Source organism: Microchirus variegatus, assembly GCF_963457635.1.
Source record: "Microchirus variegatus genome assembly, chromosome: 14".
NCBI classification, from domain to species: Eukaryota; Metazoa; Chordata; class Actinopteri; order Pleuronectiformes; family Soleidae; genus Microchirus; species Microchirus variegatus.
This window is the reverse complement of record NC_139815.1, coordinates 2,487,953-2,618,098: the sequence shown is the minus strand read 5'-3', so window position 1 is coordinate 2,618,098 and position 130,146 is coordinate 2,487,953. Positions and strand designations below refer to the sequence as shown.

Genomic DNA, 130,146 nt, shown 5'->3' with positions numbered 1-130,146 from the left:
ATTTTGGACCACATTTTTTTTTTTTTAAATGGTCACATTTTGGACGACATAGTATAGTATGACGTACTACATAGTATAGTATGTCGTTTTTGTCAAGATTTGGACCAAAAAAATGTTTTTCAAAAAAATTGTCAGATTTTGGACGACATAGTATAGTATGTCGTTCTTGTCAAATTTTGGACCAAATTTTTTTTTTTTAAATGGTCACATTTTGGACGACATAGTATAGTATGACGTACTACATAGTATAGTATGATGTTTTTGTCAGGTTTTGGACCAAAAAATGTTTTTCAAAAAAATTGTCAGATTTTGGACGACATAGTATAGTATGTCGTTTTTGTCAAATTTTGGACCAAATTGTTTTTTCCAAAAAATGGTCACATTTTGGACGACATAGTATAGTATGACGTACTACATCGTATAGTATGACGTTTTTGTCAAGTTTTGGACCAAAAAAATGTTTTTCAAAAAATGTTCACATTTTGGACAACATACTATGGTATGACGTACTACATCAGGGGTGTCAAACTCAAATACAGAGTGGGCCAAAATTTAAAACTGAACAAAGCCGCGGGCCAAGGTGGAACAAATTAACCTTTTAATAGGGACCCAAACAAGTTTTGCATTGAATATTGAACAAGCAAGGCTTATATAACTTTATAGTGACATGCAAAATCGAGTTTCAAATAATAATAATAATATTTAAAAAATATCAATGGCATATCAAATAAAATTTAAATAAAAACTGAATGCACCTTAAATACAGGATAAGCGGTAGATAATGATGGATAAAAATTGAATGCCTCTTTTCTATTTGCAGCCTTCTGAGGCAAATATCAAAATAAACTTTTTACACAGGCTAATAATATATTTGAAAATAAAATAACAATAATGAATGAATCAAACATTCAAGCCTTGAAGTAGCAAGAGAAAGTGCATGAATAAAATGTTAATTATTTGCTACACTGATTTGCTTTAACACTGAATATGGAACAAGCAACGCTTATATAACTTAATAGTGCAAAATCAACTTTCAAAAAACAAACGAAAAAACATCAATGGCATATTAAATAAAATTTAAATAAAAAATTGAATGCCTCTTTTCTATTTGCAGCCTTCTGGGGTAAATATCAACATTAACTTTTTCCACAAGCTAATAAATTTGAAAATAAAATAACAATGAATACAAAACAACAGCAGAGCATTATGGGATTTGTAGTATTAGCGGTGAATGCGGTGTTACAGCGGCGGTGCCGCTGTATAATACCGGCGGGCCAGCTCTAATGTTAATTTGACATTGCCTCAAGGGCCAAATGAAATTACACGGCGGGCCAAATTTGGCCCGCGGGCCAGAGTTTGACACCCATGTACTACATTGTATAGTATGACGTTTTTGTCAAGTTTTGGACCAAAAAGAATTTTTTTCAAAAAAAAATTCAGATTTTGGACCACATAGTATAGTATGTTGTTTTTGTCAAATTTTGGACCAATTTTTTTTTTTTTAAATGGTCACATTTTGGACGACATAGTATAGTATGACGTACTACATAGTATACGTTTTTGTCAAGTTTTGGACCAAAAAAATGTTTTTCAAAAAAATTGTCAGATTTTGGACGACATAGTATAGTATGTCGTTTTTTTCAAATTTTGGACCAAATTTTTTTTTCAAAAAATGGTCACATTTTGGACGACATAGTATAGTATGACGTACTACATAGTATAGTATGACGTTTTTGTCAAGTTTTGGACCAAAAAAATGTTTTTCAAAAAAATTGTCAGATTTTGGACGACATAGTATAGTATGTCGTTTTTGTCAAATTTTGGACCATTCTTTTTTTTTTTTTTAAATGGTCACATTTTGGACAACAAAGACAATGACAGCTAGTATCGTAGAACAGGAGCCTGGTTGTGGGTGACACTGCTCCTCCCAGGTTTTTATTCATTTATTTGTCAGGAAAATCCCCCGTGTCCATGTTTCTCTGTCTCTTTTCTGACTCGGAGCTGAAAGCAAAGCAACTAAAAACCTCCTCCTTTATCTTCAGCTGTGAAGGTCACAGTGAAATTACACTTCCTCGCTGTAAAGTGCTGATTGTACCGTCGTGGAGGTGAAACGCTGATGTAACTGACAGCAACATGAACGTGGTTCATCAGCTGTTTCTCTGCACCAGCAAACACAGTCCACCTGTCACAGCATCAAACACATTATTAATATATTAATGTGTTTTTATACACTCAAAACATTCAAATCATGACACAGCACAAACAGTCTTTCCGTCGGCAGATATCATGGATGACGACTTGCTGTTAGTGAAAAGGTTGAAGAAAAACACCACAGTTCTTAACTTATGTGATATTAAATGAATAAAAAGACAGTTATAAATGTTGTACTACACGTCTGTTGTTACAAATCTCCTTATTTTTTACACATTGGAGATTTAAAATTAGCTGCTGAGTCATTGGCGTGTTGGTAAACTGGTAATCCTCTGGGATTATTTAGTCACACACATGCACACACATTCTTTGTGTGAGCACTCATAGACATTATGCATTCACTAGCCCCTTACCGTAACCATCACAACTTATCTGCAGTTGCTCAACCCTCACCTAAACCTAATTCTAAACCTAAAACCAGGTCTTAATCCTAAAAAGCCAGTTAGAGTTGTGTGGACCGGCCAAAATGTCCTCACAAAGATATTTTATTTGACAATTCTGCTGAAACCTGCGTCTGCTTAAGTGTCAAAAATGTTTGATTTTGTTTGTCGCCACACCAAACTCCACTGAGAAAATCAGCAATCTTAGCGCCCCTGGAACACAGGAGCTGCTGGTCTACTGCTGCCCCGTGTGGTCACTTTGTGTCCCTGAGGTCAGCCGGAATGAAGAATTTAAAATACGGAAGTGATGAAATAACACATTTGAACTCTCTGATGGAGGCAGCAGTGGATCGACAACTCCTGTGTGCTTTGATGTAAAATCGATGATATTCTCTATGGGGTTTGGTGCAAGAGAGTTAGAAGTTAAAGGTGCCATATGTAAGAATGTGGCCAAAAACGGTTACTACATTCAAATTCAAAATACCGAGGTCTTTTAGGTTTCGTTTTCTGGCGTAACTGGCAACCCGTGGTTGCTCGGCAGCTGAGACTCTACTGACTGCAATGATTGGTAGACGGCGGTAGGTGGCGCCACATGCCAAAACATGATTTCAAAACATAAAAATGATTTGCAGTCTGCAAAATATTTAGTCTCTGTGACATATTAGGAGGATTTTATGGCCACTTGCTTTAGATTTATTACATAATGCACCTTAAACAGACTTCAGTTTCCAGCCACACATCTATGACTAAGGGCAAGAAAAAGATGTAAATATGTAATAAGGGCACGCTGCTTTAATCTGGTTCTATCAGCACAATCAGAGTGCTGACTTTCTGTCAAAAAACTTACATTTACCATCATTTATTAAGCTTACAATTGAGTGAGCACGAGGCAGCTTTACAGCAGGTGTGAACACAGTGGACCAGTTAAAGCCAGAGCTACAAGAGAGTGAATATTAGACTCATTCATCAGGTGAAGAGAAAACATGTGTTCAATACACACCACTGTTGCCAGTTTCTAAAACATCATTAAAGGTTTATAAGACGGTAACACAGAGGCAGCTGTGTGCACGTCTCTGGATTCTGAGCCAGATTTGATGACGACACATTGGAGGATATTTCTAGTCTTACTCATATGTGCGTGCGTGTGTGTGTGTGTGTGTGTAGCTGGTATTCCTCATGTTGCGGGGACCTACAGTTGTTTACACAGTCACGTTATGGGGACAAAAAATCAAGTCTCCATAACGTAAATGACTACATTTTAAGGTGTTAGGGTTAGGTTATGGTTAAGGTCATGGTCAGGATTAGGCCAGTAGCAATCATGGGTAGGTTAAACACTACTGTTAAAAGTCACACTTTTATTCATCAAAAGAGTTGCAAAATGAATAGAAAATATAGTCAAGACATTGACAAGATTTGAAATAATGATTTTTATACAAAATAATAATTTTGCCCTTTCATCAAAGAACCAGCAGTTTTCAGCTGTGCTAACATCATTGCACAAGGGTTTTCAAGGGTTTTCTAATCATCCAATAGCCTTCTAATGCAATTAGCAAACACAATGTACCATTAGAACACTGGAAATGGGCCTCTATACACCTATGTACATAATCCATTAAAAACCAGACGTTTGCAGCTAGAATAGTCGATTACCACGTTAACAATTTATAGAGTGTATTTCTGATTAATTTAATGTTATATTCATTGTAAAAAGTGCTTTTCCTTCAAAAATAAGGACCTTTCTAAGTGACCCCAAACTTTTGTAAGTGTAGTGTGTATGTCCTCTGAAGTCACGGATGGATGAAGAAACTTTGGCAAAAGTTCAGCAAAGTAGAAAAAGAGCCGTTTCCCTCTCATCACTTCCTTTCACAGTCAAATCCCTTCACTCAGTCGCGCTTGAACAGACTTCAGTGAAGAGTCATTTCTGCCTGCATTCCTTCACTCAGTCAATCTGGATCCCGTTCTTTAATTATCACTGTAAATCCTCTCATCTGTCTTGCTCGAGCGTCCTTTGTGCGTCCCACCTGCTCCCCATCACCGATTTAATCTGTGTGTGATGTGCCGAGACGCATTTCCATCACTGACCAGCTGCTGCTGCTGCTGCTGCGGCTTCTTCTTCTTCTTCTGCTGCATCTGGATCCAGACTCCAGTCTTTGTTTACTTGTTGCGACTTTGTCTTTCATCATTTCATTTCGACTCACTAAATCAATAGAGCTCCAGGAAGCTGACGTCACACAACCACAACAACCTCTGTCAGAAAACAACGCTGTTCACCTAGATGTACAGTATGTACTAGACCTGTGGTTGATGCGCCTTCAAAGTGCGTTATTTTCAATTAACTACATGCTAAAATACTGTACTTAAAGTTACCATATGTAAGAATGTGGCCAAAAACGGTTACTACATTAAAATTAATTAATTAATTAATTAATTAAAACAGGACGGACGGACACAACTAGACAAAAACAAGGGTGACACCAGATTGTAGGCGGATATTTTAGTGTTTTTTTGTCTTCTTAAGCATTTTACAACAACTAACATGAATAATGTTGCTTTACCGCCTCCTTTACCTTAACCTTTTTATGTTTTACTCGTTAAATGACACAATATAAACTACTTAAAGCTCACATAGAGTGGTCCTGTTGCACATATGTTAGTTATGGAGGTCTACTTACATACATTAACTTGTTTTTATGGTCAAAAACCTCCTAGCTGCTGTAAACGAGCCGATAGAAATCCTCTTTTTCTGAAGGTGTTTCCGAGCCGCGATATTTCAGACTCAACTCTCACACCCAGAAGACAGAGTCTTGTGATTGGCCAATACCTGGAAGTGACATATTCAGCACACCAGCTCTCAGAAGCGCAGCTCCCCCCTCTGGAACGGTGGATGCACTGCTCCTCATTATCAAAACATTGTTTTAACAATGTTTAAAAATAGCTTCTTCACGACTCCCCGCCGCAGTCCCTTTTATGACTTTGACCCAGAGTCAGAAGACACTGTCGCTCGTGAAACACCTCCACAACAGACGTTATTCTTCTTCTGCGGTACAATGTACGCAACCGGATGTGCCCGGACTAGTGCCCGGAGCAGGAGGATGTGCTGTTCAGGAGAACCGTTGTTTACGTAACCGGACCAGGTTTTTTCAGAGATCTCGCTGAGCCCGAGATTACAATAAAACACAGCGTTCTCAGCAATGGTTGAACTGTTTGTTTAGAACCTTCAGGGCTTCTTAAACAAGGTAATGACGCAGATACACACTAAAAAACAGCGTTAATTGGAACTTCCTGTCTAGGTCAGCTTTAAATCCTTATCTCTGTGTGCAAGTATGTTTTATGCACAGTATTTGTTTTGCAGTACACTGTGAAGACAGGAATTGTGGGGTTTTTTTTCTGTGTAAAATCACATTATTTATTGTTGAACAAAAGTAAAAAGTAAAATCACTTTACAGTAGACTTTAAAGTTTGATCAAATCACCCAGGTCCTCACTCTGAACGGCCTGATGAATAACTGACACGGAGAGGATGAAAGTACAAATATAGTGTGACTGCACAGAACACAAATAATGGTTAAAATCCCTGTATAAACAGATTATTTAGTCACGTTTCAAATCAGCACCATCAAATACACGTAGTGGCAGTTTATGTAACAAACACTGCAGCATTAAAAAAAAAAAAGAAAGTACAGTACAGGAATACTTACGGATATTTTCACTATATCAGCCAAAAAAAATACAATTAAAAAAAGGATCATCAATGAAAGGCAATGTTGTTAAATAAACCTACAACATATAAAACAGATTAAAACGGATTAAACAATGAAAAGAGGATCAATGACAACAAGATGAATTCCACAAAAGTGAAACAGGTCACAAGATAGCACCATTCAACGGAAAAGACTGAGGGCTTTTATTTATGATACAACACACATACACACACACACACACACGTACACACACACACACGGGTGATATGAGATATTCCACGTTTGACCACTGACGGTTAATCATCACTTCTCCTCCTGACAGTTAGTGTCAGTAGTTTGACTCGCAGAAGAAGGAAAAGTGTCTGAAAACAGCATTTTAAAGGTCCAGTGTGTAACACTCAGGAAACTCAACACACTAACCATACGTACATACGTGTCGGAGTGTAGAATCACTTTCAAACAATAATCTTTGCTTCACGGCAGCAGTCATCTTGTGTCGCTACGTATCTAGAACACCGCTAACTATGCGAATGATGCCTAAACTTGTGAAGATGAAGTAGGAAACAGTGGAGAGGTGACACTCACATGCAGCGTCTGTTGCCGCTTTTCTACGACATGGTTGACTCTGTCAAGGCCTGTGATTGGTCAGAGAGTGTCGTCACTGAGGAGTCGTGAGTGCAACATCGAACACAAGAATCAAAGTCAACAATTGAAGATCAGTTAAAAAAAGACTTAAAAATCCTGAAAACATGCGTCAATCTCCAACATTTAGCAAAGGAAATGTCTAAAATCTCCATATTTAAAGGTGCCATATGTAAGAATGTGGCCAAAAACTGTTACTACATTCAAATTCAAAATACATTTTTAGGTCTTTTAGGTTTCGTTTTCTGACGTCGGCAGCTGAGACTCTACTGACTGCAACGATTGGTAGACGGCGGTAGATGGCGCCACATGCCAAAACATGATTTCAAAACATAAACATGATTTGCAGTCTGCAAAATATTTTATTTTAATGCAAATATTTTGTCTGTACTGTTGTTGTTGGTGAGTTCAGTTTGTTATATGAACATTATTCCTGAGTCTCTGTGACATATTAGGAGGATTTTATGGCCAGTTGCTTTTAGATTTATTACATAATGCACCTTTAACAGAGGAGTCTGGTGTGTTTAGCGACAGCACTGCTATAGTAATGGAAAAATGACCCAAACCGAGTCGAGCTACAACTGTATAGCAGAAAAGCGCCATTACAAAAGAGAAGCCCTGTATCGTCTTCTTACACACTGGACCTTTAAAGTAGTGGAGAACGAAAGGCCCCCATTTCCCACCTGATATTTAACAGGTGACCTGTATGTGGATAAAATTCATCTGCACAACGACATCAGCTTCTCACGGGGCCTCTGCAATTTACACACGTGTTCTCATTATCTCTGTGAAGGAAAGGCGGAAACTTCTGGAGTGGATTTGTCTACAAACACAATGCATATATAACTCAGGGTCAAGGGAAGCTGAAGGTTAAAGCTGCAGGAGCAAGATCTGAAACTGCAAAAAAAAACGAAAAGGTAGACGTAGCAGCAGAAGGAAGCGGGATTTTAACACCGGGTTAATCTACACGGCCTCTGCTGTATCCAGAATCAGCACCACTTCTCGTCTGTGTGACGTTCAACGAACGACAAAAGCACCAGAGGTCAAGTAGACCTAATGTGATAATTCAGGTTTGTAGAAGTGTGGTTGTAAGGAGGTGCTGCTGCCTGAGCTGTGTGACCCCCCCAAAACAACCAAAAAAAAACAAAAAACAGAAAAACCAAAGGAAAAACAACAATTTAGCCTCTTAACAAAAGGCTCACCAAATAAAATCTACACCTCCTTAGGTGTGTAATATCTTAAGAATATATTTTGCTGATTTATCTCGCTGCAAGACAAGATTTTTATGACAGGAAACGAACATCTGGGAACCGCTCACGCTCCCAAACCAAACTCCATAGAGAAAATCAGCGTTTTTAGCTCACGGGGACAAAGGAGCTGCTGATCTACTGCTGCCTCGTGTGGTCAGTTTGTGTCACTTAGAATTGTTGATTTTCTAAATGGACGTTGGTGCTGGTTTCCAGTCGGGGAAAAAAGGCGAGAAAAAGCAGTAAACGCTGGTTCAACGCGGTTCAGGCAGCACCAAGCAGGGTTTTGAAAACCTGAACCATAAAGGAGAACATTATATATATATATAACTTGCACCATTTTTTGCCAAACAGCTGCGTTTAAGAAACCACAGATTTATAAATGTTGGCAAGAATCGCATTGAATTCAGCGAGCGGTCTGCGTCTAAAACAAAAGACCACCATGTAGTGTGTACCTATCGAGCTTAAGTGTAAGAATGTTGTGCTACATGGGCTATCCACGGGCGGCGGATCAGTGGGTCTCCAATCATTGGCTGGTTTCATTCACTGTAATTTAACAGTATTGTTCCATGGCTCCTGATCAATACTTACACGTCATTATTATTATCATTATTACAGTATACTTAACACTTTAGTATAACAACCTATATAAAAACCTGTTTACTAGTTATTCGAAATTGCAACAATTAGCTATAATACAGTACCGTACAGGGGGGAAAAAATGAAGTTCTGGTTAACTCCAAGTACTTATTCCCAACCATTCTGTGCAATAAAGAAGCCAGCGTTGGCTTTTTCAAAGGCTCCTCCATTTCTTTAAAAAAATGTTTTGGTGTACAGCAACAAAAAAGAAAGAAAATATGGATATTTTCAAGTCTTCATCAAAACTAGAAGCTCATGAGCCCATTTAAAATGTACACTTTTGTGCACTTTTTTCTCTCTGTTTTTCTTTTTAAATACAAAAAGCTCCATCAATAATAGACATTGTTTTTTTTTCTTATTTAACAATAATAATAATAAAAAAAAAACATTTACAAAATGGAGCGCTGTTTGTAAAGAGTGAAAGTAACAGGTGTCTTTTGGTCATTAGCTCTTGTGCAGTATTTTCTTGGCATAAAAGTCCCTACAGGTGTCACAGCAGCGCTGGTACCACCGCATGTCCTGACACAGGTTCTTCTCCCGGATCACGCGGCAGTAAACCGTCCACTGGTCCCCCAAACACTTGTAGGTCAGAGCAGCTGAGGAGGAAACAGGAAACAATGCGTTTTTAACATTTAACGCCGACATGTGCAGATCTATGAGCGCCGGGTCATACTTACCGCACGGAATCAGCATCATGAGTGCAGAGAATATGTTTATATGGCCACGGTTCTGTAATTTAATAGCTTTCCCACCAAGCAAAACACCTTCATTTGTAAATGTTTTTTTTTTATCTTTATTTTGCTTTTCTTGTCTGGAGCATGCGTATTTCATACACATTCATTTAAATGTCTTACCCATCGGGGCATGTTATGGAAGCCCATTAATCAAATGAGATAAAGTCATAATTATGGAATAAATATTTGAAATGATGAGATAAAAAGTCAAACTTCTGAGATAAATAAAAAGACAAAATTCTGAGATAAAAAGTCAAAATTATGAGAAAAAAAGGTCAAAATTATTAGATAAATAAAAAGTCAAAATTAGGAGATAGAAAGCCATAATTATGAGATAAAAAGATAGTAATTATGAGATAAAAAGTCATAATTATGGAATAAATAGTTGAAATGATGAGATAAAAAGTTGAAATTATGCCATAAAAAGTTGAAATTATGCCATAAAAAGTCGAATTTATGAGATAAAAAGATAGTAATTATGAGATAAAAAGTCATAATTATGGAATACATAGTTGAAATTATGAAATAAAAAGTTGAAATTATGAGGTAAAAAGTCATAATTATGAGATAAATGATGCTGGCCTCACTGGCCTAATCATGCTCACAATGTGCAATCTTAAATGTGGTAACTACAACTGGTGACTTTGCCGATGAATCGACGACTCACTATACCACTGAGCTACCGTCACCCACCCCTTTTATAGTCTGAGCACTGGGTTGTGCACCAGCAGACTTCCTCTTACAACCTAATAATATACAATAATACAAGTTTCTATGTTGTCTTTTTAGATTAAAACAAGAGTGCAGCAGCAAATGGAAAGTGCTGTGCTGCAGGAAAACATGTGGCGCATGCGGTCCTCGCAGAATCAGACTGAAGGATTTGTCACGCGAATCCTAACAAACGTCTGTGCAGAGACAAGTATGACTCGTCTTCAACAACAAACAAAAACAACAAAACACATTCTTTATCATCACCTCTGAAGGCAGCTGTGCCTCGTGGTTTTGCCACAGTGTGATGAAGTGGGTGGAAACACACACCATCTGTCTCCACTGACACAATTCACACCTGACCAAACTCTAACCATGTCTGTTAATTGCTTTTGACAGTTACTCCATCTGTTATTTGATTTTTTTTTTTTTTTTTACCATTGTTACTTTGCACAATGCTGCGTTTATTTTCTTCTTCCCATAAATAACTACTTGATTGATTTTATTTTGCATTTCATTAATACAAACCATGCAGGCTCTTGTGAATAATGGCTTCCTCACATTTAACAGTGACAGTGTTCGTCTATTCAATACATGTCTGATTACACAGGAGTTGGAAATCTGAGCTTGGAAATTCCAAATTGAATTTGGAACAGGGTCTTTGAGGTGAAGAAGCACTTAACGTGCAGCAGCTTTAAACACTGTCGTGATGGGTTGCTCACCTAGCCTGGGGGAGGTGATGGTGTTCACATTGATTTTCTCGTTGCAGGCGCCCTGGTGACAGGGACGGTAGGTCGGCGGTCTTAGCGTGACTGGACAGTCATTGCCGTGGCGACCGGTCACTTTGTGCATACACTGGACCACGCGTGACTGCAGACCCTTCCCGCAGGAGGACGAACACTGAAAGAGCGAAACGGAGATGTCAGTGGTGGAAGACCAACCTGCTACAAAGCTGAAACACAGGGAAAAACATTCAATATGCAACTTACAGCGCCACATACAGACCTGGCATTACATGCTACAGTGTTTATAGACGGGGTTTGTGTGTATGAAGACGTATGTTGAAGATAAACGTTATTTATACAGGTTATCCCATTGAGACACGGGGCCTCGTTTTCTGTCAAGGACAACACAACAGTACAACAATAAAGGAAATGTCCGTCCATCCATCCATTTTTCTACCTCTTCATCCTCCACATCAGGGTACACACCCTGGATAATTAGCCAGTCCATCGCAGAGACACATATAGAGACAAATATCCATTCAAATTTAGAGTGTCCAATATATCCATGCACACTCGAACGCAGCCCGTATTCTTGCTGCAAAGAGAAGAGCGCAAACCACTGCACCGTCGTGTGGCCCCTTAAGGGCAATATTGTGTGATATTAAAATAGAAGTTCTCAAAGATGCCGTCAAAAAGAATTTTACAATCTCCTGAGAGAACAGACTCTTCTGAAGGACGGTAAAAGTGATGATATGATATATGATATGATATATTATGATCTGTGATACATGGTCCACGACACCAATGATATCACGATACAACGATTCTGTGATAATCTATACATAATATATATATATCACGATATCTGTCTAACTTAAGTAAACAAAAAATGTATCGTGAAAAGTTAGAAGTGCAGGATTTCTCTATTTATTCAGAACAAAGTTCAGAAAGTCTATGTCTTGAACGTGGATGAATGCATCTTTTAGCGTAGCTTTCTCTGCCGTTATCCCGCCTATAACAGGTAGGGCCTGTTTACTTTAGAGCTCTTTCATTTGTTCATAAAAATATGGATATTTGCTCCGGTGTATCGATTATCGTATTGCACGAGGAAGGACGGCAATATATCACCCACACCTAAAAGAAATATCGTACAGGGAAATCCGATGTTTCAGAAACTTGAACTTGAGGGTCCTGCAATGCATCCACACTTCCAGCAAGAGGTTTTCCCCCTTTTGTCCTGGATGTTTACTAAGCAATATATCAAATGTAAAGTTGAACTTAGTTTGGGTAACAAGGGATTAAAATGAGATTGTGTTTGACAGATTAATCCTCTTAACATTTGCGCCCTTGAGCTTTTTCCCCCCCCGCTCTTAATTTCATCTTAATTCCATCTGGAACACATTTGCTTGAACCTGATAAAAGACTTTTTCTCTCTCTTTATTATGATAATATTCATATGTTTTTTTTTCAAACTCGTGACCATGGGGTCTAACGACGGCATGCAAACTGCCGTAATGTTCATAGATTATGTAACGGGAACCATTTGTGCCAGTATTATGACTGGCACACACACCAACTCAAACATTTAATGACATTTCCGCTATATATGCAGCGGCTGAGCAACAGGATACATTTTAACAACCACAGTCTGACTCACCCTCTGAGTGTTAATTAAAGGATTTCAGTATTAAGGTTTTAAGGTCATGGCCTACACAACCAGCAGCAGCAGCAAGGATTTAATGACACGGTTTGTGTTAAAATAAAAATCACATTTAAATGAATAATTTATAATCTGTGTATTTTTCCCACAGAGGCTGCCACAGCTAATGTAAGATTTTAAATGTTAATAACGCTGTGATTCCAGCAGTGAAACAGTGGTTAGCACAACAACACATTATTCTGAGTTTCCTCACCAACAGAATTTAAGATTTACACAAAACTATACTGTATTCTCAAGAATGTTTTAAAAATAACATCATTTTTTTTCTCAGAAAGTACGAAATTACGTCTTTATGTGACGTAATGTATAACGTAATACGTCATTTATATAACAAGGATAATGTCATTGTGTTTCATAGTACGTGATTTATGTAACATAACGTATCACAAATTTTGGCTAAAAAAGTATGTTCGTTTACGCAACATATCAAATGTAATTCTGTCTCAAAGTACGTTATTTATGGAACATAACGCATGACATCATTTTGTCTAAGAAAGTATGTTATTTATGTAACAAAGAAAACAATTGTGTCTCAAAGTACGTCAAATATAACTTACTTTTTTCTCAGAAAGTGCATAATTCATGTAACGTATCGTATAACCTAATTTAATTTCCGGATTTATAATTGTTATGAAAAATTTGTTTAGTAAAATCAGTTCCAGTTATATACAATAGATTTTTTTAAATTTGTGTTTCATAACAATTTTAGTAAACTTAACAAACATGTAAATAATGTAATTTAGATATGTAAGTATATATGGAGATTTTGTTTCAGAGAGGAAAGTTTCCATTGCTCGAGCCACTGCTTTTGAAGAGCGCTGTACCTTGGACCAGTCTCCTGTCTTCCATTCGTAACATTTGGAGTGATCCTCGCACGGCTCCTCTTTCGTCGGCTGGGACATGGGATCACAAAGACCCTGAGGGTTTGTACACGACACCGTCCGCCGGCGAACTCCCTGACCACAGTCTGCCGAACACTGGAGGAAAAGTGACGGAAGGAAGAGGAAGGTAAATATTCAAAGGAGGGTTATATAGACTATCACTGATGTGTGTGCGTGTGTGTGTGAACACACCTTGGACCACTCTGACGCCTCCCACACGGTGAGGCAGAGTCGGCCCTCGCAGCCTTGCAGCACGGGCGGTTTCCCTCCCTGACAGTACAAGTCTCTGGTGTTGATGAGCGACCCGTTCTGAAGGTGATAAACACAAACCACGCCCCTCTGCTGCAGACCTTTACCGCATGTGACCGAGCAGGAACCCCACTCTCCCGCCACCCACCTGTGAAAACACACACATTTATGTGTAAACTTTAAACTGTTTCCGAAACAGGTCACATGATATGACGATTTTATCCTGTAGACCAGGGGTTCTCAAAGTTTTGATACCTGAGGCCAATTTAGGAACCCAACATTGAACTGAGGGCCGCCAAAGGAAAAAAAACAGAAATAAATCCCATTTGTAATCATTTTAATGACCAGATTGCAGTTCTACAGTTTAGCGTTATATAATAAGCGTTAATATAATGTAATTTAAGCATTACTATAATAACGCTTTATAATTTACTGGGTAATTATCCAGTATTTTGGCCATTGTTCTTACCTTCTAATTACAGGTTAATACCAAGTAACACATTTCTGTTACCATATATTTACTGGGTAAATAGCTAGTAATTGGGGGCTGTAGCTACCTGCTTATTACCAGCTTATAACCCAATAATACACTAAAATTCACCATATAGAAACCAGGTAAATACCCAGTATTTTTGTTTACACTTATTGGTCTGTATCCAGTAATGTCCAATAAACATTTAACAAGCTTAGTAGCTCCTGGATTAAAACTATTAACTGTAATTCATTGCGGGCCGCCAGAAATGTTTCTGCGGGCCACCATTGGCATATGCATGGTGTCTTCCTGGTATTCAATAATCCACCTGTTTCCACCACATCAGTGTCTGCATTATTCATTTTCATTTTATATTTTTCTTTGGTAGCTTACAAAATAAAATGTATTTATTTAAACTTTTTATTTAAGTTTCCCAGGTATCGTCAGATCACAATACAAATGATCATTAAATCATTTTGACAAAATACTCTGGATGTAGCCTACTCTTTCAGGGGTTAGTTAGTGTGTGAGATCTAGTGACATCTAGTGGCGAGGATGAGTGTCGCGCTTCTACTGTCGATAAATGGTTTGCGATTGTGATTTTTCATTTGATTTATATGCAGTTGTGAAAATAATGCACCGTTAAAAATAACTGTAACAGTGACGACGACAGAGGTTAAGAAAATCTTATCTGAAACTTTTTCAGTATGAGAATATTAAAATAATGTTTTATGGCACCTAATACTTGGAATAATTTAGAGTCTAATCCTCATCTTTATAAACTAATAACCCCGTTCACAGCTCTGGTTTCCGTGTGTGTGTGTGTATTCATCATGTTGTGGAGACCTAGATCTGTTTACACAGTCATATTATGGGCACATGTCTTCCTTACAGGGACACAAATCAAGTCCTCATAACGAAAATGAGTACATTTTAAGACACGTTTCAAAGTTAGAGAGGTCAGGGTTAGGATTAGGATTAGTGTGTGTGTGTGTGTGTGTCTCACCTGTACTGGCAGGGGTGAGAGTTGCAGGCTCTCACTTGAGGCAGTGGTCTGTTCTCCAGGTGACAGTAGCTGTTGTTGACCACCTCCATTGTTTTATTGGCTATTCTCATGCAGGAAACCACTGTCCTCCTCTCGCCTGCGCACACACACAAACACACACACACACACAGACAGACACAGACACACACACAGTCAGAAGAATAAATGCACTCTGAAAAAGGCTGCATTTCATGCTCAAACGGGAACGTCTCCATTTCCCCCTGCAGAGTAATCTTGGAGCCAATTCTTATCGTTTGATGACAAATTATCCTCTGAGGGAAGCAGACAAATATTATTTCAGGGCCTCCGGCGTGAACGGTGAACGTCACGACTCCATCTTCCATTTGCTGTTTTATGTTTGAAGTGCTGCTGTGTGTCAGGAATCCACTGACTTTAGGGGACTGGAGATGCAAGATTCTTAATCGTCATGTCCTTGTGTAAAACCATGCAACATGACTGTATATATATAAATATATATATATATATATATATATATAATACTGTGCAGAAGTCTTAGGCCATAAGACCATTAGATTTGTGGTTTTGCAATGCTATAATGATAATAGAGGATAATTATTTCTATTTCACTTTACTGGAACACATCCAGAAAATATGTATGCAGTTTTTTGTTGTTTAAAAAAAAAAATATATATATATATATATATAATATTTAAATAAAAAAAAAATACTTGAGTGGAACCTTAATTAATGTCCTACTATTTCATTTCAATAAATATCTGCCATAAAAAAACTAATTAACAGCTCACTAATATATAAGACCAGCTTTAAATTAAATGTCCTATTTATTATAGATATTTATAAAGAGTAATATTAATAAAGTTATATAGTGAATGTGTGTCAGCCATCACCTGCCAACTCAGTAAAACATAAAACAACAACCACATGTTGTGTAAAGGAAACAGTCACACAGTCCACTGTGTTACTCCGTTGTTGTTTGAAGCAGAGCGGCTGCAGCTCCTGCTCCACCTGATGTGTGATGGATAAATGCTAATGGACCATTAAAGAGAGATAAGCCGAGCAGAAGTGAGTGGACTGACCCCCCTGCTGCTCCGCTCACTGCTCACCCACAAGCACCTGACCTTGTAAATTAAAATGTTTTGGGCACTGGAAACCAATATCACAACGCGGTAAGAGGATGAAAGAGCAGCAACAGGAGGGAGCTGGATTCAAATCTATCTCTGTGAGGACATTTTTGTCTGGCCCTCTCAAATTTAAAGGTCTTTCTGAGGGACTCAGATGTGATGGTTAGTGTCCTAAGAGTGTGTGCTCTCTGAAGGATCTTTTCTGTCATAAACACTGACCTTGTCAGGACCAGTAGTCCCAATCGAGACCAAAAACCTGGTCCTCGTGAGGCAGAATCTCATTTCTGAGGAACTGGTTAAGTTTAGGGCAAAAATCAGAATTGTGGTTATGGTTAAGGTTAGGCAATGCAGTGTCCTAGAAAGAATAGCTGCACAAATGTGTGTGTGTGTGTGTGGTCAGTGGGGTGTCCACAGAAGGAAGCCTGCTATGTCAAATATGCCACTGATCATAGGATTGGATTTAGCAGCTGAGTCTCCACTGGTCTGTCTCTTTGTCCAAATCCCCGACAATCAAACCCCCCTCGACTTTGAAAATCAGCCCTTTTTATCCGTTTGCCCTTTTCACCACCAGAAATAGCTCTGAGCTTTAAAGTGACAGTTCAGGGTTTCTGTGTGAAGTCAGCGCTGACATCATCGTGTGCACTGGAGTCTACAATAAGAACACATTCTCCATTTTTTACCCTTGCTGTTAAACAGCCTTTTTGAAAAAAAACCCTCTCCCTGCACCAAACTCCTTAGAGAAAATCAATGATTTTTTACATCCCTGCACACAGGAGTTGTTGATCCACTGCTGCCTTCATCAGTGAATTAAAACATGTTATTTTATGATTTTGGCATATGAAACATGTCCTCAGTGACATAATATTAGCAAATGTGGCAGCAGTAGAACAGCAGCTCCTGTGTCTCTGTGAGCTAAAATCGCTGATTTTCTCTGTGGACTTTGGTGCAAAACAATAAGTGATTAAACTTCATTTTTCCAACCAGAAAAGGGTTTTTAATGGTGAGGCAAACACATTCTTAAGATTAAGAAGGCTGGAGATGATGTTTTTATAAGGTGAGCTCTTTGATATTACATCACAACCTCATACAACAACACTTCAAAAACCCGAACCTCTCCCTTTGATGCTCCGCCACATTTTAAATCCAAATACACTGTGAATATTTGACTTGGATTATGACACGTTCTGACCACGTTGGCTGCTCGTTGCAACAGAAATAGAGAAAGTTCACGCAATATTTTTAGACTCTGTTAGTGTCCAGTGGACAGAAGGTAATAAAAACAAGAATAATACTGCAATAAGTCACCTTTGACTGGAGCTGGTAGAGGATACCGCTGCGTTAGCATCAGCCTCCTGTCAGCCTGAGCCACTCCGGCCACTTTCCTTTGACCTTTAATTTAATTAAGTGTGAAAATCCCTGCAGATCTGTGTTTTCGGAGTCTTACCTCACTGCCTGACATCACCAATCATCATCATTGGCTCCAGGGCGCTTGGAATCGTTTCATTTTCCGTTTTCATGGTTGGTGTGAAAAACAAAACGCAGCCTCTCGACCGAGTTAATGCGGCGTAATTTCCCGATCAGACCGCGTGTATGTAAACAATTAGCTTGTTTTCCATAATGACGACGACACGTGGATGCCAGACCCCGCCAAACAAAAATAATCACGTTAAAGCTACAGCGGGGAAAAATAATTGACCTGTCGAGTCCCACCAGCACCTTGTTAAAGGTCCATTATGTCAATTTGTTGTATTAAGTCATAAAATGACCTTGATTTGTCATCGAAGATTAAGGAAACACGATAAATTTAAAAATACTGGCTGCAGTGATGACACTGGAACACTCCAGTTTATTAAAATCTAAATCTTGCAACTCATGCTGAGGTTATATTATGGTTGGAGTTCATTCATGTCGTGTTTTAAATGGTGACAATTTACACAGTACCAAAGGGGATGTAGCTCAGTGGTAGAGCGCATGCTTCGCATGTATGAGGTCCTGGGTTCAATCCCCAGCATCTCCATTTATGATTTACAGTTCAAATCCCAAGACGGGTCAAATACGGTTACCATGAGTAAGGCAGCCAGTACATGTGTGCACAAATAACTAATTCCAGCTGTAGTGATTGCTTTTGGTTGAGTCTGTTCAACTGCAACTACTACTGCCAAAAAATGCTACCCCAGCGAACATCAATAGCATCTATCGTATTGTGCTACCCTATTAAAAAAAATATATTAAAAAAATCGAACTTATGGGTTTCCTAATTCCACTTACAGTGAGGTGGTATAATATGACTACATTTATTAGTGGGAGCATTATTTGGCGGGGTGTTATTGGTCAATCAGATTATGCCACCCCTGAAATCCTGATTATAGACGTGAGACTAGACTAATGAAAATATATACTCCCCTTAAACTTACAGTGATAATAGAGTGAGTAAAAAAACTAACCCTAACCCCAACCCAGAGTGAGTTGTGGTGTAATATACACTGTATCATATATTTAATATAACTAATACGAATTTTAGTTCATGCCGCTAAAGTGTCATTGAAGTGCTGAAAGGCTATTTTATCATGTGTATTATTGAATTAGTTCATAACCCAGTCTGTGGTCTTCTAAGAGAAAAGACTTGGGGACATGAAAGACAAGCGCACACAGCACGCACAACTTTAGACTCAATAGGCACTAAACATAGACGTTACTTAGGCTAGCACAGCACATAGGCACGTTACTTTTTAAAGGTCCCCTATTGTGCAAAATCAACTTCTTAATCTTTTAGTACTTATATTTGGGACTCAGTGGGCCATACCAGTCCCCAAAATGTGAAAAAACAAGACTCAGTCGTGTTTTAGTGGTTCCACTTTGTGTAAGTATAGGCGATAAAACACGCAATGTTTTAACCTCTCTCGCAATGACGACATAGCAACACATTTCACCGTGAATGTTGGCACACCGCCAGGCAGAATACTTCACAGCTCCACCGTAGCTCCCCACAAGCTTCACATGCCCTTTGTTGTTGATCGTGTGTGTAAATTCCTATGCTGGAGGGACACCTTGAACGCACCAGTTACGTGCCTGCGGTTAGCGAGTGGCGTGTGTGGATCGGTGATATGAGGAGCACGCGTTTGAAAGCACTGCAGAAAGGTGTAGATGTTGTCCTACATTTCTTCTCAACCAAAGGCTGCCTTTCTGTCGTGTTTCCACGTTCTCTCCTCGTGTTGTCGATCCACACACGTTAGTCGGAGCCGCAGTAACACTTCAGGGTCTTTTTCTAGCATAGGAATTTACATACATGCCACCTCAGTAACAACAGGTAAACGGACATTACTATGGGGTATATGGAGCGGGGATTGTGACGACGGTGCATGACAATAGGTGATAAGTGGCGACAGTATGGCTGTGGATAGTAAGTCAGATCGACACTCCCCTGGAAGCAGTGGATGTGTGTTTACCTGGGTCTCATTCACATGTAAATGACCAGGCACAAAACCGAGCGTTCTGAAAAAGGCTGTTTTGGCAGAGTTATTGAACTGCTATTGTGCTTCATCCTTATGATATTTTGACTAAAGCATGACACAGACATGTTCATTAGGGCACCAGGACCTAGTTTAACTTGGGTTAATAGGGTATAATATGGGACCTTGAATTAATCACCGACTACACCACAAATTTGCAGAAAATGACGTGCGGTTAAAAGAGAGATTGGACTGTGAACCGCAATGTAGCAGATTTTGATCGGTACTGTGGCACGGATCGATAGCCATTGAACGCCATCTCTCAGGTGTTGCATACTGAGCCTTTAATTGTGTTTAACGTAGACTAATTTCCCACTTTTTCTGCAGCGCTGACAGTTGTTGCTTGTGATTTATCCACTGAAGGGACCTGCTTGCATGCAGTAGTAGCAGCAGCAGAACAGCCAACAGGAGGCGCCCTCTCTCTCTCTGTGAACTGTCCAGTGATTGGCCAAAGCCTCCTGAGATGATACAGGAGGTGCAGAAGTGTCACTTGATTTACACGACACAGGTTATAATACAATCACCGATCACCTTTTAACGTCAAACTGCTGAACCTTTAACCTTCCTGCGCCGTGCAGCTGCAGATCCTGAGGACACTGCTGAACACTGATGAATCGCTGCTGCAGGCGTCAAGTGACCTGCACAAAGGGGCAGCGAACGTCTCACGGAGAAATAAATCTTAAGTCCATTCACTTCAGCGAGTAACTTGAGACTTTTTACTGACTTGTTTGTCTTCTGAGAGCGACTGCTTGTGTAACCACGCACAGTGACACTGGTGGCTGCTTCAGATGTTTCCTGGCTCTTTTGAGTTTTGTCTGTTTTATTAAAGATTAAAATGCGGGAGACGGGTTTCTGGGCAGGGACATAGTATGAACTGGTTAGACTCACACACAGCAGTGCAACAGAGCAGCAAGGTGTATTTGCACGATGGCTAGTTAGCCTTCTTACTGACGATTTATGGACATTTTTAGCACTTAAGCATGCAACAACTCACTCATAACCAAGGGTGTTAAGTCCCGAGGGGACAGGGCGGATGTATCCCCCCCTTCAGTAAATTTGTAACCAGGTAGCATAGACTAATAAGGAACATTTAATTTAAAATTACTCTCTGAAATTGTATTGTTTATTGTCGCCTCTGGTCTTAACACCTGTGTTTAACAGCTCTTTGACTTAAAGTGGACATAATTATACTCAGTCTGCTACCTAGAGGGCGCCCTAGAGACACACTTCCCACAGATAGTGGAATAATATGTCGCATAAACTCTGTTACACTCTGTCTAATTCTGTTGGAGCTGCTCAAAAAAACTCCCTGGCAAACTCCTTCACTGTCACCACTATGTAAGTTTTCACTCATGAGTGGGTTTTTGTTTTCTCTGGATCACGGACACCTGACGTTTCTCCACCTAATTACGAGCAGACATGATTTTTTATCCCGGCAGCGAGGTGAGGTGAGGTGATGTGAGGTCAGGTGCTTGTGGATTAGCAGTCAGAGAAGCAGCTGGGGGTAAAAACCACCACCACCACAGCTCAGAGCATCACTTCTTAGTGCTGGATTAGATTTTAGAGGCCGTGCGTTTGTGTGATTTGACAAGCGAAGTACACTTCGGCTGAACAGCTCAGCTACTGTAAACACGCAATTGGCACAACATGTATTACACAGGTCATGCTAGCCTGGTCACATTTTGTATTTGGATCTTTATCACATAATAACACGACGCAGACACTGCAATTGTGAGACCAAGAAAAGAGAAACCGTTGAATTCTGTTTCCTTCAACAAGAGATTCTGATTGCAGTAAAAAAAAAAAAAGGTGATTTCAAATATCAGTTTGACTTTCAGGTTTTCTTAAAAGGCTGTGAAAGTTGCACATCTGGTGTAGCCGCTGTGTGTGCAGCACCTCCTACTGTTCTGAGAGTAAATGACTGCTGCGATGTTTGCGAACAGCTGGTAGAATGCAATCTCAGGCCCAGAGGCACGTCGGTGCTGCTGCTGCTGCTTATTCAACGTCCTGTTTCTTCTCGGCGGAGACAAACTCACACGCACATCTGTCATCTGCCTGTGCACCATTTCTCACACTGCAATTAAACATGCATGCATAATCAAGTTAATCTGTGCAAAACTCCGGAACTACTGCACATCTTCAGGTGCTTTACTTCTTCTTATCTTCTAACCTATGACCTGTGAAGTATTACTATTACTATTCCCTGTTTCTGAAACCATTGGTAAAATAAAAACGAGGAAGAAGAAGAAATATAGGCCTACATTATATCATGGACTACCTGGCAGTGCGCCACGGACCATCAGGAGTCCTCGAACCCCCGTTTGAGAGCTGCTGCGTTAGATAATCAGCCTTCCAAGCTTTCCCCTTGGGGACAATAATTCTAAATCGAAGAACACGATGAGACGGATCGATTCCGAAGTTGCAAACGGCGTCTAATGGTTTCTGAATCCATCTGCTACTTCCAAGAAAACCAGGCTTAACGTCCCCGAACACATAAACACATATGGTTGGAATCTTTGCAAAGACCATTCAAAAGAAAAATAAACCAGATGACATTTATAAACACATTTTCATTGCTGCAACCTAACATGCTTTTACTGTTGATATAACAAGGTTTCCCCCACAAACACTGTACTTTACATGACATCATGTACTGTGAGTGTTTTAGTATTTTGTACCTCTTTTCTGACATAAAAACTGACCTTGCAGGAACAGCGCAGTCCTCAGAACCTGGTCATAATGAGGCAGAACCTAATTTCTGAGCAACCTTTTAAATATGGGGCTAAGATTTGAATTGTGTTTGGGTTGAGGTTAGGGATACAGCTTTATTTAGTCCGTCCAGATGAAAGGAAGTCCCTTTAAACAATAGTTGCATGAGCGTGCGTGTGTGTGTGTGTGTGTGTTTTACCTCCTCCACATTGAACAGTGCAGTCCTGCCAGCTGCTGTGTGTCCAGATGTAGAGGTACTCTTGCTCCTCATTGCCCCTGTCCTGGGACGTGTTCAGTGACACCGTGTACTCGTAGTGGATCCCGTAGCTCTGGTCGTGAAACAGCAGCACCTGGGAACAATGACAGAGAGGAGTTTTAAACAAAAGCAGAAGCCATCGTCGTATTTCTGAAATCCAGGAATCGGCCTGGCAAAGTCCTGTGCGTGGTTCCGCCTTAGGCATGTGGTTCACAGCAGGCAGAACTTGGCAGAGCACACTCATATGTGGATTCACCTGCATACACACTCATTTTCATTGAAAATGTGTATTTCTTTTAAAAGTATTGTTGTATGAGGCATTGACATATTGTCACTGAGCATTGCTGAGTCTGCCTGTCAAGAAGGAAAGAAAATTACTTAAGCCACTTAACAAAAGCCTCCTATAATAGAACCCTTGCCTGATTAAGTCTATGATATCTTAAAGTAGACATATTATACCCTATTTCTCCAAGTTAACCTAGTTCCCTGGTCTCCTAATGAACATGTCTGTGACATGCTTTGGTCAAAATACCTTAAGCATGAAGCACCACAGCAGTTCAATCACTCTGCCAAAACAGCCCTGTTCAGAACGCTCAGTTTTGAGTGTCTGTCTCTTTAAATGCAAATGAGACACAGGAAACTACGTCAGAGTCACTGAGGCTCCTGCAGCTAACAGCAGTTAGCATTTGGAAAAGCCATCATTTGCAGTCTCTCGCCGGCACATTGCCGTCATATATAATATGTATAAACTGGACATGTAAATCCTCTGAGGCTGGAAGTTTGTGTAGAACTGTGTGCTGAATAGAACATTTCGCAGACTTCCGTTGCCCTCGCCTGCACTCTCGCGTTTTTTTATGGACAAAGCGGAGCTCCACGAGACAACATTTCCAGGAATGTCTAATTGTGATGTCCCAAGGAGTGCGGGAGTCAACATAGCATGTTTTATCTTCTGCACTTAGACTGAGGTGGACCACAAAAACATGACTGAGTCATTTTTTTCACACTTTGCCGACTGATAGGGCCTCCAGCGTCCCAAAAATAAGCATTAAAATGATTAATAAGTTGATTTTGCATAATATGTCTCCTTTAAGAAAATGTTTGCTGCTTCGTTTCACTGTTGGTCAACCTTTTCTGGCTGGAAACTACAGTTTGTAAACCTCTAGCTTTCCCACACCAAAGCCCATTGAGAAAATCAGCCATTTTATTTCACTTCCACTGCTGAGTCCATCAGAAAGTTCAATTGTTCTTTTGTGACTTTGTGTTTATATTTTCACATACATACAATATGTTTTTATGTTCCAAGTTCAAAATAAAGAAATGCATTGATTCAAACTGACCACACGAGGCAGCAGAGCAGCAGCTTCTGTGTCCCTCTGAGTTAAAAACTTGATTTTCTCTATGGACTTTTGTATGGGAGAAGAAAATGCTTTCTAACAGGGAGAAACCTCTTCTTAAAAAATCTTTATCTGCATTTTTCTCTGATGCTCAGTGCTCAGCAGCAGATAATAGAAAGCAAATGAAGTCAATTACAGTGATTACTTCCATTTCAACAATAAATCAACCCTAGAAGGTTTTGTTTTCCTCCAAGGACTCCAGGTTGGTCCAGCTGCGGTGACGTGTTTGCTCCGCAGCCTCACAGCAGGGGGCGGCTGTGCCGAGCCACCCGGTTGTGGTTGTGTTTGGTGGCAGCGAAGACGAGCTGCTGAAGTCATGAGTCTGTGCTGGAGAGTGGCATCTCCCACTGTCCTATTTCACAGAATTGGCAGTAGAAGTGTTGTATTAGCTCCAGATTTGCTCTTGTCACGATGACACTGTATTGAGAATTTGGGTCAACGATGGTTCAGATCTTGTCAATCGTCAAAGTCCAGCTTCTTCCAGTTAAAACTTATTGTGGAAATTATCTGGCCTAATCTAATTTCTCTGCTGGATTATAGAATATTATCTCTCACTATGATAAAAAGCACTCACAATAAGTGAATTTCTATTATCGTGATAATCGTGAATGGAGAAAAACATATATTTTTCATGGGAGTGAGTAAAAAAAAAAGAAGATTATTAGCTCACCAGCATACAGTCCTTGTTATTTATTTTATAATGTGCCACATGGGGAGCTGCGTCTTTCCTCACAACTTATTACAATCTTATAAAATTACAGTTTTTACTAAAAAACATGTATCTGCGTAAGCGCAGACAGAGGGCTACACCGTTTAAGTCGATAATATCGTCAGGATAATTGTGACAGAAAACAATGTGCGCTTGTTCTTTGTTTGTTTTTGGCGTCTGAATGGTGACTATTACACAACAACAGCATGGTTTGCACTGCACACATTTGTGTCCTTAGAAAGTCACCTGCTAAGTTTGACAATTCACAGACAGACAGGCGTTCCTTGCATTTATAAATAGATGTGGGCTTAGACCAGTTTTCTATATGCCGCATGCAGCCAATCCAGAAAAGGTCTTTTTTCAAAGCTTTTAAAAAGGACTAGCACCATCGTACTTTACCTGTGTGATCATCTAAAGCACTGAGGGAAAATGATTGGCTGCTCTTGGATGTGCCTAAAACTCAGGGTGATCAAGAGATCAAGACTTCTCTATAGCTTTACCAAAAATTATGGAACTGTTTAAATCTGCGCCCAATTATTTGACATTCTAAATCACTTTTTGATCATGATTTACTGTGTTTTATGTTCTCGTAAAGCACTTTGGTCAACCCTGGTGGTTGTAAAACATGCTATAGAAAAGATGACCTGATTTAACCCCAGTACATCTTTGTAGTAGTGATTCACTTTCATTTAGTTTGTCGTTGAAAATCCTTTGCCTTTGACTGTCAAACGTTGTGAAGTGTCCCATTTTTTGGCAGAGAGTTCAAGACCGTTTAAGCGTCTTTTTTCTCCTACGACATCCCATTATTTACACAGTTACCACAGCTACCGCCGTCCAGTCTACACACCCATCAACGGAAATGCAAGCCAGATCAGGGTTTACCATTCCAAACTGTACCGTGCCGAGTTTAATGGCACTGTATCACTGGATGGATACACAGATGAAAGTGATTTTCCAGGAACATGGATTTAATTACACTCAAATTTAGATGCTTGTATTAGCATAAAAAGGATAAGGTCAGGTTTCTTCTTGCCTTTTTCCCCCCACTTTTTGTTTTATTTTGAAAGAAAATAAGCATTCATACTGATTGTTTTTATCTTTTGATGTGTGCGGACACCAGGAAGAGTAGCTAATGGGGGACCTGATTAATAATGAAAAACTTCAGATATGAAAATGGACAGAAATGGACATCATTTTGCATATTTTTTTTATCAATCAAATAAGGAATAAATTGGCTGGAAACTGCGGAAACAGTCTCCAGGGGACAAATGCTTTCCATCATTTGTGAATAAATCACTTACAAATTCTCATTAAGGTGAACAAATCAACTGTCCTCGTGCAGCATCCGCACGACCGTCCACAGCCCACGGCTCCACGCGACTTCCCCACCTCCCTCTTTGAGGAGGAGGCTCCATAAATCAGAGCGGAGTCTGTGGGCTCGAGCTTTCAAACATGTTAAACTGTAGGTCGTTTATACAACCTGCCTTTGCATAACTGTGAAGGTCAGCGAGAGTCTACGTTACATTTGTGCAAATGGTTGCACAGATGTGGGACAGAATTTATGAAGCACAGACACTGGAACTTTAAAAGAACCCGCCTCACACTGTTCAACACAGTGCACTGTGAGCTGCAACTGTGAACTCAAACCACTTCTAAGTTCGATTTTCTTATTCTTAGATAATAGATGCATTTTGAATAATAAACAAAACCCTCTTTTTAAATGCCATTTTCCATGTATGACCAGTTCTACCTTTGGTTCTTCCCTAAAAAAATGATGTACTGGTTAAAGCATATTTTAAAGCAATTAACCAATGCACACAGCTTTAAAAATGAAACATTATATAGTTTGTAAGTGTGTAAACGTCATATCAATCTATATTGAACCAAATCACCCTCCTGAAAAATTAAGAGAACATAAAACAAATCACACATAAAACGAGGCGAACTAAATAATTTCAGCGAAAGATGTGCCCAAGTCAACAGCAAACAAAGAATTGTATTGATTCGTAGCGACTGAAAGGGTTATTTTTGGAATAATCAAACAATAAATCCTGCGTACTGCATCTTTAAATGAGAAAAAACCCACTTGTGACTATAAGAGCTTTATTTGTAAAGCTGCACACAGCACAAATGTAAATCCCTGACATGAGATTCATTAGCTTCCATTACACTTCAGACCAGTGGTTTACAGTTATGCCCAATAATGTAATCAGCTGTTCAGTCATGTTGCTCCACACGGGACGGCCCATTAAGTGCTGCCTGCAGCCCTAGTTATGATTACTATGATAAGAATTTTCCTTAAAAACAAGATTAACTCAAAATAATTTGTTAAATTATTCAATGAAACGCCCTGCTCTACCTGTCAATGTGTGCAGATGAGTTATGATGTTGTTCTAGACCAACGCGATCAGATGACACGTATTCAGGCCGATTCTCACGCGAGTTGGTCGTACGGACGTGTAGTTTTAAGTACATCGCTGAAGTAGAGCGGTATGGTGTCTGGGACGCTACGTGACTCCCCAATGAGAAGTCTTGGATGTAAGAAAGTTTGACGTCTATGTCTATGACGTGCTCCTGGACGTTGACCAATGGGATAAAAGAGTGCGGACGCATATAGACACAAACACCGTTCTCTCTGAAGGACAGACCAGTCCATACGGGCCCAAAATCTTCTGCGCACAGAACCCCAAGCATCACCTACAACACTTTGGACTGGCACTGGAATCCGTGCCACTGTGACTGATCTGCCACGGTGAATCATAAGTCTGTTAGAAGATCCAGCGACCGACTACCACCTCATAACTCGTACTGACTGTGCCGTTCGTTGCTGGCACATGAACAAATTGATACACTGAGCATAGAAGAGTTTATAGTGATGAAACTTCAAAGAGTAAAGAGGACTGATGTGTTTACCATGAGGTGTAATGGGGTCTTAGTTGGTCCCTTGGCAGACATCTTCTCCCACAGTCCTCTTCTAACGTAGCGCACCGTGGTCCCGGCCAACTCGAACTCTCCTGGAAGCTCAATCTTCCAGTCGCTGTTGATGGATCTCTTGCTGGAGTCTTTCAGCGCTGCGAGGACGAGAAGTCACAAATAATACCAATCATTTTGAACACATTCACAGCGGTGGCTATAAATATTATCTCCACAACAATGCCATAAACTTTGGAAATGCAGTCATTCCAATCTGAAACTACTGGACCCCTTCTGATTTAAACAGATTAGTTAGTGACTGATTATAGGTAAAATTAAAAATGTGTCTGTTTAAATTGACCGTAGGTGTGAGAGAGTGAATGGTTGAATGGTTGGGTGTCTCTACCGTTCAGAAGTTTGGAGTCACTTAGAAATGTCCTTATTTTTTAAGGAAAATCACTTTTTCAATGAATATAACATTAAATGAAACAGAAATACACTCTATACATTGTTAATGACTATACTAGCTGCAAACGTCTGGTTTTTAATGGAATATGTACATAGGCGTATAAAGGCCCATTTCCAGCAACCATCTCTCCAGTGTTCTAATGGTACATTGTGCTTGCTAATTGCATTAGAAGGCTATTGGATGATTAGAAAACCCCTTGAAAACCCTTGTGCAATTGTGTTAGCACAGCTGAGGGCCTAAAACATGAAGCAGCATCAGGCAGCAATTGTAAGACAAAATGCGTGTTTATCGCCGTTTGACCAATGGTCTTGTGTTGTTAGCGCAAAGCTAACAGTCGTCTGTTTTCATGATTTGTTGTTGTGTTTAGCTGAAGATGGTTCACGCCCGACTATGGTGAGGGCATCAGCTGGACTGTGAATCAAAACACATTTTTGCAATTATACCAAAAGGTGCTAGCCAATCAAATCACATTTATGCATGCAGTTTACATACTTAAGTGCTTATTTTCTTGGCTGGACAAAAATACTCTCAACAGTGGTGGACAAAGTAGTCTCTCGCACCAAGCATTGGTCAAACACACTGTCCAGTGTTAATGCTTGAATAATGCCTAAAGGCGTGCTCTTGAGGCTGTTGTTATGGGTGTTCAGCAGTTAACGTGATTTAGGTTTTACAAATTCATAAAACTGGACTTACTGGACACGCACTCGGTTCTGATCCATCAAAACTAGAATCAGTGACCCCGGCGTATTTTACTATATGAGGTTAAAACAACGACGCAGCTTCTGAGCTAACGTTACAACAGAAAAGTGATGTCACTAAAGCTCTTCTGGGCTCAGAGTGAGTCCTGCAATAAATCCTGTCGACAGGGATTCAAGCTGATAGATTTCTGTCAATCAGAGTTTCCATTCCATTAAAAAACTTGCAATAAAATGAATGTACTTATTATTATTACTCTGGGATGCAATTTTTCCACCAACGCTAAAGAGAATACTGCAAATGTCCACATTCTCAATCTAATTTTCAAAGTTGTTATATTTTCATAAACTCTGACTGCTCTTTAAGGGTTAAATCCCACAGTAAATCTTCTTTCTGAAATAGTCGGAGTTGTTTAGTTCCTCGGCTACTCTCTCCCTCAACAATGACTGCTCTGGCAGAAGTAAAACTTGAAAGTGGATTGTAGTTTTTGTGAAGTCCAGCCAAGTGACTACCTCACCACATGTCCAGAGAATCATTCTCCTGGAGTGTGTGTGTGGAGCTGGCCTTTCCATTAAGTTGTCTCAAGGACAAATCTGATTTAAATCCAAGACAACTGTGTTTCTGTTGTCTGAACAAACCTCAGAAGGAGCAGTGCGTATGAGTATGTGAGGAAACGACGAGCAGGAACACCAAAGACATTAGCAACAGGACAATCAACCGCAATCCTGTTAAATGATAACCTGGGGTTTCAGGAAAGCACCTAAAAAGCCCTGATGGGGGCGCCAGTAACGCTGAAACAGCATCTGAGGTGACACATTCTACACTCGATACGGTGTTAATGCATATATAATCACGACACAGATGGAAATATTCAGCTGTTTTGTACATCACTGAAAACACAGTGGATGGAAAAAGGGTGGATGAATAAATTCAACCTCTCACAGTTAAGTCAAGACGTCTCTTTGATGCGCTCATGTCTGGTGGAATCCGCTGGTCTCTTGGACTCAACGGTTACCATAACGATTCTGTCACTGGCTTACTTTAAAACATTCAATTTCTCTTGTTTCACCAGAGACTGATGATTCCAGCCAGACGGTCGTGTTGAAGCTGGAGTCCAGCTTTTTTAGAAGTGTGGTTTTGATACATGTTTGACGACATGGCTGCAGCCAGGGATTTTAGATTTTAAACCTCTTTAAGTCTATGTATCTTAAGAATATGGTTGCCACTTTTTTTTTTTTTTTTTTTTTTACTGGAAACTGAAGTCTGTGTTGCTTCAACCGCTTACTCTCCCACTAGACTAGAGCTATCCCAAACAATTATTTTTCAAACGATTAATCTAGCAATTCTTTTTTAAGGATTGCTTTTTTTTAATGGGGATAAAAGGATTTTTTAACGACTAATTTTACGATTAGAGCGTGCGTGTGTGTATGTATGTGTGACTCTCTATTGATAACTATCTAACGTAGCGTTTATCTTTGGTTTACTACTGCGGCTGCTTGATAAACGAACATTTCAGGGCGGGGAAGGGGGAAAATCAACAGCGCATACGGATTTTTGCTGCCATCCTAAAACAGCGCTCCAGGGTTTTTTTTCGTTTCAAATGCTCTTGCATTGCTGTTGTACTGCTATGGTACGCCAAAGTAAATTTGCATAGTCTGCAAACAACAGCATTGCTGGAAGAGTTAAGGGTAAAAAAAATTCCCACACTTTTGAAGACCGTAGATGTGTTTTTTTTGCTGTTTGTTCCTCGGTGCTCCCACTACGAGTGTTGCTGCTGCCATTGTTATGAATTATTCTTCTTCTGTTTTAAACTCACGCGTCTCCGCGAGTGGTAACGAGCGTTCTAGTGCATATATACCGCCACCACATCTAGTAGGTTGTTTGGAACGGGGCTTCAACAGAACGCGTCGACACAAAATATTCATGTCGACGAATTTCGATCCAGTGCCGCCTCCATCAGTAAGTTCACAAGTGTCATTTTGTGATTTCTGTGTTTGAAATCCTTCATTTGAGTTGACCTCCGTGACACAAACTCGGCAAACGAGGCAGCAGTAGACCAGCAGCACCTGTGTGCTCGCGAGCTAAAAACGCAGATTTTGTCTACGGACTTTGGCGCAGAAGAGTGACCAGTTTATGCACTGGATTGTACTATTTTTTCCTTTATTTAGCCAGGAAGATCCCATTGAGAGCTCTTCTTCCATGGCTCCAATGCACAGCAGTAGGAGTAAAGCTGATGTTTCCTCTTCTTCGCTTCCTCCGACATCAGTTTTCTCTGCTTCTTTTTTTGAGAGACCGGAGACTTCGCAAGTCCTCCTGATTCCGAGGACCCAGAGGTCAGCGGCCCTGATCTTGAAAGGCTGATTTTCTGTAAACAGACAGTAGGGGGCAGTGGAGACAGCCCCTAATCTCCCCGCAACATGACATTCAACCATCGCAATGACTCTGTTAAATTAGGCTAACAAAGCCTGCATAGTTCTGCTTTGACACTGTAGGGTTGCTCAGAAACACACATGGTGTTTGTGTTTGTGAGCACATTTACCGGTACATCCTGTGAAAACATGCGTCATTACCCAGAAAGCTGTGAGAGGGTTTGTCCTCCACAACTTTGATTCTCCTGGCTCCTGCAGGAATAACCACAGCCTCGATGTAGCCTGACGGAAGAAAACAGAAACATGAGGTGAAATCATAGAAGAAACAGACACAGGTGGAAATGGAGCCGGAGATGAGCTGGTGAAGTCTGTGTTGGTATCAGAGATGATTTTGTTTGTTTTTCACACATATTTTCTGCTCTTCTCATTCAGTAGTGTTTTTTATGACTTATTACCAAAACTTCATGGCCAATGTTTTTCCTCAAAATGTTCATTAGTTCCACTAATTTCGTAATACTCTGTGGAAATTATCTCAAATAGACCAATAAAATATGGTTCAGGTGTGATTGCAATTAATTTAATTAAATCTAGTTTTCAATCTGCTAACTAATCTAATCCCGCTTACTCACATCCAACAAAATTGGAATAATGTTAATAACTTTATCCTGAAAATGAGACAAGCTGCAGAGGACAAGTAATGGAGTGAAGGTTAACTTCTGAGTGAAATACAAAGACAAATCCAACTGATGTAAAATAAGTGTTATATCTTTAAAGATACTATATGCGACTTATAAAGGAATAGTTTTAGCCTTTTTACACTGTAATACACCCTCAGGTAGGTTTTAGGTGACTGTATAATGATAAGTAACATTAAATGTAATGTTATTCTGGTGTTAAAGCAACTCTTTTGTTATTTAACACAGCAAAAATCACTGTTTATTACTTTACTATTTTATCTGCGACAGGAATAGAAACTATTGACTCTGCAGGTTCTCTTGGCTCCGCCTCAGATTTGTAAAGCATCTACTTTATTTCATCAGTTTAGTCGCAGCGTCCGCACCTTTTCCCTGTGAAAGAGTAAGCGCTCTTTTCAAGCCAAATCTAAAACGCCTCAGATGCTGTTTGAGTTTGAATGAGAGACAAAAATGTAACCTCCATGACATTGTCACCTCATTTACTGCTGCTTTTTTACAGTGCATTTGTAAGTAAGAGTAAGGGAAAACAACGTGGACCATTAGATAAGTAAAGATAAGTACATTTGCCTGATGTTAGCATGTCTACTCGTGCTTAAAGAATCCGTCATCATCAGATTTTTGGTGTAAATTAGATACAAGTTTCATGGCAGTCCACTCATCAGAGCATGTGGCTCTGGCATTTTGTCTGCAGCTTTGTGCCTCTGCTGCTTGACTGATCACTTTTTGTGCCAGGATGCTCCAGAACTCCGTCTCAGCAGGGATGAGAGAGCGAGCGAGCGAGTGAGAGAGATATAAATGGAAGGAGGGAGTCGATTTACAACATCTTATTCCCGTCCACCATCACTTTGAGTGAAAAAAGCCTTGCGACCATCGATCATGTTGAGATAAATAAAAAGTAAAAAGGAACCTGGTCCCTGGTGACTGCTGCAACATTTGAGCTTCAGGTCATCATTTGTTAACATTAGAGAGTAAAAAAGTAATAAATGTTCCGAATAGATCCAGAATTATTCATTAAAAACAAGGTACAAGTGATGCCTTTACAGTTACATTGATCATATTAGCGCTGTACCCACGTCATTACTATTAAAACTTGATTTTTTACACCTTTTTGTTAAGGATACCAATATTTGTAGCATCTCTGTCACATGACCAGCCACCAGCTCTTCTCCACACACAAACACCTGCATGTTATTTCCACACAAAGCAGCTCAATGCGACCAACGATCTGGATAGAACAGTGAGTTGTCGGAACCTGGGTTACTTTGACCATCATTTTCATCTCCATAAAAGGCCCTGGCTCATCAACGCAGATAAACGGCACCAAAACTGCAAATCATTTCAAAGATGCATCTCATTCACGCGTCATCACGCAAAGACTTCAATTTGTTGTGATTTATTGGGTTTTTGTCAAAATAAAAAGGCCTTCTTTGTAATACTTGGCCAATGACGAAGACTGGAGGTGTTCAAGAAAGAATCAACATCGATGTCAAAACTAGCTCAAATTATATTTTTTTAACCTTGTAACGCAGTTTTATTCAGTTTAATTTCAAAAGACCTGCACCATTACAGCTCAGTAGAAAACCAAGGCTGCACTTTTTTGTGAGTCAAGGTGAGGTTTTTTCATACATTTTTCACATTACTTGTTAAGGTAACACTTTAGATTAGGGAACACATATTCACCATTAACTAGGTGCTCCCTAACATGCATGTAAGTAGCATACTAGCCCTTTATTAGTAAATATTAAGCATGTTATGTAGGAAAAATCTGTCATAATAGAGGTAGAATAAGGTGTGCTTATAATTACTAATAAAGGGCTAGTATGCAACTTATATATGTTAGTAAGTACCAAGTTAATGGTGAATATGTGTTCCCTAATCTAAAGTGTTACCCTTGTTATAAGTGCCTATGACATTTTAGCCTAAATTTGATTGTGTTTATGATGCCTTTTTCCAAAAAATAGATGAAAAAAATGTATTCTGAACTCTGATTTAATTACGACAGAATTATTTTCTTACTCTCAAATTAGCAGCTCTATGTAATGAATCAATTATGAATCAAATTGTGAGATTCTGAAAGATTAACACCTCTACTGATGACTTTGATGTGCAAATATTTGCCCAACTGATTAATCAGTCTACCTCTATTCAAATATTAAATTGTTTGAAATGATGGTCAAAACTGCCAGATTTTAAAAACCTTAACATTTAGCAGTCAAGTTTTATAATATTTATAATGCCGTTTATTAATAAAATGTGTTGCTTGATTTTCTTAAATTCTTAAAATCCAATTACCATTCTGCAATGCTTGAAAAATAGATCCTAAGTGTGGTGTGAATGAGCTGCTTTGCTCTGGAACACAGTGAGTGACGCCCAACGTGGTTTGACAGCACAGTCGGTCACAACAGACACCGGTGTGACTTCATACTTACCGACAACACACACACACACACGCACACACACAGTAGTAACACAGTAGCACAGTAACAGCTACAGTGAGACGATACAGTCGACTCTGACAGTGGCTGACAGTCAGTTGTGGGCGACACCAAACACAGACGACACGGCAGCAGACATTTTGTGACATGAAAGCACACGGGTGAAATGCAAACTCGATGGTAGATGAACCACGTGCCAATCGTCGTCAGATGAGGGAGGAGCTACTGGCAGCCAGGCAGCGTCTCTGGTCTGAAAGTGGCTACATTTTAGTATTCCAGCCAGGCAAGATTTTCTTAGCCCATCAGCTCATATAGTTTAAGAATATTATTTGACTTATTGCTAGTATTGCTATGCTGTTTTTGCAGTTTGAAGAAGCTGGATATATGCCAACATGCGTGTTTTCCTTTGCTTAGAGTCAGAAAAGACTATTTACTCTATGTGTTTATTTGTAAAGCTGTAGAAGCTTGATCATATTTATTCCTAGTTTTAGTTTTCATCGAATAATAAGGAGGTCCACGCCAGCTTTTTAAATCCTTCCAACATCGAAGCATCAGCGAGTCAGGCTGCCTGTGTGTTTGATTTTTCTGATCTTTCTGCCGAGGCAGAAGAATTTTTGTCTCCGTGTGAATGAAGACGCCGCGTTTGCATTTCAGGACTTTGCGTTCATGACACAAAACGTTGTGTGTGTGAGTCCAGACTGAAACTGAATCTGTGCAGATCTCATCCGAGTGTTTGGGAAACTCGTGTCCACCATGAACAAACACCTGAAGGCCCACTGACTGCACCCGTCAACCCTCCACCACCCAACACATCCACCTACAGTTAGACACACAGACTGCCGTGGGCTCACCTGGGGCTTCAGAGGACAACATTTGAGGTTTTAAAGCAACACAATGTTCTGTTTTTGATCATACACAAACGCCTAAGTTAAGGAGTATACCGGGTTCTTTTTAAAAGTGGGTTAAGCAACTTAAAAAAAAAAAGTATGATTTTTCGGCTCTGTAACGTTTCATTTTCACCCGTGCATGAATTGTGACATAATGGACATGCCAGAAACAAACAAACCATAACACCAACACTGTAGGCGCTTGTTTCCAATCTAATTTTACTTTGGACTCTTTAAATCAGTCAGTGTTTCCCCAAATTTTTAAATGAGGACACATTTTTTTAAAATGTCAAACTAGGTCACCCAATAAAAAAAATATAAAAATAATAACAAGAGTATATCATTTATGGGTATAACTTCCTGCAATTTATGTCATACGCGAGTGCAGGTGTTACCTTAATACTGACCCAAAATATCAATCTCCTGTGACCCATATGATGGTATCTGACTGGTTTAGGTGCTTTATAAAAAGTTTGATTGGATTGGATTGGATCCACTTGATTAAATCAATTATATTATGTACCGTGCCAAGTTTTAATAAGCAACTATTATGACATTGATGCTAATGGACAAAAAGGTGTTTACTCTGGAAATGGTGCATCTTGGGTAAAAAATTGACAAATTAATAACAAATAATTAGAAATGTTTGTATTAGCCTGGGTCTGACATTCCTGGATGCCGATCGGAGTTAAAACCGAAAAAAAACCATGCATTATTAAGTAATTTGTCCGTGGAGTAAACACAGGACTGATCAGGTTTATCGACCTATGAAAATGGAGCATTAATTTAAATTCTGTTGTTTTTATATTTTCTGACTGAGACTGAGTTAAAAAAAATAATAATGAAAAAAAGGTTAATTGTACAAATTGTATGTTCCCACAATAAAAGCCTGCACTTTGAGATTATCGTGTAGTTTTTGACACCATTCATCACGCAGATTTGAGGTGTTTTTGTTTTCTTTTACGGAGAGGATGTCGATGGAAACAGGAAAAAAAGATGACATTTTACACCACTGTCTTCTTTCTGTGAAAGAAACTAATTATCCAAATTACAAAGGAACTAAAGTGAATTGAATGTCGACAGATTCACCTGCTGTGACATTCGTGTGCCTCATCAGTCGACATTGTTCTTTGGCTTCTGAGGTCACGATTTCATTCTCTGTCCATTGTCCACACACAACAAATCCACGGAGAGGCTCAAACCTCAGGGTGTACTGAACAACATTGTGTTGCTTTAAGAAGCAAATGTCAAATGTGAAAAAGTACGTTTTATTCAGCAACGCCGTGTGTCAGACTCAAAAGTCGGAGCAGAACCAGATGTGTGTCGGGAGTGTGAAGGTGGGCATTTTACTGCAGACGGCCGTTTCCTTCCCGCTCCACCACCGCAGCCGGAGAAGGAAACAGCCTGGATGAGAGGTATGCGTGAGAGGAATTCCTCACGGCTGGGTTATGGGGTAACGGGGTCAAACAACTGGTTATGCAACAATCACCAACGCTTTGAGATTGAGACTATACCTCTCAGGGGAGCCCACGGCTAACTGTTTCACTCATCATCTAACTACAGTAAAAAAAAACAAAAAAAAAAACACTCCAGGCAGTGCAGGAAACACATACACGCACACACACACACACATACACACAGTGCATGCATCTTACATGAGAAACACTTGGGGACAGCTCTGGGTTTAGTCATCACACAGGTAGAAACCCTCTTACACTGCCTAGTGGTGACTGGAGGACAAGACAAGGAAGTTGAGGGGGAGGTCACATGTTCTGTGGACCACACCAGCCTGTGCACACACACACACACACATGTGCGCACACACACACACACACACACACACACACAAACACTATATATATACACTTGACAGGCTGTCATTCCAGTAATTATTATCCTCTGGCTCAGCAGACAATGGCTGATAATTAATTCTGCAGATTCTGTCATTGGCTGCTGCTTCAATATGACCATAATATCCATGACCACAGCTGGTCGCACAAAACATGACTCGGGATTAATGGGAGCAAAGAGGGTGATAATGAGGGGATGTGTTTCCTTTGTTTCGGGGTGATATTCTGCCAAACCAGGAGCCGTAGATCCTGTGTCAGGTTACAATTTATTCAAATGAAGCTGAAATAAAACATCATGAATATTTGTATTGCTTTTATTTCTATAAATTTGGTTTTGAAGTAATAGTTTGAGGTTTTTTTGAGTACACTACTGTTCAAATGTTTGGGGTCACCCAAGTTTTCCATTAAAAGTCACACCTGTATTCATCAAAAGAGTCTCAGGCTCACTCTCAGTAAAAACTTGTCTTTTTAGCCACTAAATAAAAGGCTCACCTGATATTATCTATTCCTGCTTAAGGCTACACTATCTTAATTATGGTAGTAGACACTTTATTCCTTCAACTTTACAGCCTTTTTTCAACAAAACAAATTACAAGGTATTTGTTGGTTTGAAAACTGCTGACTCGTCCACACCAAAGTCCATCGAGAAAACCTTGGATTTTACATCACGGCCCACATTTGAGTTGATCCACTTTCTCAATGGACTTTGGTGCAGGAGAATGAGTGCTCAATAGATGTCAGTTTACAGGCTGTCTAACAGTGACATAAACTCAGAAATCTACTATTATAAGGTTTTTTAAATGATGTGTCAGTTATTCGTACAATCACCACTTTAAAAAAAAACAACCTGAACTACCCTCTAAATACGATAATTTTTTCTTGTAGAATCAGATTCTTCTGGATCTGGATCATGAAATCCATGTTTCAGTTGGTCAGAACGGCTTTTTCCTGGTGAAGCAGTATATCATGGTGCATACAGTAGATATTGTGTTCTTTGTGTACAACCAACAGTCCTTTGTCCAATGGTGATGGAGATAATAATGAGTCAAATGCCCCATTACTTCATAACTCATTAAAAAACAAGTATATTAATCCTTAAATCCCAACAATTTTGTTTCCACACAGCTAAACTGCATTCTCTGGAACATATTTTCTCCCTGAGTATGTTTGCATTTGACATAATCATCATTTACAAAAAAAAAATCAAAACATTAGATGTGAAAAATGGTGAAATGACCACATTCACTCAGACTGTCATCACTGCCAGTGGGAGCTGAAGCCAATAAAAATGTGTCTTTTGACTGAGGAGTGAATGCAGATTGTATGTATTTCAGCTGTAGATACAACACAGGTTTTTTAGACAATTGTAAAAGGTGCTAAAATGAGCAAACACACAATTTGAGGCTAAATGTTGCACCTGTTACTTTGTGTTTTAATGTCTGTTACAGTCGGATATTGGTTTAAAAAAAAAAAAAAGTTACGTAAATGATTCAGCACAGACTGTAAAGAGACATGCATTCTGTGGCCAGAATGTAAGTGAGGTAATACAGTGATCATGTGAGCTACGAGGACTATTAAAATAAAATAGGGGAGAAAAAAAGCGCAAAACAGATGGTTGTAATTTTGTAAAAATACAGTGTTGGTGGATGCTCATTGTTATAATAACGGTGTCAGACCGAGAACATGGTATCTGGTAGAGGTCATCTAGTAGATGGCATGCTGATGCTGAAAGTTAATAAATGATGCCAATGTTTTCAATTTCAGTAAGCCGTTATTAAACTACAACAGTAATGGTCTTACATTTAAAAAAAAAACAAAAAAACTTTTAGTGACTTAAATAATTTGTCAACTAATAAATAATTTTAAACAACGGCAAATATTGGCCCAAATACTCAGCCCAAATGATTAATCGGTCTATCTCTAGCACTGAACTAGAGAATGTTGATGCTATGAGGAGAAACTTTGTCCTAACCAACTGCCTTTTATGCCTAAAACTAAACACATCCATGACCAGGAAGTTATGATGACATAATTGCTTTTCTGAAAATATGTTTCTAAGAAGACCTTATTGAGAGAATGCAGTTCAGTTGTAGGAGACAGTGTTGGCTGTAGGCGCCCACAAGCCAATTTACTAAAAGACAGCTGAACTATATACACAAAACTGCCTGCAGTAGACTCCAATCAATACCAAACACCAAGGACAAATCAATCATGGTGAAATTAAATGGCTCGGAGCCTTTAAATGAAACAAAACTGGCTGATAATCCATGAGCAAACTTCAGGGAAACCAGTGCAAAAGGCTGCAAATGTCATCCTCTATAGGGAATATACATCGTTGTATGATGACTCAGCGGTCTGTGTCACATCTGCTGTATGTGAGTGTTTGACCAGAATATAAATATTTAAATTAGACCCCTGTACTTAATGCCCAAATATAATAATGACAGCATTTTCATCAAGTTCAAACCAATGTCAGCCACTTTCACATCATCAGCACAGGCACTGAGCACAGACACACTCACCCATTCCTTTGGTGTGGTTGAAGTCTCCTCTCACGATCTTACAGGAGCGACCGTCTCCATTACAAACGCCACAGCGATCTTCTTTAGCCAGAGAGCCGATGATGCCGTCACAGCCGATTTTCTGACCACAACAGAACAATAAAGAAATTAAAATAAAATAGAGGGTTGTTGTTGTTCCGGTGTCACAAAGACGTCCTGCCATTCTTATTAAACAACCGTCTGCATCAGTCTCGCTGCAATTCCTCGCCATCATTTGTGTTTCCTTTGAGCACTAAGTTGTACAAGTTTGGGTACCTGATATAAGCAAGTTTCCATGGTTACTGTTTGTTGTCTTTTTGACCTTGACTGGAAAATCGTGGGCAGATGATGGAATCTCTGTCACATGGACTCTAGTGGACCATCTGCTCCACCCAAGTGAAGGCTCTTCTGAGGCTTAATTTGGGACGGAGATAACACCTCACCTAACAAGTGAGTCTGCAGATTTACAGATCCATACTTTCTCATCAATGTAGTACAACCTGAAATCCCACATTTCTGATGTGTTGGTGCTGTGGTTGTCTTCTCAGAAGGTTTAGTTTGCTTGTGTTTAGGACAGTAAGTAAATAATGCCCCATTTTGAAAGATGCTCTGCCATTCTAGGTTGTGCATTTTGAACTCAAACCAGTTTTTAAATTTCCATTGAACTCCCACATGCACAGGATTCAAATATATATCCACATTTTGTGTATAAAGTGGCAGCCCTACATTTTGGGGGGTTTAAATGATAATGGACTAGTATGGATGTAGTCCGATATCTGCCAAAAGCAACACAAAGAGTTGCGATAGAACAACATAATTTTGTTTTCAAAGAAAACAATGCCATTTTCATTGAAATGGTATAGAAAATGCAATCGAGTCTTGTAAAACTGTCATTTTTAGGAGCCTGTGTTGGAGCTTTTTATCACCAGTTAGTGGGCAGTGACGTGTGCAGATTCTGCAAACATCTGCTTGGTGACACAGAGCATTATCTTGCTTCAAGTCTCCTTTAGAAGATGTAAAACTATTGTAGTAAAGAAATGACCATGGTCAGTAAAAAATAGTCAGACTGTGGCCTTCAGACAGTGATTGATTGGTATTAAGGGCTTAAAGAGTGTAAAGAAAACATTCCCACATCATTACACCACCATATGTTTTTCCAGTCTTGAGCTGTCCAGTTATGATGAGTCTGTGCCCACTGCGGTGCAATCACAGGACCATATGGTCGTCTTCAGCACGGGGGTCCTCTTCCAGCCAGACGCAGTTTATTATCGTGGCTACACTGAATATATTCCCCTCCCTCTTTTCTCCGTCCTTCTACGCTTTACAGTGTTTTCATAGTATCGCCAAGTGTCACATGCCTCGGCTCGGACGAACGTGCACCTTCTGTAACCTCCTCTGTGTCTGCCGCTCCTCCACCTCCCCCCGTGATGAGGATGTTTGAAGTTACCAAAGGCAAAGTCAGGGCAGCAGAGCATAACAGAGCAAAGAGACAAAGAAAACATGGAACGTGGTTTGATTAGCCTACTGCTCAGCTGTCAAACTGGGTCAAGTCCAGAAAGTATGAGAGATAGATTGAGTAACGGCTCATTTCTGAAACTGAGCTTGGAACTAAGAACAGAAGATAAAATGGTAATTCATATTACGCAGAGTTTATATATTTATATGCCTACAGGCAAACTGGATCGACCGTGGAGCAAGACTCTGGAACCTTCTGCAGAAGTTTGCTGTAGGCAACTGGACTCACGTGAATCAAGTTGAAGAGGTTTCTTCAGTTCTGTGCACAACAGGAATATGTGGAGCAGAATGTCTGTGTTATGTTAAGTGAAAGATGAGAAGTGAAACGTCTTTAACTTTCCTCAAACAAAGTCCAGTTGCCTACAGCAAACTATGTCCTGGATGACTGGCAACCCTCAGAAATATGACTCTGAAGCCTAAAATGCACCTGACAATGAGTAAAATTATGCTGACAACAGTTTTGTTTTGGCGTGGAAGAACAGCAGACCACATGGGAGGCCCATGAAGTACACACTGGTACAACCATAGGGTTATTTGCTGTTTAAGGGATCACACATTATAGATGTTTGCTGTAATAGGGTCAGAATAGGGCTACAGTGATTAACTGAATACTAAATTAATCATTAATTAACCACAATTCTATTCATTCTATTTCGATTCTATCATGTAGAAACTGACAGTTTGAAGGTATTTTTTTTTTTTTATGAATGGCTAGTTATTTGGGGTCACTGTGATACTACAGATTGAATCCATGACCTGTAGGTAAGTAGGTGGTTAGGTCTTGGGGTACAGAGGCAAATAGGTAGGGAGAGGGGTTCGTAGGTAGGTTGTGCCGTATGTAGGTAGATGTGTCGGTTGGGTGTTGGGTTTGTAGATAATGGGGTACTGAGTTAAGTTCTTAGTGAGGTAGGCAGGTAGGTAGTGGGTAAGAAGACCAGTAGACAGACAGATGGGAAGTTCCCTCCAATACATTCAAGTTCCAGTAGTGCAGCAGCATAATATGATATATCACAATCGCATACACAGAAAGAATTATAAAAATATGTGAAATATATAAGATATGTATTAAAGTTGTAGTGAACCCTGGAAAGAAAATAAAAGTTATCCAGGTGTGATGAGAGAGAAGACATGACCACAGCTGAAGCTGCACTAACATGGTGCTTTCACGCTGTGTTGTTAAACAGTTAAATGAAATGCATGAATACAATGTGAAGGAGACAAAACTAGCACATGTAAAAAGCACACACTCACACATGCAATGTGTTCTTCAGCTGTACTGGTTCTAAAGGATCCTGCAGATCCACGCGCCACGGCTGAAATGTGAGAAGTAAGTATTTTGTGAGCACATGTGCGTCACCATAATTGCATCCATATTTGACTTTCTGGACTAGCCTCTCGCCCGCGCTCTCTCTCTCTCTTTCTCTCTGCTTTGGCCAGGAGGACAGGGAAATTCCTCCCAAATGTACCAGCATCCAACATTTGCTAATAAACACAAAGACCGACTGTAGTCACAATATTAGATCCAAATAAACCCCCTAACTCTCCCCCGGGGAGCAGTGCGTGGATTCACTGCTAACTGCTAATTCTGCTGCATTGATCCCTGCTGCGTCCTCCTTCATCGCTCTGCACAGGGATCATGAGTTGACTTGTCTGTTTATTTCATGACTCGTATTTTTGGGTTTGTTTTTTCTTGGGTTCCAGCCAGTTTGATTTATGACCAACAGGTCATCATGCAGCCACGACATTGGAGAGCCCGACCGATTATGATGACAGCTGATATCATCATTGTAGAACACTAAAACCAATGACCTACTTCAATGTCACGTCTGGACTGTACTCTGCTCACTTTCCAAACCAAACAACATAATTCATCAGTGTCGTCCAAAAAACAAGACACACAAACGATACAACGCCCCATTGACCAGAACAACATTGTTTGCAGAGGATTTATATTCATGTTTTCTCATCTGTCAGTTCTGTGATCAGGGCTTGCACAACTTGATCGGAAGGGGAAAGGCGGAGGAAAAATAGTCAAGTCGGCAAACAGCCTACGGTTTAGTAAAAACATGGCTGCCAGTGGGTACACAAGGAAAATACAGATTGAAGCCAATGATCAAAAGGCTAACCCAAATAAAGTCCATGCCAGCTCAAGTCTACAACATTTTATAACTGGAAACTCAGTTTTGTAAACTGCTCACTCTCCCACACCAAAGTCCATAGGGAAAATCCGTATTTTTTCCTCACATGGACACAAAAGATTTTAAACACCCAAGTAACAAAATAGCAAATATGAACTTAACAATGGAGGCAACAGAGAATCAACAACCCCTGAGTGATGTGACGTAAAATCACCAATATTCTCTATGGACTTTGGTGCAGAAGAGTGAGTGCTTTTACAATGGGACACGTTGGTCAGTTTAAAATATCTTTGACTTCAGCAGGTGTACATTTCATTAGGTAAGCCTTTGTTAGGAGGCAACAATCCTGATCCATGTTTTCACTGAAAGGGTGCACGCTGACAAACAAAATCACCAACAATGGGAGAACTGTCTCTTTGATGTGTTTACATGATTGGCTTGTTTCATTCTTTAGCATATTTTCTGGCATGAAGACTGACTTTGTCAGTGCCAAAACCTGGTCCCAATGAGGCAGAACCTCATTTCTGAGGAACTGGTTAAGTTTAGGACTAAGATTAGAATTGTGGTTAGGGTTAGGCATTAACTGGTTATAGTTAAGGTTATGAATAAGGCTTTGTTTAGTCTGTCCAAATGGATGGAAGTCAATGCAGAGTCTTTTGAGGAATAACTGCACAAACCTGTGTGTGTGTGTGTGTGTGTGTGTGTGTGTGTGTGTGTGTGTGTGTGTGTGTGTGTGTGTGTGTGTGTGTGTGTGTGTGTGTGTGTGTGTACCTGACACCTCCCGTTAACACACAGGTCAGCCTCGTATGGTCCACAGGGCGTCCCATCCATCACTCTGTCAGCCATAAGTGCGGGAACATCTCGACCCACTGGGGTACAGAACAGCGCACATGGCTTCTCTGCACGCGCACACACACACACACACACACACACACACACACACACACACACACACACACACCCAGTGAAATCAAAACTTAAAAAGGTCCAGTGTGTACAGTTTTGGTGAAATATTTTTTTGTGTTTAGGATTCTGAGCTTTCATATTATAAAAGCTCAGAATAGAAAATGACCTTCCTCAAATTGTTGCCACACAGTTGGAAACAGCATTGTCCAACATGTCCTTCATTTGAGATATAGGGCCTAGAGTCCAAAGCCTGCATGAAGCTAACACACGCTCATAATGCTTAAGCACTTACATTAACATCAGCAACATATTCCAGGCTATCGCTTGTTAGCCATAGTTAGCAATATCAGTTGATAACGAGCCCTACATGTGTTTGTTTTTTGAGTACACAAACAGCATAGAAACAAGTCCATGTATGAAAATTAAACAGTAATACAATGTTTACGACAGATTTACTGTGAAAAAAATAACATAGAAGTGCAATTTACAGTCAAAGTAGCATGGGTAGCTGCCATCTTAGAAGCACCATTAGCTTAATGCTAATATCTGCTGATATAGCTGCTTGGTCTTGGAGGTGCGTGTGTTGGAAGCAGAATAAGGTTGTTTATGATCCAGTGTGTAAAATGTACATATACAACATATCTTTGTGGGGACATTTTGTCCGCGCCCCACAACTTTAAAGGGCTATTTCAGGGTTAGGACCTGGTTTTAGGGTTAGGGGCATTGTTGTGATGGGTAAGGTTAGGGTAAGTAGCTGGGGAATGCATTAAATCTATGAGGTGTCCTCACTAAGATATAAAAACAAGTTTGTATGTGCCTGTGCTCATATCAAGTACATTGATATTAATGTAAGGGAGGTGTTTTTGCTGTGGGGTTAATACTGTTTAAACATCTAAGTGCTGTTTGTTTTGCAGATGATTTATCGAGCTGTTTAAGTGGCAGGGTATTTAATCTATGTCGTTTGATAAAGCCGCCGTTTCCATAGACCCTTTTATTATTCATTGCCGTGGGTCATTTCTGTTTAATACCCCAGTCGATTCTAGTCTGGTTGAACTATGACAGTTTATTTATAACTGTATGCACAAGCTGCCAAGTGCCCATTTAGAGAGATAATGTATATTATTATGTGCTGTGATTTAGAAAAGAGTGTCATGGCTCTGTGTTCATGTGTTCCCACTTTATTTTGTATTCTAAAAATATTGGCCAGCGTTTTGAAGTAACAACATGGGATCTAACTGTCAATTATCTATATTAATCAGTGTTTTAATCACTTATCATTGACAATCACAACGTTTAAAGTGATATCTAGTGTTTCTTCCACTTGTTATTGTAAAAGAACTATCCCTAAAAGCTAAGGAGGAGCAGAGTATCATTAAACTGGTTCCAAAGACACCAGAGGAAGGAAGGAAAGAAGGAGGAATGGCATTTTTCTGTCTACACAGAATCACATCAAAACAAAAGTAAACCACTCCCATAATTAATTAAAAGCAAGACGCATTTGTTGGACAGATGCAGTGGCGTGAGCAGCAGATTCAGAAACCTGGCAGACGTGGTTGTGGCGTTCAGATCCATATCAGTCCACTTTTTGAAGGCATTAGGAATCAAAGTGAGACAGAAATCACATGGATTTCACGCAATTCTGACTTTAATTCTTCTGGTCGGTGATACGACACCTGTGGAGGCTTAAAGTATCCAGCTTTTACACATGACCTGTCCCACGTTCATAACTGTGACCCAGTTTAAAAGGCCTGGGCCAAATAGAGTTTGTCCATGACCCAGCAGCAGCAAAGTAAAAGACATAATGTTAACGTGATAGTTCAGGGTTGGTTTTTTTTGTGCTTGTATGAGGTACTCACTCATCGTCCTTGCATTCTTGCCTGAAGCTGGAAGTAAAAAGTTTGACTTTGGTTTAAAATTAGACAAAAGGAGACTCTGTCTTTGTGACTGTACCTCCTACATTCAGGAAATACAGTCACTCCCAAGAGTTTAGGGCTATGAAAAGCTGGACACTTTTAAAAAGCAACTAATATATAATTATAATTGTTTTCTCATGTGTATTACACGTCATGCTTACAGATCAGTATATGTATGTTTGCCCCGTGATGGGCTGGCGACCTGTCCAGGGTGTACCGCACCTTTGGGATTGTAGAGGATAAAGTGGTAGAAAATGAGTGAGAGTGTTTGGATAGTGTACGGTTTTGATTGGCTAGTGTCCGTGCTGGAATCTTTGCAGAACGTGACTTGACTGGCTATGTGCAGTCCGTAAATGCTTGACATCACCCCATTTGAAGTGAATGAGAAAATTTGGACATAATCATAGTCCGGTTGCAAAACAAACTCCCATTTTGAACCGTCAAGATTTACTCTTTGATGCAATGTCAGGTTTTTAAAATCACACTGTGTAGTTTCCTCTTAATGTGAATATAATTTACAAAACTTACATCATATTCTATTGAAGAAGAGCTGAAACTAGTAAATGAGATTATTAACTCCTCAGGAAAATGTGTATTCATGTTATAAATCAAGTGAGAATTAGAACCTTATTTCGTGAGTGCAGCTTCCAGCCAACAAGGGTTAGTTTTCAGGTGTGAAAGGTGAACCCTAGCCCATCCAATTTTACATGCATTTGGTTAAAGTTAGTGAGGTTTCTTCACACGTGTGTGTGTCTCACCATCGTTGATGATAGCCATCAGCATGCTGCCCTTCTTCTTGCTGGCGTGTCGGTCGTAGGACAGACACTGCAGGTCCCTGAAGCTGGGCGCCCCCTTGGGACAGGGAGGACCTTCACAGGCCTTGTGCTCCACACTGGTCCTCTGACAGTGTCGTCCACCAGGACCAGGTCTTTACACAAACACACAAAGACAAACACTGCAATTATCTATATACACAGTAGAGTAGAAACGTCTCAGGCCACAGCTAGTATTGCAATTTTATATTGCAATTCTTTTTACTGGCATGAATCAGAACAACTGAAGCTTAAATTGAAGCTTGTGATTTGCTAATTGCCTTTGTTTCAAACTGCGGTTTTAAGCTCTGCTCTAAACTCCAACTCAAAAACCTGTACAGGAGTTTGGACTGTGATATATTCTGACACAATATTCAGCCATAATACATTCATCACTAAAAATGATGTGTACTTTACAAAAACCTGGAGTGAATGAGGGACTAAAGATCCAAAGTTCCTGGATCTGATTGATCTGTAATATCATTAAAATAAAGGAATAAACTCCAGCACTGTGTGGTCATTAAAGCAACCTGCCAGATAAAACTAGTCGGCTAAATTGTACTTGTGATGTCAGAGTTTTGATTTGCACATCAGACAAATTCCTCTTCTTGGCGGGATTGTTATGTCTCTGCATGTCGTAAAAATCCTGGATCCCGATCCAGTATATATGGCTCTGGGCATGGAATTTAAATCACAATCACACGTGAGCCTCGTTACGTGATGATTTCTGCGCCCAGATCTGCACTGGTTTGTGCGGCAGTTTAGATAAATGAGGGCCAGTGTGTGAGTGTGTGTGTAATAGTGTACAGTACAGATATTTCGGTGTGTAAAACATAATAATAAAAGCATATTTGCGTGAGTCAAACCTGCCAAACAACAGAGAATATAACATTTGGAGCATCTGTTTCACAACATAGCTGCACAGGCAGAGACTGAAAATGCAGCAGTGCAAATGTGGGCTCATTGTCTCTGACGGTAAACCATGGACAGACACAGACAGACAGTCAGAGAGGTGACATACGGAGGGTTGTCACATTTCCTCTGTCTGAACTGGACTCCAGTACCGCAGGTCCTGCTGCACATGCTCCACTGGCTCCATGGACTCCAGTCCCCGTCCACATGCTGTGGGATGGGAGTCTTACTGACACACTCGCCTGCCCGGCACCACTGTAATGCACACACACACACACAAACACACCAAAATGTTAATTAACACTTTAATCGTTTCTTGAAAAGCTATAAAAACCTCTTTGAACAGGGCGTAGATGTAACCAGTTACAAACTAAAAGCCATTTCCTCCTCCACAAAAGAGAGGATTTCGTCCAAATCTGTGTGATTCTTTCTTCAGAATAGACTCAAAAGTCCTGATAGTGATGCTAATGTGGTGCTGGCGTGAAAAAGGATGAAGTATTTCCTCTTATTTATTATTATTTATTTCATCTTGTAACGGGTTGCAGCTGATCATCTGAGATTTTGTTTGAATATTACCACTTTATTCAACACATTGTTTCGTCAGTATGGCTCTAATACCTTGTCTAAGATTAAGATTAAGATTAAGAACCCTTTAAGTCCCGCAAGGGGAAATTCAATTCTGCAGTGAGTTAGTGAACACACACAGCACACAGTGAGGTGTAGAACATGTAACCCAGCGCAGTGAGCTGCCATGCCAGTGAGCGGCGCTCGGGGAGCAGTGAGGGGGTTAGGTGCCTTGCTCAACAGCACTTCAGCTACAGACTGGTCGGGGATTGAACCGGCTACCTTCCGGTCTCGAGCTCGAAGCCCTAACCACTAGGCCACAGCTGCCCCATATAAATGCTTTGTTTAACGTTATGTTTAAAAGGAAATACGTACAAGTGGCTAAGTTCACCTTTTACACGAGAACTTGTAGTTTTATTTACATTTTCTTGTTATATTTAGGTAAATTTCAGGTTATTTGACACATCAATTATTTATTTATTATTAAACTATGTGACTGTATGCATTACTAATTAAATATGTTAATATGCATCATAAAAATAGCAACATTTTGACAATGAAAATAGGTAATTTTAAACATCTCATATACAGTTCATGTTGTCAAAATCGTCTGGTTTTCGTAGCAGAACAGTGCGTTCCTTTTGTAGTCGGAACTTGTGTCACTCCCAGTTCCGACCTCTGAGTTCTAATGTAAATGTAATGCAGAGAAAGAATAAGTCATGTACATGTACTACGTCAGGCAGAGGCCTTGCTTCACGGAGGCAAATCAGCCAGAACGTGTGTTTCAGATTTTAAAGGCAAAGTTTAATGTGCAAACAGAAGACGAATAACGTCTTTTCTGGTAAACAAAGGCCACTGTAGTTTCCTCATTTTGTTCCAATCTCCTGGTTCCACCATTGGATGCTACTAATTCTAACACACCTTTAAAGCATGTCGACATGCACCTTCTGTCAAAAGCCTTTTCTCCATAGTCCTACCTTGTCTGCTCCACACTCCGTTCCATCCAGAGGAGGATCCAGTTTGGTCTTACAGGAGGCATCGCCCTCGACCAAACACCACAGGCCAGCACACATCAAGTGCTAAAACACACACACACACAGAAAATACAGAAAAGTATGTGAGAGACAACGATTAGTCACATAAACACATGGTAAACTCAGCATCACATTCTGTCAGTGCAACAACAGAGTCACGTCATCCTCACCAACGATTCTGTCCTCATTTACTAATGAATCACATTTGTTTCTGCTGTTTGCTCTTATTTTTTGATCAAAGTTCAGCTTCTGTCACTAAAAACCCCAGCGTCTGATGTTTCACGTTTAAGGAACACAAGGAAAGTGAAGGAACATCTGTGTATCTTTCTAAGCTTTCATTAAAAAAAGCCTGAGACATGGACTTCTGTCCTCACTAACAACATGGCTGCCAGCAAGGAAAAACAGTTTTTAGCCCCACAACAAAAGAACCACCTATGAAAATCTAATCCGGTTTAAGTCTACCATAGTTTAAGATTATGTCTGATGCTTTATCTCACTGACATCTTTCTGACATGGAGCTGATTTTGCTTACTCTCCCACACCAAAGCCCACGGAGAAAATCAGCGTTTTCAGCTCGTGAGGACACTGGAGCTGTTGACTGTTGGCAGTTAACTGCTGCCTCGTTTGTTAAGTTTGTGTCACTTAAACAAATCGAAAACAAAGAATCTCAAACACAGAAGACACAAATATTGAATTTAAACTTACTGATGAAGGCAGCAGTTGATGAACACACATACTGTCTGCTGTGATGATTAAACAAATCGAAAACAAAGAATCTCAAACACAGAAGACACAAATATTGAATTTAAACTTACTGATGAAGGCAGCAGTTGATGAACACACATACTGTCTGCTGTGATGTAAAATCGCTGATTTTCTCTATGGACTTTGGTGTGGGGAGTGAGCAAGAGAATACTATAAGTGACAAATTAATTTTCCAGGCTGGAAGAGGCGTGTACTCGAGAAATAAAGCAGTGAACATATTGTGAAGATGTCAAAGACCTAAGAAGGCATAGCTTTTATGAAGTGAGCATTTTATTAAGTGATTAAAAATCAGCTCCTTGCAAACGGTTGTGTTTTCATTGAGAGCAAGCCATGAAACCAGCTCCTGGCTTAAGATTTAATCCTGTTTTGAATAAAAGCCTGATTTACATGTAAAGGTTCTGCACAGGCCAACCAAATATGTACAGGCCTGGAGAAGCAACAAAAACACCTCTGCTTAGTCTAAATATTAAGACTATGTTCCCCCAGTCAAATGACAGAGTTAAAGTTCAGAATGTTTGCGTTTTACTTCACTGAAATTATACACGTAGGTCTGTTTATTAAGTTACTCACAGGTGCAATTACGAGGCAGCGACCTGCTTAATATCACACTGCAGTCACAGATCTCCTACCACTGGAATCTCAGGCATTTTTACGAGTTTAAAAAACGCAAGACAAGACAATAAATGTGACTATGAACGCGTGTTTACAGGCGCCTCAAGCTTCACGTCTCTATAAGCTACTGTACATGAGTCGTACAAGACAGAGCATCCACAGAGAAGAGCTCAAAGTTTATCAAATAAGAGCCAGTCCCACTTGGTTTGGGCCATTATGTTAAAGGAATTCATCAGAAAGAATAAATGAACAATAAAACAGAAGGAAATATAAGATAAATTTAAAAAAAAAAGCTGTAGGCTGGAGTACAAGTTTGTTTATGCCTGCCCTTTATCACCAAAAAAGAGGACTTTATTTATTTAGGCTGTATTCTTGGATACTGGCTCCAAATGGAACTTATATATATGTTTAAACAAGTTTAGAAAATGACATTTATGACTTTTAAATGGTAAAGAGGCGATAAAGTGAAAGGAATGAGAAAAATAGTCTGTTGGGAAACTGTTCCTAGGTTAGATTAAATTATCTGTCCAAACTGTACATGACTAAAATTAGAATATATTAACATAACATTCACTTTAAAAAATGAACTCTTATATATGTCTGCCATTTCTATTTTATTTAAATTTATTGTTTAAATGTCACCACAAACTTTCCACTTACAATGTCCAGACTAAGTCATGGGGGAGTCTTTTAAACTGACTCATTTTTATGTGCACAGTAAACATGACCTCATTTAAATGTCCTGTAATTTCTCTTACAGTGTGTTCGGACCAAACATGAAGTTATTTTGTGTTTTGTTGCCTGTGTGTTTAAGTAAAGACAGGACGAGTGGGGAAAAGGCTAATTACTCATTTTCTCCTGGTTAACTGGTTAAATAAAATGTAAAAATTCCAAGATAATGTCAAACCTATGATAAAAGCAAGTAATAATTCAGAAACAAAGAGTTATTAGTGTGGAATTAAAGTTAAGTAAGAGATATAAAACCATTGTTATGTGAAAATGTCAAACTCATGTGGTAAAGTTGAGATTATAAGGGGAAAGAAAGTCCTAATTCTGAAACAAAAAGTAACCAACATGAAATAAAAGTCAAAAGTAAGAGATTATAAACGCGCAATTATGAGAAAAAGTCGAGTTATGTAACAGAAAGTCAATAATGTGAGACAAAAGTCTAAATTAAGAGTTAACAAATGCGAAATTGTGAAACAAAAAGACAAATATAAGACATAAAAGTAATTAAAAAAGATGACAAAAAGTTAGTCAAAGTCAAAGCTTTGTCAACCTCAGTGGGTGAAGACAATAATATCAATATTGCATTTGTGAATAGACTTTACATTTTTATTTAATCCTTATCATGTTAAGGATTAACAGCATGTATGTGGAGAGTGTGTCGCACCTCCATGTCATTGCAGAACGTGGCGTTGGTTCCAAACAGGATCTGACACTGTTCATCCACACTGTAGTGCATCCCGGGAAGTTTGGGCGGCAGACGGACCTGGTATCGACTCCTGGGGTCTGTGTGCAGGAGGCACCCGCTCGCTTTGGACCTGGTTGAATACAGAAAAGAACATTCAAACTGCATGTTTACAAAAAAGGACCTACAACCAAAAGGCACCTCCTGTCCTCGCATGTATGATGTTTGAAAACGCCTGTGTTTAATTTCGGTTTGGGAAGGAAGTGGTTGTCAAAGGCGGTTAGGTTTGTAACCACAACATTTGGGAAGAGATTTATTATGTTGAATAGTTGTAGATAGAGATTTTGGTTGATTGAGAGAGAATCTACATTTTTTACATTATTCTCAATGCTTTTTTCAACCCAACCAAATTGAAAACACTTGTTTTGCCTGAACATTGACAACATGTTGGTGTCCACAAGTCACATTTTTGCAATGAAGATAACAAAAATAGTTTCAAATTCCATGTGCATTTTTGTAAGTATGTATGTATTTCTTTCTAGTACACTCAAACTATTGAATTAAAATACTAACGCAATGCAGTCACAAATACATCAACATTTTATCTGCCCACATGTCACTGTGTCACTTCACAGGAGGATCCACATGAACAACATGAACAGATGTATGAATGCTGTATACTGGGTATTTCCACTTAGTTACTACAGCAGTGCAATAATCATTTAGTGTTAGAAGGGCTGGGACACCTCAGTTTGATTGGATAAAAATTTAAGCAAGGGTATGTTTCATTATTGAAACCTCTGGTGAGCTACTTAGCAAAGCTATGCTGGGAGCTACTCGTTGGAGACCCTGATCTACATCCTGAAAAGAAGGTATAGAGAGTGTATTGAAGCACAATCGACGGTGGTTCGTCATATTCCGAAAAAAACCTGTGGTTTGCCACAGACTTGTCCGACCATCTAGCGCTAAACTGAATGCTTCTTCAAGCTCCTCCATGCTTAAAAGATGACAACTACTTGTAATCATTGGAGTTTGACTGAAAACACAAACAACAGTATCAAAAGTTAATTCTACTTTGCAAAAGAACCCCGGTAGTGCAGCAGTTCAACGTGATAAATGCTTCTCGTCTGCTGCTGTATACACACAAACGCTCCCTCAGTCGACGTAAACCAAACAGAAGCAGCAATAACAACAAAAGTTGAATGACTGAATGAATATCATGGACTTAATTATGACTTTTACCAAAGAAAAAATAACAATAGCCCCCCCCCCCCCCCCAAAAAAAAATAGCAAAGAAACAAAGCAAAAACAGAGAATAATAATAAAAGTTTAGATAGAAGTTGAAACGCAGCATCTGCACATAAAAAGGCTTTCAGTGTCACAACCATTTTAATGAGTTCAGCTCCACTGGGGTGATGTGGGGCACTGGTGCTGTTGGACCGAGTTGTGCTCTTGGTAATGACTTTTCTCTGAGAGAAAAATGTGTTTCCATTCTCTGTGTGTTTGTGGTTTTGGTATCAGCGAACAGATCATTCGCCAGCGCGGATAAATCACTCTCAGCCTGTTGGTAAACGTGCCATTGGATCAATAACCGTTCAGCTGCGTCTCTAACCCCAGATGACATCGGTGTTTACTCACAACAGAAATTGTTAAATGAGCAAAGAACACACTCTCACTGTAATCAATCTGCGAGTTCAACTTCTGAGAGTGAGGGGGGAGGGCTCGTGAACACAAAACAGGCTTTCGTCATAAATCCTGACTTCAGATTCACTGAAAAACTAGGCCTGGAAACGAGCCCTCATAATGTTCTTTAGATGTTTGTCAGATTCTGAGCTTGTGTGGCCCCACCCACGTCTGACTGGCAGGACTCAAGCTTCTTTCAGATTCTGTCTTGTGGTGGAATGGCCTCCGTTTACTTCCAGGTTCAGATTGGTGGAGTTTTGACTCCAAACTCAGGACTGGGATTGTTTCACACAAGGGAAACTTGACACACGGACTTAATTGCATTAATCCAAGTTAATTTATGTTTTTGCTAATCAACCCAGAAATTGTTTTTACTGCAGATCCTTCTGAGGGTCGTGGGGGAGCTGGAGACAATCCCAGCTGACACTGAAGCCTCAACACGTCACCAGTTTATTTCAAAATACAGAGACAAACAACCATTCACACTCTCAAAGGCACACGTATAGTCTTATATGACATCTCAAATCAAAGGGATAGATCAAGTTCTTTGTGTTGTTGTATGAGGTCATGGCACATTAACTGCAGCCCAAATGGGATTTGTAAGCATATCTGATCAAAATCTGATCTTCTTGAGCAACTGTTCACATTATAAACTGCATGTGATCAATCCCAGCCCTGATCAGATCCGTCTGATCGAGTCTAGTCTTACACATGGATTTGTACAGTTACAGAGCAAATACGATGGTGTCAACACAAGGACACTTAATACTGCATTGATTTAATTTGACTTCCTGTCGCTCTCGTGCTGAATTTTGCTTAAAGCGTTGTGTTCCGTCACTACCTGAGCAACTCAAATCATTTATCAACGCCCTAATCATTTGTATGGCCATGATTAATGAGATATTAATGAGAAAGTTTTCATCAATCACAAAAATCACAAAATTTACTTGTTCTGTTCATGTTCTGTTTCTGCAAAAAAAAAAAACAGACTGCCACATGGAGGAGGAGAGAGATAATCCATGTCTGTCTTTGGCCTGTGAATAGAAGTGAATTATTTGGCCCTGGTCCTGGCCCTGACCTGTCCAGGGTGTGACCCCACCTTTCCGAAGTCAGCTGAGACAAAAAAAAAAAAAACACAAACTCACCTGAGGAAGTTCTCCAGATCATCGCGGCTGCATGACGACCAGGACAAGTCGCTGGGGTTCCTTCCTTTCACCCACTCACCGGACATGATGTGGGAGTGACCAGTGCAGGTGGCATGGTCATCGTCGTGGCTCATTCCCATGCTGAGGAGACATGGACACAAAAACACACACTGTCTCAGAGGACAACAGCTACTGTATATAATGACATGTTTTCTATAGATACAGGGAAAACTTGATCAGTATGTGCACAATAATACAGTTTTTTTTATCCTTACAGAATGCTGTCAGTGTACCTTTCTTCTAGAAAATGTATAGTTTCATCAATAGTTTCCCTAGTAGGTAAAATGAAAAGTGCACTTCACCCCATTCTTACTGTTAGATGTGTGTTTTTTTTGTTTTGTTGTTGTTTTTTTAAATCTAATTTCAAAATAATGCATTTTTGTTGTAAAAAGATACCGACAATATACTCATACTCTTTTTGCATTGCATCTCGTGTTAAATTCCCCAAGTAGAGTATCTTACATGTCTTTGGTATCTCATATCCTATTATTCCTTTGTAAACCCCTCCATATGTTGTCCCAGAATCCTTTTAACTTTTGGCAGGACCAGAATATATGTGAATGGTCAGCATCCATGTGGCCACATGCTCTCCAGCATGGTTGCTGAATAGATACCGCCGCCTTCTTAATCTTTGGGGTTATAAAAAAACGGTGACCACATTCTTCTAGGTGAATTCTCTCCAGATCCAAGAGCTAGTGGACGTGCACTGTGTTTCACAAATATTAAACCACTCTTCCTTGTTCTTTCAATTCCTTTTCCCATTTTTATTTGATATAAAGTGGTTAGGGCTTCAAGCTCGATACCGGAAGGTAGCCGGTTCAATCCCCGACCAGTCCGCAGCTGAAGTGCTGTTGAGCAAGGCACCTAACCCCCTCACTGCTCCCCGAGCGCCGCTCACTGGCATGGCAGCTCACTGCGCTGGGTTAGCATGTTCTCCACCTCACTGTGTGCTGTGTGTGTTCACTAACTCACTGCAGAATTAAATTTCCCCTTGCGGGACTTAAAGGGTTCTTAATCTAAAAGGGAGGAAGACTTTCTACATGACATCAAACTTTTATAAAAGACTGAGAATACTCCTCATTATCAGTATCAGATTTTATCTCTTTCTCATAATAATCCTTTATTTGCAGGTCGCGATATTGTTCATGTTCATCTAATCCAAATGTATCCCTCAACTTCTAATAACCCTGCAGCTTACCCTGTTCAACCATTGTACATATTGCTGTGATCCCTTTTATTGCCCATTGTTTAAACACTTTATCATTTATCCCAGGTATAAACCTATCATCAAATGCAAACCAACTCAAATTCTTTATCTCGTTCTCCAGCTTATGCCTTCCAACAATGGTATTCCATATTTCGATTGTATTTTTGGTTATTACATTCAATTGGTTACCTTTTTTTCCCAGTAGTTCTTTATATGCTATCAAGTTTCGTACTTCAACACCCGCCAGCTCAATTTCTGTACTTTTCCTGAAAAATACTCATTGTTACACCAACATATCCAGGGTGTGATAGGTTTGGCAGTCAGCTCTCCCTTGTCTTTAGGGAGCTGCAGAGTTTTGTACCTGGTTGCTTCCCTCCCCATATAAACCTTGATATCCACCTGTCCCATTCAGTAAACTGCTTCGGTGGAATCTTTTAGAAACAGTGGATATAATTCTAAGAAAAAAAACACACTCATAATTAATTATTATTTTAGTAATTATCTAAAAATTTAATAAATATTCATCAGTGAAAACGCAACAGCCCAAAAAAATCTGTTGAAAATGAATTAACTCATGTACTTGTAGTCTACAATATAAATTTTAAGTAAAATATACAAGAAAATAAAGATTGTATTCAGAGAAAATGAGATTTTCATTTGACACATGTGCAACACATACATCAGCAGTGAATTCCCTTCAACCAGCTGCACATGTCATAGTAACACACCTGCAACATATTGACGGAGCCCAGTCAGAGCCTGAAGGAAGGAAGTTCTGACAGGAAGGACTCACAGTGTGTGGATGTGTGTGTGTGTGTGTGTCATGACCTACATTTGCAAATTAAAAACAACAACCTTATCTCAATTGCAGGCTCAGAAACTCATAAATTAGGAGAATCAGACTCTTTTTCCTCCTGGTTGGAATGAAAGTGATACATAACTGTGCTGAAGATGTCAGTGTCAGTGTCAGTGTCTCCAAAGCAGAGGAAACTGTGTTTGTCAGTGTGTGTGTGTGAGTGTGTGTGTGTGAGTGTCCAGTTTAGCCAGGTCCACTCAGCTCAGACCAGAGAGGCCACATAATCGCATGTTTTGTGTACAATAATAGTAAACACTGTAAAATAACTTATTTTTTTAACCAAACTGAGCTGCAAAGTCAAAGTCTAGTCCATCTGTTGAAACCATGGTTCTCAAACTGTGGTACGTGTACCACCAGTGGTACGCAATCTCCCTCGTGTGGTATTTGGTGGGGGGGAAATCAGAAATACTGTTCTACTGTATATACCAGGGTATGTGATTGGAGGAGCTGAGGAATTTTGACCAGAGTGCATAGAAAATGAAACGAGTCTTAATAAATTGTCACCTTATCTCTCCCTTCATCTTCCTCTAATTTTACTATACCACTGTGTGAAGTATATGTGAGGAAGAGGAGGATGATGAGACAAATCATGGACTTTCTCTCTTTCCACATGGAATGCAGTGGACTTTCTTTCTTTCCAAGAAGAACTCAGGGGACTTCTCTTTTGACATGGAACACACTGGTCTTTCTTTTCACGTAGAACGTAATGGACTTTCTTTTCACGTAGAACGCAGCGGACGTCCTTTCTTTTCACGTAGAACGCAGCGGAGTTTCTTTCTTTTCACGCAGAATGTAGTGGACTTTCTTTTCACGTAGATCGCAGCAGACTATCTTCCTTTCCACGTAGAACGCAGCAGACTTTCTTTCTTTCCACGTAGAACGTAGTGGACTTTCTTTTTACGTAGAACGCAGCAGACTATCTTCCTTTCCACGTAGAACGCAGCAGACTTTCTTTCTTTTCATGTAGAACGTAGTGGACTTTCTTTTCACGTAGAACGCAGTGGACTTTCTTTCTTTTCACGTAGAACGCAGTGGACTTCCTTTCTTTTCACGTAGAACGCAGCGGACTTCCTTTCTTTTCACGTAGAACGCAGCGGACTTCCTTTCTTTTCACGTAGAACGCAGCGGAGTTTCTTTCTTTTCACGTAGAACGCAGCGGAGTTTCTTCCTTTCCACGCAGAACGTAGTGGACTTTGTTTTCACGTAGAACACAGTGGACTTTCTTTTCCATAATGGGCTTTTCATAAAGACCACAGTGGACTTTTCATGCGGACGCTTGTGTAAAACTGACTCCTTTACGCTGAGCCCACAAACATCACGATAAAGCCAGTATAAAAGCAGAGTTTATGCAAGTGTGTCAGCGCTTTAAGAGCGACTTGACACACGAGAAAACAATTCCTTGTAATGCACACATGTTTGTGTGTGTGTATGTGTGTGTGTGTTTAAGAGCTTATGTAACACGACTTCCATAAAGTGCATGTACATGAGCAGCCGTCAGACACATTTGTGTGCCAGCTCGTTACCTTTCCTGGCCTCCAAACCTGGACCAGAGCTGCTCCATGAAAACTGTGATAACTCCCGAGGGGCCGTGTGCTGCTCCATAGGTTCGTACACTCTGGCATGATTTCCAGATGATTTTCCAGCTGTAACATACTTTTTACTGCTACAAAGAGTGAAGAAATAATCAGCTGTCTATGGGTCACTTTTTCCCCCCCTTCACTGTAGTTCCTATGATATTTAAAACTTGGGTTTTAATCCAGAATTGACATTTCAAAATGACTAAATCCTTCCAAAACTACTTTTTCCCTCACATCTCATATCGAGAAGTACAATTTTCTGGCATATAGCAAGCTGACCACTTAGTATTATATAAATAAATAAATAAATAAATAAAAAGTTAAGCTTTACCAAAAAATGCTCTGATAAGAAAATAGAATGGCCCGTGGGAGGAGGATATGCTGCATTGTCTTTGGAATTTGTTAACAAAATTCAATAATTTTCCTCCAATGTGTTGTATATCTGATTTTTTTTTAATTTTTGCAACCAGGTTAATCTTGAAGTGATAGTTGAGATAAGGACACAAGGAAACACTGACTTAACTCTGCAAAAATTAATCGATTCATCAGTTATTCATCAAACAGTTGAGTTTGATGAAAAGTTCTCTGATTTTTCAACATCTTATGACATTTTATGGACCAAACAAGCAATTTATTATCAGGAAATAATCAACAGATAAATTGAATATGTAAATATATATCTCTAGAACAAAAAGTTCAAAATGTTATCCCACTGGAAAGTGTTTGAATTTATCACAGCTACTTTATTACATAAGATTTTCCACTTTCACCCTCTAGAGTGAACAGGTATACTTTAGTGCAATTATTTCCATTATTTAGTCATCTGTTATCTGTTTGGTCCATGAAATGTCAGAAAATTGCTGAGAAATCACCAATTTATGTGTTTCCCAAGTATCAAAATGATGATGTCATACTTTGTCCACAAATCAAAATTATAAGAAGCTGAAACATCAGAAAAGTTCAACCAAAACAGAATGAATGCCCACTAATGTCATGGTCAATGGTTAAATTCTAAAGTAATGTAAAGTAATGTCTCCTCGAAATTGCGGAAAACACTGTTAATATAAATTGTAAGCCATTCTCTGGTTTGCAGTCTGAGTCTAAGCAGGAAGTAACAATTTGCTGATGAGCCACCAGGGGCCAAAGCCATTGATTTCCAAAAGAACACAGTTTTAACGGAAGTGTATGTGAAAATTAGCGTCACTTCTAGCTTGATTTATAACGTCAGTAAACATTTTCCAGAAGCGTTAATGGTCTCAATGACTAGTTTTTATATCTTCTTCAACAAAACATGGTGTCAGATCAGTTTGAATGTTTTATATTATATATATATATATATATATTTAAAACAAGTTCTGTGAGTTTTCAGCTTCTCAAATGTGAATATTTTGTGGTTTCTTTGCTCCATACGACAACACAGAGAATTGCTAAAAGTGATTATTTTTGGTTTGTGAACAAAATAAGACGTTTGAGAACATTGTCATGGTTTCATGGTTTTTAGGAAACACGGATCTGAGACTTTGAGGACCCAACAAGTATTTGATTAATCGGGAAAGTAATTGTTTTGTAAATTATACTATTATAAAATGCGTAAAAAGTGTGATTGACAGCTAGAATCATCCAATAAGAGCCAGATAGCACAAGACGTCTGGGAAGTTCTGGTTCTCGAATCCCAAGGCTTTAAAATGTCAGTTAGTTTTACAACTAGAAGACCAGGTCAACGCTTTACACACCGTCTATGGCTGAGAAAAAGGGTCAGAAACAGAAAGTTTGAACAAAAGCAGGTGAAACCGTGTTTGGAAATCAGTACGTCTAAAGTGTCACACAGAGAACGGGCGTTTGTTGACACAGCAAACATCAGTCAGGGAAACTTGTCAACTGACTGTTTGTGGACAAAAGACAGAGAAAACTTCACCAGCAGTCAAATGCTTGTTTGTTATCTTTTCTGTACGACTATCCAACTCTGGATAAATGAAACTTTCACTCTGCTAATAAAGATGGGAGAACTTTTAATAATCATTTAATCCGTCCATTATTTTCCTCGATTAATCAACTACTTGTTTGGTCCAAGGAGATGTCAGAAAATTTGGGAAAGCATTGATTGTGGTTTCCCAAATCTCAAAATGATGACGTACTTAAATTTCTTCTTTTGTCCCTAAACCAAAATGATTCAGTTTTAATGAGTTCTTTGTTATATGGAGTAAAAAAAAACGGTTGTAATTAATAAAGGAAGACTCAAAATTATCAACCGATGATCAAAATAGATGATGATTCATTTAGTAATCAATTAATAACAGATAAATGATTTGACAAATAGTAAAAATTTGTCATTTTCAATTTCAGTCTACAAGAGAATTAACTAGAAAAGATGTACACATTTCTTCAATATGTACAGTTTGTAGATTTTTGTTCAATTTAGGGTCAAAAAGGAGTGACTACAGTTTGATTGACAGCAGATGTCAGTCCTCTGCCTCTAAGGATTTCCCCCCTCGTCTTTTCTTTCCCACCTCCACCCTCTCATGCAATAAGGTCACTTCTGATTTTCAAACGACCAAGATGGCACTGGCCAAAGTGCAAAAGTCAATAAAACACATAAAACACACACCGCCTCTTTCATGGTTTAATATTTGAATATAATGTGGGCTCCGTGTGACAATAATGAGCACAATGATTTGATGCTTTCCTCGAAAAACTTATACAATATTTTTCCTTTCAAAAGTGCCAAGAAAAAGGCTTCTGTGAGGAGACAGGAAAGGAGCGATTCTAAGCTTCAAAAACAAAGTGGAACTTACTTGTGACCCAGCTCGTGAGCAATGGTGAAGGCCAAGTTGAGTCCATTGTCCTCTGCTAACACACACTTCCTCTTGGCACTGCAGACTCCGCCCAAATAAGCAATACCTGCAACACAACGACATGATGATGACTTTTAGACATCTCACGTACAAATGTGACCGTAATGTTTCACTAAAAACAAATACATTTCCATGCGGTGCCTGTTCAATATTTGCCTTACATGTGTAATATTGTATTTTTGTGTTTGTGGGGTTTGAATTGTCACATTTTCTGTTACACAACAAAAGCTGTATTATTTCGTTTTTGCAAATATAAAAGGTGTATAGCTTTGCTTCACCTTGAAAACCCCTCACTCTGCCCACACCAAAGTCCACAGAGATAATGTGTGTTTTAAGCTCATGGAGACACGGTGGTTTCTGCTCCACTGCTGCCTCATTTGCAAGTAAATCCATACAAAGAATTTCAAACACAGAATCCACAAAAAAGAGACACATTTGACCGTATTGATGGAGGCAGCAGTGCATCAACAACTGCTGTGTTCTGTGATATAAAATCCCCAATTTTCTCTGTGGACTTTGGTGCAGGAGAGTGAGCGTTAAACAAAGTGAAGCAAAGTAGTTTCCAGTTGGAAGAGAAACTGCAAACTCTGCAAAATTAAGCTGGTACACGTTTTATAAGGTGATTTTTTTTTTTTAAATCTTGTTTCCTTCTGTACGCTGATTGAGTTAAGATTAAGATCAAGATAACAAAAACAAAAAGAAAGTTATTGCAGTAAATAAATAATAGTCCTATAATACAAACAGTCACATCAAAAATTGCATTAAAAATGACACAAATACTAGACTATAACATAAAGTATATACATACTAATAAAACCTGAACTATTCCTGAACTTGGCTTAGCACCCTACACACACATAAACTTGTTTTATAGCTTAGTGAGGACAAATAATAAGTATAGATTTATTTGGACCTCACAAAGATATAAACACAAGTACACACACTCGAGGTAAAGGAGAGTGCAAAATGTCCAGGGAGTTGTAGCATTTATTCAGCTTGAGCATTACTCAATGGAATCAAATTTTAATGTCTATCAACTTCCCAATTAAATCAGCTCGGCTAAAGAAAGCAGTCACATCAGGACATATTAGATTGTTATTAAAGCACAATTTGTCTCCATTAGCGGATCGAAAGAACGTGCTAGAGGGTCTGAATTTGAAAAACAAAACACATAATCAGTGGTCTAATAGTTCTCCTGACACAGTCAACATACTGTAGGTAAACAGAGAAGTACATATGAAACCTGTTTAAAAACAGACTTTCATCCAGGGATGTCTCTGAGGTGAAACTTGTGGATACTTGGCTGCTTCTGTCTGCCTCTGGAACTCGGCCACTCGGCCTCATTTAAATCCAGACAGACGTAAATTAAATAATTGACGATAATACGGCAATTGAGGCAAGACGAGATGTTGAAGAGAAAAACCAAGACAGAGGAGAAGGAGGAGGAGAAGACGAGGAGGGATTTTGGCCTTATCAGTCAACATGGCAAAGACACACATTACTTCACCGGTACATGGATTTAGGTCTGTGTGATAGGACAGAGCTGTTCAGGAGAAACACAGAAGAGCAGCTGGAGGCCTTCAAAATAATGTTGGTCTGTTTTACAGGGTTTATACCTTCTAAAGTTTTTCCAGCACCTTACAGCTCTGATAAATGAAATTAGGGCTGCAATGCAAAAAAAAGTGGTTTCTTTGTTCCATAACAAAGAAATCATGAAACCTGAATGATTTTTTAAATTTCCAGGTTTGGTAAACCCCGATTTCTGACATTTTCTGACATTTCATGGACCAAACAAATATTTGATTCATGGCGATTGTGTACACATATTTGAAGAAATGGCATTATGCTATAAGCAGACAAATTATACTTTTTTTTTTACATTTTATTTTTAAGTTTACTTGCATTTCTCTATCTAAACAGCAAGCTATCAGTTCTGGGGAAAAAAGGTTTAAAAATAAAGTGAACATCCTCAAGGAATTTATCCAACATTCAAGCACCTTCCCTGTCCATTTTCAAGCTTTTCCAGCACCTGACCACTGTGGTAAATTACATAGATTTACATGGATCACCTTAAGTGATTATCACTACTCTAAACGGCATTTAATGAGATGGTGTCATCAAGCAATCGATAACGTCAGACAATCGATTACGTCGACTACAAAAATTTGTCGACAATAAAATGTAAGCGTTGACGCGTCATGTTATTGCTGTTGTAAATCATACACCGGCCACTTCATGCTCATCTGCAACAGCAGTGTAAACAAACACAACCAAACACACACTTAAGCTATACACAGGAAGAGCTGGGGGCAGTCTTGCTCACTGTTTACATCCCGAAGCAGAGAAGAAGAACGCACGAATTATGGCGGAAACTCAGACACAAAGTTTGGGAACATTTCACAGAAAATAAACCAGCGAAACACGTTCAATATACTATATATATAACACCAGTTTCTCAGTTTGTTAAAAAAAAGACAAAATTCAGTTTTTTTCATGAGTCTGACTGACCGCACACGTGTCTGCTAAGTGTGTGTTTGTATACTTGTACATATATATAGTAGTTGAAACCCGCGATACCAAGACAGTTCGGTTACGAATACTGAGCGGCAAGAGAGGTATCCGAGCGTCAGTGGTTCTAGGAATGATCTACTTTATTTACCATAGTATTATTGTATAAAGTATTATGAGTATTAAGCATTAATAATCCATAAATCATATTGTATAAAGCATTAATAAGCTTGGGATGCCTTAAAATATTACTATAAATAAATATATTGGGTGTGTGGTGGTAACCTCCGCTGGGCCAGCCATACATTAGCCCCACATGCCACGATGTCTCGCAGCTTAAACCCCGACACCCCGGAGCCGCTGTATCATCACGTGCCACAGAGAAGTGAATTCACAAATAACGTTGATACCTCGTAGATATTTTTAAATAACATGCTCATTTATTAATTAACCATCAGCCTATGATGCAAGTACATAATACGCTTGTGTCAAAAGTCTATCAGTCGGAAAATCATGGAAGAAGCTAGCTTAGCGAGTTCACTTATGTTAATGTGTACCTTACGGCAGTTATCTGTGAATTATATTTTTAAAAAACTCAAGCACTTTCCTTGCTTTCCACTGTCCATTTTCAAGCTCCTTACAGCTGTGGTAAATTACATAGATGTACATGATCTATTTCACTTCTTCTATTTGCATTTAATGGGATGGTGTCATGCTATAAGCAGCCAAATGTGTGTCCCGTAATAGCTGTGGAATAACAAATGAAAAGAAAAAACATGTGTTTTATAGCTTAAAATATGTTTTAACCTCTTAGCTAATCAGCAAACTATTCAGTCACTCACATGCCTATTTGTTATGGAAGGAAAAGGTTTAAAAACAAGACAAAAAAAACAGTTAAAATCACAAGAACCCTGTCAATAAACAAAAGAGCACTGTTATGATATAAAATGGAGGATTGAAAGCTTTTTCCTGTCATGTCACATAACTGCCACACTCCTGAGTAGAATTCGGCGCTGGTCTACATTAGCTCACTTTAACAGAGCAAACAAAATGCTCAGTATAATGATAAAGGTGAAAGAAATAGGTGTTAAAACCAGGTTCACATGCTAGTGTACTTGCTTACTTTGGCAACATTAGCTAGCTTACGTCAGAAAGTACAGATAGTTAGCTTAACATTCCCTCAAACCTCTTTTCGGAGCAGATGGTAATCAACATATAGGTGCATAACATCCACCATTTACTCTTCAGCCTGTAATGCGTCTGTTTTAATCATGTTTTTGTACCTCGTGCTGTGTTTTTGTCTCTCACCTGTCTTCCATTTTGTGCCTCTGGTCTTTGTTTGTATTCCCTCCAATTCACCTGACCACGCCCACTTCCTGTCCCTGTTGTTTTCACCCACTGAACCTGTGTCTATGTAGTCCAGTTTTATGTTATCTCTTGTTCTATTAGTTATACTAATTTTATGTTATCTTTCATTTAGTAGTAATTCTTATAAAATAAAATACACATGTTTGCTATCTGTGGTTATTTGCAGCTAAAATACACAGATACACAATTCTTACATAGCAGCAGTTCCCTTCAACCTTGCTTTCAAAGTAAGAGCCCCTGACTTTGACATTATTATTACTTCTCGTGACACTTTTTACCATAACGCTTGGCAATAAAAAATACCTTACAATCAATATTCTTACAAAATAAAATATATAATATACAATAAAATAAAATACGTTTTTTAAGTTTTTTTATGTTATTTTAGTTTTAGTGATCTTTCCACAACTGTCAATACATAAGCTGTAACAGGAAGTTGTTTCACTCCGCACATGCACAGAACAAATCGGGTTTCCGCTAATAGCTTGGCAATAAGAATAGCTTACAATTCTTATCCTTAGACAATAATATACACATTCATAGTTCATCAAATAAAACACATGTCAAATGTTCTAAAAATGTGTTTATAATGTTTTAAAAATTTTAGTGATCGTAATCTATCATCTGTAACAGGAAGTAGTCACACTTGGCACTTCCTGTTGTTTACCCTTGCTCATTTGTCTACCTGCTTTGTTGTTTGCTGGATTAGAGTGAAAACAGTGGACTGGATTTTTGTTACATGTTTAAAGCTATACTTACCTTTCTTGCATGTCTCACAGCACTTAGCGACAGAAGACAGACAGGGAGCTCAGCAAATTATTTATATTATATTATATATAGTATGTATTATTATAATTTTTGGATTGGTTACACTTTTATCATAATAATACGAGAATTAGATAATGATGAGTTTCAAAACCTGGTGGGTTAATCTTAAGTTTTAGAGTGCCATATGCTTATTAGGAGCAATTTATGATTACAAAAGAAAAGTGTAAAAATGCAAGAAAAGGTAAGTATTGCTTTAAATACAAGACCTTAACTATCACTTTAAACATAAGTTTAACAGTGAGCCGGTCTAACATGGAGGTCTGGCTGAGGAGATTAAATTCCTCTTAAGAAGACACTTCCAAACTGCCTCAGGACAGGAATCTCTCTGATCTCTTCCTAACTACATCTCCGATATCAACTGTTTCTTCCTCTCATTTTGGAGAAAGGAGAAGTAGTTTTAAGCAGCAGAAAGAAATTTTGCCCTCATTGCTTTCAGCTCTGAGAGCCGCTGGCAGCTCCGGGAATTGAAATCTATGGTCCTTAAAGCTCCTGCTGCTCCTTCTTGACGGCTGCAACAGTGAGGAGTTAAGTGGAAATCCAGAAGTCAGAGCAGGGACTGGAGTGATCCTGACTGGTCAACGCAGTGGGAGCCGAATGCACCTGAAGCTGCTTTCAGACGTGCAGTAATGTTCAGACACGTGTGAACAACAAACTCCAGAGAATATTCAGACATAGGAGCTGTGTTTGCATGTGCTAAATGTCTTCATTCCAAAAAGATTAGTTGTTTAAATAGACAGAAAATAAAATTGATTGTGGACTATATTGACATGTACAGAAGCTTCACTTCCGCTTCCGTAGTAAACAAACGCTGCATGTGTCTAATCGTCCTCTCGCTGTCCACTATCCGTCTCATTTTTCTTCCGCTTCTGCATTTCTGACTTTCATGTCTTTACATTATTCTCTTTATTTGGAATGGAAATGAAGCAGTAACAACAGTTTATTTCTAGTTTGGAAGGAGTTTCTGTACGGGCTCAAGTGTTGTGTCGGTCAGGAGTGATTCGTTCGAATGTACGAATCATTTGAGTGAATGAACTGACTGGGATCACTTCATGAACTGATTCGTTCCTTTCTTAGTTCAGTTGAGCTCAGCAGCGATCGTGGCGGTCGGGAGTGGAACTGTGCCGCGTTCCGTAAATCACTCGTGAAGTCGTTCGCCAACACTGCCACTCACTCGTGAATCTTCGGCAAACGACGCCAGCCAACGTGTACGCCGAGCGGGGAGGGAGTGACTAGTAAGAAGAACTGTGTCTGCCGTGCTGCTGTGATTCGTTCGCGATGTCAGTCACTGACTCAGTCATGATTCGCGAACGAACTGACACACAGAGAGCTGGAGAGAACTGTGGCTGTGGACGTGAATCTCAGGAACGAACTGAACATGTACACGTAGCAGGGCACTGGGCTCCTGCTTAGCACTGAACGATTCAGTGAATGAATCATTTTAATGAACTGATTCAAGTGATTCAGTATACTCAAATGAACTGCCGATCCCATCACTAACAGGCTCTATCAGATCAGCGTTTTCGTATGGGCATGTCTATGTTACAGTTTTTCTTCCTTTCAGGCTTTTACTCCGATAACTTGTGTCCATGATGTAAACTTAGCTAAAGTCATTAATTATACAAAATTTTGGTTTTGTTGAAGCTTCCATGACACAGGTCAAATGGTGATTCCTATCATGAGAAATCAAGAACAACCATAAAACCATCTAAATATATATAAATATCCATCACGTTTGTCAAACAAGTTCACACAATACTGAGGTCTCAAACACAAACTGAGAATGTAAAAAAAATTATCTCAACAACATCCAACAACAACGACAAGTTACGCACTGCAACTTTTAGGCTAAAATCAAAATATAATGGCAAAAATATCAATATTTACCTGCTACAAAGGGACATAATGTCATCTGAGGACATGGAAATAAAAGAGTGACAGCTCAGGTTGTTGTGTGAATGTCCGGAGTTGCCCTCTGTGCGGCGCGGACCTACAGTGTTTAGGCAAATCCAAACATGGAGGATTTGGATTGGATTGAGCTCAAGTTTAAAACCCTCTTCACTGGAAACATTTTGGGCTTGATAAAAACAGATGTTGGCCTACATATGGACGTGTGTGTGTGTGTGTAGGTCTTAGCCCCCCCCAGCCCCTTCCTCTTCACTGTTTTTATAAGCATACGTGCCACAGCTTCAGGCTGTAATTATATGTATACATGATCATGAGTAAGACCTGAGACAGTTATGACAAAGCTTCCTGGAGTCGAGGGACACCTGTCTGATGAGAGAAGAGTGAGTTCATGCGGAAATAAGCACTTGCTTCCAACTTATAAGATAATTAGCATTTCTTCATAAACTCTGGCTTCAGTGATAATAACTTTATATTTGGCAGCTGCACAGTCTGGACTGGGTTTTTGGGTCTTGGCTCTTCTTTGTTTGCATATCTGGACGTCCAAGATTCTTTTTCCTCTGCTACTATTGTGAGAAACTCCTGACTCAGCTTATATTTTCAATAAACAGTGGTGATAAGGAAAACACTTTTGATTAGCTTTGAAATCCTCAAGCAGTACGTTGATGCCCACCAGCAAAACCAGTCCAGATTATAAAAAGTCAGTCAATTATTGGGATTATTTGTATTCCGACTAAAAAAAAAAAGATACAAAACTGAAAACAATGTTATAAAAAAAGGTTCTTAAATATTAATGTTTTGTGGGGGTTTTTGCTCCAGGGAACAAAGAAATAATTTAAACTAATTAATTCAAGAAGAAATCAAGAAAACAGACAGATTAACAAGATTCAACAAGTAAACCTTCCTCCAGTGTTCAGTCTAATCTAATCTAATCTAATCTAATCTAAACCATAATTATTGCCCCCCCCAAAAACACACCATATTTTCCACAGTAAGCATCGGATCAATTAAAACTGCTGATCAACACTTTCACGTTTGAGTTTTGTGAGGTTTATTCACATTTGGCCACCACAGGAAATGAATGGGAAAAGACTATATTGCTTACAGCACTCAGCTAGAGAATATAGTTATGTGTTTGCATTATTAGATTTAAGACGTACACCATTATAAGAACACATTCTTGGTGTTTTCATTCAAAGGTTGCTGAAAAAAAGCCCCTTCCTTTGTTATAACATATTAGCATGTCTTCATAAACCCTGGCTTCAGTGATAATAACTCTACATTTGGCAGCTGCACAGTCTGGACTGGATCTTTGGGTCTTGGCTCGTCTTTGTTTGCATATCTGGACGTCCAAGAATCTTTTTCCCTAGCTATTTGTGCACACAGGCTTACACATACTCCAGTTTCTTTCTCTTTTTTTATTATTGCTTTGCTGATTCAGCTTATATTTTCAGTAAACAGTGCTGATAAGTAAAATAATTTTGATTAGCTTTGAAACCCTGAACCAATACATTAGTGCCCACAAGCAGTCACAGTCAATTCAAGTCAGTTTTATTTATATACTGTAGCCCAACATCACAAACACATTCTCACACAACTTTCCTTCCTTAAAGCAGAACTATGCAAGATTTTTTTACCCTAATTTAACAACTTTGGAGTCATTATCATGGTTAAAGGTGCATTATGTAATAAATCTAAAGCAACTGGTCATAAAATCCTCCTAATATGTCACAGAGAGTCAGGAATAATGTTCATATAACAAACTGAACTCACCAACAACAACAGTACAGACAAAATATTTGCATTAAAATAAAATATTTTGCAGACTGCAAATCATATTTATGTTTTGAAATCATGTTTTGGCATCATGTGGCGCCACCTACCGCCGTCTACCAATCATTGCAGTCAGTAGAGTCTCAGCTGCCGACCAACCAAGGGTTGCCAGTTACGTCAGAAAATGAAACCTAAAAGACCTCGGTATTTTGAATTTGAATGTAGTAACCGTTTTTGGCCACATTCTTACATATGGCACCTTTAACCCTTCTGTTACCAATCCTGTTGTCGCTGACTGGATTTGTGTGATTACCATAACTCCTAGACTTTTGTGATATTTAGAACATTCAAAAACTATGGACTGGTGAACTGTAACCCCGCCTTTTGACCTCTGTCAGCTGAGATTGGCACAACACCCCCCATGACCCATGTAGAAGATTAGGTTCAGTCAGCAGTTTGAACCACACCTACATACGGAATGCACCAATACTACAATATAGTGTAAATACTACCTGATAATCCACCATTATCACAGCAAATAGCCAAGGTTTAAAGGCCCAAAAGAGCTGCCGACGATCTACTGTGTTTAGTCAATGGACCGAGGTCATCATGAGCAGATCAGATTCACGCTCACCACAGTGGCCCTAAATCCCATGTGACCAGCACAAAGCTGAGTGGTGAAGTTCCACAGTGAGGTCAGAGATGAGGCGGAGATTTTCCTGCAGCATCAAAGAACCGTTGAAGGCAGCACTTCTGAGGCTAAAGCCCCCGCACAAAGAGCCGCGATCCACAGCGCTGTGGTTATCAGAGCCCGGGCTCTGACCTGGTGTTAGGGGCGAGCTGGCTGATCAAACACTGTTGTGTTGGCTCACAGAACTGGCAGCACATCCAGCCAGACAGCCTCAAAAGAGCCACAAAGCCTTATCAGGCCTGCGGACTCACAGCGCAGCCTCTGCCCACAAGCAGCTTTGGCTCGCCATTTATTTTGCGCTAATTAGCCGTTAAAACATGAAGGGCTTCCCAATGAGCCACTGAGTCCTGGGCAGTGGAAGCTCCCAGTGCTGACGTCACAGGCCTGAGTCAGCCTGGAAGAGACGCTTTGTTCACCCTCTCACGCATACACACACACACACACACACACACACAAACACACACCCACGCCGACTCATAACACATGCTGGTTCACCTTAGTCTGACTCCACTGACCATGATGTCAGACTAACCTTTGCACACAAATAAACAGGACACAAATAGAAAACGCTTATATTATACACTGGTATACTGTGTATACAATTGGTGGAGCATCACTGTCTGGCCCAGCTAAATTATTTACTTATCTTCACAACGGAAAAAAATTACATTTCCGAGCTTTTATTTTGAAAAAAGATATGAACTTATTCAAATATATTCTGTTGCTAGAATGACAGTTAAAGGTGCCATATGTAAGAATGTGGCCAAAAAAAATGGCCAGATTGGTAGATGGCGGTAGGTGGCGCCACATGCCAAAACATGATTTCAAAATATAAACATGATTTGCAGTCTGCAAAACATTTTGTTTAATGCAAATATTTTGTCTTTACTGTTGTTGTTGGTGAGTTCAGTTTGTTATATGAACATTATTCCTGAGTCTCTGTGACACATTAGGAGGATTTTACATGTAAACATTTAAATGTTTGGTTTGAAAAATATAATTTAAAACACTGCTGTTGTCATGGAGACAGCCAGGTTTGGGTTTGGAGTAAATGTCCGTCAAATAACTACTTGCATGTGTTAGCGCTCAAAGAAGAAGCAGTTATTCTTAAAATTTGAATCATGGAAAGACCAAGATATGCTGCCACTACCACATTTTAATTTATGTTTTATCAATCTGTGCCAAATGTGCAATAAATACCTGAAACACCAAATCCACACTGTAAGTTTCCAATAACAGAACATTTGTTTGGATATTTTAAGTTGTGTAGCTCTGGTTAGCTAAAAAAAAAAGAGTAGTAGAAATAATCATCTTTTCCCTGGTTAAATAAAGACATAACCTTAAAAAGACAATGTGGTCAGTGTGAATGTAGACATTTTAAAACAAATGCAGCTCCTACAGCTCCTCTGATTGCTTGTGTTAACGATATTCTCGTTATTGCATACCACAAATGCTGCTCTGGACAGAGTCACAGATAACAAACTGCCTGCTGTTGACAGACCACTTGGCTTTAGTGATGTGGTTCTGGACTGGTTCAGCCTCTTATCTGAACTGAGGCCTCTTCAGAACAGATGCTTCTTTCTTTTGTGGGGTCCTCCAAGGGTTTAATCTGTTCCCCTTTCTATAAACTGGAGATAAATGCTGCGTGTGATTCGTTGCTATGCAGATGACACATTAATGTATGTCATAGTTATACAATTATATAAAAACATTTCCAGCGCTCCAGAGCGAGCAATAATAAAAATCTCTTGTATCATCAGAGAGTTTCTCTTTAATGACTGCAGTTTTACGTCCACCTGAGACATTTTAATAAAGATAAGGACATCTGGATGTCTCTGTTTGACTTCATATAGAAAAACTCAGGGACCCACTTTTAAATCTACCCATTTTGTCAGGCTCCCTTTTCCCCGAAGAGATCAAATCTGTAATAGTTTATTGTTTAAATCTAATTTTTCACTTTCAGTGTTTGTTTTTCCTGTCAGGTTTATCACTGTTGTTGTCATTTGTCACTAGATTTTCATAATGATCCAAAAACACTTTATAGTGACAGACAGTGAATGATCTGTACTCTCTTTACTCTCCTCTTCCTCATATTTCTTTTATTAACATTACAGCTGCTGTGGTATGAGCTTAGGTTTTTATTGCCAACCGTTTAGCAGACTTTGTTTTTCCTAATGTTTATACTGAAATGGCAACAAATGGTTCTTGTGATTCCTGTCTTCATCAGCACAGGTCGCTTGTATATCTTGCAATTTATGTTGCTTTGCTTTTTGTTTGTCCAAATTGTGCTTTAAAATAGCATGTGGCTTTGTTGTTGTATGTCTCTCTGTTTTTGTTTCTCTTTCTGTCCTGGGGCCATGGCTTTTATCTCTCTTTTCATCTCTTAATGCAAATGCTCGGCAAAAGCGTCCTTTCTGTGATTTTCCACTTGTTTACATGCAAGTTAAAAGTCTATATAATAATAATAATTCAGTTTTGTTAATGTCATGTTAACACCTTAAGGCCACATTATACTTCTCCGACTGCGTAATGCGTTATCCGATTCGCCTCGAGCCTTTATACTTCTGCGTCGTGGTGACGGACACGCGATGCAATTTCCCGCCCGATCAGTAGGGGTCGCTGCGCAAGGTTGTTGTGCTTCCGGCTACAGTGAGCAATGGTGTCCGAGAGAGAAAGAGAGAGAAAGACTGTTGTTGTTCAAACAGTGGCCGTTTCTCACTTTTCTGTGTGACGGAACGCAGTTTTAAGATAATTTGAGGCGAGAAATTGGCCATTTAGAGTCTAAACATGTGCTGTGTGTGTTAGGATATGACGTATTTATAGTTTGGCAGCGGCGTTATCGGCGGTGATCAGCTCCGCGTCTGTGGACGCTCGGTGCTCACTGTGAGCCGGCACAAAGCAGCTTCGCTCGGCCTGTCCTGAGGACCAATCGCAGCTCTTGCCGTCTCCGTTGTCCCTTGACGGAGTGACGGACACTTAAAAAATATTTCGTGCAGTCGGAGACGACGCAGAGGCTCTTCGACAGGCTCTGCGTCGACGTAGAGCACTTTACGCAGAAGTATAAATTGGGCTTTAGTCTGATTAAAATCGAGCGATACTATCGTATAGTCCTATTGCTCCTGCATGTGTACACTTCGTCTGACTGGAGTTCGTCTTGGCTTTCTGCACATGCACCAAAATATCCAAACCCGGTCTTTGACCCGGAAGTAGAAGGAGACCATGTACATAAACTGCAGTACTGTTGCGGTGGTGGCGTCGTGTACAGCAGGTGCGAAACATACAGAACCCTAATTTATGTTGAATGAAATGCATTTAATAATGTATAAATTACAACCAAATGTCTTATTATTGCTATGATAATATTAAGAATACTGCTAGGAAATATGTTTAGCATTATATTCTGTCTATAATCTATCATCTCACTGGCAGCTGTGCCTCAGATACTTTAACGTTTTTATTATACCATGATATTAAGTTGTATCAACAATCATCAATCATGACCTGCAATTTGCACTTTTAATGGAATCTGATTTGGAAATTTGGAAATAAAGAAATGTGTTTTTATACACTTACAATTTAAAATAGTACATGTAAAGGATTTTTAATATGTAGATAAATGGTTTGTCTCTGCCGTGCTCTCTCTCTCATGCGTACATACACATACACGCAGGCTATGAATCAGCTGATTGTACAGTGTCACCTCACAGTCCAGTGAGCAGCTACTAAATAAAGTCAACCATGACTCTCCAGTCAGCCGGACATCGTTCAACGTCAACATCCCACCGACCCCCTAATCTCCCAGTTACACCCCTGCTCCAGTTAAGCAAACACAGGAAATGGGATACAACTACAAATATTACTTTTATCCCAGTCCCACCCACCATCGCACTGCACGGAGGCTGTATCAGTTTACTAATATGAAGATCAGAGTTCCTCTGTATCTAAATATCTTCAATAATTACGCCTGTTTTATCCTGTTTCCATGCAGCCGACAAGCTGGGTTATGGCAACTATATTAATAACCTGGGAAATGATGTCGTACAAATTTAATCTGGGGTATAATCTTGCTGTTTTCTCATTAGAAATCGTACCAGCAGATGAAATGTACATAATGACAAATAGCAGATGAGAGTGTAGGTCTGGTTTTAAAACACCTCGTGTTCATTTGAGCTACTATAAACAACCTTAGACATGTTTTCATTAGCTGCTAATGCAGAGTTCAGACTCTAACGTGGGCAAGAGGAGGATTCAATGCAAGTGGTGCAATTGTGGTTTCAAACGTCAAGTTACCTGCACAAAACCCTTAAAGTTCTTTTAAATACGACTTGCAATGAAAGTGGACACATGCCAGTTCCTTTATTTAATCACTCCTCGCTCCTCCTTTGACCTCAGAATCCTTCCAGTTTCCAATCATGAAGGATATTCCAGTTCCCATATTTCACAGAGGGAGGGGTGAGGACTGTTTCCCGCTGCACACATGAGACCAAACAGTGCACCATTTTTTGGAAACCTGCTAACCGCTGGACTCTGCCGGGATCACATCGCTGAAGTGGACTGACTGATAATGAAGCACTCACACGTATGTGTGTGTGCATGTGTTAGGCGCTTCAACAGAAACGCTGCTCTCTGCGTACCATTTCAGCAATAACGTGGACAATTGGGTACCTGACGCTGTACTTTTGATGGTACTGAATAGGGGTGTCACAATACTTTACTGTTCAAATATCATTTTTGAGAAAAATTATGTTGATATGTTATCTGTCTACACTAAACTAGACAAGTCTAAAAATGGCTGACCCATCTGTGGATGAATAATCGAGAATCAAATCAAATCAAGGATTTGCACAATCGTGACAGCCCTACAAGACAAGTGGACGGAATGATGGGTGACCCTTTCAGCATGGTCTGGTGACCTATTCAATGCTGGTCATTGAAGGCCGTGAAGATAACAGAAGAAGTCAAACAGCAGCCACATCTTCAGACCCTATATGAGAAAATCACCATAATCTTCACATCAAATCCCAGAGTCTTCATCCATCAGTCTGTAAAAAAAACGTAAACAAACACGGGCAAGGATCGATTTATGTGGGTGGCTTATTTCTTTTCTTCTTAAAGGTGATTGTGGGCTTGTGATAATGCCAGAGCCGAGTTCATGAAATGGATTATTCTGCATGAATGATTTTTGGAATTTATCCCAGGTGATTTACGAGGCAGCTACTTTTGAATTAAGCATTATGAAATGTTGGGTATGCTATCTCTGATGAATTATCTGGTGCGGTATAGAGGCGTCCAAGGCCGATCTCCAATCTTATCTTGACCAAGACCGTCAACATTCCTCACCCTTATTACCAGAACCAAGAGTTATGAGCTGCCAAATACTGCAACCTCCCTTTTACAGGCGCAATTAATGATTAGTGCAGATTTCAATGTAATGCAGAGGTCTCTGAAAGGTCGACCGGGAACTGGACCCAGACGCCCCCTCCTGTTTGGACGGAGGGTTTGTCCTAACTGGTCCAGAAAATTCTGTTTTTAGTCAACAAATCAACATAAGACACAGAATACAAACTTAAGTATATTTGCATGAATTCTATTGATCTTCTTCTACCTATGACCTTTTAGTTGTGCATCAAAAAATGGCCACAGCAGCAAGTGTGATTTCTTCACACAGTAGTTTTAGTTGTTAATCGGTGGGAGAAAATCTATACAATCAGCAAATGTGGCCTTTAAATGGGCAAATGTGGCCATTGACTCATTATTTTTGGAACTAACCAGTCACTACCATGGTGTCCATCTGTAAAAAACAGCTAAACAGTGGCCGCCATGTTGGATGTTCAACAAAAGCTGCTCGACTTTGCTTCGCTGTCGTCATCACGTTAAGCCGGCCTCTACCATGCCCGAGCGTTGAGTGGCTCCCTTTTATTTTCTAGGAGATTCTGAAGTTGGCAGGACGCTGTCAGACTTGTCCGGGTTCACCCAGGCTAATGTTGTGGACATTTGCTAGAGGACATTTTCTACACCATCCAAATGTTCACTGTGCATAATGTAGATGTTTGAAAAGTTACAACAGATCGACAACTGTGGTTTCTTGGAATCTCGTTCCACGGCGGCATTTATGTGTATTTAGGCGCCTTCTGACACGGAGCTTGAGACGCCTGGCAGAGTTTTTGGAGCAGCACCTTAAATTAGGGCTGTGATTATAGTGAGGCTCAAAGTGGGTCACACACTTTGGGCCCGCTCGCACAAAGAGCAGGAGTGTTCTCATTGTGCAGTGAGATTAGCAGGCTGAGAGTATTATGGCAGGGCAGAGCAGTGCACGGCCAGGAGCTGCCACCACGCCTCATAACACAAAGCACTGCCTCTGTCCACATCTACTTCCATTACCTCATCACTGTGTGCACACTGATAATATGTGATAACGTGTGGGAAGTCCAGCTATGTAAGGTAAGACTGAGATAAGGAGCTGATCCATTCATTCATCTTCTACCACTTTATCCTCCACATAAGAGCCACGGGGGAGCTGGAGCCAGCTGACATGGGGCGTAAGGCGTGGGTCACTTTCTGGACAAGACTCCACACAAAAAGGCCCTCGGTCCGTATCGGTGACCTTCTTGCTGTGAGGGAACAATGCTAGTTTTTGAAGTGTAGTTATATATAAGGGGAACTGAAATGGTCTGTTTTAAAATTGAGCTTCTCTAGTCTTAACACGACACAGGGTTCCCACACCTTGATTGACATCAAATTCAAGGTCTTTTCCAGGACCAATTCCAATCAAATTCAAGGACTGAATGTGCTGACACAGCACTCGATTGATTTGCAGCACACTCTGCATCTGGACAAGTGATTGTCCTTGAGATCTTGGTCAAAGTCAGTCTTTAATTTGCCTTTGGTGATACAAAGATCTTAGAATTTCCTCAACATCACGCTGTCATTTGCTCTCTCTTGTTTTAATTTTAGTGTTGTTTCTCTCATTGTCCTGTCCTGACACCACGTTTGTCCTGCGTAGGCCTATACGTACCACACTGTAGCTACTTAGGGCCACATTATTCTTCTTCGACTGCGTAATGCGTTATCCAGCTGCGTAACCACGGAGACGCCTCGAGCCTTCATAGTTCTCCGTCGTGGTGCCAGATACGCACTGCAATTTCCCGCCCGATCATTAGGGGTCGCTACGCAAGGTTGTTGTGCTTCTTGCTACAGTGAGCAATGGCGTACGAGAGGGAAAGACTGTTGTTGTTGTTGTTGCAGCTGAATAACATTGAAACAGTGGCCGTTTCTCACCTGAAATAAATATTTTCTGTGTCCCGGAACTCAGTTTTAAGATCATTTGAGTGGAGAAATTGGCCATTTAGAGTCTAAACATGTGCTGTATGTATTAAGATATGACGTATTTATAGTTTGGCAGCGACGTTGTCGGCGGTGATCAGCTCCGCCTCTGTGGACCCTCTGTGCTCACTGTGAGCCGGCACAGAGCAGCGTTATCTCGGCCTGTCCTGAGGACCAATCGTAGCCCTTGCCGTCTCCGTTGTCCCTTGACGGAGTGACGGACACTTAAAAAATATTTCGTGCAGTCGGAGACGACGCAGAGGCTCTTCGACAGGCTCTACGTCGACGCAGAGTCTCTGCGTAACCTACGCAGAGCACTTTACGCAGGAGTATAAATTGGGCTTTAGTCAAGTTCTTCAAATATTTCTACAATCTGTTTTTCCTTGGGTTCGACTGAAATTATTTAAGTGTCAAATTCTGTATGATTGGGTTAATTTGTAGAAATGTAAATTAAAATGATTGACATCAACCAAGGTAACTCTTTACTCTGTTCTGCTCAAGGATGCAGCTAAAAGGCTGTGTGAACTCATTTGACAATGGCTATAATCCAACATTTGATTATATTTAAGTGACAGTTTTTAACATTAAACTGTGGTGAAGCTTCAAATAGAAAGATCTGTTGCCTTTTATTCCACAATGTGATGTTCCAATTTTCTCCGTCAGTCCCACTGATGTCAACGTACGTGACCAATCCTTCAGCCTGTGTTTCCCAAGTTTCTCAGTCCCTGCTTGATACTCTGAATATCATAGACATCCTATTGTGCAAATCCACCTCCTTCCCATCTCTAACTTGACCTCCAGGACCTGCAGGGAGCGTCCGCTGAAAGTTTCCACCAACAGATTCTGACAATCCTATCTTCTATTCTCACTGGGTCGTACATTTGATGGGGAATATTCTCATCACCAGAGTCTTCTTGCCAAGGCATTCTTCTGTTGCGAGCTCAGTAAATGTTGTCATGCACTTCCCAATGATCTCTCCTTGATGAGCTGCAGGATCTTGGCTTCCTCCTCGCAGGCTGGCTCTGGATTCTGGGTGTTCCAGACCATCTCCATATGTTAATCACCATAATGAACCATGTAAAACAGCAGGGCACTCCCTAATTTACAGACCCCACACGTTTTTTATTGGACTTAAAGGTGTGAGCTGAGTGTAAAACACTGCTAAAATCATACACTGCATGTAAAAGTGGATGCAGTCTTCCGCTTGCAAAACAAACTCCTATTGCGGAGGCTCAGGATTTGAGATTTGAATGCCGCCATGTCAGTTTTGAAAGCTGAAACTCGCAGATGAAACCAGATGATACTCACGCTGGTTTTCCTCTAAATATGAACATAGTTTACAGAATTGACATCATGTTGGTGATTCAGAGCATTAACTCATCAGGAAAATGTTCTTCTACTTCATACTTCCTAGGTTTGACTTTTCCAACAGAAGACTATGTCCATTTGTATATACTACTACTCTATGTTTTAGGTAAGCTGGCAAATAGAGGGCAAACCCAATCGGCCCAATATTCCTTTCACTTTGTGATTTTCTCATAAAGGTGACATAGAGTGGTCCTGTTGCACATATATGTTAGTTATGGAGGTCTACTTACATATATTAACTTGTTTTTACGGTCAAAAACCTCCTAGTTGCTGTAAACGAGCCGATAGAAATCCTCTTTTCTGACGGTGTTTTTCTGCTGCGATGTTTCAGAGTGAACTTTCACCCCCAGAAGACAGAGTCTTGTGATTGGCCAGTCCTATTCAGCACATCCGCTCTCAGAAGCGCAGCTCCCCCCTCTGGAACGGTGGATGCACTGCTACTTATTATCAAAACATTGTTTTAACAATGTCTAAAAATAGCTTCTTCACGACTCCCCGCCGCAGTCCCTTTTATGACTTTGACCCGGAGTCAGAAGACACTGTCGCTCACGAAACACCTCCACAGCGGACGTTATTCTTCTTCTGCGGTTCAATGTACGCAACCGGATGTGCCCGGACTAGTGCCCGGAGCAGGACGATCGCCTGTTCAGGAGAACTGCTGTTTACGTAACTATTACGGGATTTTCAGTGATCTCGTTGAGCCCGAAATTACAATAAAACACAGCGTTCTCAGCAATGGCTGAACTGTTTGTTTCGAAACAGGGCTTCATAAACAATGTAATGACGCAGATACTTAGCCCTGTAAAGGGTTAAGTACATTTTTCTGCACACTCAAAGGTAAATAAACTAAAAGGACTGACATTGTAACTGCTCTGCTCTGCTGTCAGGGACAGGACACATTATTAATGATGTGGAGGCAGATTTTAATTTGTGGTCCCACGGCTTTTGCAGAGAATTGAATTGCGAGTGTTGAATATCAAACCTGCAAACTGAAACGCACAGGAAACCGGCCGCGGAGCCGCCCTGGCATAAATATCCAGTATCTCAAACCCAGTCACTCAGGACGACGCAGGACGTGTGAAACCTCCACTCACTCGTCAAAAGTCCAGAGCTTCATGTTGCTACAAGGATTCTTTTTTTTTGTTTCTTTCTGCCACTAGTGAAACCTCCCTGTTTTCTCTATTATGTAATGTTGGACCTTTTCCACGCGCAGTTGTGATTTATGTCCTTACAAGTCAAAGACCTGGCCACGGGCCACGGAAGCCACAGAGGTTTGCTTTTGTGCTGCTGCTGCTGCTTTTCCCTATTTGACCACACAAGCTTGTTTTGTGGCTATATTTAGTTTACCGGAGGGCACACACACACACACACACACACACACACACACACACACACACACTTTCAGAGTGCAAACATCGATCCTTCTTTCTGTGTCTAAAGGGAAATTCCCACCTTTCATGAAAATCAAAGAGGTTTAAAGGTGTAATTTATGTGACACTTCTTCCGTCTAACAAACATTTCACAGCTTTTCTTCTCACGTGGAATTCAGTCAACTGCACAACTATTCATTTCATTCTGACTGTGTTTCATTTACAGTGTAGGGACTGTGTGTATGTGTGTGTATCTGCATATCTTTGTGAGCACAAAAGAAAACCATATAAATGAGAGAAAGAGATCGATAGCTAAGTTTCTATTTTGAAAAACCACACAAAACGCCAGTTTGTGTTATTTGTGTACAGATTATTTTTGTAACTTCTGGGAGAAAAAGGCAGCTAGCCTCAGCTTTTATTTATGCAAGTTATTATTTTGTACAGTAAGTAAGTTTTTATTTGTTTTGAATAAATAGATGTTAACTTTTGTCTTAAGTTTGCCTTTGTGTGATCACATTATCTTATACAAACTGTATTGTTTCGATGCCATAATTTGCCTTAACACACTATGCATTGAATCACTTTTTGAATCGAGAATCGTTTGAATCGAATCGAGATAGATAGATAGATAGATAGATAGATAGATAGATAGATAGATAGATAGATAGATAGATAGATAGATAGATAGATAGATAGATAGATAGATAGATAGATAGATAGATAGATAGATAGATAGATAGATAGATAGATAGATAGATAGATAGATAGATAGATAGATAGATACTTCAATAGATAGATAGATAGATAGATAGATAGATAGATAGATAGATAGATAGATAGATAGATAGATAGATAGATAGATAGATAGATAGATAGATACTTCAATAGATAGATAGATAGATAGATAGATAGATAGATAGATAGATAGATAGATAGATAGATAGATAGATAGATAGATAGATAGATAGATAGATAGATAGATAGATAGATAGATAGATAGATAGATAGATAGATAGATAGATACTTCAATAGATAGATAGATACTTCAATAGATAGATAGATAGATAGATAGATAGATAGATAGATAGATAGATAGATAGATAGATAGATAGATAGATAGATAGATAGATAGATAGATAGATAGATAGATAGATAGATAGATAGATAGATAGATAGATAGATACTTCAATAGATAGATAGATACTTCAATAGATAGATAGATAGATAGATAGATAGATAGATAGATAGATAGATAGATAGATAGATAGATAGATAGATAGATAGATAGATAGATAGATAGATAGATAGATAGATAGATAGATACTTCAATAGATAGATAGATACTTCAATAGATAGATAGATAGATAGATAGATAGATAGATAGATAGATAGATAGATAGATAGATAGATAGATAGATAGATAGATAGATAGATAGATAGATAGATAGATAGATAGATAGATAGATAGATAGATAGATAGATAGATAGATAGATAGATAGATAGATAGATAGATAGATCTCAATTATGAGGAACTGGTTAAGTTTGGGACCAAGATTTGAGTTGTGGTTATGGTTAGAATTAAGGATAACAGTTTGTCAAAGCATGTCCTGTTTGGTGAGGACATTTTGTCTGGTCCCAACAACTTTAAAGACCTGTTTTTTAAACTAGTTTTAGGTTTAGAATCCTGTGTTTGTGTGTGTGTGCATGTGTGTTACTCACCCACTGTATCGCAGGGTTCGTCTTTATGGACGCAGAAGTCTGTCCTGAAAAAGAAAATAGAAAACAGTTTAGTTTACGGTGTCCTGCTCTACGTTAAACTCAATTTTATACACAGCAATTTTAATAATGATTCAAATTGGACTAAATAGTTCATAAAAACAGATTTTCTTTCTGCTTTACAGCGTCTTTAACGGTCGAGTCGCGGCAGCCGCTGAGCTCGTGTTCAAAGACAAAGATGATACGCGGGTTCATTAGCGTCTGTGGATCGCGTTACACAGGGCCGTGTCTTTGTAACGTGGAGGTGAAGGGAACTCTACCTGAGGGGCAAAAGCAATTTAAAGTGAAGCTTTGACAAAAGCCGCCGCAGGATTCAGGATCTTTTCCATCCACAGTTCCACGATTCTTCAAACCCGCCGTTACGCAACAACACGACGTCTCACTCCGCTGCAGAAAACTTGAACCTGATTCAACTTTTCTTTTTTTTCTTTTTCACAGACAATCCTGCATTGTTTTCCTGGAGCCCACCCATGTTGTCACCTCTGTTCTGTTGACAGACTGACGCCATTCACATGGATTCCTGTGCTGCACAATAGTGCGTTTTTTATTTAAAAACCCACCGTCTACGGCTGGGAAATATATCAGCATCTATATCTATATCTATATCATGACGCGAGACAAGATATGTGTGGTCTGAGATTGTGGATGTCGTCATATGATGATAAGGTATCTGTGATGACTTTTCCTGGTTTTAAAGGCTGCTGCATTGATAACATCATATCTATTATATTGAAGAAATGTGTAAAATACAGTCCATGAAATAGACATAATTATATTAGAAAAAGAGTCACTCAATAACATATCTTTAATTTTAAAGCCTAATTATATGAGTTACAGCAGAATTTGATCATATATTTATAGTCACTAATTGCAGGTAAATATCCTTCACTTCACGTTAAAGCCAACTAAATAATCATGATAATTCATGATTCCAGAGAAACAAACTGTGTGCAGCTTTATATCCACATATATCTCATACATCAGGATATATTGATTAAAAGTCCAAAGTCCATAGTTCCCTGCCGCTAAATTCATTAACTATACATTTTCCCATCTATGTACCAGACTAAGTGATTTTCTAATATTTTTCTGCTTCTTAAATGTGAATATTTTCTAGTTTCTTTGCTCCATATAATAAAGAAATCATTCAAACTGATTCATTTTGGTTGAGAACATCATCATTTCAACACTGCTCAACATTTTCTCATACGTTATGGACCAAACAATTAATAGAATACTCCATGGATTAAACAATAATAAAAATATCCATTAGTTGCTGCCCTAATTTGTTTTACTAATTCAAAATTATATGAGGTTTTACAGATATGGCTGTATATTAGTCGTTATAGTTTGCACAAACTTGCTCCTGCACAATACATGTATTCATGTTTGTTGGAATGGGATAAAGGTCATTTTGTTTTGAAAAATTGTACAATAAAAAACACTGTATTACGTATGTGGCCTTATAAATCTGATGTTAAACGTGCTGAGATCAGGCGTAACCTTCAGTGCCTGGCAAACCTCTTCCCCGATGACAGACCAGGTGTGAAGGGAAAAGCCTGAAGTCGTAAATGTTGAGAGTGGCAGGTTTTTTTTCTTTTTTTATTATTTTACGACCCTGGCTGACGCTGAGTGTGCTCACACTACAGTGACAACAGTGGAGGAGGAGAAGTTCCCACTGACTCACGGCAGTCCTCGTCTACATGTGAACAGCTGCAGGTCCCACAACGGGAACCGGACCTTCACAGGTCGTAGGTGACAACATGTGTGAGGAAATATGAATCATGTGAGGGAATTAACTGCACTGAGGTTGGAGGTTGGGCTGAATTGAATCCAGGTGTTTCAATCAGGCTTCGGTCTCTTAGCCCTTTATCTCCAGTGAAGCGCAATCTTGTCGCTTCATCATGTCTTTGTATGATGAAGCTTCACTGGAGACAAGTGGGAGAGTGCTTTTGTGTCCCTGTGCACAAAGCATAGGTTACGCAGAGACTCTGCGTCGACGCAGAGCCTGTCAAAGAGCCTCTGCCTCAGCCTCCGACTGCACAAAATATTTTTTAAGTGTCCGCCACTCCGTCAAGGGACAACGGAGACGGCAAGAGCTGCGATTGGTCCTCAGGACAGGCCAAGATAACGCTGCTCTGTGCCGGCTCACAGTGAGCACCGAGCGTCCACAGAGGCGGAGCTGATCCCCGCCGAGAACGTCGCTGCCAAACTATAAATACATCATATCTTAACACACACAGCACATGTTTAGACTCTAAATGGCCAATTTCTCGCCTCAAATTATCTTAAAACTGCGTTCCGTCACACAGAAAAGTGAGAAACGGCCACTGTTTCAACAACAACAGTCTTTCTCTCTCTTTCTCTCTCGGACGCCATTGCTCACTATAGCCTGAAGCACAACAACCTTGCGCAGCGACCCCTACTGATCGGGCGGGAAATTGCAGCGCGTATCCGTCACCACGACGCAGAAGTATGAAGGCTGGAGTCGTCTCCGTGGTGACGCAGTCGGAGAAGTATAATGTGGCCTTGAGTCCTGCCCTGATCTTTAACCCCATCAAGCACCTTTGGGATGAACTGCAACAGAGATTGTGAGCCAGACCTTCTCGTCTGACCTCATCAATGCTCTAACATCAGTGGTTCTCAACCTTTTCGAGTCGCGACCCCCAATTTAACATGCACGGCTGTCCACGCAGTTCGTTGTTGTAAATGTCAGCCTCTCCTCCAGATGTCGCTATAAACTACTTACTTCACCTTTAATTTTGATTAAAAAAAAAAAAAAAGTTATATTTTTCCAAAAGGATTTGGCGACCCCCAGAAATCATCTCGCGACCCCAATTGGGGTCGGGACCCCAAGGTTGAGAAACACTGCTCTACATAATAAATTCACCACAGAAACATTTCTGACCCGGGACCAACTCCATATTAGTCCTACATATGTGTTTAAATATGTCATTCCAGTCCCTGTTGCTGTAACGGTCAGGAATCTGAATACTTTTATCCACACAGTGTATGACTGCCCATGTGTAAATGGACCAAAAAGCCTCAAAAACTCATTTAACGTGGATGACCCGGCATTAAAATACGTCCTGGATGCATCTCCTGAGACCACCTGTGATCGGATGTTTCATTGCTGTCCATAACATACGCTTCAAACCGCGACGAATGTCTTCAAAAACACTGTCCACTTATGATCCGATCCCTCACAGTGGATGTTAACGCCAAGTCTAAACAGATCGAGGACTCAGATATTTGCACAGGTGCAGGACGCCGTTCGCTGACAGCGCCACGCTCCTGAAACCACCCGATCCTCGTTATACGCTTTTCCTGTGGGTGACACGAAATCATCTCGACACCAATATCAGATACCGTGTTATTTCCTGCTTAGAGCCTATTAATAAGCTGTAAGGGATGGACTGCTGGCGCGACATCCACACTGGCACGAGCACACACATGCAGGACCCAGAGCAACCACGCGCAACAGGAAACCCGAGAGTGTTCTGACGGCTGCTGGCTGCATGGACTGCTGCGGTCCTCACAGACGGAAGGCTCATGACAGCGGTGGTGAAGGGGGAGGGCAGAGATGTGAGGGCAGATCGGGTTTGTTCTGAACAACCTAAAGAACAAAAGGCCACTGTGTACATGCCCTGCTGCCTCCGCTCCGCCCGTAAAAGGAGACAAGACAGAATCTATCAGCAGACACGAGCACTCGTTTAAACAAAAGGATTCCTTTCAGCCCTGCTCCCTCTTTCTGTCTCTGCAGGTAAATGCTGCACAGAGTTGCATTTCCTGTGAGAAATCAGCTGCAACTGGGGTCTCAATTATCCACAAGTAACATCGGTGAATGAAAACTACAAGGTGCCCCATCGTGTCCTTTTTAGTTTTTGACAAGCACGAGCCAATTAACGTGATTGTGCAAAGAGAATCCTAATGAATAAGGAATCAAATAGGAAAAAATACATTTTAATTATTCCCGTAAAAGTTTAATGAGAAATGTTCTTGTGTCCCAGGATTAGAAAAACCCAATTTCCCCAGTGAGATTCCTCATGGGTAGAGATGATTTCTTGGACATAAGTTTGTCAAGATTTCACCAGAGCAGCTGGAGGAAGGAGAGGTTATTAAATGAAGCAATGCCTTGTGGGTTTTAGACTTATTCCAAGTCCAAATAAACCTGACAGTGGTGTTGTAGACAAGACCACACTCACCAAGACCAAGGGTGAATTCCAATTCCTTGCTTAACCCTCAATCTCAAAAATGCGCTCCCTCTAGTGCAAGTGCTGTCCCGATTCTCAGAAAAATTAATTTGAGGGGCAAGTTTAAGGGTTGTATCGCCCTCAATATTGAGATTTTCCCGAGACCACCCTTGGGAGCAAGGGCTACCCAGAATGCATTGCGTGTTTTGACATAACAAAGATGGTGCCAAAAGCAGCGAAACGAGTACACTACAAATGAAGTATTTTCTTTGTTAATAGAGATATAAAAATGATGAAAACTATTGTATTATCTTAGTTTATTATGGATTACTGACGTCATTGTTGCGTAACATTAATTTTTATTTTACAATCTTTTGTCAATAGTTGGCCGGTGTGGTTTACTTTTCAATAAGCCGTGGTGTGTGGTAACTGTCAGCTGAATATGTCCGTGGTTGTGGTATTTGTATGAGTATCATCTTATAACTAACTGACAACCTAATAACTTGACTGACAAATGGATCGTAATAAATAATCGTGACGTAAATGTGTTCTTCTTCTTTTTCTTTTTTGGAGTTGACAGACTGGACGCAGCTTTCGCGTTATTATGCCCCCTACAGTCTGAAGATGTATCTGCATTTAAGGAGTGTCCCATTTCTAAGTGACAAAATAACCCTCAACACTTGGTTTTGAGGGCCAGTTAAGATTAAGGGTTGAGCTTGAGGGTTAAGATTGAGGGTTAAGATAGGAATTGGAATTGGCCCTAAGACCAGAGTCTACTGAAACCAAAACAAGACCAAGAACCAGAGAGTAGTTTGAGCAAGAAAAGACCAAGATTTTTAAGGACCAGGACACAGTCAAGACCAACACTGAGACCAACACAAAGGCTAGAGTCTCCTAAGAGTTTGCAAGACCAGAGTGTACTCAGGGCAAGACCAAGCCTTTTAATGATCAAAACCAGAGTGTTTGAAGACCAAGACTTTTAGGGACCAAGACCAGAGAGTATCAAGACCAAGACAAGACAAAGGCTTTAAGGGACCAAGACCTGCATGACCAAAACCAGAGTCTACTGAGAACAAGACAAGGCCCAGACTTTTAAAGACCAAGCTGAGAGGGTTCCAAGACCAGGACAAGGTCAAGACTTTTGGGGATCAGGACTGAGTCAAGACCAGCGAGTAATGATGAAAGGACTGGAAAGGACTCCGAGCAATACAAAACCAAGCCTTTTAACAATCAAGACCAGAGAGTACCAAGACAAAGAAAAGGCGTTTAGGGACCAAGACCATGTCATGACCAAGACCAGAGCCTACTGAGAACAAAACAGGAACACATGATAACACAATACCAGAGTGTTATCAGGGCATCCCAAGGTACAGTTTCCAAGTAAAAATATGCCAAAGTCCGACAAAGACCTTCAAAAGAAAAGTCTCCAGAAATGTCTTGATATCTTAATGTCTTAATATCGCACTACTTTAAAGTACAACAATGTCTCATTTAACATCTAGCAAGTAAGTGAGTCACTTTCCACCTCATCTCGTTGGTAACGTTATGATCCAGTTATGATTTAACTGTGTGGACAAAAGAGTTCATCCATCCAAGAAAGTGTGTGCCACATACCTGGTGACCAGCACGGCTGTGTCCACAGGTGGGATGTCATCTCTTCCACCAGGAACATGGTTGGTGCCCAGGTACCGTGGTCCACCGAACTCCTGATACTGCCAGTGACAGAAGCTTTCCAGAGACCGTTCTCCGTGATGACCCACGTGGAGTTTGTCCTGAGTAACAGACACAGAGAGCACATTGACCTCATCCACCCATCAACTGTAGCTTTAAATGCGCAGCTAGCTTATAAGAGGCTGCAGAAACAAACATTTCAGAGTTTAAAAACCTTACCAGTCTTGGTAACGTGGACTGCAATAGCTGACTTTATGGTTTATGGATGAATGTGCAATGTCAGGGTGGAACTTTTGCATAAATCTTGTGCATTTGTGCAATAATGAACATTACGGTTTGACATCCTGGTGTAGAACATTCCTTGAACGTTACTTTGGTCACAACCTTCATTCAACCTTTTTGGAACATTCTCTTTCTGGTTCCCAGAACATTCCCCTAAAATACTGTATATGGATCAGTGGTAGAGTGGGCAACCTTACAAGTGAAGGGTCGAGGGTTTGAACCCAGGCTCCGTTTAGTCTGCATGCCGATGTGTCCCTGAGCAAGACACTTAACCCCAAGTCGCTGCCGAATGGGTGTGATAGATGTGTGATTTAAAAGGTGCTAAAGTTATTTTGGAGTTGACTGTAAAGGCATTTTAGAGTAAAAGAAAGAATCTCTTTTCTTTTCTAGGGGCATGAAAGAGATTCCGCACTTTCACACACACACACACACACACACACACACACACACACACACACATGCGTGGGTGTGGCCAGCATCTGCTGAGAGTCAGGTTGTTGGGGTCGACACAGAGGTTAAGAGAGGTCACAGGGAGTGAGAGGTCAGGCTTACTGGGCGGTTGTGAAGCATCACCAGCTTGGTGACGCGAATGTTGATCCTGACTCCCAGACTCCGGTGGTGGAACATGTTGTAGACCTGCAAGAAATAAAACAAATAAAGATAATATCATGATAATATCATATTGTGACTTAACTTTTGTGATAATATCGTATTGTGACTTAAATATTGTTATAATATCATATTGCTGTTACTTAAATATCATGATAATATCGTACTGTGGTGTCTCTGGCGATTCCCACCCCTACTTTCTAAGCTAATAATAGAAGTAATGGGTTACAATTACACAGAACTCATAGTTACACACATACACACACACACTCAATTCAATGGTGAAGCAACAAATCACTGCTGATAGAAAAACAGATCAGCTGCTTCTTCCTGTGTCCGTCTCTCCTCTTCCCCCCTGTCCTGGCCTCTAAAGCCTGAGCCAAAGCTAAGAAGGTTCCCCTGAGCTGTTGCGAGTACAAAGCAGGTTTGTACAGTTGGCTGAACCTGACTTGTTGTTGTACACGGCTGCATGGGTGACAAAACAGGGATGTGGCTCTGGCTCGTCTCCATATGTGCTGGAGAACGGCCAGCACCCAGGAGATTTGCAACATGAAGTTTCTGCAGCAGGACACGAGAAACCTGGGAACCTGTTAATGTGTGATTTTGACAGAATCCAAGTGTGTGATCATCTGTGACAGACTTTTACGTCCAGTCTCTCGTATTATTAAGTCATTGGAAGGTTCACGTCACTGCTCTTTTATAGTCCGACTGAGCTGTCTGAGAAATCATGGCAGTATTTTTAAAGGTCCAGTATGCAATACCATGGACGCAAACATACACTATATATACAAGACGTTGGACTCTAGGTCCCTTATCTCTAATGAAGGACAATCATATTAAGACATTCTTTCAACTCCAATGTCCTTTTCTGTCCCACTGCACCAAGCAAGGAATATAAAAAGATATGGTTTGACTTTGAGTTTGTTGTGGAAGAACTTGACCCCCGCACAGAGCCCTGACCTTTAACCCCACCGAGCACCTTTGGGATGAACTGGAACAGAGATTGTGAGGCAGACCTTCTCTTCCACCATCAGTGTCTGTGACCTCATCAATGCGCTACAGAATTAGGCCGGGTAAAAGGTTTTCAGTGAGTAAAATAAAGTGAATTTAGAGTTTTTTGTTGTTTTTTTTAGTCGCTTTGCTGAAATATAGTGTAAACATTAAATAAATAAATGTATAGCAAGTACAAATCAGTGATTTATCAAGTGTTTATGTTTAGAACTGGGGTTTACTATTTACAACAGGACAGTGAACACAACACAGAGACTAATGAAGTCATCCATGTTATCCTTGGATGTTATCCTTTTTCCTTCACAACAACTCAAAATAAACCAACACGGTTGGATTATAATGGAAGATCTGCATCATGGATATTAGAGGAAAATGTTTCCAGCACCTCACTGAATCCATGTCACATAGAATTAAGACGTTGGTATGAGCAGCGTGTTGCTCCGAAAAACAGCCCTGTTAGTGTATATTTAGACAGCAAATATCTGTTTCCTGACATCTTGTGAGGCACAAATGTTGTATATTAGACCTTTAAAGGTTACAGACTCAGAAAAAAGTCTGTGTTTACACTGAGACTGAGAAAAATATCCCGTTTTCAAATCAAAACATGCGGCTCGTCAGAGTCTGGACTGGATTCTTACCATGTTCATCACGGTCAAGAGGAACCTCTGCGCGGCCTCGGCGCCGTGATACTGCACCATGTCCGAGTCGGCCACCACCACCGTCTCCACTGTGTAGGAGTCATGGAGACGGATGGCGTTTCTTTTCCCGCGACCATCGTCGGCTGCTTTTGACCTCTTCTCCTTTTTCTTCGCAGCTACAGATACGGAATAAAAAAAACAAAACAAAAAACAACGTTAGAAACACCAGAGGGAGAAGTAACACAGTGCTGTGAAGAAAGTATTTTAACAACACAAACGTAGAACTAATCATCTGTGATTGGCTGTCAAGGCAGTTTTTAAAGTAAACGTGACAGATTTTAAACAAAAGGCTCAAGTAATGTGACATCATCTTGGTGGTTGATAATATTTTATGGCTGGAATGGCAAGTTTATGAACTGCTCAATCTCCCACACCAAAGACCATAGAGAAAATTACGGTGGCCCTGAGGTGCAAAACACAGACGCAAAAAAAAAAATGCAAATCACAAATGCAAATCAAAAAACACAAAACGAAAACCACAAGTGCAAAACCAAAAACACAAACGCAAATCAAAAAATTTGATGTGATTTTTTTGATTTGCATTATTTTGTGTTTTGCACCTCAGGGCCAACGTAGAAAATCAACGGTTTCAGCTTGCAGGGATTCAAGAGGTACTGGACTCCCGCTGCCTCATTTGTTCAGTGTTTGTCACAGAGGTGAATCCACATGATTCCCAACATAATTCACAAAATAACACATTTGAACTTAGTGGTGGAGGCGGCAGTGGATCAACAACTCCAACCCTGATGCTGTGAGCCGTGATGTAAAATCACTGAGTTCCTCTGTGAATTTGGTTAGAGAAGGTAAGTAGTTTACAAAGCGACACAAACTTCAGCTTTTAAGTGGGAAAAAGGCCTTTTCACAGTGAAATCCAGTAGTTAATATAGACTTCAAGATACCGTGTACATCAAAGCAGCCATAATTTTAGTTTGGTGAAACTTTTGTTAAGTGGCTGAAATCTGCTTTTACAAGCACCTCAGGTTAGTTCCTGGGAATAGAAGTCAGCACAGCTAACAACCACACTTCAAAAAAATAAAAAAAAGAACTATTCCTTTAATGCCAGGTCTGAACAAGGCCCCTATTATAAAAAACACTGTAACAACAGCAGTCTTGCCTGGGAGCGACAGCTTCCAGAAAAGGCGACTGACAGCGAGTGGCCTCACATCAAATTAAAACCAAACCCACCTACGCAGAAAAAAGAAACAGGAGAGGAGGAAACTTTGTAATAAAAGAGAAAAGAGGACGCGATGGACTCACACAGAGTCAAATAACACAGGGCTTTGAACTGTGAGAGCCTCCTCACAACTGCAGGGGAACAGGAACCTTTGTGGGAGAACATGAGCTCATACAGTGACTGGACCTCTGCTGCTGCTGCTGCTGCTGCTGCTGCTGATGCTGCTGCTGATGCTGATGCTGCTCAAGCCTGAAGTAATTACTGCTGTTTAGAGACTCACAGATGATGGTCACAAAGTGAACTTCCATGAGTGTCTAAAACAAAAAACAAGACCCAATCTTTCCATTAACCCATTGGTTCTCAAAGTGCGGCCTGGGGGACAATGGCGGCCCGCAGAAACATTTCTGGCGGCCCTGCAATGAATTACAGTTGATAGTTTTAATCCAGGAGTTACTAAGCTTGTTAAATGTTTATTGGACATTACTTGATACAGACCAATAAGTGTAAACAAAAATACTGGGTATTTACCTGGTTTCTATATGGTGAATTTTAGTGTATTATCGTGTTATAAGCTGGTAATAAGTAGGTAGCTACAGCCCCCAATTACTAGCTATTTACCCAGTAAATACATGGTAACAGAAATGTGTTACTTGGTATTAACCTGTAATTAGAAGGTAAGAACAATGGCCAAAATACTGGGTAATTAGCCAGTAAATTATAAAGCGTTATTATATTAATGCTTAAATTACATTATATTAACGTTTTTTTTCCTTTGGTGCCCCTCAGTCCAATGTTGGGTTCCTAAATTGGCCCTCAGGTATCAAAACTTTGAGAACCCCTGCATTAAAGGGGAAATAAGTAGTTTATAGTGCCATCTAGAGGAGAGGCTGAAATTTACAACAAAGACCTGCTGCTCTGCGCTACGGTATCCGCAGCTGGTCAAATGTCGTCCTTGTCGTCTTTCTCCATGTCAGCAGATGAGGTTCGTGAGGCGAGGGAGAGGGCGAGCTACCGCGGCCGTAGCAGACGAAGCGGAGAGAGTGGAGGCGGGACTTCAGCTACAAGTAAAGAGATGCTTGATTTGTTCTCTCGCGTTTGTCCTTACAGGCTCCGGTAGAAACATGGCGTCTCACTGCTAACAGTGGCTATGCAACCGCGGTCCGCGACCATGTTATTTAACATGACTTTTTGAAACACTACGAAAATGAAACAAAAACTATTATACAGCGACTAGACAATGCAGGAGCACATAATATGTATAAAAAAGTGGATTTTGGGTTATATAAACCCATAAATACTACATATTGTACCTTTAACCTCTTTGACTTCTTTCTTCTTCCTCGTCATCATTGCAGGAATTATCACGTCATATCTAAACACATACTCGTGTAAATAATGAGCATGTGGAGCATCAGGAACGGTAGAAATATTAAAAGTTTCCGCTCAGTCACCTTGAGTCCAGCAGCTGCTGATCGCAGACATAATTCCCGTGCGTGTTCTTTAATAAGCAACAAGCTGTAAAGACGCGCTGAACAGCTGTCGGACACTTGGTGAGACAGTCGGACGGCGTCAGATGGAGAGAACGCCTCTGCTTCCATCTCTGAGCAGGTGTGCATCATTTCTGCGATTAAATAATCAGCCTGCTCAACTGTGACACGCGTCTGGCTCTGAAATATTGTGATTAATGAAATGATTCTGCTTTTCAGCACTGGTGAATCAGACAGACAGTAACTGGAGAAGTCCTCACGCGACGCTTGTCCACACGGAAACAGAACTTTCCCGGCACGATCTTTTGTCTTTTTATTCTTAAAACGTTTTCTGTAAACTCAGCATTGTTTCAAGAAATGTCTTCATACACACGAGAACCCAGAGAATGACCATGAAACGCAAAACACTCGAGCTGAGACAGTGACAGATTTACCTGACTCACCACAACATGCACACTTTAATCGACTTTATTCAAAAGATTCAGGGCTTTTTTCCTTTTTTTTACGTGAAATGTAGCTTCAAATTGTGCCCAATATCGTATTGTGACGTAAATATCATCATAATATCCTATTATATCGTGATAATATCGTATAGTAACGTAAATATTGTGATAATATCATATTGTGACGCGTAAATATTGTGAATAATATTGTATTGGGAATTAAATATTGTGATTATATTGTGATATCGTATTATATTGCAATAATATCGTATTGTATCGTGATTATATCATATAGTAACGTAGATATTGTGATAATATCATATTGTGACGCGTAAATATTGTGAATAATATCGTATAGTGAATTAAATATTGTGATAATATCGTATTGTATCGTGATAATATCATATTGTGACTTAAATATCATGATAGTATCGTATTACATCATGATAATATCGTATTGTGACTTAAATATCACGATAATACAAGATTGTGACGTAAATATTGTGATAATATCGTATTGTATCGCGATAATATTGTGATACTATTGTATTGTATGGTGATAATATTGTCATCGTGGTGTCTCCCACAGACTGTCCAATATCAAACCCAGTGATTTTTACCGATATCTGACATTATTATTTATGTATTTTAATTGAACAATTATTTACGGTGTCAAATTCTCACAGAGGTAGAACATGTGATGAGGAAAACATGACAAAAAAGAAAGAAAAAGATGATATAATCGCTGATATCATAGCTGATATCATCGCTGGTATAAAAGCTGATATAATTGCTGATATAATTGCTGATATAATCGCTGATATCTTTGCTGGTATAATCGCTGATACAGTGTTTTCTTGCAGTAAGTCAAAGCCTGTGAAGTTTACACGGCTCAGTCACTCCTCATATTCCTCCAGGCTCTTATGCAATATGACACACTTACCTCGATCCAAGCAGACTAAACTGCTGCAGCACAAAGAATGCATGAGAGAGGCAGAGAGAGAAGGAGAGAGAGAGAAGGAGAGAGAGAGAGAGAGAGAGAGAGAGAGAGAGAGAGAGAGAGAGAGAGAGAGAGAGAGAGAGAGAGAGGTTTTCATGTTATGCATTCCTCTGGACATGGAGGTGGAGAAGAGAACAGAGGAGAACCAGAGGAATGGAACAGATGGATCAGAGAGAACTAACAGAGTCCAGACAGACATGAACGCCAAGGAAAGAATCTATAATCACAGCTCAGGTCAACAGCTGCTGACATACATATGTACATATATATACAAATATATATACACACACGTACAGTATGTTAACTCTAATAATCTCATCATCTGTGTGAGGCTACTCAACAACACTGATGCTAATGTCAGATATCTCTGGAAAAGTGTTCATTTGTTAACAAAAACTATGGCGAAGTTATGTCAACAAATAGAAACAAGACGAAAATGTTAGTTAACTGAGGAGAGAAGCATGTAAATCCAGAAACGCATGCAGAGGCTGGTGTGAAAGACAGCGTCCTGATGATGCGTTGACACCGGACTCGGCCCAAATTTGTCACACGACAGGTTTACAATGCACAGGTGTGTTTGTGTCGGCCGTATATATTATCGTATTGTGACTTGAATATTGTGAATATTATTATATTGTAACTTAAATATCATAATAATATCGTATCATGACTTAAATATCATGATTATATCGTATTGTGACATAAATATCGTGATAATATCGTATCATGACTTAAATATTGTGAATATTATCGAATTGTGACATAAATATCATGATAATATCGTATCGTGACTTAAATATCATGATAATATCGTATTGTGACAAATATCGTGATAATATCGTATCGTGACTTAAATATCATGATAATATCGTATTGTGACAAATATCGCAATAATATCGTATCGTGACTTAAATATAGTGATAATATCGTATCATGACTTAAATATCATGATAATATCATATTGTGACATAAATATCGTGATAATATCGTATCATGACTTAAATATCATGATAATATCGTATCATGACTTTAATATTGTGAATATTATCGTAATGTGACATAAATATTGCGATAATATCGTATCATGACTTAAATATCGTGAATATTATCGTATTGGGATTTAAATATCGGGGATATTTTCGTATTGTCAGTTGTTATTGTTATTTGTTATTGTTAAATGCAGAAAAACGTGACAAAAAGAAGAGAGAAAAAGATGAGTTCAGCCACTTGCTGATAATTGCTGAAAAATTTGCTAATAAAAATCACTGATATAATCGCTGATACAGTGTTTTCTTGCAGTCAAACCTGTGAAGTTCACACGGCTCAGTCACTCCCCAACTTTTGCGAAAAATTCCACTGACAAGACACCGCAATGGCGCGATCAGCTCGACTCAGAGCTGTACGACGCTTGTCACATGTATTGTGTTGACACAGTGTGACGAGTTTCACTGTTAAATTCGGGAGCTCCGTTATGGATGAGCGATACTTTCTCGTGGTGTTGTGAAACCACACAAGACTATGCAGACGTTTCCACAACAGAGATTGATGGTGAAAAGAAATACTGCGTTACTTCCAGCACTCCCGTGATGGGCGCGGAGTCGACTAAAACTAGACTAAAACTAAAAACATCTGCGATGACTAAAATATGACTAAAACTAATTGGTATTTTCATCATAAGATGATAACTAAAACTAAATAAAATAGTGTTTCCAGGACATTTTCCAGTAGATTGAGGACTAAACTCACTGTGAGTTCATTCAAACGTCAATGACCGAACATCCTGCACAGAAGAATCACAGTGTAGAATATGAACGTATGAGAAACTGTGTCATAATTAACCGACAGACGGAGGCGATACAGCCCGACACACACACGGCTCTGCAGGTTTTTCTTCTTTCCTTCTAAAAAAAAAAAAAAAAAAGGAGGTTCCTCTTACCGTATGACCCAGATATGAACATATGGAAGACATTTATTTACACAGGTTGTCAGAGGTGCTGGTGGTCTTCAGCTCGGGTGGTGTTACGTAACTCTGGGGGGCGCAGCTCAGTCGTCAGGGTCAGGACTGCTCACCACGTCTGAGAGGACGTTTTATTCAGTGGTGATTTGTCTTTTCTGCACAAATCACAGTCAGATCAGAGCAGACCAGACCGCACGTCTTCATTTACAGAGGGATTGTCATTGTTCTTCACCTCGTGTCCACAGTTGTCGGGGCTACGTCCACACACCGGGGGGCTGTCAGTTCAAATTCAAATATTAAAAACCTGTCGAGAAGTGAATCAAAGCATCTGAAGCCATTGCAGAATCTGAAATATCTGCTAAAGGAGTGGCGTGTCATGTCAAATTCATTCACACTAGAGCCCTAAATCTCACACATTCTGCTCTGGACGCACCTGTCGTCCACACTTCCACCCTGAAAACAGAGACGTTTGGGAAAAAAAAAAAAAAACTCTGGGGCTTCGGCATCGCTTCAGGAAACATCTTCATTCGCGCTAAACCCGGCTCATTTCTAATCCTCTGCTGATCCTGGTCACTCCCAAAGAAAAGCTCAGCATCTTCAGCTCTGCTCTCGTCTTGAAGGACAGTGTCTCCAAGTCATACACCATAGAAGGTCTCACTACCTTCTAGTAGACCTTCTACTTTTACCTTTGCAGTTATTCAACCGTTTAGGGATTACGTTACTGAGAAGCTGAAGTCACGTTTAGGAAATTTTAAGTCTTTTTAACTTTAATCTACAGTTGGACATTGTTGGTTTGATTCTTGTGTCGTATGTCACGCACATGACTCTTCAGTGACGACACTTTCTGACCAGTGGGATTTGGAATTATAAGTAGCTTTTGGAATTGTAAGTAGATTTGAGAATTATAAGTAAATTTAGGAACTATAACTAGATTTAGGAACTATAAGTAGATTTAGGAACTATAAGTACATTTAGGAACTATAAGGAGATTTAGGAACTATAAGTAAAATTTGGAACTATTAGTAGATTTAGGAACTATAAGTAGATTTAGGAACTATAAGTACATTTAGGAACTATAAGGAGATTTAGGAACTATAAGTAAAATTTGGAACTTTTAGTAGATTTAGGAACTATAAGTAACTTTAGGAACTATAAGAAAATTTAGGACATTTTAAGTAGATTAAGGAACTATAAGGAGATTTAGGAACTATAAGGAGATTTAGGAACTATAAGTAAATTTAGGAACTATAAGTAGATTTAGGAACTAAAAGTAGATTTAGGAACTATAAGTAGATTTAGGAACTATAAGTACATTTAAGAACTATAATTCAATTTAGGAACTATAAGTAAAATTTGGAACTATTAGTAGAATTTTGAACTATAAGTAGATTTGTGAATTATAAGTAGGATTATAAGTAGTCTTTTTAACTTTAATCTACAGTAGGACATTGTTGGCTTTGGTTCTCGTACGTCGCGCTCATGACTCTTCAGTGACGACACTCTCTGACCAATCGGTGGACGACAGTCTGATGACGTCACATTTTAGTCTCGCCACAGCTCGACTGGAACCTCGTCAGAGCAGGTACTAAAAAAAAAAAAACAGGTTCTATCACTGATGGAAAAGCAAATGCTGACGCGAGGCGAGTCATGCTGGGACCATGTAGTGGAAAAGCAGCAGTACAACACTTTTGTCAACTGCTGTTATTTAAATGTGTTTTATTTTGGTATGGATTGGAGTCTCTTTGTGTGTGTGTGTGTGTGTGTGTCAGGTGAGGTGTCACGTTCCCGTCAGTGCTCAGCAGAGTCTGAGCAGATACTTCACTTTGGCCGTAGCGTCATTAACGCAGCAATTAAGTCAATTGCAGCCCTTCACTGCGACGACAAAAGCCAGATGTAAGAGAGTGTTTTTGTCCAACTAACATCTGTGAAAGAGGTTTTTTGGAGGCATTTTTCACATTGTGGTTTCTTTTGGAGGAGAAACCTCTGGAAGGTGTTTTTTTTTCTCCTGACTGTTGCTCTAAACTCTGCCATCTTCCTCTGGCTGCGACGTTCATATTTAAGGCTTCATCTACGTAAGGTTTTTTCTTTTTTCTTTTTTTAATTTGACCTACTTTTCACTTTTCATCGTACGTTTCCTGGTGTGAAAATGTCAAAATTCCTTAACATTAAAATTGTTTTTGACTTTTTGGACAAATCGCACTAATGCACCATGTATTGCAGAAACGTTTTTTCCAGATTTGCTAGTTAACCTACTCATGAACCTAATCATTAACCTATATGTGGTTTCTTATACACACAAGTCTGACAAGAATATACACTTTTATGGTGTAAAGCTACAGTACATCCATACTTCTGATCAGATAAGATATGATGATATAAGATAAGATGTATGATACGTCGATATGTCCTTGCTTTCTGAACGTTGTCTTAATTTTTTGAAAATGTCCTCACTTTCTGAAAATTTCCTCACTTTCAGAAAGTTCTCCTCACTTTTTAAAATGTCCTCACTTTTTGAAAATGTCCTCAAAAAGACCACTTTTTACCGATATGCGATATATCAGGAGTGTTTGGGTCAGAATATACATTATTGACATACGTTTTATTAGAGCCCCAACAAAGCTCAAACCAAGACGGAGGATAAATCCAATATATAAAATATAGCCAACCTGTGATGCATTGATTGACGCTCGTAAAAAAAAAATTATATTTTTCCACTTCCCAACTTTCTCTCGTGATGCAGAAGCTGACAATATCAAGCGATTAGTAAATGGCCGATGCTTATATTGTGCTTTTCTAGTCTTAAAGGGACACTGTGTAGTATTTATGGGTTTATATAACCCAAAATCCACTTTTTTATACATATTATGTGCTCCTGCATTGTCTAGTCGCTGTATAATAGTTTTTGTTTAATTTTCGTAGTGTTTCAAAAAGTCATGTAAAATAACATGGTCGCAGGCCGCGGTCGCATAGCCACTGTTAGCAGCGAGACGCCATGTTTCTACCGGAGCCTGTAAGGACAAACGCGAGAGAACAAATCAAGCGTCTCTTTACTTGTAGCTGAAGTCCCGCCTCCTCTCTCTCCGCTTCGTCTGCTACGGCCGTGGTAGCTCCGCCCTCTCCCTCGCCTCACGAACCTCATCTGCTGACACGGAGAAAGACGACGAGGACGACATTTGACCGGCTGAGGATACCGTAGCGCTCAGGGAAGGGAGGGGGTGAGCAGAGGAGCAGTTCTTTCAGCCTCTCCTCTAGATGGCACTATAAACTACTTACTTCACCTTTAACATGGGCTTATTGTCTTACCCAAGGACACATGGGCTTGTAGACAGAGCTGAGAATCGAAAATCCAACCAGTATCATATTACTCTGTGTTGTTTACTCTTGAGCCATAATTGCTGCTTTTTGCTAAATTTAGCCCAAAAGCCACACGTATAATAGGCAAAAACATAGTTATAATCAGTAAATTGACATGATATTCAAAGAATGTCAGCCATCCATTATCTATACCACTTATTCTTTGAGAGTTGGGGGATTTCGCAGCACGTCTACTAACATTTTGGTTATTTTTGGCTGGTCTGGATATTAATATTTATCGCTCCTCTGTGATTGCCTCCAAGAAGAGTCTGTAAAAGTCAAACATATCTACTGAGGAGCAATCAAACCTGCAGCAGACGTTTAATTCAAGTTCCTGGCTGAGTGATGTGCTCCTCTGGCTTCGCTCTCCCATTCTGCCTCCAGAACAGTGCTGTGCTCAGAGAAATGTTTGGATAACTATAACTCAAGTCTGCAACTAATTTAACTTTTCCATGACTTCCCAGGCCGATCATTAGTCGCTCTGACTGGATCCTGTGTTCAGGTGAGCTCCACACGACAGAACCCTGCCATCGTTCGGAATTCAGGAGACCAGCTCCGCTCCGCACTGTGAATTCCTTCGCCGACCAGAATCGATAATCTTGGCGAGGAGACGCAGAGGGTTTGGAAAATATGCATATTATTAATGTCAAAGAGCAGAGGGTGGGGTCTGCTGTCTGTGTTTGATAGCGTTAACAGTGAGCGGCGGCGCAGGTTCCAACAAGAACTTTGCAGAAAAGAGATGCACATTAAATAAGGAAACATCTGCATTCCACACAGCGTCTCGCTGAGGCTGAATGAACATCAAAGCGTGGCAGATCGCAGTAAACGCTGCTCTGAAAGCCGTGATTTATTAGCATTGCTTCCCTGGGATGTTCGGCTGGCCCACTTCGGCTCGGAGGGTGGAGACGCAGACAGTAGTTCATTCACACAGCTCACTGCGAGCATATCGCTGCAGAGGGACTTGGAAGATGTTTCAGGGTTTTTGAGGTGAGTGTAAGGAACATTCCCAAGATTCTGAAGAATCAGACAAATCCCATCCTCTGTAATTTGACCCATATGTCATAAATAAAGATTTAAGCATGGAATTCCTTCTTTTTTTTTCTTCTTCTTCTTTTTTTTGGGGGATCTGCAAAGCACTCTTTGTCCAAGTGTAAGAAGGAGGGTAACAAGCAAGAAAATCAAATCATTCATCCTCTAATGCTTATTTTTGCGAGGGTTTCAGAGGGAACCGGAGCCAAAACCCCAGCTGACCCAGCGAGAGGCAAAGAGCAGCCCACAGCAGTCAGTCACAGGACCCAAGCAACTATTCACACCCACATTCACACACCAAAAATGGGGCATAATCATGTTTGTTTATGTGAATGTTTAATGAATGAAGGTGTGTTGAAAAGATCTAAATTTCACATCACAAACAACGGAGAGCAGTAACTCGCTACAGGGTCAACTGAGAGAAGACCAAAAACTGATATTATGTAAGACTGCGAGGATTATACCATTATTAATCGATGACTAAATTATTTTTGTGGACAAGTGTGTAGAAAATGAAACAAAATAAAATCCTCCTAATATGTCACAGAGACTCAGGAATAATGTTCATATAACAAACTGAACTCACCAACAACAACAGTACAGACAAAATATTTGCATTAAAAACATTTTTTTGCAGACTGCAAATCATGTTTATGTTTTGAAATCATGTTTTGGCATGTGGCGCCACCTACCGCTGTCTACCAAGCATTGCAGTCAGTAGAGTCTCAGCTGCCGAGACAACCACGGGTTGCCAGTTACGTCAAAAAACCAAACCTAAAAGACGTTGGTATTTTGAATTTGAATGTAGTAACCGTTTCTGGCCACATTCTTACATATGGCACTTTTGAATAATAATAATTAGAGTCATCTTATCCCTCTTGATTGTAAATCGAATATCAATCGAAGCGATGTCACATCCTGCTGTCGTGCTAGACAGGAGAAGCGTCGTGGTTGTAGCCATTGTAGCACGGCTACATGTTAGCTCCTCCCACTAACTGGAAAACTGCTGCCAACCAACAATAACCACGGCAACTGCTGATTTGGGGCGACACATCGACCGAACTCAAACCCCCCTCCCGCTTCTCTGAGATCATCATCATCGCCATCAATTAGTGTGGAAACATTTTGCAAAAACTATGGTGGGGAATTATGTTATGAGAAAATGTCCTCATTTTCTGAAAGTTGTCCTTACTTTCTGAAAATGTCCTCACTTTATGAAAGTTGTCCTCGCTTTCTGAAAATGTCCTCATTTTCTGAAAATGTCCTCGCTTTTAGAAAATGTCCTTACTTTCAGAAAATGTCCTCACTTTCTGAGAGCTGTCCTTGCTTTCTGAAAGCTGTCCTCGATTTCTGAAAATGACCTCGCTTTCAAAAAAATGTCCTCACTTAATGAAAATGTACTTACTTTCAGAAAATGTCCTCACTTTCTGAAACCTGTCCTCACTTTCAAAAATAGTCCTCACTTTCTGAAAATGTCCTCACTTTAAAAAGTTGTCCTCACTTTCTGAAAATGTCCTCACTTTAAAAAGTTGTCCTCACTTTCTGAAAATGTCCTCACTTTCTGAAACCTGTCCTCGCTTTCTGAAAATGTCCTCGCTTTCAGAAAATGTCCTCGCTTTCAGAAAATGTCCTCACTTAATGAAAATGTCCTTACTTTATGAAAATGTCCTCACTTTCTGAAAGCTGTCCTCACTTTATGAAAATGTCCTCACTTTATGAAAATGTCCTCGCTTTCTGAAAATGTCGTTGACGTTTCTTCTTTATACACGTCGTTTATAAGTGCTAATGTCATCTCTTTTTGACGTTCTTTAGGAAACTGCGTGTCCTTCATGTGCAGCTGATGTCAGACTGAAGCCATAGAAAAGAGAAAAGCTGCTGGACCACACAGTCCCTGCTGAGAGGATTTGTCCTGCCACAGCGGCGTTTACCAGTCAGTGACGCTCAGCCCCATCACCACCAGGTCCCTAAAGACCGTGGTCCTACTGAGACACATGAGAGAGACTCACTCCCCCACGTCACTGGATCCACTACAGCTCATAAACCCAAACTGGACCTCAGACATCAACACACAGTCTCCACTAAGCCTGGGACCATATCCAGTCCAATCCAACTTTATTTATAAAGCACATTTAAGACAACACAGTTGTGCCGTACAGTCTAGAATCTCTACGTACATGTTACGCTCAATAAATTAGACATAAAAACATACGATAAAACAACGCAAACATGAGAAACACAAGAAAAATTTGTAAAATAAAACGTTGTGGTAAAAGCTAATTGTAATAATAACAACAAATTGTAATATTGTATAAACAATATTGTTTCACACTGGGATAAAAATGAAGTCTCAATAATTGATAGTTGGAGAAAATTCTTCAAAAATGCCATTCCTTATACTTTCTTGTCCCTTTCTGAAAAAGTCTCACTACCTGAAAGTTGTCCTTGCTTTCTGAAAATGTCCTCACGTTATGAAAGTTGTCCTCGCTTTCATAATTCTTCAAAAATGTCCTTCCTCATTCTCAAGGAAGCAGAATTTTACCCGTATGATGTTTTTTCTATGTTGTTTTTCCATAAACGTGGCATCATGTCTTTGATTAAATGTCTTCATCCACACGAACACCCCTAAAAAATAATAAACAATAATAATAATAAAAACACCTAAAGCAGAGAAGACGACATAGGGCGAAAGGTGGGGTCACACCCTGGACGGATTGCCAGTCCATCACATCCACATCCAGTCAGATTTAGTGTCTAATCCCCCAAAATGTGCATGTCTTTAGACCAGGGGTTCTCAAAGTTTTGATACCTGAGGGTCAATTTAGGAACCCAACATTGGACTGAGGGCCGCCAAAGGAAAAAAACAGAAAAAAAAACCAGAAATAAATCCCATTTGTAATCATTTTAATGACCAGATTGCAGTTCTACAGTTTAGCGTTAAGTAATATAAGCGTTAATATAATAACGCTTTAAAATTTACTGGGTAATTACCCAGTATTTTGGCCATTGTTCTTACCTTCAAGTGACACATTTCTGTTACCATATATTTACTGGGTAAACAGCTAGTAATTGGGGGCTGTAGCTACCTGCTTATTACCAGCTTATAACCCAATAATACACTAAAATTCACCATATAGAAACCAGGTAAATACCCAGTATTTTTGTTTATACTTATTGGTTTTTATCCAGTAATGTCCAATAAACATTTAACAAGTTTAGTTTAATGCTCCTGGATTAAAACTATCAACTGTAATTAATTGCGGGGCCGCCAGAAATGTTTCTGCGGGCCGCCATTGGTCCTGGGCCGCACTTTGAGAACCAATGCTTTAGACTGTGGGAGGGAACCTGAGAACCTGATGAAAACCAACGCACACACATGAGGAGAGAGCTTGCAAAGTCCTTGTTTCAACCAGGTCGCAAACCCACGGCTCTTCTTGCTGCAAAGGCAAGAGTGCAAACCGAATTAATCAATCAAGGGCAAAAAATAGGTTTAACTGTGACTACGAAAACACGTTAACAGTGTCTGAAGGTACAGACGGCCTAAAATCTGCCCAAAATTCAAAACCCGGAGCAGAAATATTCGTTTCTGGGTCACAAAGCACAAGTATTCTGGCTGCAAATGCAAGAGTGCATCGAAATATCTACAAGTAAAAGTTTGTAACAACAATTTAATTAAGAACACAAGGTAACAATCTGATGTCACAAAAAATGTTTTTCAGCAAAAAAAAGTAAAAAAAAAAAAAAGATGACCTGACCCAATCCACACAATCCTGGGAGCATTAAAGGTTTTACTGTGCAGACAGTCTGCAGCCTCAGTTTCCTTGGAGCTCACACACACACACACACACACACACAGAGGTCCACACCTACACACACTCAGCACCGGTGCCAGTCACAATAGATGCCAAACGCACACACACACACACACACACACAGTGACTGAGGAGAGAAGGGTGTTACCTCTCCCACCCTCGTCCCTGTGTTGAGCAGCGACGACACTGAGCATCCTCTTTGGCTGCATCAGTGTCTGTTTTGGAAACCGCAAAATCCCTGCAACGGATAATGAAGACACATGAGAGGATAATCACCGGCTCTCCGTCATCCATCATGGGCCGCTTGGAAAAAAAAGAAAAAAAAACATTGGACCTGGCCATGAAACTTCCAGACTATTCCCACCCTGAACTCAGCTGTTAGAGAGAGAGAGAGAGAGAGGTGTGCAGCTGTAGAGCGAGGTGAGGCCTGCAATGATTAGACGACACAATATCCATTTATACAGTTCTACTCCAATCAGTTTGGTATCAGTCACGTCCTTTTTACGTGACTTCATAGCTCCTCCTCAATGTGGGTGGAGTCATCACAGCAACGGCCGAGTGACGTGGGCTTTGATTTATACGCAACACAAACACACAAACTAGATTTGTTCACAGAATCGTTCAGTACTTCCTGTGTGACTGGAGACAGTCACTGAACTGAGATACCACTGAATACACATGGTCGTGATTCCGCGTCCGGATCGCCGGCTTTCGCTAAATACACCAGACTCCTCTGTTAAAGCAGACCTAGACCGGAAGTTCCAATTAACGCTGTTTTTTAGTGTGTATCTGCGTCATTACCTCGTTTACGAAGCCCTGAAGGTTCGAAACAAACAGTTCAGCCACTGCTGAGAACGCTGTGTTTTATTGTAATCTCAGACTCAGAGAGATCTCTGAAAAAACCCGGTCCGGTTACGTAAACAGCGGTTCTCCTGAACAGCAGATCGTCCTGCTCCGGCCACTAGTCCGGGCACATCCGGTTGCGTACATTGAACCGCAGAAGAAGAATAACGCCCGTTGTGGAGGTGTTTCACGAGCGACAGTGTCTTCTGACTCTGGGTCAAAGTCATAAAAGGGACTGCGGCGGGGAGTCGTGACGAAACTATTTTTAAACACTGTTAAAACAATGTTTTGATAATGAGTTGCAGTGCATCCACCGTTCCAGAGGGGGGAGCTGCACTTCTGAGAGCAGGTGTGCTGAATATGTCACTTCCGGGTACTGGCCAATCACAAGACAGTTGGGAAGCCTCTACGCTGGCTGACCAATCACAACACAGTCTGTCTTCTGGGTGTGAGAGTTGAGTCTGAAATATCGCGGCTGGGGAACAACGTCAGAAAAGAGGATTTCTATCGGCTCGTTTACAGCAACCAGGAGGTTTTTGAGCATAAAAACAAGTTAATGTATGTAAGTAGACCTCCATAACTAACATATATGTGCAACAGGACCACTCTATGTGAGCTTTAAGAGGTTTTATTCTACACACAACTTAACAGGTTGTAAACCGATATAACGCATACAGCTTCTGATGATCAGTTACAGATGAAAAAACGGAAAATATACATGCTCCTTACCTGCTGGAAAGTTCTACACAACTAGAAAAACAACCAGAGTACATTAGCTTCTAAGCTACGGTAGTTTGACTTAAAGGTGAAGTAAGTAGTTTATAGTGCCATCTAGAGGAGAGCCTGAAATTTACAACAAAGAACTGCTGCTCTGCTCACCCCCTCCCTTCCCTGAGCGCTACGGTATCCTCAGCTGGTCAAATGTCGTCCTCGTCGTCTTTCTCCGTGTCAGCAGATGAGGTTCGTGAGGTGAGGGAGAGGGCGGAGCTACCGCGGCCGTAGCAGCTGAAGCAGAGAGAGTGGAGGCGGGACTTCCGCTACAAGTAAAGAGACGCTTGATTTGTTCTCTCGCGTTTGTCCTTACAGGCTCCGGTAGAAACATGTCTCTCTGCTAACAGTGGCTATGCAACCGCGGCCCGCGACCATGTTATTTTACATGACTTTTTGAAACACTACGAAAATGAAACAAAAACTATTATACAGCGACTAGACAATGCAGGAGCACATAATATTTATAAAAAAGTGGATTTTGGGTCATATAAACCCATAAATACTACACATTGTCCCTTTAAACCTGAGTTTAATTACGATGTTGCTCTCAAACATTTTTTTTTTTAACATTGTTCTGCATAGTAATAATTACTTCATTCATGTTAGCTTGTTACCTGATGCCAGAAATGAACATAACGTTAACTGATATGGAGTGAGCACAGCAAATTCTTGCTTCTTTTATCATTTGCTCGTTGCACTCGCTCCTCCTGACGTCTCCGGTTAGCCTTGAAAGGGCTGCAACTCTGTATCCGGTGAAACTTCAGGCTTTTGTCTTGTTTGTTAAAACGATCAGTGCAACCGACAGCACAACAAGACGTGTTGTTGTGTTGCTCACAACAGAGCTTTCTGCAACCGACATGCTCAGTAGAGAGAAAGTGACGCGAGCGTGACGAAGGCCGCCAAGTGGTCTATAGTTCGGCATTGTTCGGTTTAATTCTTGTGTCAGAGGTCAGGCTTATTTGGGTTTATAAGTAAATTTTGGACCTAAAAATGTAAACTTCTGTGCTTCGATTCTTGTGTCGTACGTCGTGCTCATGACTCTTCAGTGACGACACTCTCTGACCAATCAGTGGCCGGCAGTCTGTTGACGTCACATTTTAGTATAAGCTCAGCTGAACCTCGTCAACTACCAAGAAAAAGCACTAGGTACCGATCAAAACAAATATAATTGAAAAACTAATCCTCCGATTAGTCGACCACCAAAATAACCCTGAGTTGCAGCCCTAACGGCCAACTCACACGCGATTATGTATGTCTCTCACTCACCTCGTTTGGTGCCGCAGAAGTCGTTTTCATGCTCTCCGTTTGGAGCAGAGCCGGCGTCAGGCGAACGTCGGTGACGCGACAGTCGGTGTTTACGTCCCGAGAAAGACTGGACCGACGGATCGTTTTCCTCCACCGGCTGAATGAACAGGGTCTCCTCCCCGATCTGGACCAGACCAGTCTGTGCAGGGACACAGAGACACATTTAGACTCAGTCCAGTGTGTTTTCATGCTCACACTGTGTTTGTTTCATAAATACTAATGTGACAGCATTTGATGGAAATGTCAAACGCTAGTCTCGTCTCGCACATGAGCAGAACAGATAGGACAGCGTTGTTAAAACCGCGTTGGATTATCGTCGACGGCCTCTTTGTGGAGTTGCGTCTCTTGATTGGATCAGTGTAAGAGTTTCTTGTGGATTTACTGTCAAAGCCTCAGGTCTGAGAAAAAAAGCCATGTCACTGACTGAACTCCGCAGATCAGCGAAAGCTGTCAGATTATACAGCTGTTTGACGCAGATTTTTCAGTCGAAATAACAAAGGGTCTGTTTTAAAAACACTGCACGACGTCACGGAGAGGCTCACAGACGTGTCTGCACAGACTGAAAAGCGGTGCTCACTGACTGTATCTGGCAGCCTGTGGTGATGCCAGAGTGCATGAATAAACTGTTGTTAGGTTCAAGAAAGAGAAGTGGGGAAAAAAAAAAAAAAGTCCCAGCACACAAATCCCTTAAAAACCTCAGGCTGTCATTTTAACATTTCTGTTGATTTGTGCGGATTAAACGTGTAAACAGACAGTGGACGTTTGACTTGTCACAGCAAGAAAAAAAGCACAGATGTTCCCAATGTCTTCAACAAAGACGACTGTGAGTGACCACAGTGCAGCCATATGATGACGACTTTTATTTCCACGGAATATTCCTTTAATATATAATATTTTTACAGCAGTTTTTGAGAAGTTAAGCACAAACTAGAACTTTTTTTTTTTTTTAAATCAGAAAAAAAACAATGCATCAAAATCAATGTTTCCGCCAATCACATAAAAAAAACAGTTGAGTTGTGTAAACATAATGGCCTTTAAAGGGTTAAAATTTAAAAATATTATTTTGATAGTTATTGATATTTTATATGTTTATTTCAGGCTGGAGTAGCTCTAAATAACTGACTCATTTAATAGGGAAAAAAATATGAATATATAATATTTTTACAGCAGTTTTTGGGAAGGTGACATTTTTTGCCGCTTTTAAAGATTAGTAAAAATGTTTTAAGGGTTAAGTTAATAACCCTGATTTTAAAGTTACACTTAAATACAGATATTTAGACATTGCCTAATGTTCTGCTTATCGTGTCACCATCTTAACAAGTTTATCTTTAATTATATGCTCATTGTAAAAAAATATATATTAAAGGTGCAGTACACAGGATTGCGAGACAAATCTTGGCTCCTCCCACCTTATGACAAAACAGACATACTAGCATATCATGTATGTATTATTGTGATACCATAAAAATACTTACATTCATTTAAAAAAATAAATAACATTGAGCAAATAATTTAGTTATATTTAGTATATTTTAGAGTTTTTATGATCAAATTACATATATATTTAGTATTTTATGCTACTCTTTTATTCTTCTCTACCTTTAAATGCTGCTGTCATATAATAATTGCCCAGTCTGGGATCAATAAAGTGCATCTTTCTATCTAAATCAACCAGTTTAACACCTTCTCACTGCTGCCTTGCTCTGACCGTAAGCTTCAACTTTGACTCAAAATACACAAACAGACTAAAAGAGGCCCAAAATTCAAAAGCAGCCGGGACAAAAAGATGTTTCTAATCACTGTTTCTCATGGAGCTGGATGCTGTGAGAAGACAGCGACATTTAAAACACGTTGATCTAATACAGCGTCTCAGTCTGGAGCTTCTAACAGCAGCAGCCTCGTGAGTGAATGTTGGACAGACTCAGACGATGTTCCTTATGTTCCTCGTCAGTGTTTGGGTGCCTGCTCTGTTCCACACAATAACAATGTCTCCCGAGTCGTGGTCACGTTGATCATTCATTCCGTTGCTTTGCTTTTCCAGTCCCATTTCCTGTTGTAAGCTGAAGCTTCGAAAGTAGGTCAAAAGAAAATGTGCTGCAGGGTGGCAGCCAGAGTGCACGCTTTTGGTGAGTCAGCACAATCGTTACTTCTTCTTCTTCTTCTTCTTCTTGGAGCTCCGGTCCGTCTGTCACACAGACCTGTGAGTCACAAAGCTCCACTGTGGCTCTAAATATAACGTCTTTACATAATAAACTGAATTGAATTGTTAAAAAGCGATTGTGTTTACATGTGCTTAAATACAATGAGACTTAGGGTGAATTCCAATTCCTTGCTTAACCCTCAATCTCAAAAATGTGCGCTCCCTCTAGTGCAAGTGCTGTCCCGATTCTCAGAAAAATTAAGTTAAGGGGCAAGTTTAAGGGCTGTATCGCCCTCAATATTGAGATTTTCCGAGACCACCCTTGGGAGCAAGAGCTACCCAGAATGCATTGCGTGTTTTGACAGAAGAAAGATGGCGCCGAAAGCAGTGAAACGAGTACGCTATAAATTAAGTATTTTCTTTATTAATAGAGATATAAAAATGATTAAAACCATTGTATTATCTTAGTTTAGGCCCATATTATGGATTACTGACGTCATTGTTGCGTAACACTTATTTTTATTTTACGATCTTTTGTCAATAGCCGGCCGGTGCGGACAAGCGATCGTTTGGTTTACTTTTCAATAAGCCGTGGTGTGTGGTAACTGTCAGCTGAATATGTCCGTGGTTGTGGTATTTGTATGAGTATCATCTTATAACTAACTGACAACCTAATAACTTGACTGACAAACGGATCGTAATAAATAATCCTGACGTAAATGTGTTCTTCTTCTTCTTCTTTTTTGGAGTTGACAGACTGGACGCATTTTTCGCGATATTCTGCCCCCTACAGTCTGAAGACGTATCTGCATTTAAGGAGTGTCCCATTTCTAAGTGACAGAATAACCCTCAACACTTGGTTTTGAGGGCCAGTTAAGATTAAGGGTTGAGCTTGCGGGTTAAGATTGAGGGTTAAGATAGGAATTGGAATTGGCCCCAAATCTCAGTGAAAACATGACCAGAAAAAAATCTTACGAACATGTTTGATGCTTTTTTTTAGTTATTAGACAGCGAGACAGGAAACTTAAAATGTGTCATTTTGCAACTTCTGTGTTTGAAATCCTTTGTTCAGATTTACCCCAGTTACACAAACTGGCCACACGAGGCAGCAGCAGACCAGCAGCTATTGTGTCCCTGTGACCTCTAAACGTACATTTTCCTTATGGACTTTGGTGCAGGGGAGTAAGCAGTTTGCAAAGGTTACGGTTAAGGTAACGTTATTCATCCTCTGAGTTTCACCCGTCCTCTTCTCAGAACCTTCCTTGAACTAGTGTTTGAGTAGTGGGCAGCCACTGGACACCAAGTCCAGATTGAATGTCACTGCCTTGCTCAGGGCCGTTACCCTAGGACGTTTTTTGATGGTAGGAGGAAACAGGAGAAGAAACCCACAAAAAAAACCCATATGAACACAGAGACGACCTGTGATGGATAAGGGTTCGAACCTGGTGGCTTCTTGCTGTGAGGCAACAGTACAAACCACGAGTGTCATGAAATTCTTTTTAGTTATTTCTGTTTTCAATGTACTTAGACCTAAGAGTGAGATTTCTCAAAATTGCTTCTTGGACACAAATCTGCCAAAGCTGACAGTTGATGGAGCAGTTTGTGATTCTCTGGAGCTCTCCAAGTTTTTAGGTTTTTTTTCATTTTATCCACACGGAAACAGCATTTTAGGGTGTTTCATGCCATGTTTAAGGGGAAGCTTTTTCAATACAACAAAGCCTCTCTGTCTTTCACTAAGATGTCATGTTACTCTCTACATTACACCACCAACAGACCTTGGTACCAAATTCCCAACTCAACCCTTCTGCTAATGTATATCCAAGATGTACTCCACGCCTCAGTGAGATGTGAATCACACACAGAGACTTGAAAAGTTTGGGACGAGGTATTGAAGTCATCACTTTCTGGATTGGATGGCTATGTGGGGGGAGATTATGCCACCATTTGTGCCAATAAGAACCTCAAACCTAACCATAAACAAGAGGTTTATCCCAATACAATCAACGCAAAACACCACTGACACGCAGACATCGAATGTTGATTGCAGGAATGTCGACCCCGGCAGAGTCTACAGAATCAAATGTCTGTGACAGCAGCATAAGATCCAAACCAGATACTGACATGTGCAACTGAATCACTGATCCCAATGTTATCCAATCATCTGAACATGTGCTGCACGACAGGGAACTTCCTGCATCTACTGATCAATTTTAAGCTCTTTTTATTTCCATTCTCTGTACTGCTGCTTTGATGTCAGTCAATCACTACAGAATTTAAAAAAAACACACACTTCCGTGTCATCTTGTGTCTAAGTATGGGACCGGGCCAAACTGCTGAGGTTGGAGTTATCCGATGCCACCGCACAACTTTTACAAACATGGTTTTAAGATGCTATTTATAGATGTGTCCAGCTCACACCTTCAACACGACATCAAAGATCTGACAGAGCCTCCAGTGTCTGTCCTCACAGTGGGGTTAGAAGGTTCCGGCCTTCCCTTAAATACTGGAAAAAAGTCTCCTGAGATGATTGACGATGAAAACACTGAGTGAAGCTACAGGAATGTGTAGCACTCCAGTCAAAGCTTTTTTTTATTTTTTATTTTTGTAACCCTTTGTTTAAATTCACCTATTCCAAGGTCAGACTGATCAATCTTTCTGTACGATACAACAGCCGGTGTGTTAGATTACGTGACAACAGAGACATAAGCCCTTGCCATAACAGACTACATGGTGTTAAGTGACCGACCAATCATCACACACAAAAAAAGGTGATGATGTTGGAAAGAAGAGAGGCTGAACCGTGGAGCTGAGAGACCTTCACCTCAGTCACATAATTCCATCTTACAGCACTAACGATTTTTGCACATGCAGAGCTCTCCTGGCTCTTATTCATCAACATCTCTGACATGAATGAACACATCGTAGAAGGCGGGAGAAAAAAATCAAACATGCTAAACTTTCTGTCAGAGGTTTATAAAGCCTCCCTGATGTGGACTTGACTATTGCTCACAAAGTGGGTAGACAGGAAGGTCGGTAGTTGGGTGTTGAGTTGAGTGTCTAGGTAGATAGGTGGAAAGGTTAGGTAGACGGGTGGCTAGGTAGGTAGGTAGGTAGGTAGGTAGGTAGGTAGGTAGGTAGGTAGGTAGGTAGGTAGGTAGGTAGGTAGGTAGGTAGGTAGGTAGGTAGGTAGGTAGGTAGGTAGGTAGGTAGGTAGGTGAATTTTTAGGTAAGTAGAAAGGTAGGGCAGGGTAGGGTGGGTAGTTAGATAGGTGGGTTTCTAGCTAAGTAGATAGGTAGTTGGATTTATAGGTAAGTAAATAGGAAGGTAAGACATGTAGTAAATAGGTGAAAAGGTGAGTAGGTAGGCAGGTTAGGTGGCTAGCTAGGGTAGGTAGGTAGGAAGGTAGGTATGCATAGGTAGGTAGCTGAATTTTTAGGTAAGTAAGTAGGAAAAAGGTAGGGCATGGTAGGTTGGGTAGTTAGGTAGGTATGTGGCTAGCTAGATAGGTGGGTTTCTAGCTAGGTAGGTAGGTAGTTGGATTTGTAGGTAAGTCGTAGTAAATAGGTGGGAAGGTGAGTAGGTAGGTATGTGGCTAGCTAGATAGGTGGGTTTCTAGCTAGGTATGTAGGTAGTTGGATTTGTAGTTAAGACGTAGTAAATAGGTGGGAAGGTGAGTAGGTAGTATTATAGGTAGGTTAGGTGGCTAGCTAGGTAATGGTAGGGTAGGTAGGTATGTATAGGTAGGTAGTTGCATTTTTAGGTAAGTAAGTAGTGGGTGGGTAGGTAGGTAGGTAGGTAGGTAGGTAGGTAGGTAGGTAGGTAGGTAGGTAGGTAGGTAGGTAGGTAGGTAGGTAGGTAGGTAGGTAGGTAGGTAGGTAGGTAGGTAGGTAGGTAGGTAGGTAGGTGGCTACCTAGCTAGCTGGGTAGGAAGTTAGGTAGGTAGTTAGGTGCATTTGTAGGTAAATAAGTAGGAAGGTAAGACATGTCGTCGATAGGTGGGAAGGTGAATAGGTAGGTAGGGAGATTTGTCAGTAGTTAAGTAGGAAGGAAAGGTAGGTGAGTGAGTGGGTATATTACTGATCCCAAAACTGGGATTTTAAAATAAAATTGCACAAAAAGGCAGCAGTGGACCAAATACTATTCTCTTTCCCTACAAATCTAAAGATGCTGTCTTTTTTGTGGACGTTGCTGAGGGAAAGTGAGCTGTTTACAGAGCAAAACAAACTTTCCTGTTTCCTGTGGGAAAAGGGCTGTCTACTATTGAGATAAAGCACCAAATATAATCCTACAATGACAGACATAAGCTGATATAAATTTCATAAGGTGAGTCTTTTATTAAGAGGCTAAAACCTGCACAGTCAGTGCTGCCTGTGTCAGCATCTCATACAAACACACTGAACAAAAACCCTTCGGAGTGACTAAGCCTGACCTACTTAGCTACACCGACAGGGCATCACATATAAAGACCTTTTCTTTTCAACATAAAAATAACAATAATAATAATTATAACATCCAGCAGCTGTCTGGAAAAGAAAAATGAAAATCAACAGAATAGCAATAAAGAGGTCAAAGAGTCTGCTGTGGCAGTCGTCCAGTAACGACTCTACTCTGAGTTTGAACGGCATCTGTGCGACTTACTGTGGACTTCCCTGACACACCGATGCGAGTGTGTGTGTGAAGTCTGGACAAATACACACAGCCGGATCACACTCCAAATCAGAGCGCAGATCAAACACACAGTTAGCATGTGCACGTGGCAGCGCGACTACCAGCCTTTTCTGACAGCACTTGAGTCTGGAAACTTGGACGAGGTGAACCAGTATCTGGCACACACTGCACTGCTAATAACATTTCTACGACTCCTGAACAGTCCCCAGTGACAGTCCACATTGCCTTCATGTTTGTGATGGAATACCAGGGAAGACTTCAACTGAACACTGCACCTGTCCACAGTGGCCATGTTCACATTGACACACGTGATCTAAAAGGTCTGGATACATGGGCTAGAATATTCTTTAAGATAGTATAGGCGGAGGAACACCCTGGACAGTTTGCCAGTCCATCACAGGGCCACAGATGGAGACAAACAACCACCCACTCACACACATATGGTCAATTTAGAGTGACCAATTTCCCTATATCCCCATATTGCACGTTTTTGGACTGTGGGAGGACGCCGGAGAACCCGGAGAAAACCCACGCACACACGGGGAAAACATGCTAACTCCTAGCAGAAAGGACCTTGTTCCAACCGGGGCTCGAAGTTGTTCCAACTGGGGCTCAAACCCAGAAACCCGGGTCTTCTTGCTGCAAAGGCGAGAGCGCCAACCACTACACCAACCATGGGCCCTGTTAAATGGGTTCAAAGTATGCTAATTAAGTCTATTAGCGCCACAAGGTTTTCCCTGTGTTTCCCAACCGCGCTGCACATGACAGGACATACGGACGCAACATCAACATTGAGTCCACGTAAAGTTGTGAAGTGAATTCTACTACTTCCACCCGCCCCTGCTCTGCTGCTGTATACACACAAACGCTCCCTCAGTCAGGTCTGATAGTTTTCAAATGAAGGACGCCGCAAACAATTAATGTAGCGAGGAAATAAGGCAGAATAATAACTTCAAAAACAACAAAAATAACACAACAGAAATGATGCACTGCAGCTTTAAGACGTCGTAGAGAGCCGTAAGAAAGCACCCGTAAAAGGGGTAAACAGACAGTTGTATTATAAACAATGATACAATACTTGCTGATATTGCAAAATGTCTCATGATACAATCATTTAACAAGTCAACTTCTAAAATAAGTCTGCATTGACAATATTATGTTGGAATAAATGAGGTTCAGGCTTGTTTTCAGTTTTTCCAGAAACATTGTACATCTAGTTTCCGGTGTTGTTAATGGTATATGACGTTCCACACAAAAACAAATACTTCTGTGGGTGGGATAATGCACGGAGCCAAAATATACTTGTCAGTGCCCTCTGGTGGACATAACATGAAATGGACAAAGACGTCTTCTAAATGACTTCAAAACAATCTTTGAAATTTGTTACATTTCACTTCTTTTTTTTTGTATTTCCGCTAACGTAGACACTCGTACTGACATCACTTTGGTGGGAAGATGACAGATGACAGAGGACCTGCTGGTCTACTGCTGCCTCATGTGGTCAGTTTGTGTCATTGAAATGAACTGAAACAAAATATTTCAATAACAGAAGTCACAAAATAAAATATGACGACTCACTGATGGAGGCAGCGGTGGATCAGCAACTACTGTGAGCTGTGATTTAAAACTGCTGATTTTCTCTATGGACTGTGGCGCAGGAGAGTGAGCATGGTCGCTGCTGGACCATGTCTTTTTCGTTCTTTTTTTTTATACAGTCTGATGCACGTCTAGGCTGGATATTTTGAATTAAAAGTCTGACCTTTGCCCAAACACCAAACAACGGTACGGGACTGATAAAGGTGTATCAGTAGATACTGAAGGTTGTGATATCAGACATGAAAAGGTCCTTTACCTGAGCTAAAGCTTGAAAGTGAGACACCATTCATTTTGCAAGGCAGACACCGGGTGTCCCTCAGTCCCTGACAGATTCCGGTCTGAACCGTGAGACTGTAGTTACTGTTGTAACTGAACCCACCCTGTGTGACTCACACTGTCTGCACACAGCAGGACAATAACCTTGTCACTCACTGAGGGCTTCGCTGAAAGCTCCAAGTGTCACCGAGGATATATGGAGTAAATAAAGAGTCCAGGGCTGAGGCTGGACCTCGTCCTCCACACTCACTTCACAGAAGAGCAGGATCAAACACCTCGGCTCATGTGCAACCTCTCACGGTGGACACGTTCAGACTTTTCCTGAAATGATTTGATGATCTTTGACAACGTGAACAAAGGTTGTTCTGTAGAGCTTTAAAGCATAAAAGTTTATTCTTCACCTTGGAAGCATAAAATTATTCTTAACCCGCATTAACATTTTTCCAGAACTTACAACCACATGTCACAGTTGTTAGACAGAGAGCACTGTGAGAGCACTGTGGTCGCCCCCTTTTGTTTTTTCCTCTTCAAGTTTATTTTCTGTTTTCATGCGGCTGCATTCCATCAAACTGGAAAAACACAGTGCATGTCTTGTGCTTCATTTTAACACATTTTGTCCAAATTTCTGCCAGACACATTTATCTTTGGAAACAGGATCTCCACAAGCTTTTGAAATCAGGTTCTGAGGATTTGGCTTGACAGTGTGACTTTGAACTGACTGACCCACCGGTGGGTCTGTGGGCTTTAAGAGATTAACTGCAGCGACCTGTGTGAGACTGCAGCTAAAAAGTCGATTCTTCAGCCGCTGCATGCCCAGTCTCTGCACACCAGGCTGCTGTAATCCAACCTGCCTTCTCAGTAATATCACTAAATTAAGGGGGGAAAAAAATCACTTTATCACGTGTGTGACAGCCTTTTCCATCTGGAAACAGACATTTGTAAAGTGCTCGCTCTCCTACACCAAAACTCCAGAGAGAAAATCGACGTTTGTTGCTCATGCAGACACAGGAGCTGCTGGTCTACTGCTGCCTCATTTGGTAAGTTTGGGCAATATTGGTAAATCCAAACTTAGGATTTTATACATTCATAGCTTCGGTATGGAAGAGTGAACGTCTTTAAAAGTGACTCAAACTTCGGTTCCATGCCTTCTATAGTACGTTTGGACATTTTTCGGGGGCCGCATAGGTATCAACACACATCACTACTCATGTAAGGAGCCCCATTAAGGGAGTTTAGATGTAACAGGGGACTTTTCTTTTTCTTTGGGGCAACAACCTTTTTGCCTGAGCCTCTATGTTGCGTGTCGCTCACAACGCACTCAGCACTGACTTTGTGTCAACCTTTAAAACTTAAAGACAGAGAGAGAGAGAGACAGACTCTTGCAGCTGGTCGCACAAGCCCCTCCCCCTCACTGACCCCTCCCCCCTCTCCTCCTCCTTCCAAACACCTGTTTCTGTCCAAAGCTGGTGAAAAACCGAGAAAGCAACCTGTTTTAAAGTTGACATATTTCAAGAACGGTTGATGATGCAGATTATATTTTTGTTTTGTGAGCGTCAGGAGGCTTTCAGGAGCTCCCACATTTAAATTTGTGAATTTGTGTGAATTGACAGCTTTAAAATCTGTCTCATCCTCATGTTTTTAAAAAACCTCCAGAGCTGAGTTTTAACATGGGTGAGTCAATGGGAACTTTGACCAGACCTATGTGCAACATACAGGGTTAGACGACAACCATAGCAACGTTTTTAAGTAAAACATGTCCGTGTAGGTTGGAATATCTAGGCAGGAAAAGAGTTTGTTTGGAGATTTTTGTGATTATATTCATGGACCTCAGGTAGATATATGGGTGAATTCCAATTCCTTGCTTAACCCTCAATCTTAACCCTCAATCTCAAAAATGTGCGCTCCCTCTAGTGCAAGTGCTGTCCCGATTCTCAGAAAAATTAAGTTGAGGGGCGAGTTTAAGGGCTGTATCGCCCTCAATATAGAGATTTTCCGAGACCACCCTTGGGAGCAAGGGCTACCCAGAATGCATTGCGTGTTTTGACATAACAAAGATGGCGCCAAAAGCAGCGAAACGAGTACGCTACAAATGTATTATTATATAAGTATTTTCTTTGTTAATAGAGATATAAAAATGATGAAAACCATTGTATTATCTTAGTTTAGGCCCATATTATGGATTACTGACGTCATTGTTGCGTAACATGTATTTTTATTTACGATCTTTTGTCAGTAGCCGAAGCTATTGCTATTGCTATGGTTTACTTTTCAATAAGCCGTGGTGTGTGGTAACTGTCAGCTGAATATGTCCGTGGTTGTGGTATTTGTATGAGTATCATCTTATAACTAACTGACAACCTAATAACTTGACTGACAAACAGATCGTAATAAATAATCGTGACGTAAATGTGTTCTTCTTCTTCTCCTTTTTTGGAGTTGACAGACTGGACGCAGCTTTCGCGTTACTCTGCCCCCTACAGTATGAAGACGTATCTGCATTTAAGGGGTGTCCCATTTCTAAGTGACTAAATAACCCTCAACACTTGGTTTTGAGGGCCAGTTGAGATTAAGGGTTGAGCTTGAGGGTTAAGATAGGAATTGGAATTGGCCCATACACACTCATTATAAAATCTGAAAACGTCCAAAAAAAGTCTAAAACTTAAACCGCAATTGTGTAAAAACCATAATAGATATCAAAACTATGATTAAGGTGACAAAAGTCACATGTCTTGTGACCTCTTTAAAGTTTCAACCACGTCTCTAAGTTAAAGTGTGACGACACTGTGAGGCTCTGAAGTTGGCTGGATTTCCCAAAAGTCACATATAGCTCACCTTTAGTGTAGTTAGTACAGCCATGCAGTGTAATAATAAAGATGTATTTACCAGGCCACCACAGGTGTTCACAGACACCACAGAGTCCGTGTGGTTGATGATGGAGCCAGAGTAAAAGCACAGCTGCTCCGTGGGCACGCGCGTGACCACCGCCGCGCTCTGCCCCGCGCGCCTCTCCTCCACCACGAAGTCCCGCGACAGAAACGTATGATCCCGCGTCAGGTTCAAATGCAGCTCCGTGCCAAACGCGGGCAGCGTCAGGATGATGCTGTTCCTGCTGCTGCTGCTGCTGCCCGGGTCAGAGTGTCCTGCCCCGGGCGCGTCCAGGGAGCGGTGACCGCGGCGGTGCGCGGGCAGGTGCGCGTCCTGAGCGGACAGCAGCTTGGGAAACACTTCATCTGTCTCCAGCTCAGACTGCGCTGCTGTGGGGGTGAGACAGAGAGGGGAGAGGGGGAGGAGAGGAGAGGAGAGGAAGGAGGGTCACTTTCCATCAAACAGAAAGAAAGAAAAAATGAAAAAGAAATAGACTCCTGTCCTGCTCCACTGCCTCAGTGAACCGGCTGAACTGTGCGCGCTAATGCGCCGTGACTCCTGCAGCCACGTTCAACTGCACAGCTCAGCCTCAGGTTCACACACACACACACACACACACACAAGAAAAAAGTCAAGAAAAGTGCAGCCAGAAGAGAGTGAGGAGTTATTATTGTTGTTATTATTATAATAACAGAGCAGAGATGAGTCAGAGCAGCACAAACACTGATCAGCTGAAGTTTATCTTCAGTTGACCGATATATCTCTAACAAAAACACGCACACACACACACACAGGTTTGTACACATACTCCTCTCAGGACTCTGCACTCACTCCCATTCATTTAAACACACTCAACAAAGCCTCAATCATAACCACTTCATACATTATCTTAACCTAAACTCAACCAGCTCCTCAGAGAAGTGAGCGGTTCTTCTGCCCCCATTGGGACCAGGTTTCTGGTCTACCACGAGGACCCCTGGTCCTGACAAGGTCACAGTTTAACTGTGTGACAGACAAAAAAAAAAGTAGGTAAAGTGATGTGAAAACTTACCGGAGAAGCCGACGCTCAGCAGACAGAGCAGCAGATGGGTGACATGTCTGTGGTGCATGGTAGAGCAGCTGCAGAGGTGTATGAGTGTGTGTATGTATGTGTGTGTGTGTGTAAGTGTGTGTGTGTGAGTGAGTGAGAGAGAGTGCGTGGACTGGAGCCTTTACACTCCGCCGTCCGCACTATTCTTCCTAAAGTGGGAGAAGTTGGAGTCATTGAGGCTGGAGCGACTTTGTAGCGCAAAGAGGCAGGACACGCCTCCCCGCGCGTGGCCCCCGCCTCTGCTGGTGTCGCATTGGCCCCGTGACACGCGGGCGGTGAAGGCCCCCGCGCTGTGATTGGTCCGTGGAGCCGTCAGTCACTGTCGAGGGGGTTGAAACCCTACACGTGGTTTCTAGTGGAGGAGGGGGGGGGTGCAGAGAAAGAAGTGCAGAGAGGCTTTTACGTGTGTGTGTGTGTGTGTGTGTGTGTGTGCGTGTGCGTGCATGTGTGTGCGTGTAAGTTCATTTTGGCGCGTCCACACTAAAGTTGTTTGAAGGTTCAGACCTGACAGGGGCGTTTGTAAAGATTTTGAGTGGGAGTCGGAGCCCGAGGAAAAAAACAGGGGCACCACTGGGATTATTATTATCAGATCAAGTTCAGGTTAATTTTGTCTTTGTTTTTATTATTTTTTTCTGCACACCAAAACCCATAGAGAAAATCAGTGATTTAAAGGGATGGTCCGGAAGTTCTTCTAGTCGCCGCGTTCGCTGGTGCTATGGCTAGCGCAAGTCAATGGTATAAGTTAAGCACGGCATTAGAAACACTCATACTGACTCCACAGTGCAACCGAGGCAAATCAATTGTAACGGCAGACTATTGATGTACATGTCTGTGTCGATAGAATAATATTTGAAACAATCGCATCTCACGAATCATCCATTTTTGAGGGACTACTTTCTCAGCAGCAGCAGAATCAGTCCGCCGCTGCCATAGCCTAACGGGAAGTATGACGCGCTGCTGCTGCTGAGACAATAAATCCTTCAAATTGCAAGGTTCAACATTCTAATGCCATGTGTTTCTAATGCCATGCTAACTTGTACCATTGACTTGTGCTAGCCATAGCACCAGTGAACTGAATGAAAGTTCTTGAAAACGTCTCCAGACGTCTCCATCACACCGGCTGAGTTGGAAAATAGGTCTTAGGTCTTATCCCTTTAAGATCACAGGGACTTAGGAGCTGCTAGTCGACTGCTGCCTCGTGTGGTCAGTTTGTGTCACTGATGTCATTCTGAACAAAGGATTTTAAATGCAGACATTTGATTTTACTGATGGAGGCAGCAGTGGATCAACATGTGCTGTGATGTTAAAATCACTGATTTTCTCTGTGGGGAGAGTGAAGAGGTTAAAGTGACACAAAGTTCAGTTTCCAGTCAGAAAAAGGTGGTTTAACAGTGAGATAAAGCATCAGATGTATTCTTAAAATAGTATAGACTTAAGCTGATGACATTTTTAATCTGGGAGTTGATTATTAAGTGGATAAAATAAGTTTTTTTTCCCCAACTAGAAGCTGTGTTTTCATTGATAGTGAGCTTTGTAAGTTCCCGGCAGAGTGAGTCTTGTGTCATGTTTACAAGTCTTAAAATAAAGGTTTGTCTTTCAATTTGAGGGAAAGACACACACGTAACACATAACTGGCATAAAATTGTTTCACACAGTTTGAAAAGAGTGCAGAGAAATTCAAATAATTATGACGTAAAAATTAGCCTGAGCAAACAGTCATTCATTCATTCATCGATTTCATAAAATAAAATAAAATCAACAAAAACTAACACTTACGTCCACATCACGACTGTCTTCAGCTGTCTTCTACCTGAAGGACAGAGGAGGTAAAATATGTGTTTGTATTCAAAATTCAAGATGTTTATTTGCCGTTTTTTTTGCACAAACGGACATTCTGGGCACAGGATCAAGTAATTAAAAGACAAAAAAAAAGGCAGATAAATAATAACAAAAAATAGACTATAGGCAAAAAGAAGAAGGCAAATAAATAATATACAAAATCTAATATAAACACAGGAAAAGCAGCTAAAAAAAAATAGAGACAAATGCTACAAATCTCCACTGTACAAACTGCATAAAACTTTGAAGTTTGAGCTGTAAACACAACACATACGCCTCTGATTTACATGTGCGTCTCCACATATAGTGTCCATACAATAAATAAAACAGAGCGATGGAAGAAAGCTGCTTTAACTTGTGACATCTGCTCTGGATTTGTCTGTGGATCTTGTTCAGCTTAGCTTAAATTATAGTTTCACTTTTTTTTTTCCTCCCCCAGGTTTATTAAATAAAGTAAGTATGAACATAGAAATATTTTTTATTTTTTTTCATTAACGGTAATTGTTTCTCTTGTCCATACTTGCCAACAACAAGCGATAAAGGGATAGTTCAGGTAAGGGTATCAGATACACACGTCTACGTCTTTGTGACTTTATCGCATGCTAACGCGGCCTTTACTGGAAAGAAAACTGAAGTTTCACTCTCCCTACACCAAAGTCCATAGAGAAAATCAGCGTTTTTAGCTCACGGGGACACACAGGAGCTGCTGGTCTACTGCTGCCTCGTGTGGTCACTTTGTGTCACTGAGGTCAATCAGAACAAAGGATTTCAAACACTGAAGTGACAAAATAACACATTAGAACTAGAGACAGCGGTTGAGGACATTCTCTATGGGTTTTTGGACATGTTTCACAGCAACATTGTCTCAAACTGTGGTTTCCTGTTTTGTGTGACTCAAACACATATAATGTCTTTTTTTTTAAATGCATGACAGATGAAACAATTTCATTTAAACATTTATTTATTTTTTTTGGGGGGGGGGGGGGGTTCCAGGACAGAATGTTCAAATCCAACATGTCTCTTTTTTTTCTGTGCGAGCAGACTCTGAGAGTGTTGATGTGCTGAGCTGACCACAGATGGTTCTTTATGGAGCTCAGAGGGAAGGGAAGTCTTTCTGAGCTGATATAACACAGACATGTGATCTACTTTTATAACCAGCAGCAGCAGCAGCAGCAGCAGCAGCAGCAGCAGCAGCAGCAGCAGCAGCAGCAGCAGCAGCAGCAGCAGCAGCAGCAGCAGCAGCTACTCCCACTGTGGACACAGAACTCCTGCTGTGACTGAAAACCTCACTGTTTGTTTGTTTGGTCACTTTTTTTTTTTATTCACGTCAACGCCTCTGATTAAATCTCGTGTTTTGCCTCATTGCCTCAACCAAATTCAGCGTTTGCTTCATCTCGAAAGGCCCAGCTGAACCTTGACCTCTAACAGCAGCTGGTCTCTTCAGGCAGCCGCTCGCTCACCGTGTGGTGTCGACCTCCAGCAGGAAAACTCATCAAACCCCCTGATGACATTTGTGTTTTATATCCCTGCTGCTCACACAGGTGAGTGTGAGGCACTTCACTGTTCAGGGGAAATTAAAAGCTAAAAATGCATATATTTCCACCACACGGTGACGCAACTTAAAGCAGATTTGGCTGCCTTTTCTTACTGGAAACTGTAGTTTCTATTCCCCCTGCACCAAACTCCATACAGAAAGTCATCGTTTTTTAACTCACACAGGAGACACAGGAGCTGCTGGTCTGCTGCTGCCTCGTGTGGTCAGTTTGTGTCACTGAAATGAACTGAAACTAAATATTTAAAGGCACCATATGTAAGAATGTGGCCAAAAACGGTTACTACATTCAAAAATCAAAATACCGAGGTCTTTTAAGTTTCGTTTTCTGACTTAACTGGCAACCCTTGGTTGCTCTGCAGCTGAGACTGCAATGATTGGTAGACGGCGGTAGGTGGCGCCACATGCCAAAACATGATTTCAAAACATAAACATGATTTGCAGTCTGCAAAACATTTTTTTTTAATGCAAATATTTTGTCTGTACTGTTGTTGTTGAGTTCAATATGGATTTTATGGCCAGTTGTTTTAGATTTATTACATAATGCACCTTTAAATAACAAGTCACAAAATAGCACATGTGAATGTACGGATAGAGGCAGCAGTGGATCAACAACTCCTGTGATGTGAAATTGCTGTTTTTCTCTATGGGGTTTGGTGTGGGAGAGTGAGCGGATTAAGAAGTGACACAAAACTTTAGTTTCTTGTTGGAAAAGTGTGACTAACTGAGATTAAGTGACTAAAATCTTTTTTTGTCACTGGTAGTCAACTTTTCAAGCAAATAAAACACGTTATATCTTATTTTTTACCCAAATTGAACGTTCTATTCTCCCTGCACCAAACTCCATAGAGAAAATCAGCGTTTTTAAACTCACAGAGACACAGGAGCTGCTGGTCTGCTGCTGCCTCGTGTGGTCAGTTTGTGTCACCGAGGTAAATCTGAACAAAGGATTCCAAAGGCCCAAAACAACTAATTTGAACTCACTGACAGAGGCAGCAGTGGATCAACAACTCCTGTTTGCTGTCATGTAAAAATCGCTGGTTTTCATGGACTTTGGTGTGGGCAGAGTGAAGTGACACAAACTTGAGTTCCCTGTTGGGAAAAGTGTGTCTCACAACAAGTTAATGTGGCAAACATTGTTCCCAAGACAGCACAGACTTAAGCTGGTGCAGATTTTGTGGGTCGAGTCTTTTCGTGAAGTGGCTGGAATCACTTTTTCATGGCCGTTTCATGTGGTTTCCGGGCACAGGGGGGCGCTCACAGTACAACAACAACAACAACGCGTATAAGAGAAACTTTTTAAAGTTGTGTTTTGTTGGTCTGCACCCACCTTATACATCAGTAGAAGTGTCCTAACTGCATCTGGACAAACCATTCGAGGATCATATCTCATATCTCTGCAGCAGCTGTTGACGCAGTGTTTCTGTTTAAAATGAACAAAAGCATATCCTTATATTATGATCTATTATTCTTAAAATAATAACAACACACTATAATAATAATAATAAGCAGTAACTTTAATTTAGGTGCATTATTTCTAGCATGTGTGGGAACATAATAATAAAAGTGATAATTGTGTATTATTCTTTTCATATCGCAGTGCTTCTAAAGGCGCTCACACATATGCGACCCATAAAAAGAAAACCGCAACTGGGAAACGTGAGGATCCAATGGAAACAAATAAAAGACAGAGAAAGAGACATAATGTCAATTAAAATCACTTGTGACGGAGCAGAATGTTTATATAGACGAGTTGGGTGAATAAACTAAACTGCACCCCCTCCCAGAAAAATGCTAATGTTCTGTGGACGTAAAACATACGTTATTGCAGCCTTTCATGTGTAGGAGGCCTCCTGAGCACTTAAATCAGTCTGTTAATGGGAACACGTTGTTCGCAGACATCACTTTATTCATCACAGCCTGCGAAAACAATTGTATAATTTTCCCCCTGTGGCTCTGGAGGAGTTTGGACGTCCGAGGCTTCGCTTTAAAACTGAAAAAACCCGGTGCCACAAGAGGGAAAAAGTGAAGTTTGAGTCTCGACTCGTCAGGACAAGTCTGACAAAGGAAGACTATCGGATGCTTTTTGGGGAAAGAGAGACACGGACGTTGATCCCGTCACTGAAAACATGTCATGCCAGTGAGGATGCAAGGAAAAAACTGATTTTAGCCACTTAAGAAAAGTCTCTTTAATAAAATCCAAGACTTTAGAGGCTGGAAACTGAAGCTCCTTCTCCTGCACCAACTCCATAGAGAAAATCAGTGTTTTTAGCTCACAGCGACACAGGACCTGCTGGTCTTCTGCTGCCTCGTGTGGTCAGTTTGTGTCAGTTTGTGTCAACCCAAACTTGATATGTAAATAACAGAAGTCACAAAATAGCACATGTGAATGTACTGATAGAGACAACTCCTGTGAGCTGTGATGTAAAATTGCAGTTTTTTTCTATGGGGTTTGGTGTGGGAGAGTGAGCGGTTCAAGAAGTGACACAAAACTTTAGTTTCTTGCTGGAAAAGTCTGACTCTGACACTACGATTAAGTGACTAAAATGTGTTGTTTTGTCACTGGTAGCCATCTTTTCAGACAAATAAAACAACATCACATCTTATTTTTTTAACTATCCTATCCTTTACCTTTGTCATTAGAAAGACACAAACTCCATAGAGCAGGGGTTCTCAAAGTTTTGATACCCGAGGGCCAATTTAGGAACCCAACATTGGACTGAGGGCCGCCAAAGGAAAAAAAAAAACGTAATAACTATGTTGTCCAAAATTTGACAATTAAAAAAAAAAAAAATTTATTTGGTCCAAAATTTGCCAAAAACGTCATACTATACTATTTCGTCCCTAATTTGAAAATTTTTGGGGAAAAAAGTTTTTGGTCCCAAATTTGACTATTTTTTTTCAAAAAAAAAGCTTGGTCCAAAATTTTACTAAAATTACATACAACTATGTCGTCCAAAATGTGACAATTTTTTGGGAAAAAATTGGACAAAAACGTCTATACTGTGTCACTATGTCATCCAAAATGTTATGTCATAGTAAATACAGTTGTACAGTTTACACTTATTGGTCTGTATCCAGTAATATCCAATAAACATTTAACAAGCTTAGTAGCTCCTGGATTAAAACCATCAACTGTAATTCATTGCGGGCCGCCAGAAATGTTTCTGCGGGCCGCCATTGGCCCCCGGGCTGCACTTTGAGAACCAACGCCATAGAGAAAGTCAACGTTTTTATCGTTTTTAGCTCACAGTGACACAGGAGCTGCTGTTCTACTGCTGCCACGTGTGCTCACTTTGTGTTACTGAGGTGAGTCTGAACAAAGGATTTCAGACACCAAACTCACCAAATAGCACATGTGAATGTACTGATAGAGGCAGCAGCGGATCGACAACTCCTGTGAGCAGTGATGTAAAAGTGCTGTTTTTCTCAATGGGGTTTGGTGTGCAGCTCTAGAAGTGACACAAAACTCCAGTTTCTTGTTGGAGAAGTCTGACTAACGATGAGATTAAGGGACAAAAATGCTCTTAAGATGGCATACACTTAAACTGGTGTCGATTTTAGGTGGCAAATCTTTAGTTAAGTGTCTTTTGTCATGTTTTCATGCAAATAAAACGCGTCACGTCTGAAAATGTTTACTTTGTGCATATTTTCTCCTGTAAAATCTCATAAAATTGCAATTAGGTGCAGCACTAATTTGTCAATATTCGCCGTCTAAACTCTAATTACCTGTGGACCGTGAGCACTTTATGCTTTTGCTTTGTTCGGCATCATTTCAGCTGTTTTCATAGACCATTACTACACGCACAGTTCAGCGTATGATGGTGATTATAAAAGGCTCGGGGTGTTTATAAGACATAAAAACCAACCGAGTGTGTCTCTGACATCTGTCTGAGGATGAAAAGCAGCTGACGTCTCTTCTTATAATTGTTGCATTTATATAATAGAAGCATTTAAAGGCGTACACACGGCCAATTATGACATAGAGGCGCCTACTCTTTTTTTTAAATATATATACATTTATATATATATTTATTTCAAGCTCAAACACTTCTTGACATCAACACAATCTGTGCGATAGTGACGTTTATGATTCAAACCTTGATCGAAAAGAAGATATCATCAGTTAATCAGGTCACAGATTGTTTCCATTTTTCTGTTGCACATGTGGTTTTCGCCTGATTCTGCTTCAGGGTTTTGGCAGAGAACTGCAGGGTGTCCAGCGCCATCCTGTGGATAAAGGTGGAAACACAGGGAAAACACTAGTATTTCACACACACACACACACAGCAACATTCGCTTTGTATAACAGAAAAATGTAGATGTAAATCAGAGGTGTTTAGTGATTAAGTGTATTTCTTTATTCTATTTGCCTCAACTGCTTTTTCCTATTATTTATTTCACTTTTTAATTCATCGAAAGTCTGTTTGCGCACAAAATTTGGCAAATAAACATCTTGAATTTGTAATATAAACTGTCATGTTGATTAATTACCATAGAAACAGTTCTGTAAAAGAGTTTCACAGATATTTTATTTGAGTTAGTTTTATCATTATCACTATTTTGCCATTTTAAAATGAGATTCTTCACGTTCAACAAGTGAAGAGAAAAAAAAATAGACTGTAATATTCAATCATTTTGACATTGAAGTTAAAAGAAAAAGAAGCTAATAAACTACATAAAATTGGGCTCAATCCTTTGGGAGTCAGTTCGGAAAACCCAATTTTACTTTTTAGTTTTTACCTGTGTTGTTTTTATGTTTTCTAGAGGTATTTTATTGTATACTTGTTTGCTTTTCAGTCTTATGCTTCTATATTTTATTTATCCCTGCATGTACAGCACTCTGTTTCAGTTGTCGTTGTTTTTAAAGAGCTTCATAAATAAAGGATTGGATCTCTCTGAAAATGAAATGGCTTTAGTTTAAGATAAAAATAAAATCACGTTATATCTTCCAGACCTAATGGTTATTCTATATAGAGTCTTACATTCTGAGAGTTTGTTGAATCATTAATAAATCTTTGTAAACTTAACCTACAATTCAATCTATTTCCATTCGAGTGCCGTGAGCGGAAAAGGCCTTAGTGTTTGTACTCAAAATAAAAAAAAATCCAGAGAAGGAAATCATGGTTTAAGAGGTTTGCTTACATTTGAAAACTGTAACACAAGAACAAATAAAAGAAAATAAATAAGTACAATTATGGAGCTCTCCATTAACATTCAGATAAGAACTGATTTGTTTTGTCTTGCAATGTTTTGGTCATATGATTATATGATTATGATTCATTTTATAGGTCGGTCCAAAAAAATGTCTTTCAAGAAAAAAACAAACCAAAATAAATATCCATTAATTCATTCAGATAATACAGACTCAACAACACGAGAGCTGTGAAAGAACGCGTCAGTTTGAACCATGTACTTTGAATAAAAACTTAATAAAACACTGCAGTAAATACTTCTTACTACTTACCTCAAATGTTTCCATGCTTCCAACATAATCCCAGCGAAACACATCCTGGACCAGTGAACTAAAACAAAGTGGATCTACAGCCATGCTGTGCTCACAGCGCCCTCTGTTGGACCACACTGTAGTAACTAGTGACCCTCTGACGCACTTCTAGGCTGTTAACTTTAAACTCCAATAGGATTTTATGATCCGAGTTTTACAACTCGTGGTGTTTAAATATCGCATATTAGACCTTTAAATGACATCAAATGGCCACATACCA

General features: G+C 40.2%; 1 protein-coding gene across 1 annotated transcript; it reads right to left on the bottom strand.

The window, feature by feature from the left end:
* Positions 1 to 9,263: 9,263 nt before the first annotated feature.
* Positions 9,264 to 121,095, bottom strand: adamts17 (ADAM metallopeptidase with thrombospondin type 1 motif, 17; the record flags this gene model as incomplete). The annotated part of the gene is made up of 24 exons (XM_083900887.1): positions 120,991 to 121,095; positions 119,958 to 120,328; positions 108,355 to 108,532; positions 91,162 to 91,337; positions 89,456 to 89,539; positions 88,565 to 88,722; positions 82,701 to 82,744; positions 61,790 to 61,895; positions 55,298 to 55,438; positions 52,452 to 52,602; positions 49,625 to 49,726; positions 48,193 to 48,338; positions 47,118 to 47,287; positions 44,312 to 44,439; positions 39,870 to 39,990; positions 37,153 to 37,227; positions 31,682 to 31,762; positions 27,947 to 28,104; positions 22,874 to 23,024; positions 15,315 to 15,450; positions 13,780 to 13,984; positions 13,531 to 13,683; positions 10,984 to 11,161; positions 9,264 to 9,415 (listed from the first exon to the last, which is right to left on the bottom strand). Exons 1-24 carry the CDS (start codon positions 121,046 to 121,048, stop codon positions 9,264 to 9,266), a joined length of 3,423 nt encoding a protein of 1,140 aa, XP_083757013.1. The 5' UTR covers positions 121,049 to 121,095.
* Positions 121,096 to 130,146: the final 9,051 nt, after the last annotated feature.